Raw genomic sequence first — 144,179 nt, forward strand, 5'->3', positions numbered from 1 at the left:
CCCCCCCACACCTGTTTCTAACCCCTTTGTACTTTGGGAGGCAGCTGAGACTTTGCCAAATAGTTTAAACTGTACAGGTGCATGGGTTGTCTATTCACTTCTTGCTGAGCACCATGTCACCTTAGAGGAGTTCATCTAAAGACTAATGTAGCACTGTGCGCCATAACACTCTCAGGAATGTTTCTCAGTGTTTCCAAAACTCCCAGAGGAGGAGTATTCATGATTTGAGCAAAGCTAAAAGTTTCTATTTTATAGGAGAATGCCAGGCTTCATAGAGAGTGAGACAATGCCTTATTTCATTTTCTCTAATTCAAATGTCACTTTAAAGGTCCAGCGTGTAGGAATTAGGGGAATATATCGGCAGAAATGGAATATAATATAAAAAGCATGTTTTCTTTAATGTATAATCACCGGAAAATAAGAATTCTTGTGGTTTTTGTTACCTTAGAATGAGCTGTTTATATCTACATTGAGGGCAGGTGCTCGTCCACAGAGATTGCCAAATTGCACTGCCATTTCTTTATTGTGGTCCAGAAAGGACAAACCAAACACTGGCTCTAAATGGAGCCATTCGCATTTTCACATCGGCCACCGTAGTTAGCGGCTTGCTGCCCGTCTCTGATGAGCCAAACACCACAAGGTTAGAAACACTGATTTGCAAGGTGAAATTGCTTCACTCAGTGTTTTTACAAGTTTAAATCAAAAGGGTCCATTTGTTTTGGAGAGGAGGAGATGACTCCAGATAATTCTGCTTTCTGTAAAAAAAACCCTAAACAATGAACACTGACAGATTCTACCTGGGAGAAGTTTCAGCTGGTTGCAATCTGCAATCGTCACCACGAGATGTCACTAAATCCACCTGAATCTTACACACTGGACCTTGAAACCTTTGGAGGTATTGTTGGTTATTTGGAAGGCAGTACTCTAACAGTAAAGTTGCAAGCTGGGAAGGCTATGCTTGATAACACAAAACATTTTTCACACTCTACATAAGCACATTTTGGTAATTGTAAGGTCACTCGATCTACGTTAATGCTCACATTTCTGATTCCCCTTTTTTATATAAACACAAAACATTGGTTATGTGAAACAGAGTAATAGACAAAGGTATCATACACATCAAGTCATTTCCCACAATGTTGCGCATACAGGGCTTCTCTTAATTTTCATTTGAGAAAATATTTGATTCCCCCTAATCGAGAGGAAAGTGGTAATTATACATTATTTCTCTCGTATGGGCTTTTGCTGGAGATCATATAATTATTGCATCATGCATGGCCACAAATGGTGTAGAAATCAAATGAACGGTCACTCACTGAGAAAGATCTAAAGCCATTTCAGATGTTGCAGGTCACATATTACATTCATTTTGTGCGGGCGACCATGGTTTTTAAAGGTATAGTTGGTACTTTTTTTTTTTTTGATTAATTCATTTTTACAGGTCATCTATTCCATGGCACGCTAATGTAAAACAATTTTTTTTTTTTTTTTTTTACAAATTTTCATACAACACCAATAAAGCTACAATATCAACAATGTAAAATAATAAGAAAAAAAACTGGCTTAACAATTTGGAGAGAGATTAGATAATTACTGATCATTCAACCATGACAGGGCGCAAGTGTGAGGAGTAATGACAGTAAAACAAAAAAAACTTTCAAAAAAGACTTCTCATAGTTGAATATCCAGATTCTAAACAAATTAATGAGTGTGCTGTATGCATTAAGTATGTTAAATCCTCCTAGTGTACATCGTATGCTTGTCCTCAAAAGCACTTGTTTAAAGATGAGACCAGAGGTTATTGCCTGTCTGCTCTAGTGGAGGATTGCTTGTAGTGCGCTGTGCTGTACACGAACGATCTGTTGAATTCTTTGGTGGGAGGAGCGAACAGGAGAAAACAAAAGTGTGACAACACCATCCCCGTGCTGATAGGAGAGGGGGACAGGACAGCAGTGTAGCATGGGTAACGCCAAATTCCCTCAAACAGTGGAATGTTTCAGTAGTCTGTCTCACAACAGAGGAGCTAAAAGACTTCAATGGAAAATCATCTCCCTTATGCCTGTGTGTGCTTAGGCCCCAATGACCTAGAGGAAACCAAGTAGATAAAATAAAACAACAGAACAAAGAAGAATGATGTAACCAGCAACGTACTATGTAATCACATCTTTAACTACCCGGACCCTGGGCTTGCATGCTGACGGGGAGTTGTGAGGGGGAAAAGTACCAGGATGACAAACAACTCCACGGCCCTTCAAGGGATTTTTTTAAAAAGAGATTGTTTTTCTGGCTGTGGCAAGCATCTGCCTATAAGGGCCCAATTGGATTATCATCAACTCGACACATCATCAGCAGTGCCGCAACACTTTACACAGGTGTACCCACCTCCACGGAATACTAAATATTACTGTACATCAACCCCCAGGTTACAAAATAGAAATGAGCCTGACATATAATAAAAACACACACACACACACACACACACACTCTGATAAAACATCCACAAGAATTATTGCAACAATCTCTAAAAAATAAACACAACATGTACTACAGCCATGTCAAAAAAAAGTTCAAGATGATGTTAAGTTAAAAAAAAAAAATCACTTCAAATGCAAGTACTATGGCATACCATGAAGGAGAGGGGGAAGGCCTACGTTCAAGAGGACAAAATGAACAGAGTATTTGTATCATTGGCTACGAGAAAAAATTAAATCAAGCAGCAAACACACAAAGCGACAGCCCTATTGGTTCTCTAAGTGTTCAGGTATCCTGTTCGGCTGGCGTGGCGATGTCTGTGGTGTACCCGGTTCGAAGACAAATGGACAGTGGCGACAAATTGTCCACAAGGTACCCTTCCAGGTGTACGCTGCGGCATTTCCCTTCTGTTCTGTTCTTGCAGCTCTCGAAACGCTAACCTCAACTTCCAATTACCTTTGCAGGAGAAACAAACATGACAACAACAAAAAAGATTTCAGAATTATAAGTGTGCATTCAGGTAAGGTAGTGCCCTCCTGCGGCTCCTACCGACCACCCGGGCTCAGTGTTACTATCAACCTGCTCAGTGCCAACTTGCTACCATTTTAGTCCCATTTAAGATAGAGAGATTCACCCTGCGCTCCGCAGTCCCTACCTAAACTGACCCTACGCTTTCAAACAGCCCCCTCACTCGCGCCTACACAGTATCTCTCTCGAACAACCCTCGATATTCTGCCTCATCTCCGCAGCCTGGCTATCACTAGGCTTCACAGAACCACTCTCATGGCAACAATCACTTTCTGTCAGGCCCTTCTCTCGGACTAGCTTTTAACCTTGAAAAAACAACCTCTAACATTGTACTGTAACTCCCTGTGCATGAAAACTGAGCTAATATCTCTGCTCCGTCATCACGATGCATGAATTATCTTGTGTGATTTAAAAAAAAAACAAATATATTCCAAACTAAAGCCACATTTTGGGTGATAGAGGTTTTACAGCTACAGCTATACTGTACATTGTCATATTTACATTAATATCCAGAGCAAAAATGTAACAAGAATTTATCTATGACTTTGGTAAGTACCCCAGGCAAGTTATCTCATGCACACATAATAAAACAGCTCAGCATGATATCGACTCTGACATTAATCATCATCTACAGAATGCTGTCATTAAGGATGTGAAACAGCAAGGGCTGAGCCTACACCTGGAAGAGAGCTACAACTGCCCCGACTAGGATGTCAAACCAGGAAAACATGTCTCTCTAAGTATAACTATAGTCTCTTGTGGCTTTCAGGATCCAAGCCAAGTAAACTGTGTCGTTATATCTGTAAGGCACTACGAGGGAACAATGGTCAGAACCGAAAGACTGAAGAGAGTTTTGAAGGAGGTGGACTACACACGCATGGCTGACAGTAGCACACACAGACAATCACGTTGTACATGCCTATGTTATTATAACCACTTTGTGCAATCACATTGAAAAAAGAGGAACAAATAAATCTATTGGTATCAGGAGAAAAAAAAAAACCTAACAGGTGCAGACTGCTACATTCTAAGAACGGGGCCCAGCTAAGACACCTAGCTAAAACTGAAGTATCGTCATTAAGGTGAAACATAAAGGAAAAAAAATATCTATAAATACACTAAAAAGTTTGTTGTCTTCTGTTGGTTATATTTCCAGAGGCCTCCTCAGCTGGAGAAGGTGGAGTGGGGGGAGGGGGAGTTGCCTCTCTTTTCTCCCCACACCATGAATGATTTGGAAATATTAAGACAGTTCAAGGCCATCAATATTTTTTTTCTTTGAAGAGCAGCAGGTTTCCGTATTTCACCTTCTCCCAAAATCTCCTTGGGATTCCAAACTTCCAGTCAGTAACCCCTGTTCAACAGTCACTTCCCAAATTTAAGAGGGGAAAATAAAAGAAAACAAAACCTCCACTGTCCCAAAAGGCCTGTTTCAAGCTTCCCTGTAAAACTAATGAGACATTACTTTCCTCATAAAGTAAAGCAAAGAATCAACAAATAAAAGCAAACACTGGCCCTTTCAGGAGACAAAAAAGAAAAAAAAAGAAAACATCTTCAACTGTACCCCTCTGAAATTCAACCCCATCTTTCCCTTCTAGAGAGGCTGATTTTTTTCTTTTTCTCTCTGTCGTTATATCTTCAAGTTACACGTGACAGTTTCATGAGGATTGCATGTTCCTCTGTCTCTGTTTATGTCTGAGGTCGAGGAGAGGGTGTTTCGACGGGGCTCAGGGCGGGCGGGTTCGGGGGCAGCAGCAGCGGCCCTGGGTCAGGCTCTCCAGTGTCAGTCAGTGTCTTCTCTAGAGGTAAGGGTACTGGTTGACCTTGGTGGGGCTCAGCGGGTATCCAGTGTAGACAGTGGAGGCGGGCGAAGCGCTGATGTAGGCCTGGTGGGCAAACTGGGCCTGGTACTGGCTGTGGTGCAAGGTGGGCGAGGGCAGCACACGGTGGCCCATGCTGACTGGGACCTGGTGAACGATGCTTGGTGGATAGCTTCCGTGCTGAACTGCGTGGCGCGCCGAGCCCTGTGACGCCACCAGGTGGGCCACGGTGCTGGTGGAGCCCAGAGCAGCAGGGGCTGTGTAGGTGTAGAGGTGGGGCTGGCTGGGTAGATGTGTAGCAGCCAGGTGTGGGTGGACGTTGCCTGTGTGAGAGGGGCTGTTGTGATGGAAGGAGTACGGGGCCTGAGTGGCGATGGTGGGGGTGATGTAGGCCTGCTGGCGCCGATGACCATTTCGCTCAGCTACCATATGCTGCTGGGCCTGAAAGAGGAGATGAGAGAAGGGCTTTTGGTTTTATTGCTCCTTAACTGTTGAATTTCCAAAAGAATGTTGAAAACTGTTGTTCATGGAAATCCTTATAGCCTCTAATATGATTGCTTAAAGGGACTGTTCACCCCAAAATCAAAAACACATCATTTTCCTCCTGCCTGTAGTGCTATTCATCAATCTTGATTGTTTTGGTGTGAGTTGCCAAGTGTTGGAGGTTTCGGCCGTAGGGTTGTCTGCCTTCTCTCCAATATAATGTAACTAGATGGCACTCAGCTTGTGGTGCTCAAAGCGCCAAAAAAACATTTGCAAAACTCAACACCAATGTCTCTTTCCAGAGATCATGACCCGGTTACTTAAGATGATCCACAGACCTTATTGTAAGCAGTTTAATATACAAACTATTTCCTTTCTACCAAACTACACCAGTCAACTCAAACTGTCTTTAAGTTTCTGAAGCATTTCACAAAACTTCTGGATAATGTTACACATGAATTATCAATTTTAAAGGAGTAGTTTGGCATTTTGAGAAATGCGTGTAATGACTTTCTTGCAGTGACTTGGATGAAAGGATCAGTATCATTCTCACCTTTCTTTTTTGTTACCTTTGGACAGAGCCAGACCACTTGTTTCCTCAGTTTCCAATCTTAATGCTAAACCAGGCTAACTAGCTGCTAGTGGTAGCTCCATATTTACCACGCAGACATGAAAAAGATTGAAAAAGGTTTCCCCAAAATAAGATATATATGTATACTATATACAATTATATTCTTCTAAGCCATGATCCTAAAAGATCTGAGGGTTTGTACACGTGTTCACATGCTGATGGTTACACAAGGCTCAGTATACCTGGCTGAGATTGAGAGGCTGCTGCTGGAGGGGGTGTGGCCCTGAGCGCTGCTGTCGATAGGACCCGCCTCCTGTCCCGCCCCCCGGTAGGTGATTATTGCCAGACACCACTCCATTGGAGGATTTGAACTTGTAAGCTGAATTCTGATGGCTCATTGAATCTGCGCAAGAGAGGATACAAGTTTAAAAGGTTGGGAGTCAGCAACTTTAATACCCAACAGCGTGATAGTTATTGGCTATGCATGAGGTTTTTGGTTACGAAAGAGTCTGTGATGGTGCTTCACCTGGCATCAGGCGCTCACACTCATTGGGGACCTCACTGTTCTGGGTTTTGAGAGGGGGAATGATAATGGTGCGTGGGTTCCCATTGTTGTAGTTGTCCAGGATGGTGGTCTTTGTGTCGTAGCTGTTGTTATTGGGGGCTCTGGACTCCACTGTGTAGGGGCTGTTGTTGCTGGAACAGTCGGAGTCGGGTGAATCGTGGACCGTCACGCAACTGATGACATTCTTCCGCTGCTTTGAAGATGAACTGGAAGAAACAGAAGAGGATAGTTAGTTGGAAATCAGTTTCAGTGTCATGGGTAAACTCAGAGCCACGAATATTATGTTACCATAAGGGCTGGCTTATTGGTAAAATGAAAAAAATGCATTTGTATCCTCTGTTTAACTGTACACTGCATGCTGCAGGCAAGTACAGACCCTGACCCATACAACGTGTGTCAACACATACTTCTGAGTTTTTTGCAGTTTGCTAGCTGGCCTTTCTTCTCTCTGTGATTGCTTTCTTTTTGTCTCAGTACAGCTTGTCACAGCACACAGGAGTTAGTTTCAGCACATCTTTTCTCTCATGCTGTCAAATGACTGTACAGTCATAATATTGTCAATATGCCTCTGCTACAGAAATGACCACTGGCCTTGGATGGCCTTGTTGGCATTTAACTACTTCAGATCAAATTACATTTATAGCTTCTCAGTCACAATGACAGTAAAATATAAAATAAAATGGCAGAAAGTTGGCCTCCTAGTGTTGCTGGTAATAGTGAAAATATGTTTCTAATCTGCTAATTTAAAGCGCTCAAAATGAAAGTCAAACTATATGTGGAAGTGTCCTTGGGCAAGATACTGAACCCCAATTTGAAATGTGCGTGTGAATATTCATCTGGTTAGCAGGTGGTGCATGATAGCCTTACATGTACTGTATATGAATGTGTGTGAATGAGTGAATGGTGCTTGTGTTGTAAAGTGCTTTAAGTCACTAAGAAAAAGCACTATATACTCTACGTGCAGTCCATTAAATGCAGTCCATGTCCCTGGGACAATAAAAAAAAGCACCTGTGACACAGAGACACAGTGTCTGGGTCAATTCTGGGACAGTAGAGGAGTGTCTCAAATCGAATTAAATGTCATTGAATGGGTAAGTAAAAGTAAAAAATGTGAGGTTACACCCCCAGGCAAGAGCTCTACGCTGTGTAACATAAAATCAGTCATAGAGAGAGATTCACATGATGGTGCAAAATCATACTCAAACTGCTGATCTGGCCCAACCAATGCTGAAAGGCAGCATGAGTGACTGAGTGAGAGATAGAAACTGATGGATTAGGGGACCATCAGTAAAGGGATGGTGATGAAAATGATGTACATATGCACAAAAAACAAATTGAACTAAATGTCAAACTAAGAAGCTGTTATGGTGTGAGAATTGGAGTTAAAAATAAAAATTCATCCGGTTTACTGTGATATATGTTCAAAGTGAGTGTATGTAAGTTTACATTGCTGTATGCCAATCAGAAACAGGTTTGTATTTTTGCAGTATAGTTTGCAGTGCTGCATTTATTGATCATTTAGTAATAAACAAGAAACAGTAACTCAACCAATGACAGAAAATAATGAAAACTGACCCGACACCCAGAGTGACCAATTTCTAAAAAATTCAAATATAATAACTACTAGCAGAACTTCCGTGGCAGACAAGGGATTTTAATAAAACTATATTTGCTGCGAAGAATGAAAAAAGAACTTCAACTTGGGACATTGATTGTCAAGCTTGGGACAGTTAAAAGAAGAAGAAGCAGAATTCAGAGCAGTCCTGGATGCACTGCATTGCCCTTTAGTGATGTAATGTGCTTGTTGTAAAAGTTCATATTGCAATAACAAGCCTGCAATAATTCTACCTCTACAGTAACATGACAAGCACTGCTAATCCCAAAGATCAACAAACTTCTTAGCTTGTATCAACTGAGCTAAACAGAACCTCATTAATCCTCTAAAACCCAGAACTGACCTGTTTTGTTTGTGGTCATCTTCCTCATCTGTGTCGCTGCTGATGGTGATGATGCTGACTGCGGGGCTGGGCGTGTCGGGGATGATGATGGTCTGTCTGGGGACGTGGTGCTGGTGCTGATGGTCGCGGGTGGTGCTGGAAGCCTGCTCTGCCTCGTTAGTCCCCCACCCACCACCCCCACAGCCCTGCGGGGGCGGGCAGTTGGAGGCTGAGCCGTTCTGTAGCACGGCACAACGTGGAGGCGTGTTCTCCTTCACCCGCTTGGAGCGCTGCGGTGACAGCACCGCCTGAGAGGAGGACACCTCATAAGCTGACATGTTCCTTTTAGAAAGACAAAGAAGACGATGTCACACAGGGGGCAAAACACACAGATGCTGAAGTCAATCAAAAGCTTCATCTTTTTTGTGATGTTAGCCGCCAGTAGGATGATAAATCTTATGAGTCACAGGAGTGTTTGTGTACCTGGCAGACATCTGGTGCTGTTTGTTCTTTTTGGAAGAGGAGTTGTTATTAGTTGAGGGCTGCCTCATTACATGTGCCACTCCAACATTGAGGGTCTGGTTGGATGGGAGTGTGACGTGGCCAGCCAACAAGGCTGGCTGCTGCATGATGGGATTATAATGGCTGCCATGAGGATGGGAATTCCTGTAACATAACACAGTTTTATGTCACCACAAAATTCTGAAAAACTCTGGTATAATCAAAGCCAACATTGGTGAAGAAAAAGACAGACAGGAGAAGCTATTTCCCACAGAAGCCAGCGGGTGGCAGCAGCTTACTTTTCTAAAGAGGACCAAAGGACGAGAGGGAACAAGTGAGGGAGAGAGCAAAGAGGGAGGGCAGAGGAGCTGACACCAGCAGCTGTGGAGCGATAGCTCTGCAGAGGAAGTGCGACACTTTCCCGATTGTCTCTCTGAGGACAACAGAGCTGCCACTGGACAGGAGGGGAGGGGAGAGACTGGGAGGTGGGTGTCTGGTCACAGATGGACAGCTCAGAATGGATCCGAGCATACGTGGCCCCAGCAGTCCTTCCGCATACACATTATATACCTGCATCCTCCTTATCTCCGTGCAGATCGCCCTCTCCCATCCATCCATCTATTTATCGAGTCATGGCAGTGACAGGTTATACCAGACATGATGTCTCTGCATGTACACATATCCCATCTCCCAGAGGTGGAGCTGCTCTTAAAAAGCACCAGTGTCCGCGCAGGGACAATGATTCATCGAAGATAAAGGACATGCTGTCATGGAGGTACAGGCTCCTCGGTCAATCAGTCTTATACCATACCATCTTCCTATAGCACATTTTGACCTATAAAAACCATAAAACCACAGCTGGCCTCTAAAATCAATTTATCTGACCTGCCTTACCGACTTGCACCCTATGTTATGTGTATAAACTTGATTTCTCAAAGTGCTTTGTTTTGGAGCTTTAAAGAGGTGCACGTCAACTTGTTAGATTTATTTATCCAGCTAAATCCTCGTTTGAAGAACTCAGGAATGTGTAGGCCACAATATCAAGACATCAATAAAAGGTTAAGAGCGGCTGGGAGAAAAGAGAGAAAGAAAGCAGAGTTGCTCACCTCCAGTTGGCGAGAGGTTGTGTGCTGCTCATGGAGTCGGGGATGACAGTGGCATGCTGGACCGAGGTGTGGGTGAGCTGCTGCCAGGCTGGAGGCAGCAGGATCTGCTGGGTGCCGCTGGGCCAGGCCTGCTGAGGTAGGAGCACACAGAGTAGGGAAAAACAAAGGGGAGGAGAAGACGAAAAAGTAGAAAATAAAAGGACAGGAAGAGAAGATACAGAGAAACAATTAGCTGCCATGTAACAAAGCATCCATATTTTATTCATGTGCTTTATGAAGCCTGTCATGGGATTGAAAAATACCCATGATTGAGTCTTCTAATTTAACCGATTCAAATCCCAATTATTTCACACACACACACACACACACACACACACACACACACACACACACACACACACACACATGCACGCACACAAACACACATATATGGTGGATTTCTACTCTAAATACACTCATAAGTCATTAGCATTTTTTCAATGTTTTTTGTCTATTCCAATGGACAAAGAATCTTTGCACAGAAATTCCTCAATAGTAGAAATGACAATAAGTTATCGGACCTTTCTGGAAGAAAAAAAAAAGAAAAAAATGTGAGATTATTTAGTTTTCATGAATTATTAACTAAAATTTAAGTTATAGTTAAAAAAAACATTGCATATATATTTTGTATTTTATTTTTCAACACAAGATGAAAAATATCCTTGAAATATCCTACATTTTTAACTAAGATTTACAATAAGCTGATTGTATCAAAATCACATGTGAACAGTATTTCACTATCCTTTTTCCAGGTGTCCCTCAGATCTGTCATCCATTTCAATGGACGGATATATCTGAAAAAAGAACTATAAGTCTTTCATATATTTTAACAGGTATCTGAAAAAGTAAAAATATGCATTAAAAATAAACACTAAAAAAATGTTTAAACACAAATTATGTACTTTAACAATATGATTTATAGACTGAAACACCTTGCGCTTCCTCCTTGCCTCATGGTTGGCCATGTTTGTTAAAAAAAAGGGGGCGCGGCTCTACTGCAGTCCACTTAAGATGATGTGGAACACTGTGATTGGCTTATAGTCATCCCATCAAGTCTGTGCATTTGAGTGAGGTCAAATGACAGTAATCCTGATCTAGACATACTAGAAAAGTTATGTCCATTGGAATGGACAGCGATCTGAACAGGTCAAACATTATAAATGCTTTAACAAAGGGTACTCGTCGAACTTGGCTGATTAGTTGTAGTGTGCTGCGATGAATTACAGCATCTCTTTAAAGATGTACAACAGCTCCGTCCTTTTTCTGCACATAGATGAGTGACTGCATGTGTTAGTGCGATTATGTGTTTGACTTGAGTCAAATATCAACCTATGTTCTAATTAAATCCATGGGCCTATTCAAGCTGCTGTGAAAGAGGCTACTTTGTATTTCTGATGCAGAACAGAAGGACTATCCAGCATATGCCCCAAGATGTGCCAAGATGTGTCTGTGTGCATGCATGCCCCGAGCGTGTTTGTGTTAGTGTGTGTAACCCTAATAGTTTAATGCAGTTCTATTGATTAGCACTTTAATGTCAGGGCTAATGAATTGTTCCTTTAATACCATTTGCACATCTATTTACAACAGCATCAGTATGTGCTGCAGCACGCACACGTTTAAATAGAGGAGGAGAAAGACACAGAGGAGAGGAGAGAAAGGCACCATACAAAATGCAAAGCAGATAATCTGTGCATATGCTACGGTGACTTTATTTTTACCTTTATCTTTTGACTTTATCTTAACTTGTATCTATGTATTCACATATTTGCTTTGCTCTGTCTGTTTCCATTACGTTCTGACACAAAGTAGCTGTTCTCTTCTGTATTCTGGCTGCAGGCTTGTGGAAGTTGAATGTTTTTTTTTTGTCTGAGGCAGGTTGCAAAGTCCAAACCAACCAGCCTGTGGTTGAAGTGCTGCAGGGGGGCATCTGCAGGCCAGCACAGCTGCCTTGTCTGTGCACTGATGACTGACATCTCTAATGGAACATTCTGGAGCTGGAGATGGTCTTTACATCCAAGACCACATCCAAGGCCTTTTATCAACATGCCATTAAGAGACTGTAATACATCCATCCATCTCCCTCTCCTCCTCCTCCTGCCCGCTCTATCTCCATTCCCGGCACTCCACATGCCTCTCTCACTAGGCGTCTGCGTTGTATAACCAGCCTGTCTGCCCTGAAATGCTAACCCAGTTAAGGGGCCGTTTTCTTTTTTTCTCAGTGTATACCATCACTATCAGCGGCCCACCGCCTCCCACCTCGACCTACACTCCCTGGGTGAAAACCCTTTGTCACCTCGGGGCTTTGAAAGCCCCAGCTCTCACTCCCCAATTGTTTCCACATTTTCTGCATTCCTGCTCCAGATAAAGGTCCTGCTGGTTTCCCTGCCTCTCTGCTTAGAGCCTCCTTCACTCTGCCCCCTCACCGCACACCCGGGGAGCTTGGGGCTGAACTTGCATGGGTCCAAAGTGGGCAAAGGGTGCGTGGGTGAAGGCGCAGGTGGAGAGAATGCAACCAAGAGGCAAACAACACCTCAGCCAAGCCTGTGAGACCTCCCACCGTAAAGGAATAAACACATAAACACACACACACACACACACACCACACACCCAGTTATTAGGTGTGCTGCTCGCTGGCCTATATAAACCATCTGGTTGCGTTAACTATTGCCTGTCTTTGTTTAACATGTGTACAGACAGAGGTACCTGCAGCGCATGGCAGCAATGTGTGATCCATACTTAACACATCATGTCATTTGCATTTTCCTTAAGCCTTTGAAACCTAAGCAGATTAGTTTGATTTCTTTAAAAAAACATGGGACGCAGGAAATGAGCAATTTAAAGATAAATAACCTAAAAATTAGCAAGAAATTAGGAAAATGTTACAGGAAAATCATCTGAAAATGGCCAAAAAAGAGAAAGTAAAAGACACAAAGTAAAAAAAAAAACACAAGGAAATGACCTGAGAAAAGTGTTTAAAACTTTTAATAATTCTGTACTATGATCTTAAATATATAAATATGATAATTATGATTATATCTTTCTGGACATTTTTGTCCTAGCCTTTCTTAAACATATATCTAAAATTAATACAAAGTTACAAGAAAATTACCTGAAAATTAGCACAAAAAAGGAGGGTCAAAAACAAACATAAAAACAAATGAGGAAATTACCTTAAAGTGCTAAAAATATTATATATTCTGTAACATATTTTAAATATATATTACTAATCATCACTAATATATTTTCTAGACATTTTCCAACTTTTTTGATAATTTTCTAATTTTTTAATTCTTTCTTCCTCTTCCTTTGATTAGATTAATTTTCAGGTTGTTTTCTTGTCACCTTCTACCAAAATTCTGCCTTTTCATTGCCTTTTGCTATGCTTTTGAAGTGAATAAACCATTGTCTATCCAGGTTTCAAAGGGTTAGTTAGACATAGATGTCTTATGTTATTTTGCCTCTGATGGATCCATCATATCCATGGATCTGGTCATGTTGTGAATTCTCTGGTCATGCATCCAAGCTTCCCCCTGACCTCCCAGGATCCTCTGAGGCCTGTAATTTGGAGCGCCTGACTTGGAAGCAGCCCTGGAGCTAATCACCATTTGGTATCTGACAGATTAACCCGCCACTGAAACACAGGCGTGTGCACACACACACAGAATCTTTGCTGCCTGTCTGCCTGCCTACTGCATGATTAACTGGAGATAAGGGAACGCTTCAAACTCCCTGGATTCACAGGGATATTTAAAGCCTTCATGGAAATTTCCATAGGGAAAGAGGTGGTGTGGTGATGGAAGTGGTCTACAGTGTGTGTGTGTGTGTGTGTGTGTGTGTGTGTGTGTGTGTGTGTGTGTGTGTGTGTGTGTGTGTGTGTGTGTGTGTGTGTGTGTGTGTGTGTGTGCGCGCGCGCGCGTGTGTGTGTGCGTGCGTGCGTGTGTGTAAAGAGACTGATGCATAGTCACTCTCTGTTACTTCCAACAACTGTATATTAGCAGCTAAAGCTCCAGCTCCACTGTGCAGACTCCGGTGAAGGCCTTCTCTGTGTGAAAGGCTCCTGCCTTTGTGTGCATCAGACCGTAGCAGCCTCCAGGAGAGCGGGACAGCGGAGAGAGAGAGAGAGAGCGAGGGGGAGAGAATAAGAGGAGAAAGAGAGAGAGAGGCAGGGAGCAGTGCACAGGAGAGCTTGGCCTGAATGCACTCAGGAAAAAAAAAAAAACAGCTGCCAGCAGGGGCAGGGTCACGAACACTGAGTGATTTCCAGCCTCTATCGATAGATACTATTCTTAGTGAAGGCTTATGAAAAAAAAAAAAAAAACATGGGATGCAGAGAGCTTTGTTTGAGCAGTTCAAAGTCTGATAGGCAAAGTTATTCTTCAGACCCCCAAAAAACTCTATTAGTCCCTTTCTCTGTGATACTCTTCCTACCTGTGTAAGCAGGCCAGGTTGGATCTGCAGAGGCTGGGCACCAGGGGCCTGCGTCACTATGGGAACAGCATTCTCCATCCGCACAGAGTAACTGGTGTGCTTGGAGGGGGACGCCTGCAGCCCTGTGCACAAATAAATCACACATACCAGAGGATGTAAATAAATAAGTACAGCAACATCGTCACTCATTAACATCACGCTGTCTGCAAAATTCAGAGCGAGAGATCACATAACGCGTTATATGTGCACGCTTATTTATGTGCATTCAACAGATGTCAAAACCCCTCTGCTATGCTCCAATATAGTAACAGTGCTTAGAAAAACAAAAACAGTAGTCATGGCAATAGGATAAAACCAGTTTCTAATAATGGATTTCTTTTAACACTCATTCCATAAAGAGAATAAATAAACAGCCTTAGAGCTCTTCTGCCCTCCCTGTGCAAACACAGAAGAGACAAACAAGGGGTGAATAAGAATTACATATATTAGATATTAAATTTCCTTCCAAATGATTAATTGCATCAAGTTATCATTGAATCGTTTGTATGGTACGATTGACTCTACCTGTGGGGTGCTCGGCTAAAGCTGCAAAACAAAAGAACCAAGGAGTGTCTGTGCACGGTGATAGAACTAATATAGTGCTGCATGTATGGTACCTGATATATGCTGTTTAATTGGGGTTTATTTTTATGTTAAGGCCTGTTCGAGTGCAGGTGCTGGGATTTTATGTTTTGCACTTTTAAGGACTTTTTTAATGCCACTCAGAATGGGACTTAAGACCAATTTTACAGTAAGTAAAATTGAGTCAAAAATGTTATAATAATTACTTAGGGTTAGAGACAATTTTGCCAAAATGTTCATTGTAACATAAACTGGGAAATAAGTTTGCATTTGTTGGGTTTGTTTTGCTGATTTTTTCTTTCTCACTCCGAATGTGGGATTCCACTGTCTTGATTCCCATCATGCCGAGTTTCAAGAAATGTTTGTGTATTCAGCAAGTATCGTATGCATTCATTGTCTTCTACCAGCTTCAGCCGTGCTGCAAAATCTCTTTAAATAGCCAATTTTTGTTGTATCTGCACTTTCCCATGTCGTTTAGGGTAGAGTGACAGCTAGCTAGCAGACAGACAATCCTCTGCTCTGAACATCCTTGCTGTACATGTAGGCATTGTTGGTTTGGTTATCTTGATCCCGGTGACACTGGTGCAAGAGGCAATTCGTAAATGATTTCAAAAAATAGATTTTGTCAGTTATTTTGAGATTCTAAAATGCAACATCAAAAACAGCAATTAATGTAATCTCATTTCATAGCATCTTTAAAATTCTCTAAAATTTGATTTAAGACATTTTAATACAAATTAGGTCTTAGTTTTAAATTAAATTAAATTCAATGCCTTTTAAAGGCCCTGACACACCAAGCCAATGGTTAGCCGTCTCAGCGGGCCCATCAGTGAATTAAATCGCTCTGATGAAAGTTCAGCTCAGCCAAGAGGGAGTGAGGTCCAAATAACCTTGTTATAAACTGGCTTACTGGCATCAAGACAGTCTTCCTGTTTCTGTTTTTGAATGGTGATGACAGTCAACGGCCGCCTGTTGGTATGAAGGGGTATTTTCCTTCCAAGCCGGTTCAGAGTACACGTGCTTGTTGGAAGTCGGTTGCAGTCTTTGTGGTGTGTTTATGTGCAACTTTTAGGCACAGGGGACGTGAGGCTACGCCGCAGGTGGTTTTCATTGCTGCTGCTGATGTCAGTTTGGTGTGTAGTGGCCTTAAGACTTTTTAACAATCCACAGGAACCCTGCTTTTATTCACACTAATATACACTGACTGGTCAGACCTCCTTACCTTGGAAGCCAGGTGGGCAGACAATGAGTGCCTGCTGGAAGGGGTCGGGCCGGGCGGCGCAGAGCTGAGGAGCCCCCGGCTGCAGGGGCATGCTCCTCTGGGCCACAGCTGCCATGGAGGCAGCGGAGGGCTGATAGAGTGCAGATTGGTAGTTTAGTATGGAGACATCAGGACTTGCAAAGGAAAGGGTGGCATTGCTGGTGGAGGAGGGAACCAGGTTGGTGGCCTAAAGGAATGATGGGACCAAAATAAAAATCATGACAGTGGAGGTACTGATGGGAATAACAGGGGAAGTGGAAGTGCTCCGATGAGGGAGGGAGGGTTGAACAGCAGGCATGACAAAAACAGAAAGATATCCTAACAAAACAACACGCACATAAAGATGCAAAACAACACGGAGATCAAGATAAGATGGATGGTTGGGGCATCCATCAATGATGAGAGCCGATGGAAGAATAAGGAAATTGGAGTACTGATTTGAACGTGTCTTAAAATATGCGAATTGTTGATTTGATTAATTAGAGGGAGGGAAAGATGCAATCAATGCTACAATTCTTAGAATAATCAACCATCAATGAGTGAAATGCCACCGGATGCACATTTAGAATGAGATTTTAATAATTTTGTATCAAACTAACAAACAAACCTTTCTTCTTTGCACTATAATAATGTGCTGCTGGTGACAATATACTGAGCATGAATTTATTATGTCTCAGCAAATAATTTAGCAAATTCAACAGCGAAATAAACATCTCCCTTATTATGCAGCTTAAATGACAAGTGTTTAAGTCATGAGGAGATCATATTACAGGACTGTTTAAATGTAAATGCTAGAGAATTATAATGAGCCAATATAATGAGCTGCAGCAAAACTTGACATTTCATGTCACAGCTTCACTATCTAACCTCCAAATCAATATGCCTGACAGGAGTAATATTTCACAGCCAAGAGGCATTCTATGATTATGTAAGCTTAGGTAACTCCAGCACGTCTTGACCATTAATAAGACATGAAGAATACTCAGAGTGCCCGGGAACATCCTAGATACAAACAAATGCTTTTAAGAGACACCGTTTGCTTGGCTCGTAAGTAGTATTTGCTCCACGAGACACTGTCTAATTTTAGCCTTTTCATTAAGCGCACACAGGGGTGGGAGGGAAACACAGAGACAGCTCTTTCATTTTTCATTTGCTCTCTTTAGCGTGTTCGATGAACACCAGGGGAGGGAACATAATCAATACGGCACTGTGGCATTCATCATAAACAAGCACGGAAGCAGCAGAAAAAAAAACAAAAAAACAAAGATGCATTCCAGCCTTGCAAATGAATCGAGCTGAATAAATCACTAACTTAAGTCTGTCTATATGCCCTGAGAGCTGGGCGCAGAAAAGACAAGCTGAGGGAATGTTAATCCATTTAAATCACAGCAAGATGGGGTTTTTGTCGCATGCTACACAGTGTGAGCTGGCTCGATATAGTTGGTGATAAAGAACTCTGTTTACTAAAGAGAGGGGAGGGGAGAGGGGAGAGAGCGGGAGTTGTAACTAAGCACAATCTGGAAAAACCTTGCAACACGACGCTCGGTGATTCCGGCATAAGCCAAAAGTCAGCAGTTTCGATTCACAGAGCGTACGGGGAACGAAAGCGGTAAAGCACCACAGGCTCAACCCCGGGAAACGGGAGGAAAGAGGAGAAGACAGAGGAGGACAGGAGTGAGAGGAGGGGAAAAAGTGAGAGGAAGCCTGGTAAAGGGATTCTTAAGGCCTGAAAGCCCCAGAATGCAAGGCAAGCAGGAAGTGGGGCTTGTCATGTGTGTAATCAGCACTTTGTGACAATCCCACAGGACCTGGGGCACAGACAGAAATGCAGGCAGACAGATATACATGCAGCAAGGCAGAATGGCAGGCAAGTAAGCATGGAAACGTGCAGACAGACAGGAAGAACGGACACAAGGAAAAAAATAGAACAAAGACAAAAAACAGCCGCTCATGGGCTGCTGAGCTGTTAAACCACTGACAGTTGGGCGTTTAAAACACGATTATTTGGTTAGGACAGCACTTCAATGGGTACATAAAGAAGATAGGTCTTTGGTATTGTTGCTTGAGGGTTTCAGCTCGACTTGTGATACATATAGTTTTACATGACACATATTCCAAACTTGCATCTGTGCTGCTTTCCTTTTTTTTTCAATGGGAATGCAGTAAACACTCTGCATACAAGTTCTCTATCAGTGGTTTTTAACTGCAAACTGATGACTGAGATTATTTTTTGAGTCTTACCTGGCTGTGCACAGTGTTCAGCTGGTTGTTGAAGGTCATGGTAAGGTTGGTGGAGGTGCTGGGGGCCACGTGGGTGATAAAGGGCGTCTTGCTCTGGTTGACTGTGTCGTACATGTTGACACGACGCTTACAGATCTCCATGTTTTGGAAGCACGACTTCACACTGCACGGACGGAGAGAGGAAGAAGGAATGGGTCTAATGACAGAAGCAAATGTTATTTTACTGTTTGAAATGATAATTATATAAACATCAACAACAGCTGGGCACGTACTGTGTGCTGTGTGGGAAATCGAGGAGATGCGACATGGTGACAAAAGGGTGGTTGAGCGTTTCGATAGGGGTGATCCTCTTGTCCGCGTCAATGGTCAGCATCTTGGTTAACAAGTCAATGAACTCCCTCCTGTCAGCCTTCTCCGCCAGCATGTCGCTCCCCTCCAGATCTGACGTCATGTTCACCTGGAGGCACGGAAACAGATACACATGCATCTTAGCACAGCTGAATGAGTATTCAAGGTCTCTTATGTTTCTCTTCCACAACTTATTCCCATAGAGAAGCCTATTAATACTCACAAGGCCCCATCAGTTAGGGTGTTAGTGTGAGTGTCACAGGGCCCAGCGATAACCTTGCACCTTAGTGACATTAAAAACATTTGCACTGGTATTTATAGCGCCACTTGAAATATCTCCTGGCGCCTTCGCTGAGATTTTATCTATTCCTGAGATGTGAAAACAAACAAAAAACATGAACCTAATAAATGCTGCCGTTTGCTCATCGTAAAAAAAAAAAAAAAACTTTCACAAAGGACACCATTTTGTCAGAGCTTCTCAGAGAGCTGACATGAGATAACTTAACCTAAATATGTTCTGAAGCAATTCTGGGAAGCTTGTTCTTGGAACATCGTGCCGCTTCATCTGTATTAAACATTGCAGCTTAGGTTGTGGATAAATACTGGGCAAAGCTGCAGATTTCTGCAGATTTTTTTTTTTTTTTTTTGCCCAGATGAAAAGCTACATAACTTGCAGGGACTGATTTGTTAAGGAATTAAGGAAGGAGGTTGAGAAATTCCTTTGTTCCTCTGTCTGTCAATATATTAGATCAGATAAATCTGAGTCAAACAGTGAATGTAACCAGTAATGAGTAATATGATGCACTGCATCCACTTTTTGTTGTGTCTGTTGTGATTTGTAGCATTTACTAAATAATGTTGTTTTCAGGTTAAGTGTTGTTTGTATTTTTGTATTTATCTGTATTAATGTGAAACAGTACAGTTGATGTTCTGGGATGAAAGACAAATTTCAGAATCCTTTTTGACAATAAAGCTAAATCAAATCAAATCGAAGTGGGACAAGGTCGTGATGTAGCTAGTCTGGGTTTAAGCAGACAGGCAGATTGTCAAGCAGCTTGGGGACGGAGACAGGGACAGTGGCAACAGACAGGCAGCCTTGTTTATTGTGACTGCCATGCAGAGGTAGCAGGCCTGTTTTTAATAAAGACGCAGCGCTTATCTGTAGGCCTGCTCCAGGGGCTATCAGATGTGCTGCCAGTCAACACTACAAATCTGATTCAATTCTCTTTCTCTATGCAGGTTATTCAGGCTCTGCAACCATCCCCTCTCTGCTTGCCACCTCCACTGGCTGTGATAAAGGAATAATCTGCAGAATGAGGTGAGAAATAATCACATCGTCCTCTGCTAGTGGAAGAGATGACTTTGGGAAAGTGTACACAGTTAAGGTGCACATGCATAGCAGGTGGGAACTGGCTGAGGTGTGCCAATAATAATCAGACTGGATAAGAAGAAGCCCGAAGAGGAAAATGAATTTTCCTATCAGACTTTATATTAAGATATGTGAATTTACAGGGTAGATACTTTCATTTTCTTTTAATATCACCAAAAAGCAGCATTTGACATTTTCTAATTATTAAGTAAAACTAAAAAAATGTGAAGACAAGGAGCTGCAGCTAACATGGTCAGCCTTGCGTGCCTTGCATGTCAACGCCTGTTTATGGAGCCACATCTGTGCCGTGGGGAGCACTGACATGCCACTCTGGAGTAAGGGCAGGGACAGCAGATGTCGAGCAGTGAGACAGATCAGGCTACGCCTCAGGAGATGTGGAGCTGGGCATGCAGGATGCGGGCCAGTCTTCTGCACAGCACTACGGCAGATTTACTCATAAACTTTATTTCTCAGTGAGAAGTAGAAGAGAAGGGAAAGAGCATTCCTAAGTGCATGTAATAAAAGAAAGATAAGGTGAAGGCCATGCAGCTCCTCCTGCTGTGGCTTCACTCCTAACAACAGACATATTGAAGGACAGCAGATCAAAGTGAATCCATTTTTCGAGCGGGGCCTTCCTCCCATCTACATCGGGCCTCAAGCGGGGTCTTGAATTTGCTTTAAGTCGCTCTCTGATTTACTCAAATTAGATATACTTGTGACTAAAGCCTGCCTGCATTTCCCATGACTGAGAGGAGGTTCATTATCTCGCCCTGGCACCCAGCCTCTCTGTCTTTCAGGGCCTTCAGCTACATCATCCATTATACACGCAGAGACAGATGTCCACAATGCTGACTTGTTTATACGGTCAGGGTGGTGAGATGGGGCAAAATAGGCAGTTTTCTCCCACATTAAGCTTGTGCAGCTCTGCCGTGTCTCTCCTGTGTTTTTGTAGTAAGCCAGCTGCAGCAGCAGCGAGAGGGAGATGGGACGCAGAGCTTGAAGCGTAGGAGACAGAGATGACCCAAGGGATATCATACCAGTGCAGGTGGGTTTGTTTGAGTGCGTGTCTGCGTGTGTGTGTGTGTGTGTGTGTGTGTGTGTGTGTGTGTGTGTGTGTGTGTGTGTGTGTGTGTGTGTGTGTGTGTATGTGTGTGCACTTGCTAACTCTAAACTCAACAAGCCAAGGCAGTGATACTATCTTGTCCCAGCCAACAGCATGTTATTCCAGACAGGCCTGACAGCGGCCCTGGGCGCTACTGGACAACCATAATTGTCTCCATCACTTAAGTCACTACCTGTGCTACGTATCCACATGGACAGAAGCTGCTGCTGGTTGTGCACCAGGATGACCATATTCTAAAAGAAGTAATTTACCTGCTTAAAGGTCCCATATAATGCTCATTTTCAGGTTCATACTTTATACTTTAATGTTCAAAAAACTCATTTTTCTCACACTGTTTGCCTGGATACACCCGGATTCACCCTCTGAAATGTTCTGTTTTAGCGCTTGTCTCTAAAAGACTCCTCCTGACTTTGCCAAATCTGCTCTGACTGGACAGTGTTTCCAGGTCTTCTACATCTACACTTTCAGCATCTCTGCAATATTATTGCAGCCGGGGTAATGACTGTAACATTGTGAATTGCTTGCCTTTGTGTTTATATATAGCCCCTTCACCTGCCTTATACTAAAAAAGGAATGGAAATCTGACTTACAATATGGGACCTGTAACTCTTTACTCATTATCAGAGGCATAATCGAGGTGCATGATGACAAGAGTCACAGATTATTACAGCCGTGGGAAAAAAAAAAAACATTGTAATTTTCCATCACTGCTGCCATATCTGCCAGCACAACCAGTATTTGGCCAAGCGAGGGTGAACAAAACAACACTCACTATCTTCTCTCTGTCAGGCACGTCCTATCAAAATGTCATGGCTGCATGTGAACTTTCCCACCGATCAGAGATGAATTCACTGAGTCATAGAGGACAGTGACGTGAGACGTTGCTTTATCATATAGAGGTCTGCTTTATAAGTCCTGGGGTTATATAAGAGCTTCTAAACAAACAGAAACCTGCAGGTGACAGGCAGGGCTGCAGGAAGGACAGGGGCTAGCTGTGCAGACACAATACGGTGCAGGTCCCACTGAGCTGCTCTGAAAATACAGCAGGGAGCTTCTGGAATGTGTTCATGTGTGTGTTGAGAAGAAAAGGGGGGAGAGAGTAAAACATTTTGTACCCTCGACATGGTTACATGCACTATAGACATACAAAGTGAAGACATAGCCACAACACTCCCTGTAGCTTAAATAAGAAAGCAAACTGTACATATCAAACACGTTAACCAGCTTAACCACATGTTCGGCTCAAATGTCTGCCTGTAACTTATTAGATGGCGGTTAAGCAAAATGAAGAGCAGAAGCAGAGTTGAGGAGGGGTTTCAGTGAACAGCTGCTTTCATTTCACTCTCTATATAGACGCACAGTAACACACATCGCATCTGGAGATCAGGCCTTGGCAGGATAAATATTTTAAAGGGTTTTCAAATATTTGATAGATAATTCACGGGGATGTGATGGATCAAACTGGCCCCGGATTGGACTGGACCCATTGGTGGAAGCTTCAAATGCGAAACAGGTGGATGTGATTCAGGCAAAAGACAGAGCAAAAGCAAACAGTGCATGTATTGTGAGATTTGCGGGGAAAGAGTCATGCCGGAACAGCATACCTGCGCCATATCATCCAAGCAGTTGAAGATGTACTTGCGAGCCTCCTTGGACTTGATCCCTGTTTCACCCTCATGGTCCTCTGGAGTCTGTGGGAGACAAGAAGCAGATGTTCCTCTCAAATCCCATCACACTTCCCCTCTGGAAAGTCACTATTTACATTTGGCTCATTACAGCCTCTTGTTGTTGATGTGCAGCAGGACTCGGCTTGCCCTCTGAGCAACCCTCGGGTAGCACACAAACACTCATCTAACAGCCAGGCAAGACGGGGGAGACTGCATGTGGAGGCATACACTGTATCACCATGACAATATGCAAAATAGAAACCACACCGTGCACACATGTGAAGTGTCCAAAAATACATGGACAAGTATAAACATATGTGATCATTCTTTTTCAGAGGATTTTAAAAATGTACATTAAACTAATCTGTGTTGACTATAGAAACCTCCTGACTCAACACATGATATTTTTTAATTACAGTCAGCAAAGCAATGCAGCTGCTTTTACATGGAAACACATGGCAAGGTCAAATAAAAGCTGAGCAATCACTCTTCAGAGTGGAAAAAAAGTAGTCACGATGCCTTGACTTTTGATTTTCCAAATACCAAAGACACTCATGAGAGGTTACAGCAGCGGTGTCAAGTGCAAGCTAATAATCTGTCTCTGTGTACTCGCTACAATGCTGCCGTCAACCCTTATCTTCAGGACCTCAGAAACCCCCTTATTTGACAACAATGTAATTCCAAAAAGCTCACCCAATTGGTGTTGCGTTGCCGACTGTTTCCCCAACGATATGTGTTTCCCCAAGACATAACCCCAAACCCTGACCCCCCTACACCTGACCCATACACTTCACCCTAGCCTGAACCCTAACCACCAAGGTGGCACTTGCATTAACAAGGAGGGAACACTGTTTGATAGGACAACACATTTTGATACTACACCAGCTCTGTAGTACACGAGTATGCCTTTCTATTTATTTTTTCTGGTGTATCACGATCTAAGCCACAGATGGGTCAGAAAACCAGTCCGAAAACAGTAGAATGCAGCATGGAGGCCAGTGAAACTGTTTCGCTGGTTACTTTATTCTCTCTCAAGCTGTAAATGATGCTTGGATGGAGACAGACGTACTTTTTGGCAGCACAATTGTATCACGCTGTAAAAAGGGCTGGATTTCATGTGTCAACCCTTGTGTCATATTTCCTTCACTGCCAATCTGAGCCTGTTGGAGTTGGAGCTGATAAATACCCATGACTACTTCAGAGTCATTGTCTAGCAAGTAAATACTGAGTGTAACCTTTCCTAGTGAATATAAGAGCCAGATGCTATGGGGTGTTAGTGGATTTTTGTCCAGGGGAAAAGGGTTTAAGTAACAATTACAAAATGGCCTTGGCTCTTTGAAAAAAGGTCAATCGTAGGCACAGGCAAAGAGACACTGTAAAAACATTGCCATACCCTGCAGAGCTGGGTCAGTATTTGCAGGTATATCAAGAACTTAAATGGTTAACAAAAGTTCAACCTTGTTAATAGCCAGGGACACCAATGCGTCACAGTGTAGCCAGCATTTTTGGGAATATTAATGCCAGATATTTCTGTCAAAAACATCACTTGCTCCTGTATGAACACTCTTGTTGCTACAGAAAGGAATTTGTGTATTTGTGTGGATGCATTTGAATCATTCCAGCTGTACCTTAAGTCTCCAGAGAGGATAGGTGGAGTCGGGATCTCTGTTGAAGAACCTGGTGGTCTTTGTCCCCGCACTTAACAGATACTCTGCAGGCAGTCCTTGTGTCTGTGAGATGTACCGGATCTGCAAGACAGAAGATGAAAAATTTGCATTTTTGGGCCTTTTCATATCACATGCATGATTGAACCATGAGTTGCATTGAATCAGGGAGCACGTTAAACCTTTGCAATGACAAAAAAGGCCAAAACTTGAGGATTAAAGTTCTTTTGGCAGTATGAAAATCTAGGCTGACATTAACTCCATCAGACTTATCTGACTGCAATATGCATAGGGCCCAAACACGACCTCAGCTCAAGAGTCTAAGATTGATTTGAGACTTGTAAATGAGACACTTTGCTAAGTTTTTTGGGCTTGTGAAAAATCAGGCGAGCTTGTTCAGTGATGGAGCACAACTTGCTCAAGGTTTTCCCACTGAGCCTCGTCTGACTGATAGAGAAGGGGGAACGCAGCAATGTCTTGCTCTGGAGCACAGGGGCTGCGCTAATTGGACAAGTGGCTCTGTGGCATCTGTTCAGATAAACAGGGAGGCTGCGCAAGAATCATCAGGGGCTGTCAGGGGGATTGGAGAAGCATCCCACCCTCCCAAACACACTCACGAGCGCACACTCATGGAGAGACAACACACATGAGTGCATGAACGTAACAGCACATGAAATTCAGATTCATGGGAATGTGAGCATCCAACCACACACAATCACAAGCTGCTAAGAGGTCAGGAGACAGGTTGAAGATCTAAACAACCATTATGTGTTACCTGATCATACTCTGAGGCTCCGGGGTAGAGGGGCCAACCCAGGAAGAGCTCGGCTATCACACAGCCCAGGGACCACATGTCTATGGCCTCACAGAATGGCAGGCCCAGGATGATCTCCGGAGCCCTGCAGATTGAGAAAAGACACAGTCAGACATAAATGTACAAAACCATACTGAGCAGAGTTGGTGCTTTCACCGGATTCTGCTGTGACTTAGAAAGACTTTGAAAAGTGAGACATAGTATAACTATGTCATACAATTCTCATTTTCAGATGAAAATGCATGGTGAGGAGCTTCTTTTCACACTTCCTATGAGCGCTCGGAGAGCAGCCTGGTGTAGTATGCACAGGTCAGAGGAGGAAATAATTTACGCTGCATATGTAGGAGTGAGCTGGAGACTGTCCACAAGTATTTCAAAACATTCCCTAAGCCAATGCGATCTAATTAGACGGCACACACACAGAAGTATTTACTTTGTTTTGCATGCAAACACACAGACACTTTCCCACAGACCGTCAAAATAGACAATTAATCAATCAGTTAAACATCAGTGTCTGAAGGCTGTTACATTACAGATCACTCAATGTAGCCTTTAAGCTGGATATACCACCCTGCAGTTGTATGGCTCCATGAACCAGTCAAGTTGCAGTTTACATCCGTGTCTGTCCACACTCAAATGTAGCCATGACATTGAAGGATGCTTCAAATATAGATGGTTGCTGCAAAGAAGCTACAAATTCTAAAAGGTCAATGCTGCACACACATCTTCAACCTGACAGAGCAGAAGATCTAAACAATCAGCACAGTTTCAAGCTTAGTGTAACTGATTCAGTATCTGACCATATGTGTACACAAATGTTATGGCGTTGAATGGCCAGAAAACTGTTTTTGCATAATGTTATGATGTCACATTGAAGGTAATCTTTGACCTTTTGGAAATAAAATGTCATAACTTCATTATTTTATTCTATTTTAACATGTTTTTATAATCAGTACATTAATTCTTTAAATTCAAAAACATGTTTTGTAAGGTCACAGAGACTTTTGAACATTTAAGTCTTATCAGGTCATCATTGAGTCCAGGTGGACATTTGTGCTAAATTGATGAGATATCATATTCACAATATTAAGACCCGAGAGGTCACAGTGACTTTGACCTTTGACCACCAAACTCTAAGTAAGAGTTATAAGTTCATTATTGAGTCTCATTATTGGAGACTTGTGTGTGAAATTTGTGGAAATTTCATCATGGTGTTCCTGAGAAATCACGTTCACGAGAATGGGACGAACATAGGGACGTATGGTTGTCTGGATGGACAGACGGCTGGACGGACAGTAAACTAGTAAACGAAATAACCTAACCTCGGCCATGGCTGTCACCAGCACTGAGGAATCAAAAGCTTGACAAGTATTTTCCTCTAAAGTTGAGGTCAGCAGGTTGTTCCTTTTTCACATCACTTGTTATGGCAGATTTCAAGGTACCACATTGCAGATAACTGATTGATAAGCACACAAGAGCACCAATCACTGAGCCCCATCTCTGTGAGTCAGACACAAGGACTGTGCAGAGGTTGAGGGGGTATGTTTACTGAGTTTCATGGTCCACAGCCACAAAGCAATGTGGAAGCAATTATGCCATAAAAATAAAACCAACATAAATATTCTGTAGAGCATGCAATGAGCTTCATCCAGGCTTTTAGGAGGCTGCATTTGAGTTAATAATGCCTGTACTTAGTTCCCAGACGCTGGCTTTCCCGGTCATGCACATACAGAGAAACACAGAGACCATTTCAGTGGAAGAAGAGATAAATATCTATGATTTGATAAAAAAGAAGAAATATTGCTTTGGTTATTTGAGTAGCACTGCAGTCTAAAATAATTGCCAACTTTCATTCAACATGTTTTATATCCTGTCAGAAAGACTAATACACTTCTTGTGAGCTCACATCTCTGATGGGGCCCAAAATTACCAAGAACACGGTGACTCTGCTCTCTAACAATCCAAGGCACTTTCAGAGGTTCTCTGCCTGTCATCAACATATGCGGCACATTTGTGGTCTAACATGTTACAGATTGGTGAAAGTTAGTCACTCAGTTCCATGGGTGTAGGTTCTGTTTCAACACTGGGGAGACACATATGAAACAGGGTGTTTGGGACTCTTCCAGCACATTTTGAGCATCAAACACTTCTATTTCTTGAATCCTGTTGAATTATTATGCACTGATTTGTGCCTTTTCTACATCAGTTCATGATGTAAATGTCTTTAATTTTGCCAAAATAAAAGTCCTCTACTACTTTCATGTTTTAATTGGGATGTGGGGCACAAATACACGTTCTAAATCTTGAGGGCAAGTTTCCCCTGCGTCTTCCCCAAAATCTCCACCTCTTATCCTGTCAATGACTCCAGTCTAGATTGAACTACTGGAACTGAAATCTCTATCTATCAATAACATAAACAGCATGAAACACAGATCACAGGATCTTAAGGCTGATCTTGGAAAGTTTCTCATTCATGGCCCGAGTTCACAATGCTGATTGCCGTGACCATGGTAACTAGGCTAGTGCTCCCCCCTAAGCCTAGGCGGGCTCTGGCAGGGTTTCGGTCGCAGAGAGAGAAACGAGGGGGCCTGGCCTCAGTCCCGCTGGAACTGTAGGTACCAGGGAAACAGAGAATGTGGAAAACTGCATGGGGGGACGCTATAGGACTTTATATGCCTGCAGGAGGCGAGATGGGTGAGCCGAGGGCAGCTGGGGGGTTGCGGTGGGGGGGTAGAAGAATGAATGAACATACCTCACATACTTAAAGGCTAATTTTCAACTGTAGCTCCCTGCCCTCTATTCAGTGCTCGCTGACAAAAAAAATTAAAAAACAGCAAAATGAAAAGAGGGTACAGGCAATTCATTGTATACTGAGATTGTGTCGAATATAGAAAGGCAGAAGACGTGACGAGGACGATGAGATACTTCGGAAGAAAAGCAAAAAGCGGCACAAGAGGCAGAGAGTTCAACAGAGGCAGAGGCACAAATAAAGCAAATGAGGGGGAGCGGTGAAGAGCTCCTGTCACAGAAGGTGGTTATTGGGGTCTCGAGGGCAGCAGAGGAACAGACACCGAGACAACACTCTGGCAACAGTATCTTAGGGCACCATTACACACCAATACAAAGACACCTACACACACAATGAGCCGAGACGTCTATCAAGAGGTTGTCAAAGAGGCATAAAGGAGCCTGCTAGGAGGCGATAGCAGAGGAACAGCGAGGTCTGCTGAAAGTAGGAAAGAGAAGAGATGGACAGCAGGATTGGGGTCAGCATGATCCTCCTCTAACAGCCTGTTAGAGTAGCTGTGGACATATGAGAGAGGGAACAATAACACACACATGGACAGGTAGACCACCACGCACAGAGTTAAAGCTATTAGAGGGAAGGTCGTGTGTCCCTTTTATACATTCATTGGGAGATACTGCATGCTCAAACTTCCACAAGCACATGTTAATAACCACACTTATCCATCATGTTATCCAGCAGTGCTCTGGAGTCTAGGTCATTTTAGAGGCTCAATCCCATGACACCCCTTGCCCCTGCCACTTAGCCCTTACCCCTTTACTTGCACGTTTGTGTCCAGGGTGTCCCAATTCTTGTAGGGATTTAGGGGTAGAACAATGTTTAGGGGCAACATGGCCCTCCAAATGAAGGTTTTTCAGAGACACGCTCCAATCCGAGTGTTAAGAGAAATCGTCGGCGTTACTGCGGTACAAATAGGAAATCCACAAGTATTTTAATAGTCAATAAATACTTAAAGTTTAAAATAACTATCAAATTCTTTTAGTTAAATGTTGTTTCTGTGTATTACAGTTCTGTTCTTCATGGAAAGCATAAGAAAAGAAATCGCTAGTACACTGATGTCATGGTAGCTTGTCCAGACTGGCAGGGTAGGTGCACAGGTTGCAAACGTTAGCCTACAGAGCACCACTAGTGGCCTACTAATTAAACAGTGTTCTTTTTAATCTGATTTTATTGATCTTATTTGATCGATTGATATTGTGAAACTTATGTTGTGAATGAACTGCAAGTGTCCTGACAACCGCAAAAGGATGCATGTAGCCCCACAAGACAAATTACCACTGCAAAAGATGGCATAGATGCAGTATCTGGCAACACTCTGTGTCTGCGTAAATACCAGCTTACTGATGATGTACTGGGGCCTTGAAGACCTCACCTATTTCTTATGGGAAGTTTCAACCAATACCACTTCAAATAGTACTTGTAACTATGTTCTGAGGGGCAAAGATGCAGTTGAAAATGAGGAGTAGGTGTAAAAATATGGAATAGATCTTCAAAAACTGAAGTAAAAAAAAATGTAATAACAGAATCTCCTTGACACTTAACAATACAAAATATTATGTTCTATTTTTATATTCAATTATAATTGTTTGCACATTATGCTCATCTCACTGTCTGTGCAGAATCTGATAATAGAAACAGGCAGCATTCCATCATCATCACATATTGTGTTTTCTACCTCTGCAATACTTTTTACAATATAATGAAAACAACACAGTGCGGCAGCCCAGCAGTCCTGCAGAGCATTTGTCATCTAAATAGGATTTCTTCCTACACAAAAACAGTACACATATACCCCCTTATTTGTATGAGTATGAGTTCTCCAAAAATCTCATTTGACTTTGAGAAACCCAAAATATGTATGAGCCATTGCAAGCTGCAAAAAGCGGAGGCTGTTCTCACAACACAAGGCTGTTTTTTTTCTACTCGGCTGCAAGGAAACTCTCCCCATCAGAACGCATTGTGGAGATGAAAGCCACAGGAAACCCTTTCATCAGATGGTCCTCCACATCACTGTGACTCCAGTGGACACATGCAGACCACAGGACCTTCAACTCTCCCTCTTTTTTTTTTTTAACAAGACACTGAACCCAGTCACTTCAAACACCAATCACCACCGTGGTATGTAATTCATACCAGCTCACAAACACCCAAAAAGTGACCCAGAACCACATTTGATGTCAAAGAAAGGTGGCTTTCATAACAACCAATTTGAACAAAATGTGCTTATTAGAGCAGAATTAGTGCAAGGTCTTTAGATTTACAATGTTTCAATGCATGCATGTATAGCTGTGTGCTGCAACCACATGGACTTTGCCCCTGAGTGTGATGGAGAGATTTGCTAATGTTGATGTTATGCTTGGATCCATTTCAGCCTGAACCTTCCTGGGTTATGCTCCAGTGCTCTACTTAGGCTGTTCTCATGGCTCCTTTGCCTCTCACAGAAAGCTCCTCCCGTTCAGCGAAAGACAGAGAGAGAGAGAAAAAGAGAGAGAGAGAGAGAGAGAGAGAGAGAGAGAGAGAGAGAGAGAGAGAGCGCAAGTGAAGGGGAGGAAGGAAGAGAGAAGGAGTAACATCGTTGCTCATGATATGAAACCACAAATGCAAATCTGCCCCTACCAACACACTGCTGCCATCGCATGCAAAGCGCCCCGCAGCTGCTGCTGATGCAGGCCTTTCACTGGCAGTGATAAACAACACACACATCTGCACAGCTCTCAAACCTTGCTCCTTTCCTGTCCCCCTTTCCTCTCTAAAGTAGAAATGCACATGAGATTGACAATTTATGCAGATAGGACCATTTTGGTATTTGATGCTAAATAGGATGCCATAGTTAGACTCTATTGAAAGTAAAAACAGCAACATGAGCAGCCAGGTGTTTAGTGGTTATAAACAGAATTTTGGGGTATTTCAAGACAAAACTAAAGCGACCAAAAACAAGAAAAGGACACCAGATGAATAATGTATTTCTTGTAGCCTATAAGAAAGGATTGTTTTGTCTGTCAGTGTCTCTTTTTTAGTCAAACATTAAACAAGATCAATATGCACTGATAAATATTATTCATATTTGAATATAAATTGGCCCCTGCCCTTCTGTCATTTTGTAAAAGTGGCCCGTGGCAAAGCAAGTTGAGTATCTCTGGTCAGCAGCCATGCCAGTGGCTCTGTCAGCTTGGACAGCTATTCTTTCAGGTGAATCTGAAGGCATTTGGTTAAAAAAAAAAAAGAATTAAATTGAGCTAATGAACTAATAACTCAGGCAACATAGGTCAGATGATCATCAGTTAGTACAATTCATCCTGAGATGGACATGATTGTCTAAATATACTAAATCTCATGGCATTTTATCCAGTAATCACACTGGAAAATCAGGAATCCATAGGCTGGATCACTAGTGTTGCTAAAAAACTACATTCTTGCCACCTGCTAATCTCTATATTTGAGGTGCTTGACACACCATCTGAGCGTTCTTCAGTCAGCTGACACTGCCAATTTATCACCCTTTAAGCTGCACCCCACCTAGCTCGTCTCCAGTTGGCATGGCTACCACAGACAGTGCCTCTCAGAGGGTGGTGGTGAGCTTCTTGCTGCAGACCATAGATGTCAAATACAGTGCAGACGGTGTGCAAACCACCGGCCAGCCAGAGGCTTTCTCTGGGTCTCAGTGGGGACCCAACTGCATGAGAGGCCTCAGTGTTCGGGCTAGTGGCTCTGACAGCACTGGCCCTTGACAAAAGACACAGGGAGGGTGAGATGGAAAAGGAGAGGGAGAGAGAGAGAGAGAGAGAGACAGTCTGCATGCTGACATCCTCCCAGCTGGCCTGGTCATTGATGAGCCCCAGTCCCCTTGGGAGCCAGAGATGGCACGACTCATGAATGGAGCCTTTCTTCTGCCACCCCAGCCCACCCCTACACCACCGCCCCTCCACCCACCCCCTCTGCCAGCACAGCCAACCCCTACACCTCACCCAGCCTCGCCATGACCCCCCTCCCCCCCTCCTTAGAACTCCTCTGCCAGCAAAACCCCCTTCAAACCCCTCAAACTGGGGCGCCGAGGCCAGGCTATGGTGCTCCCTCCCCACTCGCCTGTCCGCCCTCTGCTCTGTTGAACCGTGCCTGCGCTTGGCTGGCCTGCCAGCCTACACACACACACACACACACACACACACACACACACACACACACACACAAACACACACACACACAGACACACTCACACACTCACACAGATGCACACACAGCTGACATCACAGGCTGTGTGCATGTCAGGATGTATCCATCAGGCTGACCTTCCCTTAGCTTGGCTCCAGACGGGAGACTGATGGATCCCTGGAACCCTGCAGCATTTACACACATAGAAATGCACAATACACGCACGCACACGCACGCACGCACACACACGCACATGCACACGCACGCGCGCGCACACACACACACACACACACACACACACACACACACACACACACACACACACACACACACACACATCAGACACACAAACACACAGGGGTCAGCTAGTCTATGGTAATAGGTTTGATCTCTTTCCTTTCTTTCAAAGGCTTCATCACTGGCTCTTATACACCTATGTTTTATTCAATGCGCAGGAAACTCCAAGTAAAGAACAGCATGTATACTGGAGGTAAATAAGATCTATACTAGGTATTTTGAGAGCACTATTATGACAAAGTGCCGGTTGGGAAGGGGGATAGCCGTCCAGTGCTAAAAGGTAAAAGCACTTCTTGAGAAAAGAGCCTGCCATTAACTTTTCTCCCCTATATCCCCTTCTCTTCTTTCCCTTTCCTTCCTTCTCTTTGCCTCTTCCCCTCTCTCCATCCCACGCTTTGCCCTTGCCTAATGTAAAAGGCTCGGGTTGGATGCTGTGAATGACTCCCTTCCTCCCGCAGGGTCCTCATCTACATATTCATGCCCTGAAAAGTTCCTCCACAGCCTCTTTGAAGACGCACCATAGAGAAACACTTTTCTAGATATATTGCATGGTGGTCGCTGGCTGTGAAATCAATGTGCAGAGCTACATCCCCTACCGTGCACCTGTGGCTTGCAGGAGCCCGCCCCAACCCAAGATGCATACACACACACACACACACACATATATATCCACTATACCTCTACAACCGCTCCACCTGCTCCCATCATGTCAGAAATTGCCACATAACCCAGGCATAGCAGCATTCATGTAAATGCACATTTATGTAGGCAGAGACTGTAGATTGCATTTAAATTTAGAGACTGGGTGTTCCAGGTGGTTCAGGGGGTGGGAAGGGGGAGGAGGAAATTTGGACGGGGTAAACTTTTTCACAGAGACCTTGAGAAATGTTGTCTGACTCCCTTAGCAGGGGCGACATTCCTGGTGTTCAAGGTCCTGAAAACAGACCGCTCTCTCTCTTTTTCTCTCAGAAAAAAGCCACAGTGAAAGCGCTGACGAGGCTGTCACTGTTTTACCTGCTATAGTATTAGCATTCCCTGTGACTCCAGCAATGCATTACAACGAAATACATGGAAGCCTACGGAGGAAAAGAAAGATAGAGGATGTTTCCTATAGCAGGAGGGATTGGCATCCAAAGAACTGGTCACTGGGAATGGTATCAAGGATGTATTACTTAACAGGCCAACTGGGCACAGGCCCAGGGACACAAAGTGTCAGGGGCTCCCTGGCCCTTAACGGCAAAATGTCACTCCAACTGACATGAATCTACCAGGGAGAGACTTAAAATGACCACAAAGACCTGCAAAGAAACTTCAAATAAACAAAAAGACAAAATATATCCTTATGGTAAACAAAATGGCCAAAAAAGAGGCATTCAAAGAGACACAAATTGAACATTACCAAAGCACAAGATGACAACATAGACAGAGGAACTACAAAGAGACACAAATCGACTTCAAAGAAACAAAAATAACTACGAAGAGGAAAAAAAACAGCCAAAAAGACAAAACTATATCCTTGAGAGTCACAAAATGACCTCAAAAAGATGCAGAATGAATACAAAGACATACAAATCCACAAAAAGATGCATTGTAAAGATGCCCCCCCACCAACAACAACAAACAGGCAAAGCCAGTGCAAAGTCTGTGTGTCCTGCTCCTCTGTAGGAGAGGTGGTTGGGCCTTCTGCATGTCTGTGCCCAGGGGCCCATTTTCACGTAATCTGCCCATGACTGTTACGATGATGAAACAGTGGAACTTGCAGAAACATACCAGCAAGTCAACTGCAACAGAACTTTTGATTGCAACAACTCAAACGCATCACAGCAGGCTAATGTAAATTATGAGTGACAGCTGCATGCATGCTCGTGCTGATTCAACAACCTGAAGTACAGTTCAGCTCAGAGGGAGTAAACTTTAACTGAGAGTTAACGGAGATAGCATTTGCACGCTCAAAGGTTGCCCCTTCTCCATCTCACGTGTAACTCCTCCCTTGTCTTTGAGGCATTTTATTTAATGAAATATTCAGCGCGCAGAGGGCCACCCCAGTCACTGTGGCACACATGGCACATGGGGCTCTGTTGCCGCAGCACGGCATGGTCAATATTAGCACACGGGATATGCCACATTCCCTCACATGGCATCACCCTATGTCATTACAGACGAGCTGTTTTTCAAATGCGTCTGTGTTCATAGCAGTATTAGATAACATATCAGATTTACTGTTAGGTAACATGGAACATCAAACACATATTTTATTAGCCTGGCAATACATTTGCTGCTCTGGAGCCTTTCTCCCCCTCCACTTGGAAAAGCAGTGTAGTACCCTTTTTCACCCGCGCTCTCTCTTTCTTCTCCCTCTGATTGCAAAAGCTTCCATTAGCAACACTAACAACTACAAAAACCAAACAATGAGCGTGGCTACAGTGCAGCTCAGTTGTTCGTTTAGACATCTTTGCAGCGCTTCATCGTACCCGGTTGGTAATAACCACTTTCCTGTGGTTATTATTCTTCTACAGCATGCAGCTGATCCTATAAGTAATACATCTCATTCCACCTGCAACCAGCAGCTCCCTGCAGCTCCCTGCAGCACCCTCTGTACCCCCAACCCCCATCGTCTAATGCAAGGGGTCAAAGGGACAGACCTCTTTCAAATGGGTGGAGGTCGAGAGAGAAACAACAGCAAAGGTGATGAGGCAGGGAAAGAGGGAGAAGGTGAGGAGGGCATGAGAATGGAAGATCAACACCCTCCTACCCACACACACACACACACACACACACACACACACACATTCTGTCCCTTCTGCTTCTCCTGTCAAAGAAAAAGTGCCTGGAAAGATTTGCAATCGGTAAATGATGGGTTTCTGTCATACAGTGTTGCTGTCTGCACAGACAGCCTGGAGAGAAGATGTAAGGGACACAAAGAGGGACCCTTAAGTCTCTCCAGCTCTATTAGGGTAGCAGCCTGACAGTCAGACAGTATCAGGGCAGTCTACCAGCCACTAGCCAGACGCTGACCCAACCCTCAGGCATGTGCAGTTCTGCTCTATAAACATCAGATTTCAACGGATTCTCTAAATAACAACTTAAAAAATGGTTAATTGATATCACATCCTGACAAAGAATTTCACATAACAGGGACACGTTTCTTGGAAAGTATTACATTGCTGCTGCTGACCCTTCAAAATGATGCCATCACACCCTCATTCTGTTAGTCCCCACTCCCCACTGTCAACAAAACCAGAGGAGATATGTGGGTCACAGAAAGCTGGCAAGGAGTGAGCGAAGCCAAACTAAAGGCAGAAATGCAGACAGACGATAACACATTTTAGCACGCAGTCACTCAGTCAACCAGCTTAACCAGCTGGCAAGCCTGTCACCGTGCCTGAGACGTTCACCAAAACAGACAGGAAGGCAGCATAGCGGGCAGTGAGACACGCTCCGCAGATGGGTCAGTCAGGCAGATGAGATTGTGTCTGCTCTTGGCGGAGGAGGGATGCTTAAACCAAAAGCCTTGATCACTTCAGCAAATTAGAGTGCACGAGGGATTCAGTGAGCCAGACTTAAACCTTTTCGCTTGGGCTCCAATCCGTCGGGCACAGCTCAAGCCACAGCAGGGCAGTCCAGGCCAAAACTGCAAAATAGCCTGTATATCATATCGAAATATTCTATCACAGCCCTTCAGTCGGAAAACCCAGCATGACAGTTATGTAAACTGCAGGCCAAACCAATCACAATCTCATCTGCTTGCTTGACTGACTGTCTGTCTGCCTCCCTCTCTTGCGGCTTCGCCTGTGTTTTCTGCTGTCTGCTTGATGGGGCATTATTGTTGTTTTATTGTCTAGTTTCCTCCAGCAGTAGCTTCGGTCTGATACAGTCCAAAGCAAGAAAACGCAAGGGCTCTGCTTTGATATGTCCCATTCTGTTGATTTAGGGTGACTGAGACAGGGATCAAGAAAGTGATGGTGGGGGGGAGAAAGAAGGGGGCTCAATCAATGTGGTCAGCTAGTGGAGCCATACATACTGGATATGTGGTAAAACAACAGACGCTGAAAATCCATTTGAAATGTGGCGCCTGACAATATATAGCCAGGAGCCACGGGGGCGCCGTCCTAGCGTTGTAATGACATCCGTCCCCATGCTATTCAATACACACATGAAAAACACACATACACAGTTTCAATCATAAATGCCGCTCTGGTTGACTAGTTCCTTATTTCTGGGGCAAGCAAAAGAGCACATGGGGGGGCGGCATTTGCCTGGCAGACTGAAAAAAAAAAGTCTCCACCTTCCACCCCAACCTCAGCATGCGCTGACATACTGTACATGCGCTACATTTCTCTACCTCCACCCATCCCCCCTCCATCTATCACTATCCCTTGTTTGACTACCGTCTTCCTTCCTCCCACCCAGTCGGGCAGTAATACCATCTCCTGCCTAATCAAATTCTGCTGTGTGTGACATGAATTCTCGGTGCCCAAGGCTGTGCTGCCTCACGACAAGCCAACGGGGCCGCAGAGAGCTGTAAGTAAACCTCACACAGGTGCTATAGAGCAGCTCCCCATCTCTCTCTAAAATTTTACACAGGGAAAGTCCTTCTGGATGTGATTCCCCAGCCTTCTTTCTATCTTCCTCTGCTTGCCTCTGTGTCTCTCTGTCTGTACAGTGCTGCTCTTTGTGGTGCATGTGTGTGTTTCAGTGTGTCCCTGGAGTGCAGCAGGCTTGTGGTTTATTAGTGGATAGGACAGACTGACAGGCTGATCCTGATGTGGCCAGATCTTTAAACAACACTGAACCTGTCCCTTTGTCGCAATTAACATCATGACAGCGATCACATAAACATACAGGAAACACACACACACACTCTCCAGTGTCCTTTGGGAAAGGTGAAGCCTCCACCGATCACGAGTCTTTCCTCCTCAGACCTGTGTCCCTCTATCTGCCCCAGCATGCCGCCTGCCTGCTGTGCCTTCAGACACTCTTAACGCCGTTTGTCACGCTGCATTCTTCTCTGACAAGAATTAGAAATGTCATCACGTAGAGAAACAACAGCAGGATTATTACGGCTTTAGGGAAGAATTTGGACGAATAGGCCATTCCCTCGTAGCCTCATCAGAAGACAGTCGTCTCGCTAAGACAAACTAAGACGGATGGTGTTGTGTGTGGTGTGTTTTTTGGACTGCAGAGCAGCAGTTTCTCATGTCAGGACCAGTCGTGGAAGAGACAAAACAATGTTGTGTGCTATTGTGTTTGTGTGTTTTATTCTCAATGTTCCAGCCACATTATTACATATGGCTGGTTTATATTTAATCAGCATTGCCTAGATTTGCAGTTTGATTTAAGTTGGTCTGAGTTTGAAAGAGAAACAGAGGGGCAGGTCAATCCTCTCAGTCTGTTTCTATACTCTTTGTGTCTGTAGTGGCAGGTATACAAAAAAGCGTTTAAGTATAATCTGTAATAAGAGCAAGAGCCCTAGAGCCAGTGAAATCAGTCAAATAACATGTTTCTTCTGATACAAAACCAGTTGAAAAACATCAAAGTATCGTTTAAAAAACCCCAGCAAAAACTAAATCTAATAGTAAATCTCCATCTGAGCCACATATTAATAAAACACAGGCACAAAATATGTAATTTAGCCTTTATTTGTCTTTATGTTGCCACTGCACGGTGAAATGCAGTGTAAACTCTTTCCTTGGAGCAGGCGATAATAATAAGAGATGTCTTCAGAAACAATCAGTCACAATGACAGGTAATTAATTTGGCCAAGCAACAGTGCCCTGCAGTCATTTGTAAGTATAGTCACAGTTAATCACCTCTCAATGACAATACCCCTGTATTGTTTTTCCTTTCCTCTGTCATATAGAGAAGCAGCAATTTTCTCCCATCCCCTATATGGCCTACCATGAAAACAACGAAGACATGTTCTGCGTTTAATATGCCGTACCTCGTCTATTGAAGGAAAACAATTACTGTACAGCAACAATCAATACAGCATTATCCTTTTCATGTAGCCATACTTGAAGATTCAATTATTATGGACAAAATGACATTGTGATTTCTGCTGCCGTGGCCTGAATCAAGGAGAAAGCAGACAGCTTTGATTCCATCTAAATAGGAATTTGAACAAAACTCATATTGTGCTATTTATTCTGGGTATCAGATTGCTATGTCCACACAAAAGGTTAGTTTAGATACGTTTATGTGCCTGATTGAACGAAGGGAGTTCCAGGAATTTATTATCTTAATAAGGCTTTTGTATTGTTAGTATCAATGGGGTGGGCTAACCAAGAGGGGGGAAATCAATTTGTGATTGTAAAGACAAGTGACAGTAGGAGTTAAAGGGGACCTATTATAATTTTCTTTATTTCCTATCATATAAATAATGTTGAATGTTTATATTAAACATTGCCAAAGTTTCAAGTAGTAGGGTGACATTTGTAAAAGTAAACCCTGTTAGCAAAAACCTCCGGCTTCAGACTGTTCTGAATATTCTGTTTCTTTCTACTTTCAAGCTCATGATACATCTCTTTATATGGTCATCTGCTCCAGGCGCTACTGCAAGTGTTTAAATACATACACTGCTACATGTAGCAACATGCTAATGTCAGGGAAACATGTAATCTCCCAAATTTTGGATCACATTCGTACTGAAACATGGTTGTGTTTAGAAACTTTTACTGGTGATTTTTCACAGTAGAAAGTGCCGCTATAGCCAACGTTCCCCAGCTGCAAGTACACAGCTACATGTAGACACTTGCTAATGTAAGGGAAAGGTGTAATCTTGGTTGCAAGAGTTGATCAATTCTTCCCGATTTTTGAATCATAGTACTGCTGAAACATGTCTTTGTGAAGATTAGATTTGCAAACGCTGATCAATCAGAACAGAAAAGATAGGTTTCTTTCAGGGACAGACCCTCATACTGAGGGTTTCCGACAGTGAGTAACCACAAGTATTCCAGCACAGATGGAATAGTTGAAAAAGGTGTTTTTTAAACATGAGAGCTTGTAAACATTTTCTAAAAATCTAGAAGAAGTAAATACAAGTATTAACCTGAAAATGAGCATTATAGGTCCCATTTACTATCAAAAAGGATGCATATATTACCTCTGATCAATGTTGTTGCAGCAAAATCAAGGGGCTTTGCTGGTTCTGGGTATAATTAACTCATTAAGTTATTTATTTTACAAAATGCTATAAAATACAAAAATATACCCATCACAAGTTCTAACAGCTCAAGGTGATGTCTTTAAATTGCCACTGATGTCAGATGAACTTTGGCTTAAAATAAAGTTACTTGATTATTAACTTTAATAAAACATGAATAGAAATGCTGCATGAGGCATAATTAATGAAAAGCAGCTTTTTCTGGAGGCTAAGCAAGTCAAACTGCCCTTAAACGTGATCGTCCTTGATTTCTTTTTTTGCCCTCAAGTTAAAAACTATAAACAAAGATATAGACATGAGGAAAGGTCATGTTTACGAGCCAAACTGTAAAAAGAGGTGATAGCACCACCTGAGATTGGAGACCGTTGCTCATGGGGAGTCTAATGACAGACAAGATTTTGCAGCTTTTTCACAGACGCATACCGGAGAACAGATGACAAATATGCTTTTATCGTGGTTTGCATGTGATAAAAAAACATTCCACACAGATATGCACGTCCTGTGACAGTTTCGTAACTGTTGGTTGGCTTCCTTAACCAGGTGTTTTCCTGTCTTAGCTTACCTTGCCCAGAGGGAAGACCGTCCCCTCTCACTGAACACACACACACACACACAGCAAAGGCATTCTGGCTCTGAACATTTCTTTTTGTTGTTGAGTCGGAGGCAACAGACAGTTTTACAGTACGAGTGCAGACTGTTAGAGCAGCAGCACTAGAGGTGCATGCTGGAGTCAATGTGAATTTTAAACCAGTTCTAAACATGACACATTTACGATTTCTCAGGCAAGAAATCATATCGCACTGAAGGCGGTGTACAGAGGAATTCTCTCTTTCTTGTCTATTTGTATCCTCTCTTTCCTCCTTTTCTTCCCTACTCTCCACTTTTCTTCCTCAGCTGTCTGTGTGAGCGCACTGAGGGTGCTGCTGGAGGGAGTCCAAAAGGACACAGTGTGAAATGAACACAGCTCTGACCTCCCAGACACCCCCGACACAGCCAATCAGATCACTTCTCCCCGACACATAGGGCACTATAATTGGTCGGTGGGTGGGAAATATGACCAGTGGGGATTCAAGTGGCGGGAAAAAAAGGGAGGGAGTAAGGGGGGAGTAAGGGAGTGGTGCTTCGGCTCCTCAATGCACTTTAACCGACCCTTTGCCCAGGACAGGACAGGAAATCTCCAGAACAAAAGCTAGCTGTCATCTCCGCCTGACAGGCTCGCTCTGAACAAAGCTGCTCTCAGCTGACTGGCAAACCAACCAATCCTTGAGGGAGGTAGCTCGTTGTAATCTGGTTCTGTCTCACATTCCAGACATCTCTGGTGAGCGAGGCGAAAGACCGTGCCCTGAACCTTCAAACAGGAAATGAGTCCGAATGTCGTTCCTTTCCCTGAGATGGGGCCTCAGCTGTGGCCAATAGAGGGTTGTGAACAACACTGCATGTATACAAACATGCCCATTAGCTGGTATACACACACAGAGGCAAAAACGCATACTAAATGAAGCCACAAATTGTCTCACTTCTCTTTTTTGCACACAGGTATGGATGTGCACGCACCCTTCTCCCAGACATCAATGCTCACAGCTGCATGCCCCGGGCCTTCACTATCTCCAGCCCAAACACAGACTCACATCAGCCACATTCCTCAGCCTCCCAAAGCCCCAGGGGCAGCTTCACAGCTGGGCACCGAGCTGGGCTGTTCCCTTACTCTCTGCACTCAACTTTCACCATCACCATCAACAACCCCCTCCTCCCCTCCATCTCACAAACCCTAAAACAGAGCATAATCTTTCTTTCACTCCTGGATCCGTGTTTTTAATGGCTCTGGTCGAGAAATCATCCCACTCTCGCTCCCATCGGCTCATTCACAGTTTACATGATGAGGTTAGACAGAAGTGGCTGAGGACACAACAACAGTGGATCAAGATGACAAAGAGCTGCCAGGGTGTTAATGAGATCTTTCAGATTCTGCTTCTCTTGAATATCATTACATTCTCTAGGAGAGGCGGATTTTTTAAGGGTATGTCATGTTGATGGTGGTAAAGAGACATGTCGGCAAACAGACTACATAATTGAATAACTTCATCTGTGACCGTGAGGCTTTCTTGTTGCCAGCAAACAGCAGCAGCAGTCGATATGTGAAACTGACCTCATAATGCAATAATAAGGTTAGAGACAAAGTCCTACAGAAACAGAGACCTGGTAAGATACGGCTCTCTTCTCTACCAGTTCCCCCTTTTTTTGTTCCTTCTAAAGTGACATTTAGAGGGTGTGGGCCAGAGGTGTGAACTCAAGACAAAATAGAGTCAGAAATTTAATGACTTCACACTCGATTTGACAAAATCATACATGACTTGCAACTTGACTTGGACTTTAACACCAGTGACTCCTGACTTCAACATGACTTGAGCCTTTTGACTTGAAAATACTTGACAGCTTCCCTCAAAACCCGAAGATTACAAAGTATGTTATTTAAAAACTGTGCCACAAATTAATTCATATCCTTTCATTTCCTGCATCAACAAACAGTAACATTCCCAGCAAGTCAATATTTCGTTCCTTAGATCTGCTTTGTTTGAGCCAATCCAACAGCATCCAGACAAGTGACAGGAGAGAAACATAAAAAACTAACATTACATTGCTGGGCGCCAGTTACATTTTTTTTTATCAATGTTAATTTAATTCACATACAAAAACTATGTGGTGTTCAATAAAAAAATGATTTGCAGTTTGCAAAATGAGTCGAAACTTATAGACAGAGATGCAACAACTTCCAACAAACTTGTTTTAGCAAATAAATACACATTTCAAGAAGCATTCAAATTTTTTGTAAACTCAATATATTATTACTCTATTGTTAAAATGGCATTAGATTTGGTGAAGAGTGCATTATGACTGGATTTGAAACTCAGCTTAGAGTTCAGGTCTTAGGACATGACTTGGGACTTGTCTGTCTTGATTTGCGATTTGATACGGTACATACATGACTATCTTAACCTGGGACTTGACTTTGGACTTGAGTGCAAAAACTTACTTCTGACTTGCAAAGCAATGACTTAGTCCCTCTTCTGGTATGCTAGCATTTGTAAAACAATCAATAAAAGGTGAAAATGAGTTGCCTGATACTCCGATCTGATTAGATATCAACATCAGAAATTACTCTGATACTCCAAATGTTCCCACAGTGACTCTAAACTCCAGATGTAAGGGGCGAAAAGGCACATTTCCCACAGCTTTAACCACATGGAATGCGCTTAGCTGCATTTTGGAGAAAAAAACTCATGAAGAAGCCTCAGTGGCATGTGTGCTTCCTGTCCATGAGGTTCTCACCGGCTCCAGAAATGCAAAAAATTGGACAGAAAAGCTGAATTCACCCACCTGACAATCAAAGCAAAATACCCCCAACTGGCAGTCCATTAACATGTCTCTGTGAGTGTGAGTGCACACATGGGTGTATATTCACAGATGTGCGTGTCTGTAAATAGTTAAGGCTGGGCTCTGTTTCATCATTTCAGTAAATGCCAGGCACTATATCAGTCTAACTGCATACGTCTCGGGCCATTTCCATATCTGTAATAGAGAAAGCCCATCTCCCATCAGAGCCGCTCCTCCACTGCGCTCTGAGAGCCCAAATAACACACACGTGTCTGCACAAATGCACGCACACACACATCGCATCTCTGATGAGCTGACACAGAAAACTAGATTTATTAAGGGGAGGGAGAGAAGGAGAGATGCGGAATGCGTGTGTGGGTGTAATTTCAGCAATGGACACAGGTTGTTGCGGACAAAAAACGCACACAATCACACAGACACACAGACACACAGGAAAAAAAAAACACAACGCCACCCACAATTGCAGCCGTAGAGTGCATCACTCTCCTCAAAGAGACCTGTTTATTTCAGACCTGTGACACAAAAGCCACGGCAGCGTGCAGGGCTTATCTCTCCACATCCCTTGAAACGCGGCACAGCCCCCAAAGAGCTCCCCGGCGCTCCACATGCCACTTTCAATTAGTTCCACAAAGAGAGTCTTCCTCTACCAAAAGGAAGATGGGAGCTCATTACTGAATTCCTCACTACTCTCAGCTTTGAAATATAGATCAGGAGGCTATGTCTGAATGCCAGGGCCCAGGATGTGCCACTCGCCGACCACGCCACACCAGTCCGGAGCAGATGAGCGCAGAGAGTGCCGTCTCCTGGATTAGCCACTCCTCAGGTTTAACAGCCCCTACAGCTTACCCTCTATCTCGCCATTAGCTCTCTGCCGGCCCCCTTTTCTCTCATTTGCTTTCTATCTCTCTCCACTAAACAGGCTCCCTGAAGCTACAACTCTCAGCACTAAAACCCACAAATGGGAAAATACCAGTTCTAATAATCTGATGAGAGCGTAAGAAAGAAGCAGCGGAGCAAATGTGGATATCATATCGCACAGCGGTACTATTATAGCGAGCAGGTGCTGATAAGGCAATGCAAATTCATTCAGGTAATGAAACTAAAGCTTAGCAAAGCAGCAAAAGGTGGAGTTCATTAAGGTTAGGTTTGACGCATTAAAATGCAGAAGCGTACTCAGTGAGGACAAATATGACACGACTGCTAATAAAATAATGCAATTGTGAATTATTCGTAACGGTGACAAGGCTGTCATAAAACATGGCCCCCGCTTTCACCCTGAGATTAAACAGTCAGTGGGAATCTATTTCTTATCTGGCCAGAGCAGAGAACACAATAGCCACCGTGATGCTGCAACACTAGTTAATGGTTTCCCCCTCAGGACCAAGAAAAACAGCAAGCTCACCAACATCTAGCTGTTTACTTTTTGACTGATAATCTCATTAACCACACATGGGCCTCTATGCAGCTGCATGTATGTGTCCGGTAGCTGGCGTGACATCTTTATCTATGCACAGTATGTTTATACCTTCAATTAACATCATCCATTAGCAGCATCCTCAGAGGAAGGCTACCAGCTTGGTAAGGCTGTTAATGAGAAACTAGAGGATGACCATTTGGGATTGTGCAGAAAAGACACACAAGACCTTCTGACACTTGAAAAAAAAAAATCATTGTGTTGTGCCCTCCAGTTAGTCAATTCCTCCCGTCAATCAGCTACAATAAACTGAGGTATAAGACACAGAGGTTGAAGTTTCGGTTGCTAGGCCACTGATGGAGATTCAGTGTAGCGAGAGCAGGACAGAGGGAGGCGAGGAAGTAAAAGAGGTAGGAAAAGGAGGAGTGGGTGGCTGTAATGGCAGCGAGAGAAGAGGGGTATAGGGTCTTGATACTCTCTCTGATTCGCTCTCTATGCAAATCACAACAATCACAGGAAATGCCTGGGCCTTGGCTCCAGCTAATTGCCGCGGCAATAACAAAGGAGGGCTTCCTTTGAGCAGAGAGGCAAATTAAACATTAGTTTAGAGTTTTCTTGGAGACCGAGGGATGTTATAATTACCAAGAAACCAACACATCAGCACTTTGCACGCCACGCGTCCTACTCTCGTAGCCTGGCGGAGGAAAACAAATGTATCTCATATTCTGGGAGAGAGGCGTTTGGTGGAGTAGAGGGGGGAAATAGAGGAGAGAAGCTAGTGAAGGGCATGGAGAGAGATGAGAGCAGAAAGCAGGGGATGGGGGAGGACAGAGATGGAGAGAGACGTGGGGGGATAATGAGGGGAAAGGAGGTGGAGAATGATAGCCCGTCTCTCCAAACCACTCCATGCTGCTAGTGAGGCATCAAAATGTACACCCACTATTAGCATATTGACCCCACCCCTCTCCTCTGGCCTTTTTCCCCCTCATTATCATCAGGCATGCTGCATGGGACACAGGAAGACACAAACCAAGCTCATTTCCCATCACATGTTAGCCTAAATGTCAGCGCTGAAATGAGAACACAGAACAAATGGAGCGTCTGTGCCGTGCAAATGTGTGTGCTAGTTTGGCCGTCTAGCTGGCCACCCAAGGGTTAAGTCTGCGAGCGCTTCATTAATGTGGGTCGGCGTAGCGGAGCATGTTGCAGGCGAAACAAACAAGGCTGGATCTCGCTGAGATATGCAACCATGGAAACTTCACGAGACGTCCTTGGATCTCCTTCCCTCCAGGGGGAGGGAGGCAGAGTCCCTGCCCCAGTCGCGAGGGCCAATGGGCCTTGAGCGATGTGATCTGTCCTGGTTGGCTGGTTCTATGTTTGATCTATGTCTGAGGGCAGACGCAAAGCCTGACACATTCACCCAGTCTGTCTAACCTAAATGTTCATTCAAAGGGCCCGTCTCTCCCTGCAGCCAGACCCTGCCCTCTATGTGTCTGAAGGTCTGTTTGTCTCTTAGACTGCCAGCCTGTCTCTCTCAGGGTGCCCACACATTTTCACGACTAAAAATTTCAAAACTTTTCCATGACTTTGTAAGGACCCATAATTTTTTTTTATCTTTTCCCACTTGTCCAGCGTTTTTCAAACATATCAGATTTAACCCTCTGATACCTGAGCAAATTGGCTTGATTTTTCCAAAACTTGGGAAGAAATTACCCCAAATGTAGCAAGAAATTAGTAAAAAAGTACAAGAAAATTACCTAAAATTTAAAAAAATAAAGGAAAAAGTAAGTAACAAACTTAAGGCAAACAAGACATAATTTTCCAAATCTGCTTACTTCTTGCAATTTGAGCAAAAATGTATTACTGAGTTCCTAATTGTCTTCTATCCCATATTTTTTTTTTAAAAGAAATCAAACAACTTTGTTCAGGTGTCAAAGGTTTAAATACTTGTTAAAGGTTTCTTAAAGAAAAGTGATGTCACTTTGGGTTTCAAAGGGTTAAACTGTATTCAAACATAATTTCAGCTAGCTGGCATACATAAAGACAAAGACAACATGGAGTAAAATGAATAAACATGCGGGATCGCAAACAAAATGTAACACACTGACAGCTTTGTTTTGACGTCAGCTACAGAGTGGAAGGTTATCTACGCAAGATAACTGTAACAATTTCAATACACACAGCAAAATTCCGGGACTTTTCCGAATTTTTTAATAACTTATACTAATTCCATGACTTTTCCATGACCATGGAAACCCCCTCTCTGTCCTCATGCTGGTCCATCAGGCTTTAGCTATCTGTCTGTATGTCTGTCTGACTGTTTTGTGGGTCAGGTCTGCTTGCTCCCCAGAACGCCTGCCGTTCCCTCACACTGTATAGATGCACAAGCTCACACGAGCCACTGACCATGCCCTGGAAATCTAATCATCCAGCACAGTTGGATGTTTGTTTGTGCTTGTACACACAGATGTGCATACAGGAGCGCAAACAGCCAGCCATGTACACAAACAAAAGGACTCCCACCCAGCTATCATAGGAAGGCTTTTTTGTAAAGCAGAGCTTGTGTTGTTGTGAGTATTTGTGCCCTAAAAGCACAGGTTGTGTGTTGTATTAGTCACACAATGCAAACCTCTCTCACTCTGTGCACCCATTTGCACACAGACACATATGCAGACACACAAATCCCTCCACGTCAGCAAGCAGAACTCATAAAACACACACCCTCTAATTGGCACATAGTAATGTTGCTAGTTCTTATAATAAAATAAACTTTTTTTCTACCCCAATTACGTCTCCATGTTTATGCAATGGGGCTTGTTATTCTCTGCCTTTTAATATCCCCCCTCATATAACTGTAAGCTACGTGAATAACACCCTTAATAGACCACAGGTCCTAAAGGATTTGTTACTTTTAGGGAAATCAAGGCTGCAGTGATACCATGTTTGCGAGCAATCCAGAGCAGTGACATCAGTTAATTACATAAATTGGAGCGGGATCAGGCCAGGCATGAGAGAGATTATGACACAAGGGCAGACTGAAATGGCTAGAGGGATACAGCCCAGTGTTTCTGACACCAGCATTCAGGGGGAGAAGAAATTACATCACTGTGTCGGGGTTATGTAAAACACCAGACCTGCTGTGAGACTCAAACCCCCTCTGAGAAAAACATTTAGAAGGAAATAACTCCTTAAGAGAGACAGAGTCAGAGATGCCCTGTTTAGCTTAACCCTTTGAAACCTGGGCAAATTGGTTGGACTTCTTTCAAAAAAAAAAATGTGTAAGATATTAGCAAAAAATGTGAAATTCATGTGAAAATGAAAATTACCTGAAAATAACAAAAAAAGACACGAAAAGTACATATATTTATTTAAAAATATATAGCCATATATTTTCATATAATGATATGTACAGGTAATTTTCATTTTCACATATTTTTGTCAATTAAAAAAAACAAACAAACAACCTTTTCTAAACCCTTCCAACCCCCTTTTTGTTTGAACTAATTTTGTGGTCATTTTCTTGTCACATTGTACTGATTTCTTTAAATTTGTGGGATATTTCTTGCCAAGTTGGCCATTGCCTTTCCCCCCAAATAAATCAAACCAGTTTGCTCCGGTTCCACAGGGTTAAAAAGCTTGTGAAAGCTGTCTGTAGCAGCAAAAGATGTTGATCGAAGTTGCAAACAAGCCCAGCAGTAATTCTAAGAAAATAAAATATCACCCAGGCTGAAGATATCCTCTGTGTGGTAAAAGACCTGCAAGCGAGCCAGCACTAGAGGGGGTGTGAGATCTCCACCTCCTCATCAGTAGGCCTAAAGTCTATCCCGTAGACGCTCAGGAACCCAATGGGGAGATCAAAGCCTGTGTGATCCAGTGGCTGTTATATCACCCCCGGCCTGCTCTCCCACTGCGGGGCCTCCTGTTACGGTGAAGGCAACAGGGAAGAGAGGGAATACAAAACAACTGACCTGGTCCTGGCTATGCATGCAACCTTCCAGGATCTTTAGCAAGGATTTAATTCCTCCCTCCCGAGGCCTCCGCTCCCCTGCAACTACATTTACATTCCACTTTGCATACCATTAATTTCCATTTGACCACACTTGCATGTTTTTGCAGGCAACATGAATAGTCATGAACTGCACATGTACTCACAAAAAATGTAGTCTGAAGAACAAAAATGAGTCTTTTTTTCAGTCATTGTTAAGGGAAATCATTTCTTATGTACAGTAATATGCAATATTTTTTAATTTATTTTTTCATTTCCAAGTCTCTTTATTTAAGTACAAACAAAGAATAAAGAGAACATGTACAATGCATTTAATGCATTAAAACACCTAAAAAGTGACATGGAACATAGACTTGAACATGGAATTGTATAATCAACCATAGCAAAAGGTAGCTCAAACAATTAATATTGAGCTTTGGACATATCTTGAATGCAACCTGTTGTAAATACACCAGAAGATTAGTATTATAAATCTCATATGTCTGCCCAAGAGAGTTTAAGACAAGGCTAAGTGGAAATGGAGGTAACACAAATACTTAAAACCTTAGCCTGTTGAAATTATTGTTTTTTCTGAAATATTTGCATTGTTAATACTGTACACGTATTTCCTGTATATTCTGATTGTATTTTAGTAAAGAGACTACTGAGAAATAATTATTTATGACCTTGCTAAAATAACAAAGTTTAAGGTGGCAGAAGACTTTTGCACATTACTGTATTTTAAGTTCAATGCTGGGGTTGTCAATTATGAAAAACAGCAGCCTGCTGTCCCCACTCCATTGCCCCCCTTGTTATAAACTCTGATTTGAAATCAGTGCCCTCCTTCCTCCAACCATCCCTCCCCGTATGCTTCCAGATGAGGAGAGGAGACAGGCATGATTGGACCCTGTTTTCTTCCCTCAGTGGAAAGGCATCTCAACAGGGTCCCGCTATTGACCACATCCACCAGGGGAGGGAGCGGGTCAATGTAACAGAGAGCACGGGACCATTTTGGTCCACTTAACTATAATCAGTAAATGCACCCCAGTTGCAATTAGTGCGGGGGCCACCCTGAGAGTGTTCGTTTTGCTCACAGCTCTGTCTGTGTTTTATTCTGCTCCACAGGAACCTTGTAATGCAAATAGCGCTCCTCACTCCCGGCTTAACAACGGGAAAAGGAGGCGGGAGGTGTGTCAGAGCATGCTGCTGTGCTTACTCTGAGGGTGTTTCAGGGAGCACAGTTGCTGTATTGTGTTTCAGGCAAAATTTATCCATGAATATATTCTTACACGTTGTTTTTCTGCAGCCAAACTTGCTGCAAAATAAACTTCTCAAAAACATGTAGTGAGAGCAAACTGAGGGTCATCAGCTGTTGAGCGCATGCTCAACATTCGCGACTGATGATTTGCTCTGGTTCAGCCCTGCTTCAGCTGTCTGCAGTATATCTAAAAGGGCTGTTACGACTTGTCCGCAGATGCTTCAGCAGCCGGCTTTATGCAATTAGCCCCACAAATGGCTTCTTTTCATAAATCAAGACTCTGTGGAGCTTGAGAAAGAGAAGCTTGAGAAAGAGAAAGAGGAGACAGAGATACGACAGGTAGCTGGTGCTCTCACACTGAGCCTCTCCGTTGCACCAACACTCCTAGACTCATTTATGATTCACTGCACTTAGTCATCTATTCTCCTCCCCCCCCCCCCCCCCCCCCTGCTCCCCCGAAGAAATGGCAAACAAAACAGACAGACAAACAAACAAACAGGGTGCCTTTTTAACTGACGCTGGCATTTCTGCAGAACAGGTGCTGTAGTTATGATTGATTTGAGCTGCAGTGTGCATTGACAATTCAAAGACGGAGAGACCCGAGCACATAGACGTGCACATGAGTTCAAGGAGTCTGTTAAACTGTTTCCTCCTGCGGTAACGCTTGCCTTTGACTGATTCAAGAGCGAGGAGTTGACTCTGTCACAGTAAAGGTGTTTGTGATGCTTGTAGGTACAGAAATAAGACTGTGGGACACCTGTTAGCGCACACACACCCGCACAATGAAGGCACGTTAAGGTACCTGACCTCCTTTTCCCTCAACCACCTGTTTACTGCGCTAAAAGAGGAGAACAGTACCCATATTTATACTTTTACCACAACTCCTCTGTGACGCATAACACATAACAGGGTTCCTACACATTGTCAAAGACAAAAGTTCAAAACTTGTCCATGACCTTTCATTGACAAATAATCACACTTCCATTTCGTAAAAATATCATCACTGTGTCTGCGGCATTTGCTGGCCTGGTTACAGTACAGTACACATGCAGGAGAGTCTCGCTTTCCATAACAAATGCCACCACACGATGTTACTAATTCTATGACTTTTCCAGGTTTTCCATGACCATGGGAACCCTGCACATATTCTGAGGATAAAAAGAGTTCAGTTAGATATTTCTTTTTCTATCCTTCATGTTCACCTCACTAGCCGCGGATCTAAAACACTCAAAAGCCCCTGCTCAGACACCCAACTGAAGAAATACTGGCGCCTATATGTCGAAGCTCTCTGCCCTTATGGCCAGCTGAGAGGGATGAGGCTTTGTGATCCTATATGTCCTCTGGATGCGATGACTGAAATGCCAGGCAGATTTGCGTGAGGGGCAGAGGTCAGGATAAAGGAAATGGAGGGAGGAAGGGAGGAATGGACAGAGACAGGAGGACGTAGGGGAGCGGGGAGGGTGGAAGGTTAAGATGACGGAAAGATGTAAAAAGAAGCAAAGAGAGGAAAGGGGGACAAGGGGCAGGGATCACTAATGAAAGTTCCCTGCTGTTTTCTCAGCTGTTCTTCTCAGTGAGCGGTGCTCCGGACGAGGCCGGAGAGTCTGCTAAATGGGCCATCTCTTCGTCTTTCTTTCTCTCTCAAACACAAAAGTAGGAATAGTGAGCACACCTAAAAAAACACATCTTTGTGTCTGACTATAAGACATATTGTCACCATGGTGACACTGTGAGCAATAGGGTTAATGTGGGACTTTTTTTGTGCTCCTCCAGCATCTACGTGTGTTATGACAAGAGCTGGGCACACACATTGACCCAGGATGGAAGTAGAGGGTGGGCTGCTCAACATCATCTTCTTTTTGCATTTAAAGAAGTATTTCAAGAAACATAAAGATAGTCCTCACATAAAACCAGGCTGTCTCTGCAGTAGAAAGATGTAAATACTTTTGAAATTGGTGCTACATGGCAAGTGAAAACAGAGAAAAAGGACACTTTTGCTCAAGAGGTAGAAAATCTACTACCAGAATGCACTGTGCCGCACCAGACCAATAAATGCTCCTGCGTGAGATAATGCAAGCTTGTATGTGTGAAACAATGGCGGATAGCTAACAATAAACAATCTTGTATAGTTGAGTGGGAAGCTTAAATACGTTTCTGAAAACATCTGAGGTGAGAAATTGGCAATAGGCAGTAATCGTGATGTATTTTTGATCGGTGCTGCTTAGTTTTACTGTTTCATCTCAGGTTTTTCGGCCTCCATTGTCACTGTGCAGGAAGCAGTATGCTGCAGACTTCCAGTTTGCAAATTACAGCTAAATAAGGCATAAAAATAACTTTCTGACAACATTTTAGGACTGAAATAGGCAGTGCAGTATCATAATGTCATTTTATATTTTAACTGTTAACTCCTGTCCAACTTTGAGAGAGAATGAGGGGTGCATCTGTTTCTTGATCTGCTTCTATACTCTTTCTGTCTGTGGTGGCGATATAGATGCGAGCAATATGAAAATGCAGGAGTACAGCCTGTCGTTAGAGCAACAGCGAGAGAGCCAGCAAAACTGCCAGGTGGGGGGGATATCTAGGCACTTTTAGATGGAGGGAAGTTTACCACAGTTTATCTACACATACTGGCCATATTGGTTGATACAAAGCTGGTTGAAAATCAGTGATATATCCCTTTAAAACATGCTTCAAAACCAGAAAAGATGCAAGCATATTCAACAGCACTGCTGACAGCAAAGTCACGCCAAAGACTTTTATAAGAAATTAGAAATCTACTTCTGAGTTGTAAGAGAATAAAGTGTTTCTGCAAGGAGAGCTATGACTCAAAGCCAATAATAATAACATTGTCATGAGTAAAATCTATACTTTTTTTTTCTACACTGAGAGGGAGCACAGACGCACAATGCACACAGCTGGTAACAGGCTGCAGATGAAAGCCAATTTGGTTTCTTTGTGTAACCGAGAGCTTCAGTTGGACCACAGGTCCCTGTGGAACAAAGACGGAGAGAAGAGAGGGAGAAAGAGGAAGAGATCGAGAGCGAGAGAGGGGATGAGGAGAAGGAGAGCTGGGCAGAGAAGCGAGAGTGAGAGGGAGAGTGAGTGGGGGGAGGGAGAAAGACGGGGCGTCCTGGCCCACCTGGGCAAACAATAGCAGCGAGATGAGATTGTGGCTCAAGGGCCCTCCCTGTCCCTAAAGTACACAGCTGCTGGTTGGGGCAGGCAGGCAGATCAAAACAGCCCCGGTCTAATTCAGGTGTTGCACCTTCAGAGGCACATGGACCAATTTTGGAACAAGAGCCTTGGTTGCTATGGCGACGGCCGCAACAGAGACTCTTTTTTTCAAACTTATGTGAAATGATGCATGTTAATGTTCTTCATTCATTTAGATAAAAACACAGTACAGAAAAGAGGCAGAAAAAAAATTGTGTACACATTTTAAAAGATGCAAGGCTGTTTTATTTAAGTCACTGATGTTAAATGCATTTCCTGCTCAACTGAGAGCATTATGCTGTTGTTTACTTGCGTGATGAAAGCAGCTTGTGCAGAATCCAGGGTTGCGTGTTAATGGATTTGTGTAATATGTCTACTGAGTGTACTGAGCCTTGATTTCTGCTTAAGGTGTTCAATGGAATATATACAGTACATAAAACATTTCATGTGAGCATTTGTTGCTCTTGATTAATGTGAGAAGCGAAAGTGTGAAACTCAAGGATGGTAGAGTGTGCTTGAAGCCAGTGTGTGTATGTAACCGTCAACACAAAAATAGGAGGGGGGGGGGGGGGGGGGTAACACATGTAATTCCCTTTCGCTGGGTACAAGGACGACACTGAGGCAGGATCTGGAAAGATGAGACCTAGAGTTTTAGTAAGAGCTTTTAATAAGGTGCAGCAAGATCTCATCTTTCCAGACCCTGCCTCCGTTTTGTCCTGTCAGTTTGAGCTTTAGGTTGGTTGATGCGCGGAGACTCCTTCACCTTTAGACAACAGCACTGTCCTTGTTTAAAGAGAAGCCATCTGTTTGATGATATATAGATTCAGGCTGTAATGAAAAACTGTGTGGTGCAGAGTTGCTGCCTCCCTGATGTCCCTGCTGTGTTTAAAGAGCTGATGTGAGTTATGTCTGTTCATGTTGATGACACATGCTGAGATGCCGTGTTCTTTCAGCACAGGGAAAGTCGGGTCAGGGTAAATCCATGGCCACATTGCATGTGTTTGCTTACCTTTTTTTGTTTTAGTTTTTGACATTCGAAGTTTCTATTTTGGCTCTATTTCTTAAATTCTATTTCTATATAAGTTTTCAAATGAAGCTTTGAATGTTTGTTGTCTTATTTTATGATGTCATCACCCCAAATGTTCTTTTTTTAAATCCTTAAATCCTCAGTTTGAAAGAAGTGATCCATCAGATTAAATATTTTTTTTAATTTATCATCTTCCCTAAATAAGTAAATATAGTTTACATTGCTGTTAGATTGCTGCTAAGGCTGCCCTGGTAATACAGGGCCATGCCTCCCTTTGTGCAGCAAGCGGGAGAGCTGTTGTTTTCGAAAGGCTAAAGATCAACAAATATGGATTGAAGCAGAATATTTCATTAGATAAAAACATGTTTGATGGTTTGTTTGTGTGCCAGTAGCTGACAGAGCTATCTTGTGTGAGTCCCATTTTTATCATTTTGCGTCTCCTCTCTACATTCAAATGTTTTACAAGTCCGTGAAAGCAGCGCAGGCAGAACTCATCGTGAGCTCTTTTTTTCCTTAGATGCAGACTGAGTAATGGGGTGGATTACTGATCAGTCCATCCGGTCAGAGTTGATCAGATCAATGGATGAGATCATCCATCTGCAGACATAAGTGAAAGCAAACTTTTAGACCCCGCCTAATGAACAGTTAAGATTCACTTTCACTGCTCCTTCTGTGCTCAGAGTATGCTCTGAGAAAGTGTGGTGACATCAATAACTAAACAGTATTTATACTCCAACTGTGCTTCTAATGAACAGTCTAGCTTGAAAAATATAAAATCCATACTTGGCAGCAGATGCCTTAATCATGGCGGATGCCACAATTAAGTGAATGTTTGGGAAACCATGCCTGCTCAGGAGTTTTTGGAAATGTTTGGATCACACAAGTTGGATACAGTCCTACACAGCCAGAACTCCTGCAATCTAATCATATAAATAGTATTAAATAATAATATCAGTGTAAAGTAATCTAAATCTGCAACTGTGCAGACACACCTGGCTTAAGCAGAATGAATACACAAAAAAAAAACCTGAGCATTCAAATGTTGATTTGAAACTTGAATGTCAACATCATGTATGAAGAAAAGCTTAAAATGATTCAGTACAGCCCTAGTTTACTGTATATGTGTGTGTATGTGCGCAAAAAGCTCCCCTACACCCTGCACAAGTCGATCCTGCGTGGCCATTAGGTGGTTTGAGGTTGTGAACACTGAACATGTTGTGTGAAATGGGACAGGACATAACCTCTGTGTTTAATCAGACAGTCACACACACACACGCCAAATTGCCTGTTACGGTTGGGCAGCTACTGTTAACATTTAGAGTGATTGATTTGCCTATTGTTCTTTTGTTTCTTTTTCTCTTCTTTTTTATTTTAGTGTTCTGCTTTTTGTTTTGTTTTTTGTTATCTACAATCTCACTGGAACATGTTCTTTTGGTTTCCTCTGTGGGTTGATATATAGCGTCTTAATGCTCTTTGGTGCCTCCCAGCTTGTGCACTCAATAACAAGCTGAACTCAACAGACAATCCGACGCTCCTCGCTTATAAAACACTGGGATTAGTCTTCAAAGCTTGGTGGCAAAGCACACAGGAGAAGTTCATTAGTTTGCATTGCTCTTTTTTGTCAAATTTAGCAATGTAGTGGTTTGAACATAGCAATAAAACATAGCAGTTTTTTTCCAGCCTGTCTGCGGCAGTGATGTCTAAAGCAGTGAGTCTGCAATGAAGTGGACTCAAACACCCTTGGATGCCGCCCCATTCCTAATGCTAACCCTTTTAATATTTAACCAGGATCCAATACAGGAGTAATTATTTTTCCAAACAAATTACGCCTCAGGCCCAAACCGCCGCAATCTGATACACCATAGCGATACATTCTCTGTCACAAGGCGCTATTAGTCATTTTAAATTATTTATCAAGCTTGGGTGAAATAGGATTTGCTTCAGACCTGTCTTATGACTAGCATACTCCTTGAACAGAATCTTGAGTGGCCTTTATATTCCAAAAAAGCAATTTCTATGAAAAGCTCCTCCAGCTCATCCTCAGAAAAAAACCCCAGGGACGTTCATATGTGAGGAGTTCACTGACACACAAGGTCAATAAAAGAATGACAATGGTGACGTATGTTCTGTGGAAATGGGCTTTTCTTAGGAACAAGATTGCCATGAAAGACTCACTGCACAATGATAACAGACAGCTACATCTGATGCTTTGTGTTGATAAATATCATGTCCTTAACTTCCTGTACCCTTTTACCCTTTTTTTGACCCATGCATTTTTAAGCTTCCTCTAAATCAGGACTGTTATGTATCTCTAAACCTGAGATTTTGTTGTTGCCTCAGTTTTATTCCATACTTTTTTTTCTTTTCATGGATATAAAACTTCCCTCTTAACTTAAGCAAAATGCTTTTTATAAAACGCCCCTGATCCTATCTGAAATTGACGACAATGAATGTGAACAAAGCGAGGCGTTAATAATTGGAATCTAAAAGTCACATGGCGACGTCGCTTTATGACTTTATGAGCGCTGCTGAAAATAGCCTGTGTGGTAAGAACAGAGCCCCATTTAATTCTGCCATCTGCAATGAAAAATAGCAACATTTTTATAGAGCGACAACTGTCACCATGAATATGAGCTATGTTTAACTGGGCTGTCGAACATCTTCTATCAAACACGTTTAAAAAAGGGGAGGGGGAGGCAGGACATAAAAGCGAGCGGATAAAATCGTTAAAATGGCAGTTAGAGGAAAATCAAGTTATTGTGTTGAGCCAGGGATGATACTAAATGAAAAGAGAGAGAGATGTGAGGAGAGGAGAAGGGAGGGGGGTCATCAAAGCCTCTTTTTCTCTCTATACAGGGGCCCCAGCTGGCTGGCTGAGCGACGGAGAGCTCTGCCCACTTGCCTGCCGCAAATTAGCCAAACTATTTACCCTCGTATATGCACATTAGCAAATTCCTCCAATTGAGAAAACAAATGCATCTGTTTTGTTCTGTTGAAAACTTCATGGGAGCCTGCATGGGCCTCTGCACACCAGGCATTCTCTGACAAAGTGGCAGTCCGTCCGAACACACACACACACACACACACACACACACACACACACACACACACACACACACACACACACACACACACACACACGCGCGCGCACACACGCATGGAGCCAATTGCAGGTCCCTGCCGGGCCTCTCCAATCCCCCCAATCCTCTCCCCAGCTGGACAGCTACAGCTTGGATCAGTGTCTCTCAGTGTCTCTCCTGCCCTCTGTCTGTCTCTCTGTCAGACTGTTGTTGACTGTTTTTCTGTCTTCATAACTCTCTCCCTCTGTAATTGGACCAGTCGGAAATTCATCAATACTCCCATGACCTGCCTTTAAAAAAAGGGTCCAAAAATGAATATTTCTTTTTTTCTTCTTCAGCAAGTCGTCATTGCCCTTGCTACATATTTTCCATCCTGGTGCTAGCTTTTAAATATTCATGCAAGTGGATGGAAGAGGTGAGGGGGGGGGGGGGTGTGAAGGGAAGGTGAGGGGAGGCGGGAAAGAAGAGAAAGGCAAGGAGGGCGGGAAGGAGCGCAGCGGTGTGGGCTCCCCCCTTTCTGGAGCTCCCTGCAGAGGGATGGCGGGCATACAGGAACGGTGGGTGGGGGGGGGGGTTGGCAGGAGGTCTCATGATTTATTTAGACCCGAGGGCACCTGTGCCAGTCAGCCGCTGATGGCAGCCATCACCCTGCCAACCCCCTGGCACTTAACTCCAGGAAAGAAAGACAAATCTATGGCAATAAGGAAAATTAATATATGACTACCACTGAGAGAAATTTCACCTGTCCAGTTAATGATTTTAAAGTGAAAAGAAAATTCCATTGTTCTGTGGTCCTGGCCCTACAGTCCAGTCTGGACATTTTAATGACCTTCCACTTTATGATTTCCCTCCGTTAGCCTGCGGTGTCATGCGCAGCAACTCTACAAACACCTGTGCAAGTTCCTACTTGCCAACATCTGCTAACCACCTCCGAAAGCTTAGGTGAGGGAAAAAAAACCTATGTTTCAAATAAGCCAATCAATATAGAGCAGACAGATTGCAGCCTCAGTGAGCTTAAGTGGGCGGCTCGCTGCGTTTTATCAAGGCAGCTTAATTTCCGTCAGCTTAATATCCTGGGAAATGTATGGAAATTGAACTGCGAGGGAGAACAAAGACAAGTAGCCAGGATGAAACGATGTGGTGAAACTCAGAAAGCAATGTCTTATCGTCGGAGCACACAGTCCCACACTGGCAGGGGTGCACAAACACACACATGCACCGGGCAGTCTGTCAGAGTGTATTGATAGGTGTATCCATCAGCTAGGTGGCCAAGTTCACTTTTTCCTTAAGAGCTAAATAATTCTCATTCATTATTTGCCAAAATGACTGTGAGCGCTTGACTACTGTATATGTTCCGATGCATATGCTTGACTACCGGTAGTTAATTAGCTTAGCTGCTACATGTCTCCTGCTTGCCGGCTGCTCTGTGGAGACACATGGAAGAGCTGCCCAGAGGCAAATTATAAATGAGAAACAGGTTATTAGGATTCTGTCATGCATACTAAGGTGTTATGACTGTCATAAAAAGCACAGTAGTGAATACAGGGAGCAGTAATTATCATTTTAGGGGTCTTTCTTTTATGTGCCGCTTCCTGATAATAGCCGATGATTTTCTGCGTCTGCTGTCAACAACAACAGAACGTCCAAAGCTCTGAGTGGTCAAAAGCTAGAAATATGACGCTAAATAAAAAGTCAGCAAAAAAAAAGCTACCCAGTCAGGCTGAACCTAATGAAAGCTCATCTGCATTAGTAATAATCTGCCACTGCTTGGGGGGAAAAGAGCGCTGTTCCAGGTGCTGGTGAGGAATGCAAAACAACGACCTTCTACTCGCACCCCCGCCTCCATCCCTCTACCCTCTTTCCCCCCCATTCTCCTTCCCGTTCACTTTCTCGCGGATCTTCACACAAACAACACCTGCACTATTAACAGCTCCTGCTGCCACCGAGCGAATCTGCCTCTCCGTCCTTTTCTAATCCATCTTTCCTCCGTGGCAACCCGATCCTGGCGTTTATCTACCTCTCTGGCACACACACACATACACTTTTAACACACGCTTCACAGAACAGTAACTAATAGCAACCTCATTCATTAAAACACCCCTTGATGTTTCGCACGGAGGCAGGGTAAATGTGCTGGAACGCCTACCCCTGTCTGTGTGGTTGTGCAACGCCAACAACAGATAGAGAGACAGATAGACAGGTGGGGCAGGGGCTCGTCTTACACTCCTCAGCCGCCTCTGCCGCCCGAGCAGCGACTGCACCAACCCCTGATGGAGACAGATACATATTTCATTAAGGCTTCGACATAAGCCCGGTGGTGTCAGAGATCCTACTGTAGCATCAGCTGCGCCCCATCTTTACTGCCAACATGAATAAAAAGATACTAAAATTAGAAAATGCAGAGAGTTCCATAATATGAGCTTTTTGTGAAGTTTCCGCCTGGATGCTTTAAGATCTCGACAGCCAGAGGCCTTTTGCTTCACACTGATAGACACTGAGATTACACAGACACTGGCCACTTCAGATCGCTGGTGACACCAACAAGCCTTTTCCTCCCTCTCACACACTGTTGACTCATTTTCCTTTCACCCACAATGTCTAATAGGCTAATTCCTCAGGCCCTGTTACGCACCATATAGGTTTCACACACCCGTGCTAAGTCTGTAATGTGTGCAGGTACGAGCTGGCAGGTGCTGACATGTATGCAGCTTCAGGCTTCCCAGTTGTTAATATTAAGATATTTAATTACTACAGGAAATTGCTCTGTCCTTTTCTCTTTTCCTCTGTCTTGTGGCAATTAGGCAAGCCTCTGTAAAACCATCACTGTCAGAGAGCCTCTCTGTGCACAGAAAAAGAACTATGGAAATGAAGGCGAAAACTGTTTACAGCTATTTCCAAACGGCCACATTCAAAGGTGGGATGAAATGAGAGGGGCTAGACATGATAATTAATTATTTAGATATGGGGATAATGGTGCACACGTTCAGACGGGGTCTCCAGGAAGCTGCTCGTAGTGTTGCGCTCACTCACACACCAAAAAAGTAAGAATGAAAAGAACTTGAGAGAGAAGTTTAAGCATTTCCTAATTCTCACCTTGGTACACCTTGGCCAGTCGCTGCCTGAAGTGGGTGTGATTGTCAGATTGTTTGATAAAGTTACAATAACTTGATGCATTTTCCACAAATACTGACATTGGGAATTTGTATGTGTGTGTTTTGGGGGGTTAGAGACTGTATAATCACTTCCACTGATGTATACTGATCTCTTCAGTGTATGCTTAGGTGTTAGCAATGTGGAACTGAGAACCAGTTCCACACTGGAATTGCGATCGTATGCGTCCAAGTTAATCAGTTCCTTTAATCAGTGCCGACATGTTTCCTGACAGTTGCACATCACAAAACAATGACTTTAAATGCATGTGTCTATGCTGCTGGAGACTTGCAGCAGGAAGGAGTGATGGCAGAGAGGAAGAAATGGTCCAAAACATGGCCTCATATAGCGAAGAAAAGAATGACAACAGTGCTGCTCTTAATGTTTCTAAAATGATCATTTCAAGTAAAAGCGCAAACTCCAGAAACATGCTGAAAAATCGTTCTACACAACATGGACTTGAAGGGAAACTTTACCCATTTTCAATAATCATACATGTCATTCCTATGGTCTAGTAATTTTAGGAAAAATAACAATTCTCTCCAAAATCCAAAAGTAAAGGGCTAAAACTCAAACTTGTGATTTCATAGGGTATAAAAATTTGAGCTACTCCTTGGACAATGAATTTGGAAAGATGTTCTAAATGACACTGAGGTACATTATCGGTTTCACAAGTGAGGAACAATACATAGAAAAAAGCTAATTTGTATATTAAAGAAAGAACAAATTTTCTGTGGGACAACAAAATCCATCTCCCATTCAGTGCCTATAGAGAAGCCGCAGACGAAATACCCTATAACAGCTGAGAGAGAGTAGCTCATGTTCACAAATACTGACTGAACTTTTCTCAGCGATGGAAATAACATATGTGAATTCTTAATTTTGGTGGTGTTCACATTTATGCTCACATTTATACTCTTCACACAAGTTCCAGCGCTTCCAAACTGGGCAGCGTGTCCGTTGCCAAGGGAAAACATCCCCTGTTATAAAAACATGCAGGGAGGTTAGGCACATTTTTTTTTTTGACAATGAAAATGGTCAAACAATGGAGTTTTTGCACACCTTAATCATATGCATGACTTTTTTCTACTGTGTTTCTACAGTGTTCAGATTCAGAGATTATAAAACAATTGCACTGACACTGAAAATCTGGGAAGACCTTTTTTCACACAGAAAACTGATCAGGAATCCATAAGGTAATCAACAAAGAAATGGAAGCAGAATCGATAATGTCGTAGGTATCAATAAAATCTTATTGCTGTTAGGCATTCTGTGATGAGGATTGTTTGTGATTTAAACTGAACCTATAAGTTTACGATTAGTTTGGGTTCAGGTTTCAAATTTCGTCAAAACTGGTTGTGTCTGAAAGTCAGACAGGTGCTTCAGTTGCATGCAGACCTCTGGAGTCTTTTGGAGACACCAAAATCCCATTACCTAAATGACAAGCCCTTTGGACAGTCCAGCAGACAGTTACGTAGAGTGAGAGAGTCCTACCATCCCCACCACTGTCTGCACACTACACCTCCCTTCCTCTACCAGCAGCCACCACAAGGCCAGCTCCTGCCAGCTGCACTGCCTCAGGAAACTTAACATAAACCTAAATAATGTCTCGCTGCATTCCACCCATCTCATGGCCTTTACCCGATAAGATAAATAGCACCAACATGCCCAACTGGGACAAGACAATAATCCGTTTATCTGGCACAGGGTAGGCTTGACTAGCCAGCTTACCTGTTACATCATTAGCTTTAGGCATGAGGGGAGAAGGGTAGCAGGAAAGGAGAGAAGGATAAAAGAAGTAGAACCTGGGTTAGGTCACACATTGATGTAATGAGGACGTTAACACCACACAATAATTAAGAACAGGACAGAGAGACGCCAGAGCAAAGAGCTTAAGCTAATAATATATTTATAAAATAGTGGGGAGACTATTCAAGTACAGTGGCACAGAGTGCAGAAGTGCTACAGACAGGCCTATTTGACAAGGACAGATGAGCTCAGCTACATGAGCCTGTATTCGCTAAGCACTGAAGCGAACAAAGTTGAAACTCTAAGCACCCTAAGAGCTATTCTCACAAATCCAACATCACTTGTTTACCTTGAACACTGGTGTTTTATTTGCATGAGTCAACCTTGTGGAAAATCCATAAGTCATTTGCGAGGCTCTTACAGCACATGTGACATTATCTATGGCATCCAAATTGCAAACAGCCATGTGTGAGGGATATGAAATTCCCACCAAATGGTTGCAAGCAAAAGCAAGTGATTATGGCTTTGTGTGCATAATGTCTACAAATGGGCTTAAAATGACTTTGTCTTTATTCTCATCTATATGAAAAGATTGAAAACAGAAGAAGGATGTTACTCTCACAATTCTTCGTGTCATATCACCTCATCAACCAAACAAGAGAAAAACTTCAAGTGCAGGTAAAGCAAAAATAAATGTGTAATTACTCTGTCACATCACAGAAAAAATAGCATTATTAACCAATCAGCCAAATTTGAATTCCTAAAAAACAACTCCATTATAAAATTGGGTTTCAAAAATGTACGCTATGGTAACTACTAATGTTAGAACTTGTAACATTATATCATATGCTGCTAAAAACGTGAATAAACAAATCTGTTAAATGGTATAAACACAAGGAGAATATCCATTACTAACGTATCTTTCAGTTGTTTTAGCTTGAATCAGCTACCTGGCCTGCCGGCAGGTACAGCTCACTATTTTGTGTATGTGCTTTGTGCTAATGTTAGCTGCTAACGAGTCTGTCGCCCTCCAGCGGCCCTCTCATTCCTGTAGCTACGCCACTGAGTTTGCTGCTAACGAGAGTCTGTACCTGCTCGGCGGCCTGCTCTTTGGCTGAGAGGGCTTTGTGTGCTTTGTGCTACTTAGCTAGCTGATAATGAGTGTCTGTTGTTTTACAGCAGCTCATTCTTTGTTTTTACATAGCAGGGTAAAGGGTATGTTAAAGATGGTTTCAGTGCATCATTAAGCACGCCTTTAGGCCCACCCTGGACACAAAAATGTTGTCAGTTTAATGGTCTAACAACACAAATAAGTACTACACAGTTCTCATGTTTGTTTTCATGATTCAAACAAGTATTTACTAACATTCATAATGTGTTAGGAAAGAAATCACTGACTTTGTTTTACCTGCACTTTTAAATGCACTAAGGCAAAAAATATTTTATTTAACAAGAATCAAAGACGACAACGGGGGGATGTTTTTGCTATTGTGAAGGATATAGAGTAACACAGAGTCGGCAGGTTGGAGCTGGCAAATCCCACCTGCATGTAATCTCTACCCTGTAAAGGTACCGTCTGCACAACAGAAACAGAAACTATCCCGCAATCTTCTCATCTGAAATCATCAAAGATGGTTTGATGTTCTCCTCTAAGCTTTTGAACTCACCATGAACTCTACCCGCAGCCCAAGTTTGTTTGCTGCCCAAACGGCATGCGATGCCGAGACACCCGCGGAGCTCATCTCCCATGAGCTCACTCTTTGAATTGAATTGTAAGACTTGCCTCATTCCTCACAATGAGAAAGCAAACACACTCTTGCTGTTGACATATTGGACGTGCGTGACATAATGCAGTACAGAAAACCCTGTCTCTCTCTTTCTCTCTATGTCTCACACACACACACACACACACACACACACACACACACACACACACACACACACACACACACACACACACACACACACACACACACACACACACACACAAACCGCTCCCATTGCCTCAAACAAGGGTCACCAAGTCCCTGGTTTGGGGTTTTTGGTGGCTGGTGGGTAATTTTCTGGTCAGTGTCAGCCTTTCTTTCCCCTCCTCTGCTGCCAAGAGGAAATGAAGGGATGATCTCTCCGCTCTCCTACTCGTCACTCCTCAAGAAAACAAACAGGAACATTTTATGGCCCTGCTTGTTGACCTACAGGCCAGGAGCAACAACAACAGGCTACTAGTGGTGTTTACTTCAGGATGAGCTACTTAAACTGATATAACAGCACTGCCCTGTTGACTCGTACAATCCAATTCCCATACAGGGATCTTAGTATATTGTAGGTTTAGGAGATAGTAATACAGTCCAATAAACACTAAAGCTCAGGTAAAATAATACACCTGTCAGATGTGATAAAAGATCAGGATCTGAAGGTTTTTTCATCCTTCGAATGCAGCAGTTTGAATCCAATTATTGTGCATAAGTTCCCTGCACTCTGTTTTAACAGGAAACAATGGTCTTCAGTGTAGCACATTTAAAAGCCAGTGATCAACTGTAAAGATAAAACCAAACTCAAAATCCACTGAATGGAGACCACAAATTTCTTTTCCACAGAATCTACACTAGTTGCAGAGCTACCACCTGGCATGTGTATATGTGTGTGTTTACGTGTGTGGTACCACGGCTCACACACACCTGTTCCTCCCTCAGCCGCTGGCCCCGGCACCAGAGCCTGAGCTCCAAACAAAGCGCCTCTCTGTACGGACATGGACACTGTTTGATTCCTCACACAGTTCCCCCAACGCTGCTTTCTCTGAAACCTAAACACACAGTTTGCTATGGGCGAAAAAAGACTGTTTAAGAAGTAGTGGGAGAAGAAAGAAAGAAAGGCCTTCCCAGAGACTCATCTGGTTCTAATGCAGGGCCCGCTGGTGTGGATTACAGGCACATATTACAGGAGAACTCAGGCTGACCCCTCATCTCTATCTCGGGGGAAATGGGAGCCAGCTAGGGTGATGGGGGGCTGAGGGTCCGGGGGCCTGGGGAGCAAAGGGGTGAATAGAAGCCTGTGGGCAGACTGCCACCCCACATGACTGGTACCCTTCTTCAATGAGGGAGTTTTTCTAAGACCTTAAAAAAAAACAAAAAACTCCTCTATTGCAAAACAGGAAAAAACACTTTCTTTCCCTGAACCTTGCAATGACACTAAAAAATGTCATCGCTTCAAGTATTTCCTGATGCATTATTACCAGAGTTTCACTAAGTTTTGGGGGGACGAAACGGGCCTTTGATAATCTTCAAAGTAACACTAAAACATGCTTGTTTTATCACATTAAACACAATAAGCAGCTGGCTACCCAGCAAGCCTTTTGAGTTTTACTGTTCTATCCCACATTGGAAAGGGAGGGGGTTAACTACGGGAGTAAACAAGCTAACAGGAAAGGCAGAATCACAGTGAAAACAGAGAACTTCAGCAGCAGCTCATAAGGCTGGCAGCAGATCTGGGTGTTTGGCCAAATAATCAGCTCAACTAGGAAAACATTCCTATTAAAGCTGGGAGAAATCAAACAAGATGCAGAAAGCACAATGATCATCCAAACACAACGAGCAGGAATAAACAGAAGGACAAGTCTCTGTGTTTGTAGCATTTCCTCTTCTGCAATCTTACATTAAGTACCTAAATTAAGTCTTTTATATCCAGCAAATGAGTAATCATTTCAGAGTTGCAGCTCTTACCTGTAGTATCTGGACTGTAGATAAGTGGAGCAGACTGCTTTGGAGACGTGGCTGGCTGAGCCAAAGTCAATGACTTTGACCCTGTAGGGCTGTCGAGATGGGTCCACGAGCATGATGTTCTCTGGCTTCAGGTCAGCATGGATCAGTCCCAGGCTCTTCAGTTTCATTAGCGCTGTGGCCACCTGCTGCAACACGGGTCTGATGTATTTGAGCGGCAGAGGGCTGAACTTGTTCTGCTTGAGGAAGTCGTACAAGTTCTGCTCCAGCATCTCAAATACCAGGCACGTGTGGTTCTTGTGCTGGAAGCACTCGTAGGCTCTCACAAAGTTGTAGTCATCCGCACTCTCCGTGCTAAGACGCGCCAGGATGCTGACCTCGATCTGGCCCTGCCGTGCATACGACGGGTGGTTTTTTAAGATCTTGATTGCCACAATCTCATTGGTGCCCCTCTTCCAGCACTTTACCACCTGTCCAAAGGTTCCTCGCCCCAAGAACTCCAGCACTTCGTACGTGTTGGTCATGGAGCAGAGCACCTCGTGTTGCACCAGCTGGTAGTCCCCCTCGCTGTTGGAGCCGCTGTTCTTGGACGTTGCGGTGGAGGTGGCAGTGGCCACCGTGGCCACCATGGCTCCACTGGCTGCTCCGTTCTGGATCATTGGTGGGCCGTGCTCCTCAATGATCTGCACGCTACTGTTGTTGTCAAGCTCCTCACTTTTGCGCTTAAGCCCGCATCGCTGGTAGGTGTCAAGGAGACTGACCGTGCTGCGGCGCGTCAGGTTGTGAACTCCAACCCCGCCACCCACACCACTGCCGCCGCCGCCGCCACCTCCACCACCACTGCTGTTGCTGCTGCTGCCTCCACCCCCGCTGCCCAGCAGAGACCCCACGGCCCCCGAAGTGCTGCTGGCTGAAGCAACCACGATGTGGCCCGCGCTGGCTGGGAAAATGAGTGCCTGCTCGTAGGGCAGGGTGGAGCTGGCGACCTGCAGGGAGCTGTTGATGCCGAGGGGGCCACTGGCGGCCGACAAGTTCTTGCTGCTGTTGTGACTGTAGACTTTGCTGTGTGTGCCGTACCCTGTCATATCCCAGTTACAGCTCTGCTCCACCTTCAGTTTCTTCACGCTAAAGAAGGCACTTGATTGGAGAGTGTGAGGGGAGAACACTTGCACTTGCGAGGCCATACCTGTGACAAGAGGGGAGCAGAGGGGAGGAGCAAAGAGGACAGGAGGGGAATGAAAGTGAGAGGTTAGGAAATTGAGAGTGTCTGAAACACGAGAGGTAGCCAGTAGCTTTAAATAAAGACAGCTTGGGTCAGGGCAGGTCTTTAAAACACCAAGCATAAATGCTGATGTGTCAGCATGGTAACCTCTTCAACTCTTTAACATCACAATAAAGTTACAAGCATTAACTCTTTGAAATCTGAAGGGACATCACTTTTCTCGAGCTGCTTTCAAATACCCTTCACGAGTATTTAAATGTTTGAACCGTGAGCAAACTGGTGCACTTTCTTGAAAAAATAAAACATAGGCGAAAAGAAAATGAACAAGTTGGTAAGAAATGTTCCACAAATTGCTAGAAATTAGTAAATTTAGAAAATATTTTTTTAAAAGCTAGGGAAAAATGCCTAGGGGAAAAAGGAAAAAAAGTGAGGGAAAGCTATACTTATAATTATCATTATTACATATTTAAAGTTATGTTACAAAATCATTATAATTTCTAAGCACTTTTTCCAGGTCATTTCCTTGTTTTTTTTGGTTTGTATTTTTTAATGTTTTGGGGGTTTTTTTGTTTGTTTTTTTTTAAACAAATGTGAATGGTGATTTCCTTGTACCGATTACAAATTTCTTGGGTAATTTTTGTTTTTGTTGCTTATTGCCTTCTTCCTATGTTTTTGAAAGAAATCAAGCCAATTTGCTCAGGTTTAAAGGGTTAAACAACCTTCACAATGTCACTAAGCATTTGTGGCTTTGGCATTAAACTGTCTCTATGTCTGTCATCTAGTATATAATTTTTATTCAGATACAGTGTCACTAAAACTCGTGGGAAAGAGATTGTTTTCCTAAAACAATTCAGTGTTATTTTTAATATTGTTGTATATCATAAATAAAAGCCAGAATGTTTAGCAGAAAGATAAGCAGGTTTAGATTTAGTACTTATGCAAACCACTGATTCATGCAGAGGAAATGCCATTTCCCCACAGTTCCCATCTGCAGCAAAGTAAATAGGCTGAGTGAATACTAAAAGAATACCCTTTCATGGGACACTCCACAGAGACAGCGGAGCAACACAAAACTGTACACAAAAACAGTCCCGCAGAAAAAGTCTCAAGGAATGATCGCAATTTCCTTCCCCGTTACACAGCTGAGCCTTGCATTTATTGATACACAATTACTCACTTTAGGGAAGGTGGTGGAAGAGATTGCGTTCAAGTAACTATGAGAGCAGGAGAGGGCCACTGAACTCCCTTTCAACTACAGATCCCGAAGACAACAAAACAAAAGCAAAACTGCAGCGAGGCTGTGCTCTGAACTCCTGGGAACAAGCTGCCTCAGAATAAGCAAAAGCTTCTCCAAGCAAACAACTGCCCAAAAATAGTCCCTTTCTTTATCTCTCGCTTTGCAAACAGGCTTGTTTGTAGCATTGAAATGATTATTACAGCACATGGAAGATTATACAAGACTTGTCGTAATGCTATGTTTAAATAGTTTCCAGTAAACCCAAAATTAGTTTACTGCTAACAAACTAAGAGCTTCCACCTGGCCGTGCCAACGCCCACACAATAAGGCCTTGCTGTTGATCGACTGAAGCAGGAATCAAAGAATGAAACACTAACAAAATCATGCAAACAGCCCTTAAACTTTGTTTGCTGCTGGAGAGGGAAAAAAATGCAGCTTTTGTGTGTTTAATAGACATCTTGAAAGCTGGGAAGTGTTGTTGTGTTCAGAGATAATTAGAGGAGCATTTTCCTCCAAGATGGGAGGACTTTCATAATTGTGGGCTTGCTGCTGCGGACAGAAAGCGAGAGAGGAGGGGACATGCCTGGTCACTTTGTCATTATTAGCCCTTTGAGTGCTGATGATGATTAATTCAGTAGGAAGTTGGCAGCCCTCCACTATACTTTGCCTCATTTGTTTTTCTTTTAACTCTCCTAACCTCTCTTCTATCTCCTTTTAAGAATTGTATAGTTGCTCTGTGGCCTTGCTCGGACTTACGAGTTATCTGCATGGTCATCTGGTCTTAGCCTTAATGCTGCAGGATTGAAGCTGCAGTGCACATTAGGGGGCTCAATGTACAGCAGCTGATGAAGCACAGCACCTCCTTGCTTTTTGTAATACTAAAGCCTCAGCCACCATATCCGCACAAATCTTTTTCCTTTAACTGCCCACACCTAGCCATTTCATGACTGCTCCTGTATACCAGTCCAGAGGGGTAATGAAGATCGTCCGCTCCGCTATTAGGGGCAAGGCTCCCTGCTAATCACATAAGCCCTGAAGGCCAGATGTCACTCCTTGGATTACCAATTCCTGTGCCTGGACTTTACACTAAAAATAATTTGAATGATGGGTTGCGTCACAGAGCAGCGTCAACTGCGTGTGACTGAGAGCCTCACAGGATAATCACAGGCACAGACTGACGGACAAAAAGATGGATGGACAGACACAGAGCCTGCTTGTTCCTCTTATGGAATTTTCCAGCATTACATATCTGCCAGCATGATTATGGATAGTGCGGGGTTTTACAAGGCCAGATTGAGGCTCGCTGCTCTATGCATTAGCCTCACATGAATTCCTCCTCAACCCTGATCTTAGTCACTCATTGACTCTCTGTCAGTTTTAACGCTATGGTCAAAGAGTTCACTTGACATCGCCTGCATGGTGGATTGAACTGAAGGCCACACAGTGTTCATCTAAACTGGGGGAAAATATTTAGGAATGCATAGGACGTTTCTTGTAATTCGCCCTCTGCACAGCTGGTTTTTGCCACAAAACTCAAAGCTGCACAAACAGCACCACAGTTTAGAGCAACATGCATAACACAGATAAGTAATTAAATGGACCAAAAGTAAGAGGTCAAATGGCTGGAATGTTATCTCATGACAACATACACAGGCAACAATGTGACCAATTATGCTTCATTGGGAAAGCAGCCCCAGTCCTCATGAATCACTCTTCATCCAAACAGAGGTTCAAACATGTTTATGATGTAGAATCTGAACAGCCCAACCCTCTATACTGTTGTCAGAAACAGCCCATTGCAAAAGGCCTTCCCTTGAAAATGTCCTCTTGAAGTTTATTTGAATTTCTGAACCCTATGCCAAGTGCAAAACAGTAAAGGTCCATTGTTGCACATTTACAATGTTGGAATGCCTTCAGTAGCCAAGGCTTTCCATTTAGCATACCTAAAGGAGCACTGTGTGTCCCGCATACTGCAATTAAGCATACCAGAGAGGCATTTTCCACTGTTTAGAAGCAGCATGTTGAAATGGTAGGAGTCAATGTTTTCAGAGAGATTACTTCTCTGTCAGGGGTTTGTTAATCTTCTTTTTGGGAGGATCAGGGCCGTTCTGCATGCCATGTGAGGGCGAGAGATGGACTGAAAGGGAGGGAAGGAGAATAGAGCGTGGAGAGCGGGGCCATGAGTGGCCCTCGCATTCTAGCCTGTGACCTGCTTCTGTTTACTCTCTTTTATTAAACCCGTCATTTATACTCTGCTGACAACATGACAGAGAGTATTGATGAGGACGCCTTTAGACACCACCAAACCTGCCAAGAAGTCCTTTGTAATTACAAATAGTCTTTTAATATAAAAGCTGCTTTTCATTCAACCCATCCAGGCCTCTCCTCAAAGTTCTTTGCGTCATACAAATCAGGATGTAAAATGATTTAGGGATTTACATAAAAAGAAATGTAATGGCAAAAATGCATGAGATCCAGTTCATAAATAAATATACCCCTGCCGTCACCTAGGAGACAATCCAGAGAAAGCTGTTAGGTCTGTCTGGTTTATGTTCCCTGTCCTGGATATATTTGGACTACTTGCTGAGGCCTAATGGCTACCGACACCACCAGAGACGCACTGATGACCCTGGCTCTTTACTGGACATCCCAGTGCCTGCTGGACTGGAGGTTAAGGGCTTTGGGGGGGGGCTAATGAAATGACTGTCTAGACAAAGCATTATCTTACCCTTCGCTGCTTTTTTTTGTTCTGTTGGAGCACTACTTGCTGCACCTCCATCCCTTTTCTGAACACACTGACACAGATGGGAGACAAACTCAAGAGAAGACCAACATAATGTGTCTTTGTAAAATACTGGGCCACCAGCACAGCTTCAGTTCACCGTGTAGGTTCTCTAGGGAAATCTTCTGGAGGAACATCATTCTTCCAAAAGACATTCTCTGATTTAGAAGTTCGATGAAAGTGCTGTGTAAGGGCCGAGGCGCATCAAGCTGACGGTCAATGTTGGGCCATCAGTGAGCGTGTGGCGCCCTAGTTTTTGCACTGTGTGTCGCACTGTTGAGACCAGTCGGCCTTTGTTGGCTATTTTTCAGCCAATTCATCATGTTGAATTGGCGTCTCTGATTGGCAGTTCAGCTCCATGCACGAGAGGAGAAGTGGATGTGAGGAATGCAAACAAAACGAATAAAGGCAAGAGGGTGTGAATTCAATAGCACCACGGTTCGTAACTTGTTGTGTTACTGTTTGCTAGTGCACAGTAAATTTCAATTGTTCTTCCAACATCAGGTTGTGTTGTTAATGTGCTAACTGGCTAACTAGCATCTCAAATCCATCCTGTCAGTCTTTCGGTACCCCTTTTTGAAAAACGAATACAGACTACGACCGCCTACTGGCATGGAGAGAAATTTCCTTTCACTCAGGCCTAGCACATGCCTGTTAGTTGGCTTGGCTGTAGTCTTAACGATGTGTTCAAGTGCAACTTTTTGGCCGAGACACAAAGATGTGAGGCAACGCAACATTCAGCTTTTATTGCTGGTAGTTCTGTGATGTTTGCTTGATGTGTCTTGGCATTAAAATGTTAGTCCAAACTCTCCATAGATGTTCAGTTGCAAAGGCCATAGCATATGACTCACATCTGCTCTGTACCTAAAGCATTCAGAGAGCCCCTGTAGTTTGTATGGAGGCATCTGCATTAATTTATCCAGGTTTTCTTTCAGTTTCTCACCCATCTGTATACATGTACATGGAGCATCATCGCCACTGGTGGAAAACCTGTAGCCAGGACAGTGAGTGTGGGGTAAAACACAACATTGAATGCACCACTGAAGAGGAACATATTGTCCACACAGAGAAGCCTAGGCCTTCCTGCCTCCTGCCTGAGTTCTGCCCTCCGTAGGGGAGCTGGAGCTTGACATAGATTCTCTCTCTCTCACCCCCGGACACTATTGACCATCCTGTCTGCCTTTTTAGCTCTCTCATCTCTGCTTATTTATAGAATAATGCATCAGACGAGCTCGCGGGGAGATACTGTCATGCAGGCTGCCGCTCCATCAGCCTTTTTTCTCATTCTGACCACAGTATTTGACCAGTTGGAATTGGCTCGCCATGTCTCTCTGCGCTGTCTTACAAACACACAAAAGAGGGCAAATATCCATCTAGCATATTGACAGTGTAAGAGGAAAATGTGAATGCCGTCTCTGAAAAACACATACTGGACTTCTCGGATCGTAAATCAGCAGCATGCCTGCTGTAAACGTGACACTCCCTCAACTCTCCGCTTCCTGGAAGCAAACAGCCAAAGATACAACGTGTTGTGTTTGCTGTGAGATAACATGTTTGGTCAGCACTTCAAATGCATAGATACATAAGCAGATGCACACAGGAGCACCAATACAAAGAGATGCACAGAGCTACTCACATTTACATCAGTTAGTGTGTGGGTAATAAACTATCCTGTGCCTATACCTGTGCAACAATAACTTGTGTAGTTAAAGTTAAAATATTAACACCTCTAATCTTGAGTAAAGCTCCAAAACCTGGTTCCTCCGTGCAATTGTCAGTAGATAAGGAGGCCGCCATTAAAGTTTTAAGTGTGGTCATAAAACGGCTGGAGTGAGAAAAACATTTGCCTTGTTTATACTGCCAGGTCAGCCTAACTAGGCGCTGAACCGAGGCTCGGGGTGGAGGAGAGGAGCGGGAGACGAGGAGGGAGCGCGAGGGGGGGCAGAGTGGCTCTGCTTGAGCTGGATTTCTTATTAATCAAATCACGAGTGTAGCAAGTGTACAAAGCACAGCACCCAACTTCCTCCCACCGAGAGAGACAGAGACAGAGACAGAGAGAAAGAGAGAGAGAGAGAAAGAAAGAAAGAAAGAAAGAGCTCTAGTAATAAATGCCCATAAAATGTTGAATGTGGAACAGAAAGACTATTTGTTTTTGCAGAAGTCTCGTGTGTGGCTACATAAAACGAGAAGAGGGGGGCTAAAAAACGTGATCAACCATAAGGGAGTTGCTTCAGTAACTGCACTATTACTGTAAGATCTGATGAACTGATCTTTCTTAAAATAACACTGGAAACTGATCATCTTGAAAAAAGAAAGTAAGTTTAAGTTTATGTTTACTTTATATCTAATTGTTAAGTTAACTTAAAATTCAGCTATATTTACTTAATTTGTTAAGTTGTTGCAACTTAAAAGTGACAAGTGAAATTACCTTGTTCTTTTATAAGTCTTAGCAGCTTCAGAAAACCAAGTTAGTCTGACTTAACTTGATCATGACAAAGAAAAAAATGTTTAAGAATACATTAATAAATGCAACTGGCAGAATACAGATATATAGCACAGTAAACTTGGTTCACTGAAGTTGCTAAAACTTACATTGATTTAATTAAACTTGTCATTTTTAAGTTTTAAGTCACAAAATGAAGTAAATATATAACTAAATATTAAGTTAACTTAACATATAAAATAAACGTAAATTAAGATTAATAGTTATATTCACTTACATTTTCCAGGGCAATTAACTTTCCTTTTAAGTAAAACAAACTTGTTAGATTTAACAGTGTATAATTGAAATCCACTAAATGCATCATGCTTCTCTGACTACAGTTGCACACTGCAGGGACACACAGGGACATACACCTGATAAGCAGCTGTTCTCCAGAATGCTTATCATGTACACACAGTTAGAAACGCCCCAACACACCACACTTCCTCTTATGTCATTAGGATCAACAATGACAGCTGGACACAATGTACTGTAATGAGATCAACATACGAGAACTGCAGGCAAGAAACAGTAACCCAACACAGACAACAATGGGGATGGGACACACAGATGAGTACAATATGGGAAGAAAACATCGGACAATGGCAAATTGATTCGAGAGGGGCCAGCGCAGTATGGATTTTGTTGCGTGCCGACCGTGCCGCGCTGTAATCTACAGACAAAGTATGAGGATTTTAGTGTGAATGTGAATGGCGGCCTTGTTTGCTGTCCTTGCAACATACCGCAACCTGAGGTTTTGAAAGGATGGCGCCTCAGTAAGTGAAGGACAAAAGGCGGTAATATGCAAACACAAAATGAAATACAATGATGCTGATGTTCGCACAGCTACATGCCTGCACAGACACACATGCACACACAAGGAGCTGGGTTCCTTTTAGCAGCAGGATCAGAATGAGGCTTGGAAAGGAACCTTTCAGAGATGGAGACCTTAATTTTATTTTTAAAGGTCTAACCTCTTCCTGGACACACAAATATAATTACATTCTCAAACAAAAAAATGATCACTAAACATTTTTTTTTCAAAATGTTGAAAAAAACCCAAACATTTCCATGATTTTGTGTGATCCCTTGTTATTTACATATGCCTGGGTTGCTTAATATATTCCAGCCATGAATGCACTTTGTTAGGTTCGACTTTGTGTTAACCAAACTAATATGACATCTAAAGTGATATGTGAGTTAATCGTCTTTACTCTTAAATACATTTTTGGAGTGCTGTCTATTTGCATTTGGTAAACTATTTATTTGGAGTTCAAAATAAGAAAAGCTAAAGAGCAGTAGATGGTAAAACCTAAAGGCAAAGACAGACAGTTGCACAAAACATGTGAGTTGTGGCATAGGTGGTTTATGACTCAATGGGCCCCTGGGCCCAGATGTTTTAAAGGCCCCCCATCCTCCCTAGAGCAGGTACAACATGCTGTTGTTTCTCCCCACAGAGTAAAGGGCAAGAGTTGCAAAGTGTTCTCAGCATACCTCCAGACAAACTGAGGGGTTTGCAGATTGGAACACTCACTTAAAATATGTCATGATGGTTTAGTTTTTGTGACATCCTCTGAGTGAATGTTTTAGGGGTCAGAGGGGAAGAGACCTCTGCAGATAAATCTGCTCTAGATAAAAACCTCCTGAATAATGAAAAATTAAGGAATTCAAGCCAGGAGAACTTTTAGCTGGTTGCTATCTGAAATTCACAGCTAGACACCACCAAATACATTCCCTATAAGCATATCACCTTTAATAACAGCACCTTCACACATATGTTCTGGCTTAGGGGTGTTCTGAGCCCTTGGGCCCCTAGGCCTGTGCCTAGCAGGCCCGCCTCCTAATACATCCATCATTGGAGTGAGCGCTACCTTGGACAGTGTTTTGAGGAGACAGCATCATTGTCCCACCCTGCCACCCTACCCTGTCCCATGCGAGGGACTAATAACAATTGGTTTTGGGTATGTTCATGAACTGAGGGGTCAAAGTCTGCATGTGCATTAACATCCAACAGAGACAGCCGAAAAATGTCTGCCCTGCTCCACCAAGGAGGCATCCAACACTGCTCACACAACTCTCTGCATGTGTGCATGCAAGTGTCAGTAGGCATGTGCCTATAACCATGCATGTCTGTATTAGTGACACTTTGTGACTATTGATGTTTTTTTAGGACTTCCTCACCTATTTGTCAAAGCTCTTAAATCTAAGCTCTGTAGTAACAACATGCATTAAACCACCACCCCAAAACACACACATACACACCCAGAGGGATTAATTTGATGCCCTACCCCTTCGAAACCCTGTGATGAACCTCGATAACAGAGGAACCAGTCCAACCTGACTAGGCACCTGGGGACCAATCACACACAGGCAGTGCCACCACTTCCTGTATTTCCAAAACACAGCTGTGTTCAAACAGCAAACTGTTAGGGATGTCTGGTTAAAATAAAAAGAGGATTGGGTTGCTTGGAAAAGATATTCATGGATCAAAAATGCTTTGCAGACTCTTATTTTTTCTCATTTATTTTCTGTATAGCTGGTCAAAAAAAAATAAATACAATGACTGGCTGTTACTTTCAGCTCTCAGTTACTTACGAGTTCATAGCTTGTAACCAGGATAGCATGGGGAGTGCCCATTGTCACAAAATGCCCCAAAATTCAAAGCTCACTGAACTCAAGGCCTATCTCTCCAATATCCAGTTATCACAAAAACAAACACTCATTACTCTAAAGTCCCATTTCTCCAGTTAGACATCCCAATCAGATTCAGAAAAGATCATGTTTTGGCTAAAAACAACCACATTTTGTAGCACAAGAGCCGCTGGAAACGCAGGACCATGTCAGTGAAAATCACCCAGGTTCGTGGCTTAAACGCTGCTGGGAAAATCAGCAAAAGGTCAGTAAAAACCCCCAGGATCAGTAGCTCAAATGAGGGCACAGGGTGCTTTAGGGGCTGTGTCCACCAAAAGCATTTTTTTTCCCTAGTCAAAAACACTAGGAGCAGCTGGGAGTGTTTGAGAGCCCTTTGGAGGCAAAGTATTTTTTTCAGCTGAGACGCTTTGATTGCGTCTAGTTGCTATGATACGGAATATCCATGGAAGTAAACAAATCGGCAAAAGGTAGAGTACCTGCTCTGGATAAAGGGAAGGCTAAAGCATGCAGGAAGAGAGGACAGAGGTCTGTGTGTGTTCAGGAAACATAGTATGGGCTACATACTTTATAAACAGATTTCTCCTCCATTGTTGTTGTTTAGCACCTGTTCATGTCAGATTTGACAATTTGTGTTTGCAGTAACCTATTTGTCTCTCCTTCATTGTGACTGGATGGCTGAAGTGACAGTGACGAGTTTGGTGTTTTTACCCAAAGTTCAACATTTATCAACTCTCTGCACTCTGAAAAAAAACAAAAAAAATGCCTAACCAGCAGCACTTATGCAGAATTAACACTTAGCACCTCGCCAGGCTGCTGGTGTTACTAGTGTGACATAAATATGTGGTGCTCCCATTGAAAATAATTTTTAAAAATATGCTGGCCTCAGAAAAAAAAGCTTTGGTGAACACGGCCCCTAAGTGCTGATGCTGGTACATGAAGCCCACTTCTCGCCTGAAAGATGGCAGACAGAGGCTGAAACAGGGCAACTTCTATCCATTTCACATCTGAGCTCTTAATAACCCCCCCCCATGCAGTTGGCCTTCTGCTCCCCCGTCTTCCCCAGTACACTCCACCTCCCAGTGCTATCAAATACAAGCTGAAGATGGTGCACATGCCTCCCCAGGCGACAAGAGTGTGTGGTATTTCAGCGGTGTGTGTGAAGCTGTGCTCAGGGCCTATTAAGGCCACAGATCACTCATTTAGACTACAGATGCCTTTTTTCTCCTTCAAAAATGCCTCAACATGCACTCCAGCTATCATTCTGCAGGTGACTCATCCATATACATGCTTGATAAACTGTCCTAATCTCCTAATCTCTCTTCGTCGTCTTCTCTTTAACCCTCTCTCCTTCTGTAGCTTCTCCTATTATGTCTCGTCTTTTCTTTGACAATGTAAGGAGGGCCAACCGTGCTATATATTCAAACAGCTTTTAAAAGATTACAACACGCACACAAACACATGCTCACATACCAATTTAGCATGGCATATGTGTCCTTAATCCAACTGACAGGGTGTCGTAAACATGGCTGTTGAGTCTTTTTGGCCACAGAGCTGAGGTAATAAATACGGTGAGCCAACTCAGCCCCTCTGTGTCTGATTCAGCGTGAAAATCATGGCTTTAGCCGATTATATTTACAGTGTCCTCGCAGTCGCAAATAGCAGCCAAAACCATGGGCAGGAAATGGCTATTCTGACCGTCAGTTTAACACCCACACACTGAGTGTATGAGAAGCACATATTTGAATTGGCTTGCATAAAAAGTAAACATGTTCAAAAAGAAGAAGAGTTGTTGGTTTTAGCAATTATAAGCATGATGACAAACTTTGTTTAGTAAATTACAGGAAACAAGATCCATCTACTGTAAGAATTTGCCAGTTTGGGTTTGTTCCTGCGGTCTGAGCTACTTCTGAACTCCCAGCTGAGTAGTAGCTGAGAGGGATTTTAACAGATGGAAAAGATGACCTGTGGGAAGCCAGTAAATAATGATTCATCATACTGTAAGATGATTTACTGTGAATAAAGACAGAATGCAGTGCGTTAGCCTAACTGAGGTATTTTCTGTCAGGGCTATTCAAATGTTAAACGGATCTGAATGAGGGTAAACCTTTTAAACCTGGACAGAAAGTCGTTTTCTTGTGCTGCATTCAGGTGCCTTTCACAAGCATTTAAACCTCTGACCCTTGGGAAAATTGGTTTGATTTCTTTCAAAAACATGGAGGAAAAGACAATGAGAAACTTGGCAAGAAATGTCCTGCAAATTGAAAAAAAAAACAACAACAAACTAGACTTATACTTGAAAAAAACCAAAACAAAACAAACAAACAAAAAAAAGTCAGGTAAAAAGCCCAGAGAAATTCAGAATTATCATGATTATATTTTGAGAATTATTTTAGAGCATTATTACAACTTTTAGGCAGTCCAGGCCATTTCCTTTTTTATTTATTTATTTTTTTTTTTAAACTTTTCCGCTTTGTTTGTTTGTTTTGGTTCAGGTAATTTTCTTGTACTTTTTAGTAATTTCTTGCATATTAATTGGTCAACTTTTTTTAAATTGCTCATTGCCTTCTTCCCATGTTTTTGAAAAAAACATAAAGTCAATTTGCCCCAGTTTTCAATGGGTTAATTTAACTGAGATGGATGCAACTTAACGCTGCCATGTTTATGTCCAAATGTCTTAAAGTTGAATGCTTATGAAACTCCTTAGATGATGTCTCTGTCTCACCTAATGAGGAAAAAAAAACTTGCACAGAACAGGTCCACAAGCTAAAAGGTCAATTTTTGGCCTTTTTCTGGACCAGCTTCTCTAAAAGTGACGGCGGGATGGGAGCGTGTTTGCAGCTGCTGGGCTCCATCAGGGGCGCCTCACTGGATGACACTAATCCCAGATGCAAGTGGGAGACAGGTTAACGGAGACAAGGGGTGAGATCTACGACCCCCAACACCATCACCACCGAAATCCCTCTCAGACCACTGACCCCCACACCCCCAAGCTACCCTGACCTCTGGAAGTGCCCCTGAGGCCCATGGGCCCCCTACAAGAGGGTATTCATCGCTCCACCCCAACTTCACTGCCTCCCTCCCTCCATTTTTTCTGCCTTACTTTTTTCAATCTCTGTCACTCCCCGTCTCTCTGCCATTCTCCCTCTCCCTCTCTGTCTCTCAGGCTGAATGGAGGGGTCAGTTCAAAAGGCTGCCAGGCAGAGCTGCTGGCTGGCCATGATGGTGCCTGAGGCTTTGAAGTGAGGAGTGGATCTAAAAGGTGTACAGCCTGTTTTTTTATGCTGCAACACACTTGGTCCAAGAAACATACACAGGTACTGCTATTGCTCTTCCTGAAACCTGTCAACTTTATCACGTTTGAACTTTAGAATAATAGGCCATATTTACATCAGGAAGTGCATGAGGAACATTTTCGCTCATAAATGTCACTACTGTTTCTGTTTTGTTAAAGCAAAGCAAACAGTGCATGATCCTATGAATCTACTAAAATAAAAGGGCTGAAAAAAGCATTTTCAGAGTAAAATAATAGGAATACCAAAAGCGTAACCATTCCTTCAAACCTCTCCGGCGATCCTAAAAACTGCATTTTTAACAAAAAGGCTCAAACTGCTGTTAAACAAACATAATCATTCACTTACGCTGTAGCTGAATGTTACTAAATGTCTTCAGAGATGTGCGTGCAGCTGTGAGGAGATATTTCTTACAGTTAGGACATTCAGCGTTTTCTCATGTCAGTGCTGGAGTGGTATTAGAGGAGCCACGGGATAGTCTAATTGAATAAATTACTTTTTAACATCTCTCTCTCTACATTATCCCTAAAAGCTAATAAAAGCTCAGTTTCCAGCCTTCAGCGGTAACGAAGAAATCGTTTTCTCTGTATATGTGAATATCAAACAGATATAGAGACAATTTTACTATATTTCAGGACTATCGTTTTTAAAACGTCCGAGTGATTTCTATCAGTGTTGTCTCTTCCTCCTCCTGCTCCTTTTTGATGTGTGACTTGCTAGTTTACTGGTGAAATTCACAGGGAATACAGGATTCCTAAGAGAATATTTGGTCTAAACCAAATTAAGAAAAGAAGACTTGAGAGGGAGGGATGAACCTCTGTAACAGTGACCACCACATATTATTTCCATATCTGGCTGGGATTTGTCATCATAACTGGTAATAGAATAATGAAAATTACAAGGCTTGTAGAAAGAGAAAAAATAAGACGGAGTAAGAAGATAATCTTTCAATGTATGTGAGACAGAACATGGGAGCAAATATTGCACAAAAAGCAAGCAAAGGAAAAAAGGAAAGGGCAAAAGCTGCTCATTTCTATGCCTGTTGACTCTTTTGACTACCCTGGTGCTCATCTATTGCCGTCTCCTTTCTCTGTTCTGTGCCTTTTTGCCTCCTGGCTCTGGACAGAAATGGGCTTGAGCGCTCGTCTGAGCTTTGAAGTCCTTTGGTTATCAGCCAAGCGTAGCGCTGTACCTGCAGCCATCTGTGAAGGGGCCGCCAGCAGCCACCCATCGCTCCACTTCCCTTCCATGACCGAGAGGGGCCGGAGCCAGCAGTGGAGATGGGGTTGGCATCTAGACCACATTGGCTGGACATGGTAGAGTCCATAGTTGTTTCTATAGCGTGTCTACAGTGTCATAAAAGATGGCAAACTTAGTGCCCTTATCTTACTGTGTAGTCCAATCCTTTGCTGCTCATTTCAATATCTGCCTGTAAACACTCCCCCTCTCTATCCCCGTCTCCTCCACTTGGAAGACGAGGAAAAATGTGTAGGGTTATGAAAGGCTTGATTAAAAACTGCAAGCCATTTTTCACTCCGCGCTTCGAGTAATATGAAGAGACGGTTAGAATCTTTTGTTTAAATGAAGTGGCTGTGAGTGTTGGTAGTTGCCCTCACCATCCAACTGTATAGTACCTGACATCATCTGCTGTCTTCGCACCACACATTTGAGGCTTTGTACAACTTTTTTTTTAACAGCTCCACATGTGTATGTGCAATGTGATGTGTCAAGTTGAAAGGCCAAATCAGCTAGCTCTTCCAGAGAGTGCGATGTCAAGTGGACTGCTATAGAGGGGGGGACATTATCACAAACAATAGGATTAAGACCTGGGACAATGCGCGCCACAAACAAGCTGGTGGGGTGGTTTGGGGGGTGAGTGATGGCAATAAGACAAGCCAGAGGGGGTGAGGCGGGAAGTGATGGGGAGTCATGGGTAGGTGTGGGGGGGAGGGGGGTCATAATTAAGGAGAACAAAAAAGCTACAGAACTATGAACTTCTCAAACCCGCCTCCACTTACACACACACACACACACACACACACACACACACACACACGGGAGCTTCCAATCTGGCCATCAGGCTGTTGCTGAAGTGTCACATGGGCACCATGTGTGCTGGCCAATGGCCTCTCGGCTTATCAACAAACAGAGCGGGATGGAAGGACAGATAAGAGATAGATGTGGGGGTGGGGTGGGGATGCGCGGGGTGGGAATTGGAGGGGTCATTGGCGAATGATGATTGCAAAGTGAGCATGCAATATGTGGCATGTGAGAAAAATACAGATCATGCTGCACCATGCAGTATTATTCACTTAAATATATGTATTTTAAAACGATTTGACACCTTCAGCATAAAATGAAGTGCCCTTTATGCTCCAGGAATCCTTGTGTAATTACTGCTTAGCGTCCCAAGTTAACAAAAGGCCTCATTCACTCTCTGCACTGTGTTGAGAAGCAGTAAAATGTGAACCTTTGTTTGAACCGTGGCTCTTGCAGCAGATCAAAGCAATGGATGTGTCGTAAGGTGCAGAGGCTCTCAGCACCTTCAGAACAGATCCTACTCTCGTCTTTGCTGTAAGAGCGCTTATTACATTTTTTTTTTTTAGGAAGAGGAGGTTATTGAGATTTAAGAGGGACGTTCATCAGTTTTTTTCTCTCATGCTGATCTTCAAATAGACGGAGGAGAACGAGTTTTTAAGGTATGGTAGGTTTGTTAGACAGTAAATGCACTGAAAGAGTTACTATGTTAAAGGGGTAATATGCCCATTTTCAAAATGTATACGTTATTCCTATGGTCTAAGACAGTCCAAAAATATTAGTAAACATGAACAACTCAAACAAATCCAAACACTAGAGTGCAAAAACTTCAACTTGTGATGTATTGGGTAAAAAGTCTGGAGCTGCTTCATAGATAATGAATGGTGAAAGATGTTATAGATGACAGTGAAAGCAACAAGGGGAATGCTCTGAGTATATGGGTACATTCTCTGTTTCAGACTTGAGAATGCTACAAAAGAATAAAGCTCATTTGGGTTTAAAGAAGAAAACAAACATTCAGTGGATCCAAAAAAATCAGGCTCCCATTCATTCTCTCTGGAGCACCTCCAGACTTTACAGCCACTGACATCACGAGTTTAAGACTTACTTCTCTCATGCTCACATATTGACTAAATGGAAATAACATGTTGGTATTCTTAATTAAGGTGGTGTCCCCCTTTAATGCCAGCAATCAAGGGTGCTGTGATGTGTTTTAAAGCTTTTAAATGCAAATATTTGCAATTCAAATCCATGTAAACTTTTTTTTTAATTACAGGCCAGAAAGCAACTCTAAGATGCCTGTTGCAATAGTTTTCTCTTTAACAGAGCCCAGAGTCGTTCCGCTGCTAGTCAGAGCCAGAGGCAGCTGTTCCACACAAGCTGACACCATACACAGTGTGAAACAACAGTGCAGGGGGAAAAAAAGGGCCTTCACACATGCATGACAACCAACACGGAAATGCCTTGTGTAAGCAGTCGACAGGGTTGAGGCTCCATCCCAGGCAGCCTCCCCCCCTTCCCCTTCGATAAAAACCAACTAATGTCAGCAATTGATGTGGTCTCCCGCTTCAAGGACCTCGGAGCCCGGCTTTCAGAGTCGTTTCCGAGAGAGGTCTGAAACATATGGCAGAAGCACTAAAACAGGAGGCTTACTGACTGAGGAGAAAATGAGAATCGCAAAGTCCCCTTGCATCTCAATTGAATTTCCTCCAAAAAAAAAAAAAAAAAAGAAAGAGCCAGAAGAATGATGTGCCGGAGCACTGGAGGCAGTTTTACTCCAGAGAAATTTTGCTGAAAAGAGTATATGAAGAGTTGAGCTTGTTGAAATAGCCAGAAGTATTCTGCTCATATTCAAGACTGGGCCTCCTGTGTCAGACTGGCCTCTACTAACCTGTCATTTCAGTTCAGGCTGATGCCCCACCATACCCCCCACCCCCACCACCCCTCATCTGTTTCCAAAAAACCCTCAGATCACACCTGTGAACTATTTCAGCACATCAGAGAGCTCACATATTCCCTTGTCTTCAACTGAGAGCTACACACACACACACACCTCATCGCACACAAAACTCACATTCTATCTCCCTCCAAAGCCTCAGCTCCTTCTACTAAATGCTTCAACAAATCAATAGCACAAAGAATCCCCGAACACTGGATTTCTCTTCCTTTTCTCAGATAGGAAGCTTTGAATAATGCAAAAGCGATACTTGTAAAGACAGCTTATCCATTTTCATAACCCTTTCTGAGCAAACCGCCTTCCAAACAAGTCACGAGGTGATGCATCAGGTCAACAAACAGATCAAAATGGCCCACTGAGTGACAGTGAAAAACGAGATAAACATTCACAATGCCACCTATAAGGATCTGCAGAGTGATGACTGTTCTTTCCTGCCATTAAACTATCATCTGTTTAGCTATCCTCCCTCCCCGGGCCTTTCTCCACTGTGGACGGTGAAGAGCTAAAAACACCACCCTGCTTGTCATAACAGTTAGGAAGAGAGACCCTCCTTGGTTCCCCCTGACTCTACCACGGGGTGCGGCCCTGCCATGGCCCCCAAAGACCCCCAGGGTCCTTCCTGCAATTCTAATCAAAGTTTAAAATGCTGCAACCTTGGAGTCTCAGCCTGGGTCGTGGCCTGTGAGGAAGATATCAATCAAGCAGGTCCAAACAAGGGTGAGGGGAAAAGCGAGGGAGACAGACAGAGTTGAGGGCAGTCTCTGAGAAATTCTGTCCTCAGAAGAGGAACTTCCCCTCATCGAGGGCAGAGTGCATTCCCCATACCTGGAAATTCAAAGTGGTATTAACACATAATGGCCGTGTGGATGGATAAAACATTAATCTGCCTATGATGCTGCAGCGCCTGTCACCACTATCATCATCATCAGCCTCTGAGTCATACTCTGTCCATTTTTCCAGGCGTGGATGAATGAATGCACTCTGGAATAGTACTGGTTGACCTATGAGAGGCACATGAAGTTGCCTCCTTGCATGGTGCCCAGCTCTGCAGCTGCTTTAATTCTCTTGCAGGCCTGCCCTACAAATGGGTGATGGCACATGTGTGCTGACACATACGCAGATAGAGACAAATGCACATGCAGGCATGAGCATGCCACAATATCTAGCCAGGGAAGAGGGCAGACGGGGTTTGGCGGTGTGTGAATATTAGCTTTTTCCACAGCTGGGGGCTGCTGGACCTGTTCTGTTCATCAGACATCCATCAAGGTGTCAGTTTGGGTTATGAGAGCAGGCTCCCAGGGTGATCAGACCACTGCCCTGCCTGCCAGCAGGACCGCCTGACAGCCTTCTGTCTGGGCCAAGAAGGACCAAAGGCAAACATGTAAAAAAAAATGAGGGAAAAAAGCACAGACAGAGACATGGACGCAAATTCAAACAAGCACAAAAACCACTATCACTATCTCCTGATCTAAACTGTGTTTATACAAATAGCCCCTCATACGTAAATGACAAACAAATGTCTAAAGTGTTTTTCCTTCACAAGCTCAACTTTAAAGGAAGACGTTCATCATATAGATTTAAGTTATTAGTTGCCCTGTAGCCGAGGGTTAGCAATCACCATAATAGCCGGCCCCAGTCTGTATGAAAGGGCCCCCCAAAACCTATTTTCCACCGGAGACTTTGGTCATTTCCATGACTGCACTACATAACAGGCCTCTCCAACACTGAGGGGGACAGGCAAGGTAATTAATTCCCCCTGCCGCCTCTTTCTCTTCCCTTCTCCTCCTCTCCGTAGTGAAGGGAAAAGCCGGGGAATGTAATTTACACTAATTACCTTTTGCATAGGAGTCTCATTTTCAACTTTCCTTTTCATGTTGGAACGCCGTCGTCTCTGGCTTTGCCTGTAAGCTTCAACACCCCTAATGAAAAATCACTACAATATTCCCATAGTGACATAACAGCACTGAGGAGGAGTTTGTAGCAACGTTATTGTCGTTCATCAAACTGTGTCTTCTACAGCAGCCTATTAAATACCCTAAATATTCCTATTAGAACCAACTATTGTCAGTGATATTTCTATAATGGCACTTTAAAATTGTACTATTACTTTTCAATAGTTTTTTTTTTCTCAATGGTAGTTTTGAACAGAAAAGAAAGGGTTCCCTTTAACACCAGCAGAGGGACTATAGAGTAAAAAAAGATATCAAACATGAGGCTGCTCAAAAATAAATATTGGAAACATCAAGGGTCATCATTTGCTTTGTGCTACTATTCAGTTTGCATAAGCTTCTGATCTACATGTAAGCCTTTGTTTCCTTTGTAATTACTGTTAAAGGCTATTTCTGTATTCAGAAAAGCATCTCTGCAGGCTGCAGTGAGTATGCAAGGCTACTTCTGAATGATACATTACTACAGCAGAATTGAAGCAAAATCTAGCATTAAATTACATGCAATCTTATCATAATAATGCCCCTGTTTTTCCAAATCTATTTAATCTGTTGGTTTTATTTTTGTACTTGCAGCCCATAGATTCCGGACCGTGCACAGATTATAATGGGCCGCCTGCACTGTTTAACATCTATAACCCACCTTGCAACGACATTGCAAAACAAACACATTGTATGCGTGTGAAATACTCTCTCAGAATAACAATTTAAAAAACTGTATGACAGCAAACAAATTGGAGAAGCATGCGGGGTAGCATTCTCTCAATCGGATTAGTCACAGCTACAATGCTGCGGCGATAGCGAATATACGCTGTATTTAAGCTTGCCTTTGGTTTCCGGAAGAAAAATAAAGACATTTGAATCAATTCCCACAAGGCGCTGAAAGATCTAAAGTCAGTCGGTGTTAAAGATCGCTGTGAAATAATTGGGAGATGGAAGAAGGAGAGTGAATAGAGGCGAGACTCGATCGGCGTCCGACCTTGTTTCATTCCTTCTTTATGAAGCATAAGCTGTTAATTTCCACCAGGAACAAACATTTTCAATATGCAGACTACTGTATGTTTCACACATGTTTGTCTTTGACCTTTTTCAGGAGGGTTTGCTGCCTTATCAGCGCTATTTTAACGGACACGGCTCAGACTGGCAGCTCAATCTGACTATTTACTCTTATTCTTTAACTGTGACCAACAGCATAACGCACATAGCTGCAGGGCCATTTGACAGACTACTTGTGGTAGGTTTAGATCATAAAATGTGGATATATGTTAAATGATTCTGACTAAAAGAGCAGAGGGTGCAACGCATCTCTCTCCCCGTATCAGCCGCAATTCAGTTGTATCACAATTGATACAGTAGGCTCAGTGACAGAGCTCCGCACAGAGGGGAAAAACAGCACATTTTTAAAAAGCATCTTACCTTCGTATACAGGGGCCATCGGTGCAAGGATTTCTGTTATTCATGGCAAAAAATAAAGCGAGATTTCTGTTCAAAACTCAATGAAAATCTGCCATTTTGAAACACTGGTGAGAGAGTCGCCGCGGTCTCCTGCATTACTGGCCCAGTTCATTAGTGAGGAAAATGCTCATAATTCATATCCAGGCGTTTCCAAACGGAGGGTCCGACGCGAGGTTGAAGCGACGGAGGAGACAGCCGTGCGATTCAAATCCCACCTGAGCTGCGGTGTATTTCTGGAGGCTCGGATGATGAGCCGCGGTGACAGGTTTACTTCAGCTATTGTGCGACATGTCTGTGGAGTGAGGAGTCTCTGCAAAAGTTGCAGTGGTCAGAGCGCAGCGAGTTTGGTGTACAGTGAGAGAGTCGAGCGTCGAGCGAATCGATGGAGGCGACGAGCAGACGCATCACTCTGAACTCAAAAACAAATATTATGATAGGAATCACATCTTCATATATTCATTATTGTATCATAACAGAAAAAATAAATAAAAAATAACAAAAATAATAATAACTGAATTTGTAGCCTTTAAAATTGGAAAAAATGGAAAATAAAGACAGTATTAGAGATCATTAGAGTTGATATTTATTTTTATTATTACCCGAGTTCCTGGCTTTGCTTTGTCTGTCAAAGCACTTTATGAACAACTGTTTTTAAAGGTCCTGAATAAATAAAGTTATCATCATCATCATCATCAAAATTCTTATTATTAAAAAGAGTCAAGACCCCCCTTGGACTTCACTTGCATAATGCCACTCAAATTAATATTTACAGACTAGCAAGAGACTCAAAATGACCACAAAAAGAAGCAAAGAAACTGCAAAGACACAGACAGACACAAAACCACAAAAGAAATGCAAAATCAGCACAAAGTCTGTGTGTCATAGGAGACGTGGTGGGGCCCTTTGTATAACTATGCCCAAAGACCCACTGTCTCATAATTCGCCCATGCTTAAGAAGTATGTTAAGTCATTTATTCATTTTGAGAGGGTTATTCGGGATTTTCTTCTTCCTGTACATTTTAATTGTATATTTTTTACCTTATAATCTATATTTTGAATTGGACGTGTAGTCTACACTGTTTGAAAAGATGTGATCATCTACTTATAACAACACTTATAATAATTATTTATTTTAAAAAATTATGTAAATTCATTAAAATTGCTTCTCGGTGTTTAATGATGTAATTATGTGGACATAGTGGGACTGTCGTCAAACAGCTGTCGACATTATTTAAAGCCGTGCAAGTGCATCTGGGTCGGATGACTCTGCGCGTGTTTGGTCATGCCTGCGAGGCTGAAGCGCTCCTACAGTAGGCTACAGTATGACGACATGAGGTCTGCACAGAATGAACTGGAGCGGAATCGGATTACATAGGCTCACACAAATGTGAGTAATCTGTCATTTAGCAGCGACCCTAAAAATGCACTCACAGCAATATGCGCACCAAACCTCTAAATTAAACATGTCGATTCAGACATGTGGGCGGCTGTTAATACAGCAGCGCTTTAGAGAGGAGCTGTTTTACCCTATAGCCAAAGTGCACTAAGCCGAAAATACATGTGAAAGCTATATATAAGAGCTTTCATCTCACTGTTCTCATACAAAATAATCACACACTTCATTATAAAGTTACATTGTCTCTCACTGTGAAAACCAATGAGTGATGACCTATCTATAACACATCCCGTGCATGTTCTAAATCATGCAGCTTTGCAACGACTTATGCAATTACTCATTCAGTTTAAGTATGTCACATGGCCCTCAGCCTGCAAACACATCATATAGAGCTGACCACTGCACGTCCAAGTGGTGATGTAACTGCAGGACGGGACATAAAATGAGGTCTTACAGGCCCACAGGGGTGTGCAGACCTGTATTTGTTTGGCATTAAAACACCCAAGTAATGCAATTCTCCCATCAGCAGTACATTGTTTATTCATGCTACTCAAGAAAAAAACAAAACAAAAAAAAAAACACGAGAATGTTCCTAAGGGGACCCACTGGGTTCCATTCTGCGGTGAACGGCTCAATACGCTGAGTATATAAGACATAGGGGAACAATGTGGATGCCTATTGAAGATTGAGAATACGGAATATAATACTCTATTCTATAATTATTCAAAAACTGTTACTATACAGTATGATAGGGTCTTTTTATACTTCTAAATATTTTATAGGTGCATCATCATAATTTCATAGGTGTAAATTGACACACATTTTTGTAGTTGCATTGACGCTTGAGCATAAACGCACCAACAGGTTGTGGAGGGCTGCGTGTGGATTGTGGCAATAAGGGAAACTGCTTACTTGTGCTTCTCAGTAGCTGGTTCAGGGAAAGAGCAGGTCTCAGTCTTTTTCACAAGGAAGTGTGTTTGGCATAAAAGCTCCTAAACACTACGGGCTCCTCCTCAGGGCAATCAGCAGGTTTGAAAACCCTGAAATAGAGAAGTGATACAAATCATTCTCCAGTTTCCTGCAAATCTGACCAGGAACATCTGATTTATTGTGTATGACTAAATAAATGTTGTAGCTGTTGTGCTTCCCTTAGGCCTTCTAGTCAAGTTCTAAAAAAAGGGCAATATGGAGCAGTGAGACACAAGCTGCACCTCTTGTCTTATGTTTCCCAAAAATCAAATAAGTCATTCTTTTAAAGGTCTATGATTGTTTAAATTTACTACATTATCGTATTTACTCATCTGATTAATTGTCAGAATTGTAAATGTGATGACACAGCTTTGCTCGTTTTTAATCAAACTATTTGAACTTATTTGGAGATTTAAAAAAAAGATGCGAAGACACACACACAAACACACACACACACACACACAAAAGTTCATTACAGTAATTTATTGCTAAACTATGTTTACTCTTAACTACTAGGCCAAGGATGTAGCTCTGCAAAAGGCATTTCCCAACTGCTTGGAAAATAACTTAAAAGTTCAATTTCACCTTTCACTTCCCAGCAAGTGTTTTATGTGAAACTTGACACTCCTATAAAATCTCTCTGACTGCTTGTGCTGCTTTCCCAAACGGATTACCTCTTTCTCAACACAAAAAAAGTTTTTAACTCTCATATTTTACTAGAAAAGAACGATTTCGTCAACAGGGTGTGCAACAGGTAATTAAACCAACGCTCAGGCCAATCAGTGTAATTTTCACAATGTCCAAATGCAGCAATCACGCCCTGAAGTTTCATTAAAATAAAGTCAGGGGTGCTGAAGACATTACGCGTGACAGACCAACAGATGATGACATGTTGAGCAAACAGACAGAAAGACAGACAGGCAGATGGTCTGGGGCAATTATGGCGGATTAATGCATCCCCCTTCCCCCAGGTTCATCATGTAGGACAGATATGAGTCACAAGGCAGAAATCCCAGTGATTGACGATAACACAGGCTGATGTGGTCCATGTGGATGTATCAACAAAAAATAAGGCAGATTAATCATTAATAAAGGGTGGGAGGTTGACTGTGAAAAGCTACCCAGAGATTATGAGGAATTTCTACCAGCTAAACGTTCACAAAAGTTACAAAGTTGTTGATGTTTTATTAATTTTAGGAATAAATACACAGTTATGGTTTCATCAGTAGTGCAATTATAATATGCCCCCCACAAATACTAACCAACCATAGCACACACATTGGGTTGGGCAATAAACTGATACTATATTAGTACTGTAATATCCTAAATGTCTTTTCCTGGTTTTGAAGGCTGCATTACAGTAAAGTGATGCAATTAATTACCTTAATGACTATATAGCCACATTACTGATTATTATTTAGCAAATATCTCATTATGTAAATATTTTGTGAAAGCATCAATAGCCAGTCTTATTATATTATCACAATATCTATATCAAGGTAAGTATTTGGTTAAAAAATATTGTGATATTTGATTTTCTCCACTTCATACACAACAAATTTAAGGACCAAAATGTCTCTCTTTGTTTTCCATACCTTATCCATACCATGTGTTGTACTTACAAGTTTAAAATACATTTACATTTTTATTTTGCTGTTATCAAAAGAATCTGCATAGTTTATACTTTCAGTACTACTTTCAATATAAGGGTTTTAATTGAATAATTTAACACAAATGAATTTGATAAAAACATGGATATATAACTGTGTACAGCATATAAACATAATATCAGAGCCAGATGGGTAACAGTGTGAAATTGGATTAATAATAAAACTGTCATTTGTCACTGACATTTATGTAATTTTTTCATTTACCAAATACCACACAATAAAATAGTGCAATTTGTTTTTACTGTAAATTATTCAGTTTCCACTGTATAATGGGAATTTTGGCTGAATTCAAGTCTGCGCCTGTACCTGTTAAATGTTTTTTGTAACACGTCTTCCCAGGTCACCTGTTTGTTTTCAGTCTGTTACATGATACCACCTTCTCTGGGTGAGTAACAACTACAAACTGTTATTAAGTGCGAAAATATGGAACATATGCGGCAGATAGAATTAAAACCACTGTAATTATAGGGACTTACAGAGTGTATTTACTCACTACTGCCTTCTGACTGAGTGTTGGATGCTCGTGTTTGTGTTGACACAGGACGGAGTGCAGCCTGCGGAGTCAGAGGACACACACATTTTACCACATGGCCTGAGTTTAAACAGAAGTTAAGTCTGGTAAGAGTGTGGTTGTGCCGAGGGTACACGAAAAAACTGCCTGGACTTTCATGAGACTTCAAACACAATATGAAAATAAATATTTCAGCTCTATTATTACACAGTAACTGCCTATACTTTTGCTTCATATACTGTTTGCCACCACTCTTTCATTATCTTCTCCTGCCTCATACTTCTTCAGGTGTTTCTTGCAAAACTCAGTTACGTAGGTGGTCCTGTATAAATATATACATCTTCCCATCTCATTATGTTCATTTGGGCTGCATGTGTACTCCCTTGAAAATTAATTTTAAGGGAACTTAAGGAACCTAAACATCTTCTGTTTTCCCTCTGCACCTCCTGTGCTCAGTTGACCTCTAACCTCTTGTATAACACTGAAATAGCCTCCGTGCTGATTAAGACCTCTAACTGCTGTACTCTGCTGTTAAGTCCCACAGGTCCAATTATTACCTCATACATGTTACAATCGTTGTTTTTTGGCTGGCTGACATGGATGACATCATTGACTTTTAAATTGACATTTCCATGGGAAAATCAGTTTTTCCCAGCTTGTTTGTATAAGAGAGAAAAACGTGCCTGAATAACAACATGAGAATTCCTGTTTGGTAGAGTGGACTAAGAAATCTGCTGCTGTTTTATTTGTTTGTTTTTTGGTAACATTTAAAAAAATAAGCAGGGTGGAGTTTTACAGGTGCTTCGTCAAAAAATCCAACTAAGGCAAGAATCAGAGAGATCCGCACACTGTATTAAAAGCTCCCAACAATTCTAATTACGCACTGTTTTGATCTAACAGAGACCTTTATCAGGGGCTGTTAAATCACCATCATAAAGCAGAGCAAGCAATATATAGACAAAAACACATTCATCATTCTGGTGATTGGGATCTGCATGATTGAGAGTCAGTCTACTCTCCAAGTCAGAGCAGAACTGAATGAAAGGAGTTAGAAACATTAAAATCAATATTATGCAGTTATATATTGAATGCAACACATCAGTCAAATATTTTCTTACATCACAAATCATCCAGAAAAAAAACTTCTTATCATAAAAACGTCTACATAGAAAAATATGTACAATGCCTACAAATTTAATTCAACACATCAAATGTTTAGTCAAATATATATATCATAAATTACATAAATCTTCCAATTATCATGAAAACTGTTGTATAGAAAAATAAGTGAAAAAAATAGTAAAAATAGGAAACAGTCATATATTACTCACAAAAAAAACCAAACAAACAAGAAAAGACCTGAAATGCATGAGTAACATTTGTGAGATAACCTTTTTAACACTTGGATCAACATCAATTTGATCAAAAACTCAGGAAAAAACAAAATGAGCAACTTGCCAAGAAATGTCCCATAAAATGCAAAAAAAAAAAAAATGGTAAAAGCTGACAGGGAAATGATCCAAAAACTAGCTTGGGAGGAATGGGAAAAATGTCGAGAAAACGATATTTATCATTATCTTCATTAGATATCTTAAAATGTTAGAAAAAATACTAACATTTTTAAGTCCCTTCTTCAGTGCATTTGCTTTTGTTTTTTTTTTTGTTTTTTTGGTTACTTTTCATGCTTATTTCCAAGTAAATGTCTTTGAACTTTTTACTAGTTTTTTTGGGCCATTTCTTGTCATGTTGCTCATTCCCCTCCTCCCGTGTTTTTGAATGAAATTAAGCCAATATGCTCGGGTATCAAAGCGTTTATCACTTTCATAGGTAATTACAATTGAAGCCCTAAGATGAGAGCCTTTAGAAATATTCGGAGATGTCTGCATGCTATTAGCCTTATAAACATCCAAGTTATTTGATGTTAGAATAGTTGTTACATGTTTCACATTAATACTTTGAGGAATTCCCTCTCTACGATAATTAAGCTTCATAATGGACTCAGTAAGAAGGTAGCCACTTATATGCCACAGTATTCATCTACATATCTACAACACTTAATAAACACTTACGAGGAAATATAAGAGAGAAAATATAACAGTTGACACTAAGAACATGAGTTGTTCAATCAACGATAACTCTCCTATGCAAAAGCTCTGTTTTCTTTTGTGGTTTTTGCTGGTATGTACAAGTGCAATCTTTTTCCTGTGTGTGAGAGATGGTGGTTTACCAGGCGTCTCAGCAGAGTAAACAGAATTTAGATCCGCCTGACAATGATTTTGGCAATGACTACCTTTTTGATTGAGCTACGGTATTTCTTTAACAACAAACAAGATGCGTGAATTACAACCCAAAGCTGTAAATGATTATCCCATATGCTTCACATGCACCAATGCGTGCAGTTCTTTTTTCAACAATCAAGCAATTTGTCATGCCCTATAAAGTAAAGAGCACACTGAATAGCTTCTTTTTTTCGTTGATTTTTTTTTTTTTGAGTGTTCAGCATTGTTTTTCAAAATGTTGTTTTTCTGTTAGTTCTCTCTGTGCCTCGCTGGCGCTACTTGTTCTCTCCGCCGTTCAGCCTGCGCTGGTCTTTGAATGTTCCTAAGAGGTTTATCATTGACACAATGTTACTGAGGACGGGACGGACGCGGCCTCCTGGGTCACAACAGAGGGGAAGGGTGAGAGCTCTACCGGGCTTTAGACAAAGCTTCTCGAACAAATAATTGACAGGTTGCCTTGGAAACCAACTACGTAATCTGCATGAGACAAGTCTGCATCGTGGCATAGTCCAAAGAGATGTAGAAGAAAGTAGAATTTACTGTCTTCATTTCAAGTAGTGAAAGGTTGTCCCCTAGATATGGCACGCGCTATGACTAATACTCTTCAAATATACGAGTCATCATATAATCATTACAGAGTCATCCTTCAATGTTGACACATCAAGTACAAAGAGATCTTTCTGTTTGTTTTTTCTGATGTCGTTACTTTAAACTCTGTGTTTCTTCTTTTTCATCCAGATGCCATCTATCTCCAGTTACATGTAGTGTCATTCTTATGTATGTGCTTCCACAGTGATCCTTTTCTGCTTCTTTCTCTCTCTGAGCTTCGATCAAGTGCTGGTTGTGTGCCACAAAGGGGTGTTTCCTCCATTACCGAGGCTGTAATTGATTTCTAAATGTATTCCGCGTCGAGGCCAGTGGGTTGTCCACGTCAATCAAACTCTTCCTCATCTTTCTGGCTCTTTCTACCGCAAAGTAAATAAGTTCGTCCTTGAGCTCTCTGACAAAAATCCAGCCAAGACCAGCTAAAGGTGTTTACTGCTTTTTGATGGTCTGAGTAAGATTTTAATAGGCACTGGTGGTCCGATGCTGTTTAAATCAGATCGCTGATGCTGGGAAGACCAGACAAAAACAGCTTAACCATCATTTGCTTGTCAAAATGGTCCAGCTTCGTAAGCAGATGTGACTTCATGACATCATGAATGATGTTGTAGACATGTGTGGAAGTCTCATTCAGTGATGAAATACAGGCATCACAGTGGAAATCAACAGCTACTCTGTGTTTGAGCTACAGGAGGAATAAATGTTAACAGACATACTGATGTAAGCCAAATACAAAATCTGACAGACTATTAAGTAGTCAGAGGGTTGATGTGATTAATGTAGAAAATGCGAAGTGGTCAGACACACTGTATAGAGCAGGTGTATGTTGAATGAAACTCAGTTTTCTCATTCTATGGTTGGCCCTTAATTAGGAGCAAGTACATTCATTGACTGAATTCATACTGACTTACAGTATATCACTAACAATTGAAGTTATATGTTTTCACACATTTCATCTTGTCATTTGCTACCTCATCCTCCGCAGCTACTTTGAAAATAGTACAATTCACTTTTAACCTAACTATTTTCACAGTGGGGGTCCGATGTGCAGATTATAAATGCCTCTATTGTAAAGATGTAGAGAGTACTGGAGCCTGGCTAAGTAAGTCAAAACAACAAACCAAAAATCAGGAGCTCCAAAAAGAAAATCAGAGCAGAGAAAACAAGAAAATGAAAGGAGCAGACAGGCAATGGGCACATTTCTCTTCCAAAAAAAGCCAAAAGAAGCATCAGGTATGAAAGGCGAAGCTGATTGTGGCAAAGTGAGGAGCTAGGTAGACTGACAAATAAAACCCACTGTAGCAGGCCAATTTTTAAAGCTAGAGTGAAGAAACTAGTATCATACACAACTGGATGCCCTAAAGCATCATTTTAGTGTAACGCTTAAAAAATCGGCTACATTTTTGGCAAGGAGAAATATGGCATTTTTTCTTCATACTGGGGTCTCTAAATACCCGTGTAATTGCATGAATCTGGTATTACTGAAAAGCCGAGCACTTCTGTGGATCCAATAGTCCCAATTAATGTCAGATGATGCTAGAACCCATAGTAGTTTTTGTTGTTATTTTTTTAAACTTGATCTTTTTGTATCAAATGGCCTGTTGTGACCTCTGGGATTATCAGATCCTTGTGAAAATTTACGGCTTTTCTTGGTATATTGAGAGGAAACTCTGAGCAATTTCCAAGATAGAAGTGCTAACCATGCAATCAATGAAAAAGTGCATTTGAGTGGGTGAGGATCAGGGTCCCAGTTTGGAAAAATTTTTCCTCCTGTCCATAACTTCTTATGGCGGGCCTGACTCAGGCTGTTAAAACAGTTGTATCTTGTCCTGTGGCTCAGAAGGAAGCTCTCAAACATTTGAAAAAAAACATACCCCAGATGATGTCATTGGAGTTGGACTTGTGTCTTTCAATCACACCTGCCAACACTAGGCTGTGAAAAAGAGGGAGATTTTTGGGGTATGGGATGGTATGGCCCACTCGCAACATCCCTGCCCCCATATAACCCTACACCACCAATACAATAAATACAAGGATGTAAACTCAATGACTTTTAGTGGGCCTTAAATCCATTGCTCACAGTAAATGTACTGAAATTTCATCATTGCCAAAAACACCTTCAACAGAATAACAGGAAGGATAAAATGATGCAGGACTGACTGTACTCTGCAGGCTACAATCCACTTGGAAGCAAGTGAGACAGGACAGGAGGCAAATGTGTTTTACAGTAATTACAACAAAGCAGTGCTATCAACAGATTCAACTAATTCAGTCCAAACACACAGGCCAAAGTCTTTAAAGCTCACAATCCAACACTTGAGTCAGAGGATGTGTGTGTGTGTGTGTGCGTGTGTGTACCTCTGCCTTCGTGACTTTATCAGCCTGCGACACACCTTTCACGAGGAACGAGCCGATGTTAGCAGTCTTTGCTTCCGAGGCGGGTTTGTGTTTATGGTTAGCATGTTTGCTAACGTTGTTCTGCTGAAGTCAGCCCGACACATCTTGCAAACCGCGTGGTATTCACGAGTACATTTCCTCTTTTTGGGAACTGTTTTATCCATTTTCAGTCGCAAAGCTAGCGGAGCGTAGCCTCACTATACTGCCGCCTTCTCAAAGGTGAGCATGAACGTGCGCAGTGACGCAAGACGCACGGTACGTCAGGCGGGGGTCATTTGGGTTGGGTTGCCAGGTAACAGGACACATATCCTACAATATGGACACATCACAGAAACTACGAAAGACCCATTTAAATCAAATCACTATGAAATCACGAGATTAGCTGGAGAAATTAAAAATCGGGAGCAGGGCAGGAGACAGGGTAAAAAACAGGAGACTCGCTGGGAGGTATGCTTCAACTATTTGACATAAAGTGGTTGTTGTAAACAGTAGGAAAATTAGCACATTTATAGAGCAGCAGTTGCCATTTGTACGATGATTATTGTATCTGTATGATAATCTTGCCTTCTGTACAATCTCCCATCAACATTTTAAATGTAATCATCCGGTCAAGTTTACATCAGAAATAAAAGGGTTACTGTCTTGGAAATTTGTTATCCAATCAGAATTGGTTGTCTCCAGCCAGAACCCGGTTAGCTGGCTCATTCATTGGTTAGGACTTCATTAGAGAAGGCCGTCGCTGCTTGTGTTGGTTTACAGCAGAGTGAGGGATGAATTGACCAATCACAGTTTGATTTTAAGTGGGTGGGACCTAAAAAAAATCGCTGTAGGTTTTCCAGGAGGCTAGTAGTGACGAGCGAGCGGCAGGAGAGAGTAAGATGGCGGTTGACGATAGTAACATTGCGGCTAGCTTAACAGTTTCGCCTTTTTTCTGGCGGCCTTTCACGGAGAAACAACAAGTAATAAAATAAAAAAACGGACGGCCAACTCCAGCTCTGAAATTAACAGAAAAGGATAAGAGTGTAGAAAGGCATTTCAAGACCGAAAATTGTGAACTACCCTTGGATGACAGGCTGTACGAAAACAAACAGGCTGCACTGCCGGAGTTGTTTGTTTTTTACGACCGATAAGTCGTCCACCTGGGTTAGTGGAGGATTTGTTAGCTTCACTGACCTAACAAAGTCAGCCGTCACCAAAAGCAAACCTGCTAGCAAGGGTGAGTTTAAACACTTTTGGGGACACTAGAATTTACCTTCAGTTAAATGAGCAGCGCCGTAATCAAATTGTGGCCCAAAACAAGGCCAGGCAGAACAGAGAGATTCTGAAGCGTCTCAGTAATGTAGTTGTATTTCTGAGAAAGCAAGAGCTGGCATTTCGAGGACACGACCAGAGAAAAGATTCTGAAAACAAAGGGAACTAGTTGGAGTTGCTGGAGTTTTTTGGCAGAGTTATGACAGCCCGCTACACTGACATCTTGGCCACGGTGTTCGTGGGCACCATCTGCAAAACTCTGAACGACCTGATACAGACGGTGGCAGACGTAATGACCGAAGCCATGAGGACAGAGGTGAAGACAACGCCTTTTGTCTCCGTGATGGCTGACAGATGTCTTATGTCCGCCTTACACCTCTGACGGTGGTGTGAAGGAGAGGTTTTTCAAGTTTGGTGACGTCAGTGGGACAGGCGCGCAGAGGCAATAGCAGGCCAGGTTCTGGATTTTCTCGAGGACTGTGAATGCACCGCCAAAGTCGTTGCCCAGTGTTATGATAAAGCCGCGGTCATGGCCTCCGGCCAAAATTGAGTACAAGCAAAAATCAAGGAAAAATACCACGCAGCCCCCTTATCCACTGTAATGCGCACTTTCTGAACCTCCTCATGTCCCAAGGTGCTGCTAAAATGAAACAGCTAGCGGGCACAAGAGGCGGATAGTTGGAGATGTGCGCGCAGCGGACCAGCAGCTGCACAGTGAGATCTTGGACAACATTTTCACTCAGCTGAGGAGCAGGTTCAAGGATCATGAAAAATTGATGTTCTTTGCCCTTCTGGACCCTCTACCCTGAAGTGCATCTAGACGCATGCCAGGAATACCACAGGGCAGGATCGCGTGGGAGCTTTGGCACTGATGTCCATTGAGAAACTTCTTTTGGAACTTAAGTCAAAGGTCAAACTTTGTGGCGCTGCCATCCTCTATTTCACAAAGAAGGATAGACGGATGGACTTCATCGTACTTTAAGGTATGTTGCCAAAGCCGGCTTGTTTTACATTTACACGGGATTAATATTACCTGGGGACCTTCAGTAATTTGTATTCATAAAAAAAAAAAACAGCCGTGGGGGTTAATTTCTAACGTAGAAATTAAACTGTAGTTTCTAAATGACTAGAGGTCTTCAAGTAATGCTCATCCCATGTAAATTGCACTTAAGTCTGAATATCATGACTCTTAATTTCAACTTTAAAAGAGTTCTTACCAAGAGTTCTTGGTATCAGTATTGTGGTGCAACGATTTGAGTGTTTTGCACGTGAAATGTGATTTTACTGTGACGGTTCTCATGGATTTATGTGACTCGGTAAATGTGTGATTTGTGATGCGCTGTGATTCCATGGCGCTGTCCATGGTAGTGTGGTGGGCCTACCGGTGACCCTGTCAGAATAGGGATGACAGTATGACAGGGTTATATTCTGGGTTATCTAGTTATATATTTCCAGATGTTTGCTTTATATGGTGGTTATTTTATTTCAGCTGTGTAGCCTAAATTATCTCCAATTCTCCTGAGTAGTTTACATTGAGCAGGTTGCTTGTTACTGAGGATGTAATTGATATTATAGTCCATTGTTGACATCCTTACACCATTGTTAAATAGAGGATGGACGTCGCTTGTCCCTCTCAATTTCTTGCACCATTTCTCGTTTTATTTATTTTTTATTTTGTCATACTCACGGTTCGCCACTGAAAGTGACCATTGTGACACTTTAAATAAGCACTTAGTTTAGTTTACATTTCTCATTTTACCTCATTTCCTGGCTCCTACATCTGTGTTTACGCATCATTTCTCACTTGATCTCCTTACAGCCAATCGCGTTTTCTCAAAATAGGATCATTTTGAGCCTCTGGTACCATAGTTTGATATTTCCAATCTGGCAACACTGCAGGGCAGGGAAGGGGTAATGAAAGATGTGCATGCTGCATTATGGGAACTGTAGGTTTCAGCATTTTGAAGTTTTAAGTACAAGGGACCAAGAGCAGCACAGTTTCACTGCCTAATATTTCTTTTTTTAATCTGTCCCACAAATCCCCCAAATTTATAGACGAGCAAGACTAAATTACTAGAGTACTCCTTTAAGCTATTGAATTTAAAATGTCCAAAATAGCATACTAAATCATGAAAGAATAAAGTTCTACAGCTATTACCTCAGGGAACGTCTGTCAGCTGTGAGATGACACCCAAAGAACATCACCTCACTGTCCCATCACAGCCCCTGTCCACCATGTTTAACATGGGCCAGCAAAAAGTGCAGACAACACATATGGACATGCCATCTGTGCTGCTCGTTGGCCTCTGTGCCAGCGCACAGCACACAGTATATTCACTGTCAACACTATGTTGGTTTTCTTTTTTTACTGATCTAGTTTTGCCCCCCCAAATGAAATTGAACCTGCATACCAGCAGGGGTTTCAAATGTCAGATAAAGCCTTCAAGGGGAATTCGGGGCTTTAAGTCTGAAGTCTAATCAGTATGGACTGACCAAAACCAATAGCACTGCATCTGAGAAAAGTCTTTGCAAAGTTAACTAGGCCTCTACACACATTAGCCAGAATTAGCATGAAACCCAGCTTTACACGATTGATCACACAAGTGCTGAAGTTGCTGTTTTTATTTCCCTTTTGCACTGCTATTATGTATGCTTATATATATCCACATGGACACAGAACAAATGCACACATATGCGGGCAGGCAGCAAAAAGAGAAGCTGTGTCCAGAACATGTAAATTCCTGTCTGTTTGTGAAGCTGCAGCTGCTGTGCGAGTTATGTAACCCTCCATCAATGTAAATGAAGATTTACATACTATAGAACACTGAAGATATGAGCTTGTATTGTGTGAAACCACCATGTATGAAAGCAGCTGTGCCCCCAAGATTAGAAATGACAGGGTTCAGGGAAGTCAAAGTCCAGAGACAAATAGAGAATTACGCCCACACTCTTAACTTTGCTCCTTGGCAAAACAAACTAAAGGTTGTGTCCTTGAAATGCAGCCTGTCAGTGTTTTTCTCAAGTGCTGTAGGCCTATGAACTACCATTTCTTTCCTGTCTGACATGCTGAACAGCACAAGCAGTGCATGCCCTGGGAAATAAAAAAAAAGTCCCTTTTTTAACAAAAAGTATGCCTCTCCTCTTCCATTTCCTTGAGACGAATGCTCTCACGGTCTACACGCCAAAGAGCGTTAATGATCGTTATCTTGGAACAGCTTAAGCTAAAGCAGTTTAGCACAAACAGAAGAGGTAGAGGCGTTTTTCGGCAGCAAGAAAAAAACATTTCCTCCCCCTGGGGCCGTGGGTTCAGCAGAGTGTGTTCCAGAGTGTGGCAGGCAGACTGGGTTTCACGCTGCTGTGCTGGGCAGGGTTGAACCTCTTGTGAACTCTCTCCTGGTGAAGGAAGAGCAATGACTGAATGACTGATTGACTGACCCCACCTCTTGCAGCCCTGAGTCAGGTTTGGTTGGTGGCTGCAGCTCTTAAGTGTGTATTGGAGATCACAGGTTAGAGTGACACCTGCTGGAGTGTGCAGAAAAAATGATTGGGCAATCTTCCTCCAAAATAATGGCTTTATGATTTATGGTTCCTGAAGCCTCACCAGCACACATATTGAATGCTGAATAACCAGAAGGGGTTTGGAATGTTTTAAATCATTTTTTTTAGTAACTGAGACACCTGAATGTTCAGAGAGCTCTTGCTTTCTACTACGCCCCAGAAAACCTTATGTACAACTACATATCCTATTTAAATACCTCCTTTAGACAAAGATCATGCTACGAAGTACCGTCTTTATTTCGCCTATACATTTTTACATAGAATCAAATGACGGTGGCATCTTGCCGCTGCAGTGTGGGATTTAAGACAGCATGCCGGCATCACAGAAGCAAAAGAGGCGTGACAGGTGTGATGTTTAACACATCAGCATTGGCAATTAATGTGACATGTAACATAAGCATCAGCAGTGCTCTAACAATGATAACAATGGCATAACATGGTAAGTATAATCAATCATCTCGTGGAGGACTTCATTGTTTTCCCATTTTGTGGACATTTATGGCCTCCGTTTTTAATTAGCTGCAAACTGCTACTGGCTGCATTTTCAATTTCCCACAGCGGGTTGCATGCAGAAAACATAGTCAAAATGTCACACCCATACTGCGGGTTGTCCCTTTCATACAAACACTGTTTCTGCGCTGTTACTATATCCCTTGGCAGCTTAAAGATGAGACAATTTTATCCCCCATCCCGCCTTCGTACTTTTTTTACAGAGTGGCAAGCAGCATAACGGCACAACATTGTCACCTTAAACAGACAGTCTATAATAAGCTACTGCTAAATAGAGGGGCATTTGATGCTCTGAAATTAGAAAAGGGAGGTAGCTTTTACAGGTCAGGGCAGTGTATGGTTTGGCCAGCATGTCAAATGTGCCCACAGTGACTCCTCATAATAAGGAAGCTGATAGCATGATGAATGTTGTAGGAAAAACAATGCCTCATGGCACAGTGATGATAACTGTAATCCTTCTCTCCTCTTGTTTCCTCTCCTCTTGTTTCCTTTCCTCTCCTCTCCTATAAAATGATCTAATGGTAGCTAATCACTTAAGCTCCACAGTATGTTGTGTAACTAAAGCAGGGTCCATTCAGGGTCTCGTGGTTGCGAGTGGAACTGATGACATATTCTCGGATGATCTCACGAGTGAGCTTTAAACAGTTTTGCTAATCCAAATGGCTCCTTTTGCTTATGGACAGAGTGACTCATGGGTCAGGAAGACAGAGATGATGCTGATCTTATTTAAGTTTATCTTTTTTTTTTCACTTTATTGAATTAGTTATCACTAGAGCTATTAAAGAGAGGCAATAAGATTCAATGCTGTCACAAAGTTGTGTTTTGGCAGAACAAACCACCAGAGTTTCTAGAGTTTAAATCAGATCATAGAATTCTCTTCAAACTATATGAAGAAGCCCCAGCTATGATTTAGATAAAGTTACAAAACATGACCTCATGGTAGCAGCGTGCAAGAGGTCTTTTCCTGTTTTTCCCGAGGACAGATAGGATGCTTATCCTGCTGGGAACAAGCAGCTGGATGCCTCCGCAGTGCAACTGCTGAGTCCTTGGTGGTGATAAAACGCCCAATGTCCTGTCCAGATTGTTCAGGAATGTTAGAGAGGAGCTCAGTGATCCATATGTTCTTTTCCACATGGCATAGCTATCAAGACTCTTCAGATCACATCCAAACCAATGTGTTTCATTAGAGCTGGCTGTACATGCTGCCTGTGGGGGATTAGGTCTATAAATCACAGCTGAGTTACTTATTGAAATCAGCAGCGGGCTTGTGCAGAGATATTCCCCTGCAAATCTGAATCGACTGATTGCTGATGTGAGTGGTTGTATGGTTTTGTTGTCCACCAGTCTGCAGGAGGGTCTCATCAATGGGGACAGCAGTTTGTTAGGCGATGTATGTTTTCATTTGTGTGTGTGTGTGTGTGTGTGTGTGTGTGTGTGTGTGTGTGTGTGTGTGTGTGTCTGCGTGTCTGCGCGCGTGTGCGTGTGTGTGCGTGCGCGCGTGCATGTGCTTGTGTGTTAAACACAGAATGGACATTAGGGAAAAGGGGGTACAATGAGGCACCTTTATAGGAATACAAAGCAGATTTCCCATGGTTTTCACAATGCAATCTAGTAGAGGATAATAAGGTCCTATCTAGAGCCAGAAAATTGGCTGTGCTCGTTTTTGCCTCTATAGTTCTCTTGCACGTTTGGCACATGGAAGAAGTTTCAGTTCTGCAACCTTACTGTGAGATGCCCCTAAATTGTTGATCAGCACAATGTTAATGCCTTAAAGGTCCAGTGTGTAGGATTTAGGTGGGTTCATTACTAGGTTTTCATTAGTTTATAATCACTTGAAATATGAATTGTGGTGTTTTTTATTACCTTAGAATGAAAGGTTAATATCTACATCCAGAGTGGGTCCTCTTCCATGGAGTCCGTCATGTTGTTCTACAGAAGTCTATTATGGACAAACCAAACACTGGCGCTATAGGGCCATTCACGTTTTTGCGTCAGCCACTGTAGTTCTCCTACATCGTTGGCATGCAGGAGGAGTTTCAGCTGGTTGCAGTCTGCAACTTCATTGCTAGATGCGAGAAAATCTTACACACTAGACCGTTAACTTTGACCTATTCTGAATTAATTTGACCTTTGCTTCACTTTTTTTCCTTCCCTGTCAATGGGTGGAGCCCCTGGAAGCATCTCGTGATTTTATATAAGTAAGGAATAGGCCTACCCAACTGGCCACAACCAAAATCCTGTTTGATATTTACAGTGTAATAACATTAAATCTAAATGTCTCCAAACTGCACTTCATGATTAGGTCTGCTGTCAACAGAAAGAGCAAGGATTATCAGTCCACTTTATCTTCTATAAATAAATTATCACCTCATATTAGCAAAATATGTTTCCGGGAAAAGCAGTTTTTTCAAAATTAGGATTTCTGTCAGAGTGTATCAGATAAAACATTCAAAGGCTCTAGGTATTGGCGAAAATGGCAGAAAACACTGGAGTTTTGAAATTCCAACGTTTTTGAAGTGAATATTAGTAAGGTAGTAAAGTGGGCTTTTAAATCACTTGTCACGTGTTTAAGTTTAACATAAAAGTCATGGTTTACTAATAAAAATGAGACTGTAAGGGCTTGCAGTGCCAAAGGCGAGCAACCACAGCAGATTCTGCATCGGCGCTGAAAGTTGCCACTGAACATAAATCACTAATGCAGAGCAGTAATTATAGTAGACACGGTTGCTACTGAACAGCAGCATCAAATATCTTGCTGTGTAGTTTATAAGAACAGACAGGCTTCATACAATCAGCCCACAGATAATCAAGAAATCCTTTTAGAATAATAGGGAAACCTTGAGTATTTCTGCCACTTATTCCCTTTACATTGCATTTGCAGCATGGTTTTCCGGTGCAGTTCAAAGACAGGAAGAAATCTACACGGGCCTACATGTTACTTCTGCTAAGCTTATAGCATAAAAGCGTCTATTTTTATCTTGTTTCAAGACACATTTGAAAATCTAATTAAGCAAGATAATCTTGTAGAGCTGCGCTTTGTACCAAGTCTGTCCGCTTCATGTGTGTAATAATACCTTCGCCCCTGCATACACACATGAGTTCATTTTTGCATCTGTTTGTTCAGTAAGTGTGCCAAAGAGGAGAAACTGCTGGTCTTAACAGCCTCTTTTACAATCAGGATTTCTTTTTGCTCACAAAGGGTGAAGCCCTGACTAGGGAGTCAGCAGCTTCTGCTAAGGTGTCAAAAGACTGCGTGCATCATAAAGCAACCCACTGCTTCCACCCTCTACACACACACGCACACACTCACACAGAAAGACACTTGTGTGGATCACTGAGACGGTGGACATTAGACAGGTCTGCTGACTAGGCAGCCCCAGTGACCTTCCACTCTCAACATGCAGTTTGACTTGTGTTGTCATTGGCCGACCTGGTGAGTGCTTACTGTTAAATAGGGGCTCATTAGATGGCTCCCATTTATCACAGCATCTAATCATGTCACACAACTCATTCACAGTTTGCTTTTTCCTTAAAGAATAAATAACATGTACAAATACTATCGGTAAATTTGAGACTCAACTACCAGAGGAACAGATCTTCCAATAATATCAAAGATTATTTCCTAGCACAGTCAAGGTAGAAGCACATCCACTGCTTTCTTTTGACATTTTAGGTTTTGTTCACCATTGATCCGATTGATGCCACAGTGTGACTGTAGTTTTGTAGAGTTTTATAGATGATATCTAAATCTACAGCGGCCTTATAAACTACTGGGACTATGCAACACATGTAGATTCATACATAGGTACTGGGGAACAAGATGTGAAGTAACAATGTGGGAACAGTTGTTGATCCTGTACTGTAGGTGTTTGTTCTTGTTATTACAGAGCACAGTATGACCTGTTGTGAAATATTTGGTATTTGGGATGAAACGCAAACCAAGTGTATTTTAAATACTGGGTACCTTCACTCTTAGAAATAAGGATTCCACAAGGGATTCCCCTTCGGCCTGAGCAGAACCATTTACTTCAGAGGAAACCTTTTTTGAAGGTCTCAAGGGTGCCTTTCAGACTAAGGGTCTCATCAATAACCCTGTTTGAAAGACAGAGTTCTGTCATGATTATAGGTTTTGAGTTATAGTGTGGACTTCATTTTTGTGTTTTGTTATGTTTTCACTCTACTCGTGTTTCCAGTTTTACATTTGTAGTATCTATCCTAATGTGTCATGTGTGGTTTTACTTCCCGTCTTTGTGTTTCCCTGATTAGTTTCACCTGTCTTGTATCAGTCTCTTTTGTCCTCCCTTGTTAACGGTGCATGCCCACTATATGCGACCAATTGGCCTCAATTCACGCCCGCTCTGCCCCACTGGTCACTTGTATCCGTCCACAATCCCCTGCCCCCTTCTCGACCAGACAAAGTTTAACTCTAGTATTTCCTGTATTTATACAGAATTGTTTTGATATTCACTGGAGCTGTAGCTTGAGTGGCTGTGTTGATGTAAGCACCATTTGAATTTTTGAAATTGGCGCTCCCTCTCCCCATGCCACCAGCTTGGTCCGCATTGCAGGTATTCCAGCATGCTTTGTACAGGGAACCAGTCGCTTCCAACACATAAAGAATGAGAGCAGATTTCTGGTCACGTGTCAGGTACAGTGGGCATGCACCGATAGAGTCTTCCCTGCACACCTGTTCTGTGTTAGTCTCGTTTGCTCCACCCTTTTGTTCCCTGCCACATCTTCATTTGTTAGCCAGTCCCTGTGTTTCCCTCCTGTTCACTGTGTCCACCTACCCCAGCTGTGTGTCGTTGTCTTGATTAGTAACCACTGTGTATATATACCTGAGTGTTCCCCTTAGGTCTTTGTCAGTTTGTCTGTAACCCTTTCTGTTATCCTGCCCTGTGATTCTACCCTGTTCTGTTGCTGCTGCCGCATTCACCCGAGTTCTTTGTTAATATTCTCATTTGTTTCAGTTTAGTGTTTTTATTTGTATTTTATTTGTACTTTGTGGTTTTGGTAACCTGTTTGTTTATCTGGACTTCATCATCAGCATTAAAAGCTCGCTTTTTGTTTGCACACCTTTCTACTTTTTTGTTCTGCATTTGGGTCTTCATCCAACCTCACCCCTGTGACAAGTTCTTCAAAGATTGTTAAAAGAATTGATGGTAAAAGGATCTTCATCCTAAAATATTAAAAGTTTAATTATGTTTCAAATTGTATTTTTCAGTGTAGATGTATCTGGAATATACTTAAACAATTCATTTTACTGGTGTCCTGCTGTAGTTGATATGTTTACCATAAGTTCATGCCATACAATACCACAAGGACTGCCAAAATTCTCTTTTAAAGGTATCCCTTTGGCATTTTATAGTTGCTGACCTGTTAAACCATGATTAGTGGAGGAGAGATAGACAGGTAATTTAGTTATGTACTATTTTTAAAGCCTCCCTGGGTGGTTTCTGGTTCAGCCATGGGGACAAGCTGAAGAATCCTGTATGGTTCAAGTTAGCACCTTTCTCTTTTTTTCAATATTTAGTGTATTCTAATATTTTAGAGTACGTCATTTACACTGCAAAGTGGGAGGAATTATGCTGTATGTTGCAGACAGTAATCCAAACATTTTTTTTGCAGCGAAAACACATTTTTGATGATGATGATGATGATGATGATGATGATGAGGATGATGATGAGGATGATTAAGAATTTACATCTATAGTGGTGTAGATAGATAGCCACTTGTAGCAACAGTCACACCTGATATTGTAGAATGAACAATGGGTCCTGTTAAAGTCAACTTGTAAAGAACAATCTGACCTGACAGAGAACAATCCATTATCAGTTCACTCTATTTCTGTCCGTCTCTACCCCTCCCTCTAAATATTTCTCTCCTTTAAAGACATTTAGGCATCAAAAGATGAGGCACTCAGTGCTTCCTAGCAACAGGAAGAGGGTTTGACCCCCCCCCAATAGCTCCTGTTAATCTCTACCCTAGTCTCTGCCTTTACAACCACGCTGACGTCAAAGGCCAGGGCTCTGTTATTGTTTCTCGAGGATTGAAGTGCCTCAGACGCGGGATTCACACCAGCGTCGTGCTTCCTGTCACAGTCTAGAATAGCCGTCCTCTCTCCCAGACTGGTGGTGTTCGTTGAAGCCACCTACAGTTCTGTATGTGCTGAAAGGGCCGGCTTCGTGACAAGAAACCCGGCCTCCCTCAGGGGGGCCTGGCTGTAAATATCGCTGTTGTTGTTGAGGTGGATGATGTGCTCTGTGGGGAGGGAATGCACAGTGCTGTGTACATGTGTATTTGTGTGTGTGCTTGTGGGCAAGAGCATTAGAGATGGCACAGGTAGGGGGTATCCATGTGACTCACAGCGAGCGTAGACACTATGGATTAAGGGTCACATGCATGTTATGTGCAGCTATAGGAAGATAGAAAGGCAGGTATGGCATGTCTTTCTGTTTCCTCACTCATAACACCTGGCTGATTATGCAATTGCCTCCTTGGTATCTATGTCTGACACATGACTTAATAAATCATCACTAATTTTTCCTTTCCATCTCTTTTCCATTGTCTCCATCTCTGTCCGCTCCTCTCTCTCCTATACTTTGTCATCCATCTTCTTTCTGTTACAGGGAAAACATTTGCCCTTTTTCTCCTGCCTCAGTGGTTCATTTCTGTCTTGTGTTGTTTGTGGAGGCTCAATGGAGCGTCACTTACTGGCCCCTCGACAGATTCCAGACTACACACTGCAGCTGCGGCTATAGAATAGACGTTAGAGCTGGCACTGCGTCTCTCCAAATTACTCGCTCTGCTTTCAGTGTTTAAATAATGGTCTTAGCACAGAGTTAATGGCAGTAGTGGGAGGCCAAGTGATGAACACACTGTTTTCGGTGCAAAGTGTTCCAGCTAGTGCAAGCTCAGGATGGCCCGGGTCCCCGGGTTAATAGGGACCAGGGAGCGATATGTTGTTTTAATGGAAATGAAGGCTGCTAGAGGGAGGACATTACTGTGATTCTTCCATGTGTGATGTTTTGAAGAAGTGAATGTGGCCATTATTTCCTCCCATCCCTTTCTCTTGTTGCATCTTTGGGGGATGGGTATTAGAGTGAATGGGTTACAGTCAGCTAGTGCCCTTTTGTTAATAGCATTAACTTACATGCAAAGGAACAAAAAGGAGCACATTGATCAATGTGTGCATGTGTTCCTTTCTTTCTTTCAAATTTTCCATTTTCTTTCTCCACTGTGTGCTCCTCATTGTGATAATTGAAAGACAGAAGGAGCCAAAGTACGGACATTCCTGTCACCGTGCAGCCTCTCTCATTTTTTTTTTCTTTCCTCTGACTTCCAGGCCTGTGTTGCGGTAAGAGATTGTTTCATTAGGGGAATATTCATGGGTGGGGAGTACAGGCTCAGTTATTGATGCAGCTCATTGGCTTTTTGTGAGGCACAATGGGCTCTCTTGATTGATTGCGCTAGACGGCCGATGATGTGACACAGAGGAACGGCAGACATGTAGAACTATGAGCTATCGTCGGAGATAAACCCCCACTGAGTGCACACACACACACTCGTGCACATACTGTAAGAACATGTCTCTGTAATGAAGACAGCTCTGTGACAGTAATGAACAACATCTAGTCCTTTATGCTGAGGAGATTGGCCCTTGCTCGAGACAAAACAATTAATATTAATGCTTGGCTGCCGATTGAATAATAGCCGAGATTTGCGCTTGAGCCCCAGTAGGTTTCGATGATAAAGGATTGGGAGCAGCAGAGGGGTTTCTGGGTGAGCTGATTTTGGAATGCAACCTCTACAGACTAGATTTGCCAGAGTAGGCTGGTCTGTTCTGGTCCCAGTTTCCTAAAAGCTTATCAGGACTTAAATCATCTTCAATTTCCGAGGCACAAGATCAATGTTCTGTGTAGTTTTTGTTCATTTTTGGGGAAGGATTGCAGCCTGGAGCGAACCAGATTTGGTTAGAGCGAATTCTTTTTGGCTTGTGACTCTGCAGTGCCATAGCTTATTAATCAGAGGAGTGTTCTGCTCTCTCTGATAAGCCTGCGTATTGTATGTGTGTGTGGTGCAACTGTGTGACCACCAGCCAGGATGTGGGAACTGGGCCTGAGCTAACACAGACAATGCTCCACCGTGCAAACACTGACACATACACACTCACGCACACACTTGTGACAAGAAGCTACGTTTCAAAGTGAGCAAGAGCAGTACAGAGGGGTTTGTCCCTCTCCCCCTGTAGTCTTCCTTCTCTCCTACCCATCTGGACACATCCATTTATTCAGCCTTGTGTCTCAGTGGGCCAGTGTGGAGGTCTCAGGCAGGCAGATCTGATGCTGGCATCCTCTTGTCCATGTGACTGTGTGTGTGTGTGTATGCTTGCAGATCATGTATGCTCACCATCTGGGGAGCTTACCCGGCCGTGCACAAATCAATGGTCATGTATCGATGCCGTTTTTATGAGGCACTTAACAATAAAAAAGCAATAAGCTATGACATGGATAATGCGGTGGGGCATCACAGGCATTGCAAAGCAATTATAACAGCTCTGCTCCTCTCTGTGTGATTTACAGACATGCCTGCAGTCTTAAAAAGCTCTTTGATACCAACAACATTTCCAGGAAGTGAAAGGAGGATTTATAGAAGTGTTTGCCTCGCTCATCCCGCACTACCTCGTATCCATTTTCAGGGTTTTAACTGATATGGAGCTGAAGTGATATCATTAATAAATGGAGTGACTTTGCTTCTCCCTGGAGCCTGAAGTGCATTACACTCTGCCGCTGGGTGTGTAGGTGTTTTTAAATTGTCACATATCACTCTTCACAGTCCATCAAAGCACATATCCTGTATGTTCACTACTAATATTCTAAAACCCGGTGATTGCATGATTGTGTGTGGGTTGATAATATTGTTTGTGGATTTGCCACAGCTTGCCTACCCGCCGATCATAATGCCGGATTATTCATGAAGTGAAACTGCAGAGAATTACTGTGAACTGAGTGTAATTATACAGCACCTCAAATCAGCCTTATGTGGGCGACTGAGATACAAAACTCACATGACAGCAACAAAACTCCGTTTGATTAAAACTTTTGTTGACACAGCGTTCGCGAGGTCATCCGTTTTGATCACAGCATACTGTCAGTCTTCATTTTGTTTTATTTATTGTCTTGTATGTAGGTGTGTTTCTCATAGATCCTCAGATCAATTTTATTTTAATGATAAATTACATTGGAAATGTCGATTGCACAATGTATTAGCTACAGAATGACTTAAGAAGGAACAGGTGTGCAACAAAAAATACTTCACCGCAGGGCACAAAGGAGGTTTGCACATTGTTAAACTTCCTGAGCTAGACCTCGTGCCATAATGACACCATCAGTGTTAAGATTGGTTCCCTATAAGTCAAGCTTTCACCATGCAATTCTGCCCGCCACAGGGTATGATCTTGCAAGAAAATGAAGGCTCTGTTGCACAAAGAAAGTTCGGAAAACATAGTGATCCCGTAGTCTTTGCGACAGTGGTGCCAATAATATCACCATCTGGAAATACTGGGGGAAGTTAAAAAGTGTCTGTTTTCTCTTTAAAACCTGAATTTATCTTGTGAACTGTTACATAAATCCAATATATTGTAATATATAGCCATATATGGATGTGGTAAGATAATTTCCAAATAAACCTGGAAAAAGCTGGTTTTACCAAAATATGGTGCACTGCCACTATTGATTGGTTCAGTGTATCCTAGTTACAAGAATACCCATACAACGGTTTGTGCAATATTTAGGGAATTATTGGGAATTATTCTGTGTACATATATATATATATATATATATATAAGGCTTTAAAGAAAAATATCATTATATATTTTCAGTTCTTAAAAATATTTAAGTATGGTAAATACCTATCAACATGGTTGTCATATTGTTGTTTTTTCACTTGTTCAAATGCACTGCATGAACTCTAACAGCAGCTCAACCATCCATCCCAGGAGAAAGTGATGATTTATGATGATGACGAGCAGTGTACTCAGAACTCCGTTAATTATCATTAGTGATCGAAATGTGATCCCAATTTACTGGCTGCCTTTTGGGGAGAAAATCCGGTCCCATCCCTGTGCACTTCTTACCCCAGGCGTGCAAAGCCTTTTCTCCACAGGTTCTCTCACATGTCATATGCCATTGTTCAGTGTCGTGCAGCACTGTGCAGGTGTGTCACACATTCTGTGTTGAGGAGTATTTATCTGGACGTGCACGCAGTCTAGTGTGTCAAATATACTTAGGTACCTTTCAGAGCTCAGCAAACTTAATGCATTGTCTGACTCACTTTGGCTTTAATAATGTTGCACGCCCTACAGTGTGTGGTATAACAGAGCCTCTTGCCACTGACTGTAACTCATTGCCTGCAGTTTGAGCAACAGCGTGGTTCATTTGCAGCATAAGACACCAGCGAACTGCAAAGACACATTTGAACTGCTAAATCTTCTGTCTGTGCTAATGTTATCTTTGAATCCAAGAGTAACCCGTCTGTCACGATCTAATCTTAGAGCCCTTCACACAGTCTGAGCTCCCTCATCAAAAGGACACTGCATGATTACTGCAATGTATATGCTAAGCATCTCATATGCAAGATCTTGATTTAATTAAACCACTGTGATGATTATTGTGATTACAACTTAATGCACTGTGACTAAAAAAACTCTCAAACCTGCATTAAGCTGAAGAAATAAAAGTGGATTTTCATGCCTTATCAAAATATGCAAGTTTGTGGTTCTAAAAGGTATCATCTGGTAAAGCACAGTTTTGGGGAGCTTTAGTTCAGTTTGTGGATACCCTACATTTTTTCTCTAAGTGTTACATCTTCTCAGGCAAAAATATATTAAGAGCACTCTCTTTCTGTCAGAATTCATGACACAGTATTACCAATAGCTGGCATGTCTGGACCTGCTACGCTTATAATAGACCCTGCATCCTGATCCCAGACTGATCAGACCTCAGATGCAGTCTGATAAAAGAAACACTTACTAGGTATGGCTGACCACTAAATTAACTTTGATCGCCTCTCACCCACATCTGTCTCTCTCAGCTCACTTTTAGTTTGAGCGTTTGTATCTAAATGTGTGGATGTAACGTGACGTCTGTGGATGAACCACTGACGTCACACAGCCTGTCCTCACGCAGCATGCAGCCACACCTCCTCATCTTTCTTTCCCTCCCTCCTCCACTAACCCTATCTATCCCCTGTCTCCTCTGTCTCTTCATGAGACAGCTGCCCTCCAAACTTTCTTCCTCACTCCACTGTCCTCCATTCCTCACATTTGTTCTCAATCTTTACTCTGCTTTTGTGTGCATATCCATAGTACAGCTGCCCCGACCTTCACACACCTCCCATATGTTATCTTACCCTTCACTGATGTTGTCCTTAAACATAAGGAACATTGCAGTCTTATTGAAGGGCAAAATATGACTTGTGACCTTTATTCTCTATAAATTTAAAAACTCAAGACATTTGCGGACATACAACTTTGTCTAAAGTCTTTTCTCCAGTATACTGGAGTCCAATCAACCGGCGCAACTTGGAACTGATGGAGCGTCATCTTAAAGCATTAGTGGGTTTATTTATTAGGTATTACATGATATTATGTGCACAATGTCTTGTGATAAGGACTGTCACTTTTTCAAAGTCAGGTTCAAACTAATTCAAACTAACATTAAGTTTATTTTTACTCATTCAAACACAACCCATATAGGATAGTGTATTGATACACTGAGCTGAGCTGTCACAAAAGAATGTGTGGACAGCAATGTCCATTGTTATTCTGCACAATTGGTAGCTCTATGGGGCAAACCACACTCGCCTCTGACCCAAAATAACATCATAAGAAACCTTTAAAACAATCAAATCCAGGGGATTTATAAACATAAGATAAGCAAACAAGACAAAAACAATCAGGCAGAGAACAGTACAACCAGCAGTCCCAACACTAGAAGCGTCTCTCCTCCGTTGCTGGAGCAGAAACACTCAAGCAGCCAGGTGCACCTCGCCAAGCAAAGCACCTCGTTAGGTATGCAGCACACCTGGTCAGAGCTGCAGGAAAGAAAAGGGACAACATCACAGAACACATACAGCCATAATACTAATCTGTCAGTGTTCAGGAAGAGTGTCTTCAGCATAGCCTTAATATTTACCTGTGTGGTGTAATTCTACTGCACAAACAGTAAGCAAGTGGTCAAACAGGGTAGACGCTCCAGTCGTTTCTAGATCTGCTGCTGCCTCACTTGTGTTGCAGCCAGCCGATGAGTCCTCAGATTTGTTGTTCTTGTAGAGTAAAGCCTCCTACAGACTGTGAGATTTTAGCAATCTTGTAAGTTTAGTGCAAGCTACACAGTGCGACATGGACCCATTAAACTTGGGTATGACATCAAGTTTGATGTATGCAGACTGTACGATGACATCTACAGAATCACACGCTATGATGCGCATCAATCCATATCAATGTGCAAGAGCAAAACATCCTCAGCATGCATAGTGGTAACTATATGTATCATTTATATGTATAAAATAAAGCCTGTAGAAGAGGAGGAGGAGGAGGAGAATGTGGACTAGTCATGGCTGAGGAAAAGAGGCAAACTTGGCATGTTGAATTTTATCCGAGGCTGTCTTTGATCACAAGACCATGATCATCCTTCAACTTCTCTCCCTGGGTAATGTAGGCCCACCGTTGTAGAGCCACGACAATGCTACATTTCTTTCACGTTTGTCATGTTTTGTCTCAGACAGCCCAAAATTGCACTGTGTATACCAGGCTCAAAGCCTTGGTTATGCTCCGCTGACAAAGTGGCAAAATGTGACAACCTGGGATGAGTGCAGGTTGGACAGTCACAGGGACACAGGCTGATGTGGAATCCTGACAAGGAAACTTCTGGATCTTTCATACTCTATGCAGGTTTTCTCTTGCTGCAAACCTATATTTTTCTAAACTGCAGGGGGCAGTGTAACTAGAACTCAAATCTACATCTACATCTTTTTCTGTGTTTTTTCTTCCCATTTACATCATCAGAAAATGTTTGATATGCACAGACAGGCAAAAACATGCCACACAGAATGCCAAATTTCATTTCCTAGGATGACAAATGTAAGACCTGCCTTTGTCTAAACGTTGATTGGCCAGTCTTTTGCCTTCATTGGTTGGGTTGGTTAGCTTAAGGCATGAGGAGTGAGATTGGTAAGAGTTAGGTGAAGAATATCAGAGTAAGCCAATCTGAGGCACCGTAGAGTGGGCCACACCTTCGATATCCCAGAAAAAAAACCCCTTCAGCTCCAATTAAGGGGCATGTCTGATAGTGTAACCGCACTTCGGCTGGCCGACACCTGCAAGCCTTGTGATACATCAAGCATAAATGAAGCCTAAAGCAGCTGCTTTTTACAATGATGACCACAGTCCTATTGTTTTGGCAATTTTGCCATGTATAGTGTGAACCAATACTTCTACTCACTGCTTCTTTGCAGCTCTTCTTGCTGGTTTCCTCCTACATTTTTATTTATTTGCCTAGATAACAAATAGGTCAATAGGGCACGCATATGTGGATAGTTGGATCATGAAGCAACCTACTTGAAATGATCTACGCTTATAGACTGTACAATTCAAATGTCATTACATTTAATTGTATCTCTGCATTTAAACTTTAACATCATCAGTTTGAATTTTTCAATACATTTTTGATTATGAATACCTATGACCAGCAATTCTAGAAATACAACTGTGTCCAAACTCTACTCTAAAAAAAACAAGGTGATTAACCTCAGGTTATGGGTTTCTATGCTAGCAACTCCATCCCCCCTCTTTCTCCCCATCCCAGTCCAAGTGTACTGTGCTAAAGGAGAAGATGCAACTCTCTGAGGCTCGTTCTCCATCCCTCCCTTCGTCCTTCCACCCCCACTCCTTTCTTTGTGCAAGTGCAGGAGATGCATCTCCCGGAGAGGTTTGTTGCTCATCTCCCCCTCTCTCGTCTCTCTCTAACTCACTCTGTCTCTCTCTCTCTCTCTTCCCCTCCGTCCCTCCCAATATTCTTCAGTCGCTCCACCCCCACTCCTGTTGCCTTGTTTTGAGGGAGAGAGAGAGAGATGCTGGTTCCCAGAGGCAGACTGCTCATCCCTCAATAACTCCAGCTGGCTCCCTGCGGTGCTGAGCCCTGTCCTCCACCACTCAATTACTCCCCTCCATAAAGACGTACAGATGGGCTGGGATGCATACATGCACGCGCACACACACTCACTCACACAAGACTCTCACACACACAAACCCGTGCACGTAACCATGCCAATTTACAAACATTTTTCAGTGCACGTAGTCAGAAAAGCGCATATCTGTCTGCGCACACATGTGAATCAATGCACGCGCGCACACACGCGCACACACACACACACACACACACACACACACACACACACACACACACACACACACACACACACACACACACACACACACACACACAATAACATCCTGATCAACCAGCAAAGCTCTTTCGCAGGTTGTTCCTTATTTACAGAATTTGGAGCTAAAATCTCCCGTATTGTTTTCTTCCCTTTCCCCTTCTCTCTCTCTCTCTCTCTCTCTCTCTCTCTCTCTCTCTCTCTCTCTCTCTCTGTCTCTCTATCTCTCTCCCTCCCTCTCTCTCTTACAGCAGCTTTCTCCCCATCTTTCCCCCTCACTCACTGTGCATCCACAGGCGGTTAATGAGAGCACAGCACAGACTGGCTTACCTGCCTGCCTTCCTGCCTCTGTTCAGCAGTAAACAGCTCAGAGTCTAACAATGACTCACACACCAAACATCAAAATCACCAATAAAGGCTGTTAAAGTTAAATACAGATACACACACTCATACACAGGTTAATAGAGGGCAGTGCCATGGCTAATGGTAATTTCCACTGCTTATAATGAGACAGTAGCACTGTATTGTCTTGACATTTCAGGAGATAATGTACAGGTAAGAGACTTTTGCAGTGCTACAGGCATAATTGTGTTCTTGAGATGGCCTGTTGCCATAACTAGACACCTTGGATTCGTTTTTAGTTTTTTAATTTCTCGACTTTGTGTCCCTTTTTTAAACTCTGAACTCCCCAACCTGATATTCTATATTTAAAAAAAGATCAGCAGAGATTGCATTTGTCCAGCATGAATTTGAATTACTAATGCTCATGCTGAATTGCTGAATTTCAAAATGTATAATTAGCCATAAATAAATCACTTCCAAATTTACATTTTCAATAGAAATATAGTTAAAAAATGACAAGAGCTCAATTTGGTCAGCAAATTAAAGCAAACTGTGGCCTCAGAGTACACTGTGGTTGTGTTTTGCATGTCTGAGAGGGCTTGACCTCAACACAAGTTTGAGGAAATAGAACAAACATTATACCTTTAAAGAGTAACTAAATTTTTTTTTGTTGAAAAGCAAAATATATGGGTGTTTAGTTGTGTTGTTGGTTGTTTCAGGTCAGACTTGTGACATTTGAGTGCAAAGTATTAAAATTCTACATATTGTGTATAAATATGTAGAGCGACTTCCCTCTAAAAGTTAAAACCTGGCAATTGCAACCGAATTATGCTGCTGGCTGATCCTGGTAGCAGAAGCCTGTTTTCATCAACAACTGAAACCGCTGTCACCGCCCTGTCACCACTATCTGACCAACCAACTACTTTGTGTGTGTGTAGGGGGTCAGGGAGGTGCTGTGGATCAAGAGGCAGCACAACTGGGTGAATGGGAGTGTATTAGCCCCCCTCCCATCCCTGCCCACCATCTAATAAGGCTGGGCAACTACAGACCAGATTTCACAGCGCAGAAACTGCACCCCAGTTGTGTGATGTCATTGGAGACCATGACTTCTCCTGGCGGGTTGACATAAAATGCATCACTTCCAGTACACCAGCATGGGAAAGTTGCCACAGAGAGATGACACCTCTGGTATAGCACAACATACAGCGACAAGACAACGTCACAGAGAAAAGGACTCAAATTAACAACTCAAAAAACACAAGCAGAGATCTAAAAAAAACTGAAAAACTAATCCAAGGAGGAATGCTGGAAGCACACAGACTAAATGCACAAGGGAGATGGGAATAATGAGGCACAGGTGAAACACATTAGGGTGGGGCAATCACAAAAGTGGGAAACACACGAGGGCAGTAAGTGGGGATCTGAAACAAGAGGAGGGATGAGTAACAAAATAGAAAAGGAAATGAAACTGAGCAAAGAAAACTATGAGCAATATAAACTGGGTAACTTGACCAGACATGAACCAGCGATCTTCCCCTGATCAGGACAGGTTTAATCAGCATGTGTGTGAACTTGCTTGGCAATGATTTGAATGAAGTTGTTTTATGTGTAAAAGACTCACACTCCAGCCTTAAAAATATTTTTAACTGCTGAATTCAGTGATCAGGGAGGACTGCGGTTTGTGATGTTGTGTGATTTTTTTCATGAAGACTGCTTGTGATTCCAGTTCAGTTGGCCAGTGAGCATAAAGTCCTGTTTGTTAGAGTTGCTCATTAGTTATGGTTTAGAAACTGGTAAATGGGAGAGTTTTGCCAAATCTGATCAATAAATCTTGTCGATTCTATGATTCGCTGGATTTCATGCAATCCAGTTCAACTCTTGGAGATACTCTTGCAAACACAATTGTTACATGAATTCCTCACATCAGCATTAAAACTCTCAATTATGCATTTCAAATTTAATGTCTTTCGGCATATTTTCCATACTTATTATCCTAAATGTTTGTTTGTTTTTGTTTTGTTTGTTTTTTTGTTTTTTTTTTAAAGATTTTTGTCTCTTATTTCCTTTACCTTCTCTTCACTTCCGCTGATAGTGAAGATAAATATTCATAGTTTCTGTGTTAGAATGATATATTTATGATTTGGGTGACATTATGCAAAATGAAAAAACAATCATAAATCTATATGCATATTTACACTCACTAGTCTTGTCATTCAAACCCTTGCAGTGCTGGTCTCAACCACATGCTGCACGCAGAGGCCTCCACGTAGACAGCCTTGACTACAACACTACCATCTGCTCTAATCAGCCTGAGACGCAGTCAAGCACATACAAACACTACCTCACAGGGCTCTTTTCATTACCTCATGTCTGCTGAGTCTGTGAGTGTGCGTTTGTCACTGGGGGAACCATAATGTGTGTTTTGACCTAATCTGACTTGAACTTGCCATGTGTATTAAATAATGTGGTCTAGCATGTGAACACTGCTTGTTTTTCCACTTCTACAACTGATATTTTAATGTCACATATAATCTCGAGTTGTTTTTTTTTTAACTGAAGCTGTTTGTATGGCCTCACATTTGTTGATTTTCTCAAATGTGAGTCAAGCATGTCACATGTGTACAGTTGAAATCAAGAAAACAAAGCATCTCTCCCATACACTCACACAAACACACACTTCTCCGCCGCAGCAACAAGGGAAACAAACATTGTTTCTCACCCAGTCTTTAGCGCTTACACTCACATTAGACGCCAACTGCTGTGTCACTCAAAGCCACAGAATACAATCTATTGAACACAATAGCAGCTTAGTGTCAGACACAGAGCAACAGTAAACTGTGTATGCAATATAATATGTGGGGGTTTTTTTACAGCTTAATAATGAGCACTCCTGCTGAGATTGTCCCACATCAAATGCTGTTTATATCAACACATCATTCTACAGATTTTTTTAAAATACATTATTCAGGCCTTTTTTTTTTTTTTTTTACTAATTCTTAGATGGCTTGGGGTTATTTGTAACACTCTGGTATAAAAAAAACAATAGAGACTTCACAATTTTAATGTGTTTATTTTGTGATTTTGACAAATATTTTTGCCACCAAGACAGGAGCATGAGAAGTACCAGACCTAGCAGATTCTGCATCTTGGGCAAGGTTCCCCTGAACAACAACAGTACACCACTGACCCAAAATAACCACTTCAGACACCTTCAAAACAATAAAATTCATGGGATATATTAACAAAAACATGCAAACAAGACAATAAAAGTCCCAGGCAGAGAGGCAGCAGGATGGGCAGTCCCAACATCAGAGGTATCTTTCCTCCGCTGCTATCAAAGAAGCTTTTCAAGCACCTGCTTCCCCAGACACGTGCAGTGCACCTCATTAGGTGATGCAGCACACCTGGGCAGATCTACAGAGGGAAAAGGGACAACAGCAAAGCATACATACAGCTGTAACACCCTCACCCTTAAAACAACAGACAAATAGGTTGTTTCCACCACACAGTGACAAGTACTATTTATTCACTGAATTGAAATACACTTAACTGAATGAATAAATGAGTGCTTCTCACTAAGGCCTGATGTTTAGGTAAAACAGATCAAAAGCCCTTATACCACAAGACTCAGAAAAACACCAGTATTTCTGAGCAGGTAGACTAATCCAAAGGGACTAAAATCTGGAACAATGGTGCTCCGAATACACAACACACAAGACTTCTTTTCAAGCCTCAAAATGAAGCAAATGATGTCACCACAAATTGGGACTACTGCTGACAGATGTCTACTTGGGTCAAATGTGGGTCAAACAATATTTTATCACCCAAAGTGAGTTCCCGTGAGTTTGAGAATGAACAGCAACTGCACAGGTAATCAAATCAGTGGGTTTGGTAATTTCATCTGTAATTGCTCACAGTGTTCATTCTGTTTTTGAAAGAAATCAAGTCATGTTGCTCAGGTTTCAAAGGGTTAAACAAGAACAAGAGTGTGCACTCTCTGAGTTTCATGAAGGTAAAGACAATTAGGACATTTTTCCAACTGGATTTGGCAAAAATTCTGACTCATCAACTAGCTCTGTTGGCAATGTGTTTTGTAACGGGGATTGGCTGAGGGAGTTTGTCTATCAAGACGAGCACTCCAGCCCCCTGAAAAAGTGTTTGGGGTAGCACCAAGAGAGCGAAACAGAATGTTGAGCTCATATCATGAGTATTGTCTCATCAGACAAGTGTTTTTTTGGGGATTTGGGGGTGCTAGGCAGCTGCCCCGCCACTGATCATGAGAGGGAAATGCTGCTTCAGTGTCCAACAGTGTTCTGAACAATTGTAATCTGCTACCAATAGCATCTACATCACCCCCTCTCTGCTTGTTCTGACACACTGGCCCTTGTTTCAGTGCCAGTTAGCAGGTGAATAAGCCAATTTGTCATATTCAAGCCTATTTATAATGCAGGCAAGTTGATTAAGTCCAAAGCCTATGTTTAACACATGGAAGAGGACACAGAGTGTGTGTGCGAGGGTGTGTGTGTATGATGTATGCAGGGAGCCCTGTCTGTCAATTCTGACACATGCAGTTATAATTATCCCACTGTCATTAAAATGACTCAGTGTGAGTGCCTGGCAGGCTGCTTTATTGCTGAGTTTAATCTATGACCGGTTCACATCTCATTATTAATATGGTAATGGATCTCCTTGAAGAGATTAAGGGATGGAGTGGTCGGTGGTGACAGTAAAAGCTATTTTAGATTTTAGAATCAGAGAGGGCTGCTGCTGCTACTGCAGATGAGTACCGTCGTTAAATGTAGAGTGGCTTTTTTCATGGCTGCTGTGCTCTTTTTTTGTGGGGTTTTTTCTGATATGTGAAAGTACACTCTTTGTTATGAATATAATCAGATACAACATTTTTGCTTTTGTTGTAAGTGCCTTTTTATGTGCTCGTGTGTACAACCTGGTGTCTCAGTCTAACAGCTTTATTTGCTGTCTGTAAATGCCATCGGCGTGCCGGTCCTCCCAGCACACAGCGTGGAAACCCATCCAGTAATTGGCCTTTCATTGGTCAAGCCATCCACTGCCGCTGCTTTGTTTCTTTCAGTCTTTCTCTCTCACTGTGGAATTCATAAGAAAGCGGCAGAGCAGACACCAGACAGATGAGGCCCATTACATGACTGAATAACGTCCTGCCACATCCCATAATGCCCCTCAAACAAAGTCCCGTACAGAAGTCCTTTGCGCACATCCAAGGACTTGCACGTCAGCAAAAGCTGTGCCGATGTACATGAATAATACATAGCAGAGGTTTTAGGAGTCTTGTGTATGTGTGTAGGGGGGGCGTTTACATTCCCCTGAGCAAATAAATCAGTCAAGTGTCATGATGTTGTGTGTTTATGTGAGGAGATGCTTATGCAGTATCTGGGAGATTAGATGCGGTAATGTTAGTTGGGATTTCTCCCTTTATTGGCTTTATGCATCAGTCATCGGGACACCTCTGCACTCTTTCTTCCAGGTATTCCCTCTTTTTTTCCCCACTCCTTTCTTGATATGGAATTAAAAACCTAAAGCCGTCGCCTTTCCTGGCAACACATCCATGTTTCGGCAGGTAGGATTAGACCGAGGAAGGCTTGATATAATCTCGAACATCTGCTGCACATTTTCATCCAACTTTTTCCTCTGGCTGTCTTTTCTTTTGTCTTTAGCAAAGCATTTACCCATGTCAAAACTACTTAAATCCTTGAGTCAAAGCCACCCACCCACCCACACACTAACACACACACACACACACACACACACACACATGGGCATATCACCCCCTAAGGTGAGAGAAATCTTGCTTCTAACATATTACTGCACTTCATTAGATTTGTTCATTAAAGAAGGCTCACAAGTAATGACTTTTTTGCACCATGTGACTGCCAAATAGATTACCGTATTGATAATTGCATTAGTTTTATGATGAATATGTAAAAAGTGGAAAGGGAGAGTGGGCGTGTTTAATATCGCAGAATTAATAACATTTTATTTCATCTCAGCCTCAATTTCTCCATGCTGACGAAAGCACCAATATATATATATATATATATACATACATATCTACTGAAGAGATTATCAGGAACTATGTCTCTGCTGGATGAATAATATTCAGGCTGTTATCAACGCAGTTATGAGAGAAGGAAATAACAGAGAAAGATAAACAAATAAGAAAGATGTACACTCTTACATATATGCCACGAGATTTGATGGTGAAGTGTCCCTGCAGAGCAAATCCATAAGGTGATTCAGGGATCAATTCTCACCAGGCCAGAGTGGACATGGTGCTCCTTGAGCTCCACTGTAGACATTTTTATCCTGCTTTGTCATGACACATGAATTTTCCCTTCACCCTCAGCCTTTCACCACGTCTCGCTTTGCTTCCATCTCTTTACATCAATCATCCAGAGTAATGAAATATATGAGGTGCAAACTGGTTATTTAAGGATCACGTGTACCTTGTCTTTATGTGTCATTTGTTAAATCAGTTTGACTGTACAGATTCATTTATATCAGAAGCACGATGTGTTCATTTTATATATTTTGATGAAAAGATATTACAGATCCTAATGTCCCGTTGGAAACTGATATTGCGCAGAGGTCTTCCAGTTTATTTTTTCCAGTGCCCAGCAGGATGCTAGTTCAGCTGGTGTACGTTCTTCTCAGTTTTTTTCCTCGATATTTTCTGATGTTTACATCTGAAAGCCTTGACCTGGCTAGCTAACAGCTTTCTAGCTAGGAGTCAGCAGAAGGAGATTTTACAGGCTGGCGAGTTGATTTCATCAATCCAATGAGGCAGCCACACGCCACCACCGTCCAAACCCAACAACAAAAAGAACCACCAAGAGACAAAAAAACATCTGCACCTACATTATCAAAAAATGTATATTTATCTATCTATCCATATATCTATATTTAGATTTAACATCTAACATTTAGATTCAATTTTAATTTAATTTAACATTTTTATTCATCAGTGACATTGTCTTGAACATATTTTTTCATGAAATAATAGATCTGACCAAGTTCACAAATGTTGCTCTAAATGTGATTAAAAATTGACTTTTAAAATTTCACACCTCTTTTTAATTATGTTTTAGAGCTAAATGTGGAGAAATGTTGCTGTTTCTTTCAGAGTGCACAACTTTACAATCGGCGCCCCATAGACATTGCAGCCAACCCAAATGATGTCACTTGGGGACAAGGATTTGAATTTCCCTTACCAATCACTAGAGACTGATTTATCCACCTGAATAAAATGTCATTTTAAGTCTGCTCTGATGCATAGCTGTGCCAATTTGCCTTTTTGCCAGGGTTTAAGAGTGGAGCAGAGAAAAGTTAAAACAAACTAACATGTTGGGCGATATTGAGAAGACATATCAATTTCGAACATCCTTGATAGCAATGTCCTCATTGGCTCCGTTGCACCACTAGACAATGCTTGACAACAGCCTGAAAATGGCAGTAGTCCTGGCAGTGGTGCCGATTGGTTGTTTTTCATTTCAGCAGAGAAACTGCTGTATAATGTCCGATATGCCAGACGAATCTGGAGTGTAGTGGGTGGTTTCAAAGGTCAGAACATTGGCAATTTTTGACTGAGATATAATAAACCAAATTCAAGGGTTGCTTACATACTTGCCAACTTGCTTTAAAAAATCACAAGACATAAAATAGCCAATTGTGCACGCAGTTTATGGCCAGCCCCTGAATAACAAGGCCACCAGGGTGCCCCATTATTTCTCTTTTGTACTGCCGCTTTAACTTTTATTCATCTACAGATCCTCTTCTTTAATTAATTTCTTAAAAGTTCATTTTCTGATAACAGTGTTCATACTAAGTCAACCTGAATAAATCCAGTATTTCCAAACATAGGTTCAGATTCCATCTCAACCTGCACTTGCAAACACACGGAAGCTGTTTGCTTTTGTCTCAGCGACATGGCCCTGCATGGGTGCATGCAAATAGAAAACCTAAATAAGAAGCTATGACCTGCAGAACAAACTGGGGGAAAAAGCGATGAATGGAAGAGTTGTGTTGGCAGTGGGTTTGGCAAAAAACGCAGCAGCGGAGCCCTCTCGCTGTGTGATGGCAGGAAAAGCTGCGGCTGTGACAGACTGAGAAGGTGTTACTGCTGCTCCTCTGCAATTTCTAAGTCTATCACTCAGAGGACGAAAATACAACCCATCCATCTGGCCTTTATGAAATGTGATTCAATTTGACTAATCTTGAATCATCTCTGACTGCCTTTCTGTGATTCTTTATGTTTGTCAAACAAAACAGGGCTGACAGAGGGCAACAAAACATCTGACTGAGGTTGGACTTGTTTCCAACGCAAATAAAGCAACATCATCTTTATACCACGACATGATATTGTTTCATGTAGTTTCAGGCATCAAAAACAAGCAGATTTACAGCATGTCACCGCATTTAGCAGAGTAATCACAGGTTCAGACTCATTACAGGACGAAATGACTTGTCAAGATAGACTTTTTCTTTCATAGTGTAGGTTCACTCAGCCTCTACCCGGCTACCAACCCCTCTGGTCCCTGAATACCCTGCAGTACATTAGCCAAAGAGCTACTATTACAGTTCCAGAGAGCAGCTACGGAGAGCTGAGTGTTACAGTAAGCCCCCACAGGTTGAATAGCACGGACTTCTCTCACCACCTCGCCAGTTCATAGCCAGCTCTCTCCAGGAGCACCAAGGTCACATTAAAATGGAGGACACAGCAGCTTCCACGTGTGTGTTAGCGCATGTGTGTGTGTGCCACTGACTACAAAGGCAAAGGAGTTAGTCATTAGCAGGGAAACAGCAAAAAAGGGGTGAGGTTTTCTCTCTCTCTCTCCCCAGCTCGCTCCTGCTTCTTCTCTCACCTCAGACGCTGCTGAGGTCTCGCCATGCTCAAACACAAATGGAAGTGTCTAATCCCCCTCGGTAAAAGAAATTCCAATAGGACAAACTTCAGATCATTCTGTGTTGCATGGAGTCAAGAGTGCCGTATTGATCTGCTCTGTCTGTGATGAATCCACAATTAGAGGCATGGCAGGCCACCGGGGAGTCTGTCCTCTGTTTGATTGAGCCTGCCCTCGTTGCCTTCACAGATATACAGTATGTTGATGAAACATTAAGCAGGACGGAGGGAGTTGGAAGTGCATGTGTGCGTGTTTGTGTTTGTGTGACAGCTGTAGCAGGCAGGAGCGATTTCTGGCATGACAGCAGCAAAGAAGCAAGGAAGGAAAAGAAGAGATGATGGAGGCGATAGACTGTCATTATGGTCACTGACATTACAGACAAGGAGGAAATGGACAAGGAGACATTCCTTGTGGCTGATGTGGTGCTACAGTAGGCGGGTTTCCATTAACCCTCAAATTGCGTAAATTGAAATTGCAAATATAAAATACCTACTACCTACTGAAAACACATTAGTTTTGAAAAAACTCCTGACTCCTGAGGTCGTATTTCAGGTGATTCGACATATTTCGTAAAAGTGCAATGGAAACACTTATTTTGGCTTTTATAGATTACATTACGCTATGGCTATGTGCTTTTCAGAAGGAACTGGCTCCCTTGGACAAAATGCAGCAGGCGCTACAGCGCTAAGAGGTGTTATTGCATCGCATAACTCTTCAAAAGTTGAGCGGATCATCCGAAGTTTTGAATCCACAATCCCTCTGTGAAATCGCGGACAATCACCTCCCAGAAATCCCTCATACATGGCTGCTCTCACGTATAAGGGGCTTTACTTTCCATTATCGCTCACATCACACGCCTACGTTGCCTTCAGTTGGAAATAATGATGGCTAGTGCGCTGACCGCAATAGAAATAAACCTGCTAATAACTGAACATCCATTGCCGTGCTTCTTGGAATGTTACCCGAGAGAAGTCGCGTAACATCACTCAGTGGAAACACAGTCGTCTCTCAATTGTGTTTTATCGACATTTCAAAAATATCTCTTCATTTTTGTGCAAATCTGTAATGGAAACCCACCTAAGTGTGAGGGGATTTGGGCAGTGGGTGCACACCACTTGGGGAAAGGAGGAGAAAGAGAGGGTGAAGATAGAGAAGAATGCCAAGAGTGGAGGAAAAATAGGAAAAAACGATGATTTTTGAGGATGTTAGGGTTATGAATTGTGGGTGAGGTGGTTGAGGGGTTCAGCCTGTAGGAATGCCAGTGTCAGAGCTCAACAGTGCAGAGAGAGAGGACGTGGTGGTGGGGGTGGATGGGGGGCATTCTGCCAACTGGGTCTGCAGCTTAATTAACTCTAAAGCAGGCGAGCTGCGGGCTGCCCCGTCGCCTTGCATATCAACGACCTGAGCGCTTTCTAAGCACCTTAGCAGACAGGCCCTCCTTTGTGAGCCGGAGGAGTCTATTCAGTCGGGGCCGGCGGAGCCAAAGGAGCTCCTCTCCTTTCTCTCCTTCGTGTGATGGGTATGCTTGGGGTTTTTTGCTCACATAAACATTTGAATGGAGCTGAGGTTCGAGTCTGCTGAGAGCTGAGGTTTTTTGTGTCAAAACGCAAGAGAGAATCTCTTTTAGTGGGTCTGTTTGTAGCACAAAAACTGACATAAAGACTTCATTGTTTTTGGTTATGTGTGCAATAAAACTATTTGCTTCTAGTTGTCAAATCTTGAGGTTTTAGATTTTTTTTTATGTAATCAGGACAACATCAGATTAAAGCTGAATCTGAGTGTTTGCAGTTTGTTTGAGTATGATCATTTCTATGGCGATCTGTACTTATCTGAGAGAAGGTCAAACCTGTGCCTCCTCAGACAAAGCTTTATGTTCTAAAGTGCAGCAATTCAACACTAGCAGCAGCTCAACTAGCCACTGACCTCTAGTGGCCTAGGATGGGATTAATCACTGGTCTTAAATTAATTAAGCCTTTTCTAATTAAGATGAAAATGACGGTGATGGTCAAGGTGACTCTAGTTTGCCTTTTAAGGATAAAAGTGCCACGCTATCATTTAATTTACCTTGCATACAAAATTCACATACTTCAGCATTCATTTTTAATTTTAATAAGCAAAAGCATCACACTTGGCTACAGTAAGTAGTTTTGTCTTTTCTCCCTCTGTTGTTTGCATACATATCTCAGGGCTATGTGCTGATCAGTGATGAGATATTATATGATGCACTGCACACAAACACATGCACACAATCATTTAAAAACACACACCTTTCATAGAGCTGCAGTGCAGAGGTCAGGCCTGATATATTCTGCTGAGAGCTCAGCATGATCTGTGATGAGAGCAAGTGGGATTATTAAATTTGGACCTGCTGGCTCCTTCAGGCCTGTTGGCTGGCTGACCTTGAGTCGCTGGCGGCTAGCATGATGACGGACTGGGTTTGTGGTGGTTGGCCAGTCAGCAGACTTATTGACTACGTGCAGGTCTGCAGGGAGGTCTGGCCGGCTGCCTGTTTTGTTACTTTTTCACTGACTGACTGATTGGGAGGCTCATTGTTGAGCTTCTGGTTTGTTGGTAGTTGACTGACTGACTGACGAGCTCTCTGGCTGGCTGGCTGTGTAGAAGACATTCTGCTGTATGTTTCATAACGCCATCAATTCCCTGGCAGAGCTAGTTACAAAGCTAACTCTTCACACACATCTGCTATCGCAAACACACTTTTATCGCCCTGCAGAGCACCGCACGTGTCAACTGTGCAGATGGATGAACCAGTCTTTTGTTCAGTTATATCTTATTTTATCAAACATATCTCACATAGAGCCCTGCAGGCTCAGTGGTTCATTTATACTGAATGACATTATGTACATGTGTATGTTTTTTTAACTCAAGACTTTTAAAGTCTTCATTGCATATGCAGTTTGCCAGTGTGCAAGTTGTATATATCCTTTCCTATCAAACAAATCATGAGAAAATGATTAGAAAAATTTAATTAAAACATTAACTAGAGACGTGTGACCTGTAACACTGAACCGATTCAGTTTTTACTGAATGTGTGAAAAAGGAAAATGCTGTTTTATCAAGCTAAAGCCTAAAACTCCTCTGAGTGGCATTTGCTTGAGTGTAGTGTTTTCATTTGATCTTTGTTAGTTTATCTATTTTTTACACAAGTTATTTGAGGCTGTGATGAAAAGGAAGGATGGAAGAAAATGAAATGACACTTTCATTTGATTCAGTTAGGATGAAAATCATGTCTTTGTGAAAATGAGGCTTGACATTAAGCACACATATAACCCAGCAATCATTATTGCATTTCTGACAAATGTGCACAAGAAAATGAGAAATGATTCATTTACTTTTTTAAATAGTTTATAGTATTTATAGCTTTTATGGTTTAAGTAGAATAAACATTTTGTTATACAGTTTATCATGGTCAGTCACTTTGTTTTCTTTTGGTCAGCTTATTCTTTAAGAAGATTGTGTTTTCATGGTTTTGGGTTTACAGTTTATTGTGGATTCTTCCCTCCTGTGTTCCTGTGCTGCTCTCCCTCATTTCCCATCTACACACCTGTCCTGCATCAGCCTTGTTAGTCCTTCCCTGCTCCTCAGTTTCTCTCAGCCAATCAGCTCCCTGCCTGTTCCTCTGCCTCATCACCTTATTCTCCTCACCTGAGCTTCTCCGGCCTTTTTCTCCACCTGCACTTCATCAACCGCTCAGTCAAGTTTGTATTCAAGTCCCAGCTTTCAGTTCAGTCTTTGACGCGTCCTTGATTTGTTCATGTGATATTCACTTTCTCGCCCCTCAGCGTGACCCAGTGCCTATTGTTGCACCAGAGTGATAAATACTGTAGTATTATGTGCCGTCTCAAGTTTGTTGTGTTATAATTTGAATAAACGCAAAACAATAATAATAAAGTAAGACCCGCCTTAAGGCCCTTATCATGCCTATTGATATTGTGCTTCAGTGGTGCATCCTCCCAAACAAACACACCATGAATCATATCACCAGAAACCAAAACAAGCAGTCATGAATGTGTACTATGCATATCTGTGAGTATTCACAGAACAAATAAACAAACATACTCTTCATTTCTTTCTGTGGTTTCAGGTTTGGTCAGAGATCATAGTGGAGTTTCAGTGCTGCTTCTAGTAATATGATACTGTCAGCTGCTTGTTAGATGCAGCTCTCATAGAGATAAGGAAAAGAGGCTGGACCCACAAAGACATTTATTTCTGATCGTTTCAGCTTCCGCCTTGTTTTGTGCTCTGTATTTTTACATTAGGACAATGGGCTTTGCCTAATGATGAATCTATCTCTTACAGGAAATGATTTAATTCTTTGAAAAACACTGTGACTCACACATTCTATTCTCAGGTTTCTGTTTGATCTCGTGTTTTTTTTGTTTTGTTTTGGGTTTTTTTCAAGGTCTTGCAGTTGTTGCTCATTAACCATATTTTCATGTTGTTGTTTTTTTCAACACTTAAAAGACACGTGGCAGAATGTGTGTGTGTAACCAAATCAGATCTCTATATAATATCTGTCAACATGCTGCCAAACATGGCACCGCAGTGATTGTATTTTTGTCACAGTATGCAGTTAGATAAAGATATGCAAGGTGTGGAACGTTTGTATGTTGTCAGTATATAGAATTATATAAACACTTTTGGGAGAGAAAAAATAGTGAGATTTTTATCTCCAATCATGTCAGGTGAAAATCTCACCTAATCTATTTAAAAAAACATGACTAAATCTGTCTTTTGCCATACAGCACACAAATTTGCTGCTGGGGGCTTTACATTTTGTACAACATACAAGACCCTCTGTCCTCTTCAGCCCTTGCAGTGGATAAGGAAAAAGGAAAAATTCCCCTTAAAAACCTTTAAAAGAGAAAAAAATAGCAGCTACCTTACAATATTTACAATTCATATGACAAAGTGATTCGCAGAATTTAAACATATGAAAAAGATGAATCCAGGAGGATCTCAAGTGTCTTCCTGTTGTCGCTAAACAGCTAACATAAACACAAAACAAACATAATGTACAGACCAATTTATTGATATGTTGGGGACCCACTGGCAAAATGTCACACATCTATGAGAGTATAATCCAAGCCTCTTTTATCCAGTCATATCAGTACCTCCAACACAGTCTCTTTCCAACTTTTCACACGATGCTGCGTCTCCTAAGATGTTTTAGGTATCCTGCTGCATCAGCTGTTTACACTCCAGGATGCTGCTACCATGATGTCAGTAAATGCACATGGTGGGATGAAGCCGTACGTCTTTAAGTTTACACAACATGAGCACGTGGCAACCAACACAGACCATTTGGTCAGGATTAAGCATTGGTCATGTGACTGCAGCCTTCCCAAATACATTGATTATACGCTAATTACTGGCTTTTGATTCTGTTATGAATCAATATGTTGACTGTTTTCCATGCAGGCATTTGAGAAAGTTTTCTTCTAATTGATTTACAAAAGGTCATTTTGTGGATGGAGTATTTTAAAGTCTGATGGGAGCCAATAAGGGGAGGCCAAAACTGGTGCAATATGCTCCAATTTTCTAGTTTTAGTCAAGATTTTTGCTGCAGCGTTCTGAATGATTTGAAGGCGAGAGAGAGAGCTTTAATGCGTGTACACACAATCTTCTGTTTGCTTTCAGAATACTTGTCAGGTAGCAGGATGTATCATGACTAGCACCCCACCATGACAGCCTCCCAGTGGGGACACCGGTATTAAAGTGCCACACTCTCCGATGCCTCGCCTGATCAGTCTGGGTTGATAAGACGGGGGGCGCTTATAAAAGGCAGATTTCTTTCTTAAGAACACATCAAAGAGACCGGGCCCGCTCACTTCACTCCTTCCACACTCTGCCGAGGCTGAAGAAAGAAAACAAGGAAGAAAGCAAGGTTGGGAGGAATAGGCGCAGCAAATTGGGTTTGCCATGGCTGGATTTGATGCCAAGGCCGGACGAACTAAGTCAGAATTCAGGGATATACGCCAAAAGAAATTACTACAGCTTTCAGTGAGCGTAATCCACCACTTCAGTGTGTGTTTCCTTTTCTTTTCATGGCAAGAGGAGCTCAGGCATCTTTATTGAACTTCTGTTGTGTACAGTATCAGCTGTCAAAACGTGAAGCCGTTTTTTTTTTTAAAAAGTCAGGTTAAAATAGTTTGTGTTTCTCTCTGAGGGACTTGTAATTTATAAGTGCAAAGGTGAAATTTGCTTTGATTCAAACACATTGCTACGGGCAGTTTCAACTATTACAACCCCCCAAGCAGCGAACCACTGAATAAGAAGCTCTAGAGTAGCCAAGTGTAATTCTCCTTGACACTTGTCCCTGCAATTACAGTATATATCATTAGCTTTTGCAACATAAGCAAAAAGGTGTGAAATATTACTTGTACTCATAAATGAAGGCATACAATGTTAATAACCTTGTATGGCATTCAATAAAGGCTCAATTCCCTATGGAAACTATTAGACCAATACTGTTCCTGAGCTGCTGATTCATATTTCAAGGCAACTTTTTGTGCATCCATCATGTGTCTGTGTCCATGAGACCCAAAAGAATAACCTGTGACTATAACATGAGCACGATACTCTGAGAACTGCCAGTTCTTTGCAGAAGTGCAGCTTCTGATTCATAATTTGTGTGGGTGTGAGTGTGTGTGGCCCACTAGCAGTTAGAGGGCAGCGTCTGCAGGGGGCCCGTGGATGAGCATGGTTGTCTAAATCAGTACTGACAGCCTCGCTGCTCTTCTGTAAATGTGAATACAAACCGTGCTCAGACAGCTGAAGATCAGCTTAGCCTGTGAAGGATTCTTCGATGTATCCATTTCTGAGCAACTCCTCCAAACATTTTCTTAAGTCTCTGGAGAATAATCCCAGGGTGCCTTCACACCTTGACTATGGAAATTAAGCTTTTTAACACCATTGTGCTCGATTGATTTTTTTCTCCCAATTTGCCTAGAAGATTCTTATGGTCAATTATCACTTAAGCAATAAAAGGGTTTAAATTTCCAACACATTTTTTTGTTCATACTTCCAAATCAATGTTCCATGTGAGATTGATTCTCATTTAAAGGCCCCTGAGAATAAAGACAAGATTGTATTACCTTTCAATCTCCATTTTTATACTTACACTCAATACTCACAATAAATGTTATAATATCCATTTCAGCTGGAACCAAATGTGCGATATCGCAGATATCAAACCTTATTTCATACTTTATAGCCAAAATAAATGTATTTAAGTAAAAAAAAATACAGAGGAATTTCAGACTCATGGGCTAGTTTGTGTTGTAAACATTATATTTCTACATGACAAATTCACTATACATTGTTCTAGTTTACAACTTTATGTCTAAGCATGCAGAATCCCAGGATTCCTCATGTTGGAGCTGAGAGTGAGTTATTATCAGACTAACCACACTAAATGAAGAACAGACGCCCATGCATGCCAGCACCATTTGCTGTCACACCCCTACCTTCTCTTTGGTATTTCAGGTTCTTGATGTAACTCAGATTTAATGTTCCTGTATGTTTTTAATAAGGGAGATAAGCTCATTTAGCACAATCCTTATCACTGCTCAGATTCAGCTGCAGAGCTTTAAATATCTACTTTTTGCGATTCATTCATGTTTGTGCAGGTTTCTCTGTGTATGAGCACCTACATATGTATCTGTATCTTTCAGTATTTTCCTGTGGATCAGATCAATACCTCAGGGACTGAGATTTGGCTTCAAATTCTGGTTTGAGTGTTATGTTATGAAGGTAAAAATACTGATTTATGTATGTCCTGCCATAAAGAGTGGCTTGTCTATAATGATTTCAGATTCTTGTCTTCCACTGGAGAGTCCAGCCAAGGTCAAAATGCTGTTTCAGAAACTTGTCACCCTGACCAGAAACGGTTGAAGGTGTGAAATTTCTTGGTCACAAAATTGTCTGAGTTACAGAAAGTGAATATCAGCACAAAATGTTTGCCCTCAGCAGTTTCCGTATAAAAAGATTTATTCTAAGGCACCACACAGGTCAAACCAGTGTGGCTTTATGATGTCCTCAGACTCCACTCATTATTTATGTTTCAGAAAGGTCAAGAAGTTCAGTGGTTTTCCTATCAAATTAAACACACATACACTCACTAATACAAACAAAAGACAACAGCATGTGAGCACAATGCTTTTAGTATGAACAGTAGCCTTTAATAATATCAAGAGTCTAAAGCCAAGATAGCGGCTCTGTGAAGCTGTATTTAGGCACAGTGGTGTGAAAACAACAACAAAAAATAAACTAGTATCACCACAAACCAATTTCAGAGTTTCTCTCTTGCAATTTCTGAGTAGATATTTAGTGATAGTCTTTAAATGATCCATGAAGAAACATCTCATTTAACAGGATCCTAAACCACATAAAGCCATCTGATTCCAAAGCTCAATAAATGTATTTCTCTCTGAAATGATTTTTATACAAAAGCCTTAAAGCAAACAAGTATCACTACCTTACTTTTCTCATACAATCCCAAAATGAAACCTTCTCCAACTTTTTCTATTAGTGCCTGGGAGGGTTCAGCCTTGTGTGTGTGTGTGTGTGTGTGTGTGTGACCCTGTATTGTGAAAGGATGATGTGTGTTTTCTGTACAAGTTCACGCTCTGTGATTTCAGAACAGTCTTTGGGGCTTTGGTGTCCTCATCCTCAGATCCCGCAGCTGAACCTAATACAGGGGAGCAGCGTATGGAGGGAAGAGGGCAGGGAACAGAGCGTGAAGGAGCAAAGCAGGGGCTGAGGAGAGCGGGACAGAAGAACACGAGAGTTTGAGCAGAACTGAATCAATAGAGGAACTAAAAAGACTGATGATGGGTAATCCTCTATATGCATCACTGTAGTGGAGAACAGAGTTGATTACACATTATTGGGGCAGTAATGACTATGAAAATGCAAATTAGAGAAGATCTAGGCAGAGCAGAGGCGAGATCAGGATGAATCTGTATATAGCAGTATCCCATGATGCTGCAGTCACAGCTGACGACAGGCTGAGACAGGCATCAGACAGGGTTGAGAGGTCACAAGGCCACCATGGCTTTCATCATCCTGTATATTGGCTCTGGGTTGTACAGTGTCTGTGAAATGTCAAAGGGGGATGAAGCTGGCTGGAGGAAAAATCAATGCACTTTGGAAACACTGCTTGGCTCCTGCGCTTTGTTTTCAGCTCACACAAAAGCATGACGCAGACCTGTTTTGACATTTTACCTGAAATAAATTGCTCTGAACTGTGCTTTCAGTCTGTAAGGTGGGAGACATCTGCTTTAATTTGCTTTATCAGTTTCCTGTAAAATGAAACGCTCCAGGAGATGGGATCTGCAGGGGTGAAATTTCATGTAAAGTGCAGAACAGAGTCTGTATAATAATTACTAAAAATATGAAATTCCCCACTGACTGTTGTGTACACAGGCACTCTGAGCTGAATAACATTGATTTACTTAAGTCAAGTGAGTGGATTCACTGTACTGTGGAAATAATACACACCTTGTCTGTGCTTCACTTCTGCAGCTGTCAATGTCAAGTCGAGTTACACGGCCCAAGAATGTAGCTGACAGACAGCTTTATTTGATATTGTGCTGTTGATAGCCTCTCCTGTGTATTCACTCTGTGTTTCTAAGAGAAGTTATTACAGAACCACCTATGGTTCTGAGTGTCGTACAAGAGTATCAGCACCTAGAATGTGAATTATTTACAGACAGAACTAAATGTTGATGTGGGTAGATTGGATTGTCATAATAACACACAAAGAGGGGTCACAAGCGAGCTCGTTTTACCTATATGGACCAGAGCTGTTGATATGTTGATTGACATTTGGTTCGATTGCAAGCATCATCTTAACAGTAAATGGGACGCCAGCATTCTGCAGCGTTGGGGCAATACTCCACTCCAAGAACACATCTTTGCCCACTTGCATCATAAACGTAGCCGGCCACTCAGGACGAGTAGCGCCTATAGTGAAGGCATGTGACGCTGTCAGACATCCTACACCCTCTTCAGCGTGCAGTGAAGTAGGAACAGGGCCCCTAAGTAGAGGGTTTTACCAAGGAGGTTAACCCTTTAAACACTGAATCAACATCAGTTTTCTTGTGCTTCTTTCAAATGCCTTTCACAAGCATTTCAACCTCTGAAACACAAGTAAATTTGGCTTAATTTCTTTCGAAAACATAAGGGGGGAAAAAAGCAATCAGTAACTGGGCATGAAATATCCCATAAGTTGCAAGAAATAGAAATATTAAGACATCCATATTTATATTCATTGGAATTATATATTTATTATTTACACTTATTATTTTTTATTTCAGCACTTTTTATCAGGTCATTTCCTGCTTTTTATTCTTTTACTTTTCTTTTTTTGTTGATGTTTTGGTTTTCTTTTATTTTCTTGTAACTTTTTCATAGTTTCTTGCCAATTTTTGGGTCATTTCTTGTTATGTCGCTCATCGCCTTCTTCCCATGTTTTTGAAAGAAATCAAGCTAAATTGCTCAGGTTTTGAAGGGTTAAACAGAGGAGAAGTCACCGTGTCAACAAAAGACTTCAAAGGCTTTCTCTTTGCAAAAGTTCTGTTTTATATCGGCAGCCATCCAATTGAGCATACCCAAAAGTTCTGTCAGGCGGAGCACACCCAAGGAGGCTATAAAGAGCGTCCCCAAAGATCACCTGAGCGGACACCATCCATTTATTTGTGCGATCTGCGCTGCGCATGTGTCATACCCCATAGCTCCCATGGGGTCACATTGAACACCTCCATCTTTGCTAATAGAACAAAGGTTACAATATCGTAACCTTCGTTCTTTCTCACACAGGCTCTGTCCTCTGTTGGACTCTATGAGTGCAGTGGGTGGAGCCTGATGAATGAATACCCTGTCACGACATAACATGCAGGCTCGTGATTGGAACTGGTTTAATCAATAAAATCGATCATAGCCAGGATAGGAGAGTGTAAACACACTTATCCTTGTAATATTTTATGGATCCATATTGAAGTCAAAAAGCTGCTAAAACACGGTCAGGCAGCAGTTTAGTTTGTATTCCTCCAGAGTTCTGCTCTCTTGTCGTATTTCTGTCTCTGAGGCCTGGCGATGGAGGGATTGAGGATTTAGCGATGATCAAACTCACTGGACTGGACAGGAATAACACAACAGGACAGGCTCTCTGACTCCTCCATCTATTGTCGAGATGATTTGACCGTCTGGGGGTGCTGGGGCTGTGGAATGAAATAATGACCCGGAGAATTGCCGATGGGAGGATGGGGATGACAGTGGGGGCAGCAGAGGTGTGATGGGTGGGTGGAGGTGAAGACAGGATGGCCATTTTCCTATTTCCCAGACATCTGATTCCCTCGTGTAATGTGGACGCAATTAGGAAGAGGAAGAGTGTCCCGGGGCAGCAGCATCCCACCCTCCTCTGGGATGAAAGAGATGAGAGTGACTTCTGCCTTCCTCAGCCAGCAATGCTCCTTTTTTTCTTTCCATATAACTTTCACCTTTTCTCTACCTTTTTCCTTTTTTGATTTGTGTTCTTTTTTTCTCAAGCCATTATTTTCCCCTGAATCCTCTGTTTTCATTTCTCCCATCTGCTTTGGCTCTGACACCCATAAATATTCATCCATCCAGTATTTATTTTAGTAATGTGATTCTTATATGCATGTCCACGTTCACATGCTCATCACATGCTCATCTTTCATGACCATTTACATTTGCAGCAGCTGTTTCTCTTCTCCGCTTGTGGTTTCATTGTATCCCACTTGATGTACTGCGTCCTGATTCTGAATCCCAAATTTTAGCAGCGTGGAGGTCGTCAACCCACAAGTCTCCGTCACTCAGGGTCTGGATCTGCATTGCTGCTATGAGACAAGCGGAGCAATCTTGCAAACGTACTCCCAGCGGACTCTGTGTGTGTGTGTGTGTGTGTGTGTGTGTGTGTGTGTGTGTGTGAGTGTGTGTGAAACAACTGCACTCCCTTGTTCCATGTTGAACAAAAACCAAAGCATGCTAGATTTTTGATGTTTATCCACAAAACAGTGAGTGAGTGGACCCGAACTAAACACTATTCACAGGTTGCAAATGTGCCAAAAATGATACCTTGTCACTTTTCATTTGTATCTTAGTTGATGCTTTTTCAACTGGAGCTCAGGTGAACAAAAACTCACTTAATTTCCTTTGCCACTCCACTGTGTCTAACCCTCTCTTCTCATTGCCACTATATCACTCTGGCTCCCCGTGTCTCCTTGTCTCCTTGACCGCTGCATGTGTTGTGACACCATTGACAGAGTGCCATTTCACGAGGCTTCTTTTCAGCCTGGAACATTACAGTGAGTTGCTCTCTGTGCTTTTGTAGCACTTAAAGTCTTCCCTCTTCACTCCTTTCTCCTCTTTCTTTGCCCTTGTGCGATAGAGAGATAAGTGGCGCTGACACCTTTGTAACTCAGCCCTAACTGCTCTTTCATTTTGTACAATACACTGCATCTTTTCTGTGAATATTTATGCAGCGGCAGCTCACTTTAATATAATGTAACACCTGATCATAGAGCAATATCCTTTCAGCAGTCCCTGCTTGTATGAATAGGGAAGTTGTTTTCATGACTAGTTCACTGCACAAATGTACGCCGCATATTGATTTTAATGTTAATGATAACACAGGAACACTAATGTAATGAAACAGCAAACAGCCTTTTAGCCTTGAAATAATGTATTTTTTTATTCTATTGTTTCCAGACAGGATTATTTAGCTGTAAAATAAAAAAGGAGGCCAACCACAGTGCTCGGGTGAGCTGAGCTGAAGTCTATAATTACCCAAGAGATGCAGGAGGAGAGGAGGGAGAGGTGGTCATTTAGAAGGGATGTTAATTGTAATTACCGTTCTGGTGGGATGTCGCCATGGCAACCTTAGCCACCGCTGGCCTCGGCCTGACCATGAAGACGCTGTGTGTATGAGTGTGTGACAAAGTCAGCGAAGGTGTCCAGAGCATCCCTCTTTTACTCCTCCATCTCTCATGTCTTCTGTCCTTCACCTGTTACTTTTTTCACCCTCCTCTTACGCTTTTATCTCAGACCTTCTCCTCTTTTACTCATGAAGCTCCTTAACCTCCTCCTCACATCCGTTTCTTGCTTTTTCCTACCATGGAAGCTCCCTCATCCACGCTGACCCTATGTTTTGCTTTCTGCTGCGCTGCTTCCTCCTCTCATGTCAGTCGTTAATCATACGCAAGTAGTTCATGGACAGAGTGTACTTACTTGGTTTCTGTTTACGGCATATCAACCAAAGGCTCTTCTATTTTCCAGAGAGCTGTGTGTGTATGTGTGTGTGTTTAGATCCTGGGGGGAGAGGGCGAGATCTGAACTGTACCTGTGATTCATGCCATGCAAAAAATAGCTCATGAAGGAAACAAGGCATGCTGGGAGCTTGGCCCAACACCAGGAGTGTGGTCAATCAAGTAAGAGTTAATCATTATTTACTGATTTTGGTTTCCATTAAGGATATTGCCTTTTTTCTTTGCACAAACAGGTTTTTCTGGGGCCAGTGTTAACGGTCGTGGGTGAGTGCATGCATTTGTGTGCTGCTGTAATGCCTTATTGGGAGACTGAGTTATCTTTGTTCACTTTACACTCAGTCCAGCAGATTAATGAGACCACCAATTACAACTCGGTCTATGACATCAGACTCTGAGTCACACGCACACAAACACTCATGTCTGTGTCTGTCTTTCTCTCCCACGCACACACAGCAAACACTGATCCAAGTTTTAGCATGGGAGACTGATTTCAGTGGCAATGATCTGGTGTGTTTATAAAAAGCTTCTTAAATGGACCTCAAAAACCCAGCCGAACAAACGTAATTGATTCTCACAAATGTTATCTCCTTGCCCAGCACAGTTTCTGCTTACCGCTTCATGCCTGTTTGCTGTGTTTGCAGTTGTGACATGGAGCAGCCAGTGTGACTGTGTGCAGCTCTAGTGTACACTGGATAGTCCAGTCATTAAGGTTTCCAGTGGCACAAATTAGCTTTGTGAGCTGGCCTTTGGCTCTAGCTAAATATTTTGTGCTGTGACTCTTTGCCAACGTATCTGTAAACAATAATACATGTGAAATCAGAGCAAGCGGCAACCTCCATGCATGATAAATGGAGCCAACGCGAAAACGCCAAAAACTGCATTTCCTTGAATGGCCACTGGCTGGCAAAGTGTGTAAATCTCCAGGTTAACATGCCCAACTTTACAGTTGGAATAAACATGATCACAGCCTGCTCCAAAAACAAAACTGTTTTGGTCTCGTTAACTAATTTTCAACATTGATGACAACTGTACGGGTTTGTATTTTTATATAATTCGCCCATTTACGTTTTATTAAGGCTTATGGTTAAATGTCTTAAGGGCGGGGCAGCTTCAGTGCCAGGCTGTCTGCGAGGCATCGCTACAGTCTGAGTCAGATCCACCCCTCGCTCCTCCATGGTACCATCCTCTCACCCAAATGTGGTCATCTCTGGCTCCAAAAAACACAGATGGCAACAGTCAAGATGCCAAACTTGAGTACACAAACCAATTGGTGATGTCACATCAGTGACATCCATTATTTATACAGTCTGTGGGTCTACGTTAAAAGGCAAATTGAACTCAAATGTTTGATTTGCCTTTAAACTGTATAAAGTTCAAAAACTGGAAAGCTCAACTTAGATCCTTGTTTGAATCAATTACTTCGCCTACTCATTATTCCAACAACAATAATAATAATAATAATAATAAACTTTATTTGTATAGCACCTTTCATACAAGTGCTTCACATCAAAACACATAAAAGACAAAGACATAATAAAACCTGCATGGAAAAATAAGATAGAATCAGAAAAGAATGCATAGAATGCATCTTCAAATGGATAAAATCCACTTGATAACACTAGTAAAAGTAAGATAAAATAAGGATAAAAATTTAGTGCACAGAGAGCATAACGTAAAATGGAAAATAAAATAAATGAAATATAACCCACTGACATTATTAATAAAATAAGCATACAAATAGAGTATATAAAATGCATAAATGCAACATCTTAAAAATGTGCCCCAGTACGCAAGAGCAAAGCAGAATGAGCTGGTTAAAGGCTAAAGTAAAGAGATATGTTTTTAGTTTTATTTTAAAAATATTTAGTGAACTGGCTTCTCAGATATCTATAGGCAATAGGCAACAGAGTTGATGAATGAAACGTAAAGCCCAGCTCTGACCAAATATTCTCGAGATGAGACCATTTTACAATTGCTGGCCAAGTTGCTTACAAACTGTCAGCGGACTGCATGTTCTCTATGGCCTTCTCTGATAACATCCCCACCAAGTTGGAGTCTGTCTTATTTACATTCCTGCAGCCCTTGACCGATTTAAGAATTTACAAATTCTATTATCTGCAAAATACGCCTTCATAGCCTGAAAAAGATGAAAATCAGAGTTACTGCTATGGAAACAATACACCATCTTATGTAGTTGCGTTGGTATAAACAGGCAGGTTTTCCAAAAGTTGCAGGCATTGCAAGTAGTTGCAAGTTTCAGTTCATCTTGTTGCAAATGTTTGTTCTGAACTGGGCTTAAGATGGTCCCCTTGGTTTGCTGGATATTATGAACTGGAAGATGGAAGTTTTCCTGACAGAACAAAATGAGGGCCCACTGTAATCTAAACGTGTGCCAGTGAATGCAGGTCAGCTAACAAACAGCTACCAGGGCAGCTATTAGAGGAAGAGCATCAAACTAATACAGCATACTAATATTTGCTTATTTTATCCCTTTAAACCTCAAGTGATTGGATAGTTAATCATGCGTGTGATTTTGCATTGTGGTTGGAAAGTAAACAACTAGGCCCTGAAAAAAAAAACAGCTCCCCAATAATTAGTGCTGTTAGATGAAGGTCAATAAGCGGTAGCTAGAAGACAAAGTGTATCTCCCTTAATAATAAATAAAAATGGGAAGTTAAGCAGAATTTATTGTAAACACCATGCTATGTACTTCACTGCTGTAGAAGGCAATATTGGGCACACATTATTGCTGAGGGACCAGTGGAATAAGAGAAGAGAACCAGTGTCTCACTTTCCTGAAACCAGATGGAAGGAGCTTTTTGTGTTGATCCCAAATTAACATCGCAAATATTCCTCAGTGGAGAGATTTTCAAGGACCAGTTTGAAACAAAGGGGAAATCAAGATCTCATTGTGAGATGCAAGTTTGATAAGATTGGTAAACGAGCAGAGAAAGGGTTAATGGGTAAACAGCAACTACAAAGCAAACACAGAAACAAAAGAGGCTGTGTAGGACACAGAATAAACATACTGATACATTGCTGGGCAGAGTCACAGTACAAAAACACTATATTTAAAAGGAGTAAGTGACTTTTTAATTTCCACAGTATACTGCATATGTAATGTGTTTAATTCAACTGGCTTATACATACAGTACATAGTTCATATTATGGAGATAGAAGTTAAATGCGTTGAACATTGAAATTGAGGCAGAGAGCACAAAAAAGTCTCTAGATAATCCACACTTGAAATCTGCATAAAACTACTACAAAAGAAGAATGGATCCTTCAAAAAGTTAATTTTCTTTTCACGACAGGTTCTTCCTGTTGCACCACTTGTCAGCATCATTGTTAATGAAATGATTTATCTTTTAAATGCAACCTGAAAAATACACAAGATTGGCTTCATGAGAAAGTCCTTTGTCCATCTTCAGAGAGGCCACACTAACGTTCACCCACATTTTCTTTTATTTTTCATGCTTACTTTTGTTTTCAGTTTTAGGTCTGGGTCTAGGTTTTCAGACTCTTCAATTTTGTTTGCCAATTGGCTTTAACTATGATTGTCTATGCCAGCCTTGTTGGAAACAGTTCTCCCACTCGCAGGGAACACTGCCCCTGTGATAAGGTTGGGGTCACAGTAGGATTACAGTGTGTGAATCTAAGCAAAATAAATAAATAAAATTAAAAAACCTTGGATATAAAAGTCTGCCCCAGAAACAGTATTTGCAAAAGAAGGAAACTGCATATAATTTGACTAGAAAACAATTTGAAGCCTACATTATATAAAATCATATATCATTTTACTTTGACCGATGAACTTGATATTTGGGTCTTTAAACCTGTAGCTATTGTGCATAATAATAGAAGTTCCTAACTTCAGTTGGACAACTTCCTCCAAAAAAGGGCTATTTTACTCCTTGCATTGTTTAAGTTCTGAATCCAGAATCTCAAAGTCACAGTCTGCTGTGTCCTGATTCTTTCAGACTTTTGGCAAGAGTGGACTAAGTGTGTGTTTAAGACTCATTTGAGTCGCCTTCATTGGTTAGTCTGTATTTGTTTTTACTTGGTAAACTTATTAGGATTTCTTTGTTTTTTTGGGTTGCAGTTAACTGTGTTTTTCCCCTTCTGTCTTCTTGTGCTTCCCTTTAAATCATTTCCAGCTACACACCTGTCCTACTTCAGCCTCATTAGTCTTTTCCTGCTCCTCAGTTTTTCCCAGCCAATCAGCTCCCTGCCTGTCCTTCTGCCTCATCACCTAATTGTCCTCACCTGAGCTTCTCCGGCCTTTCTCTCCACCTGCACTTCATCCCCTCATCAGTCCAGTTTGTATTTAAGTTGTGGTTTTCAGTTTAGTCTTTGTGCATCCTTGTTTTGGTAATGTGGTTTTCTGTTTGCTGTTTCCATACTCTGTCTGAATTCCTGTTGTCTGCTGTCTCCTGAATTCTGGTCCACCTGCTCTGAATATCATGAAACCCAACACAACACAGCATCTTTGGTAAAGGCTTGAACCGGTTGCAGCACCCTAAAGTAAATCTGACCACTAAATGCATAATTCCCCTCATGCAAAGACCTCTGACAAATATGAATGGGAAAGCTGTAAAAGCATCTGACGCATCAGCTTGTGCTCTGACCTCCAACTTTGATCCGATGCACTGTGCTATCTTCTGGTGAACATCAGTAGAAAAAAATAGTTTGAGAGAATGAGGCCTTTTGTCTTTCAAGATGCAAACACAAGACAGCAAAAGGCAAAGATTCAAAGGAACAAATCAAATATTTTGTATCGACTTCTTTTTGGAGTCTTTTCTCAGGCTTATTCAAATCAAACTCTAGATGACCTGAACTCCAGAGTAACCCCAGTGATCAGCAGGCAGAGAAAGTAACTCCATGGTTAGAATCAACTTGGCTCAACTCACTTTTGGTACTTGGCCCTTCCTTAAATTCATTTTCAGATAGAAGTCTTCTTGACAGACCCCCTCAGATTGTTCATTGCTGTAGC

At 42.3% G+C, this 144,179-nt stretch overlaps 1 protein-coding gene across 4 annotated transcripts; it reads right to left on the reverse strand.

Moving 5' to 3' along the window:
* Nucleotides 1–3,682: 3,682 nt before the first annotated feature.
* On the reverse strand, nucleotides 3,683–87,305 carry hipk2 (homeodomain interacting protein kinase 2). 4 transcript variants are annotated; one of them, XM_042495598.1, is made up of 15 exons: nucleotides 86,976–87,305; nucleotides 65,958–67,140; nucleotides 25,517–25,640; nucleotides 24,706–24,825; nucleotides 23,015–23,101; nucleotides 18,843–19,027; nucleotides 18,571–18,733; nucleotides 16,291–16,516; nucleotides 14,448–14,569; nucleotides 9,981–10,108; nucleotides 8,857–9,039; nucleotides 8,395–8,715; nucleotides 6,398–6,642; nucleotides 6,114–6,274; nucleotides 3,683–5,258 (listed from the first exon to the last, which is right to left on the reverse strand). In XM_042495598.1, the coding sequence occupies exons 1-15, from the start codon at nucleotides 86,992–86,994 to the stop codon at nucleotides 4,797–4,799; spliced, it is 3,729 nt and encodes a 1,242-aa protein (XP_042351532.1). In that variant the 5' UTR covers nucleotides 86,995–87,305; the 3' UTR covers nucleotides 3,683–4,796. The 4 variants fall into 4 exon arrangements, with proteins under 4 accessions (XP_042351532.1, XP_042351530.1, XP_042351529.1 ...); XM_042495596.1 differs by having other exon boundaries at nucleotides 9,981–10,111; XM_042495595.1 differs by having other exon boundaries at nucleotides 18,571–18,766.
* Nucleotides 87,306–144,179: the final 56,874 nt, after the last annotated feature.

Source organism: Plectropomus leopardus, chromosome 11 (assembly GCF_008729295.1).
Source record: "Plectropomus leopardus isolate mb chromosome 11, YSFRI_Pleo_2.0, whole genome shotgun sequence".
In the NCBI taxonomy this organism is placed as follows: domain Eukaryota; kingdom Metazoa; phylum Chordata; class Actinopteri; order Perciformes; family Serranidae; genus Plectropomus; species Plectropomus leopardus.

Coding starts and splice junctions, on each gene's coding strand:
- hipk2 (XM_042495594.1), bottom strand. Junction 18,767..18,842: donor GATTTCCCACACAGCACACA/GTACGTGCCCAG, acceptor TTCTGTCATTAG/ACCCATTCCTTCTTCCTCTC. Junction 6,275..6,397: donor GTGTGAGCGCCTGATGCCAG/GTGAAGCACCAT, acceptor TCTCTTGCGCAG/ATTCAATGAGCCATCAGAAT.